Raw genomic sequence first — 144,179 nt, 5'->3', positions numbered from 1 at the left:
AGTCCAGTGGGTCTTTTTTTTTTTTTTTTTTTAGGAATTTGAGATTCTGTTCCACATTTTTCTCCCATTCTATCAGTGTCCACTGTGGCCCTGATTAGAATGGGCAGTAGTGGTAGCCAGGCACCATCTAGTTTTTCTGGTCTCAGGGTAGATGAGGAGTGGTTCATGTAGACTATTTGTCCTGTGGTTTTGTTTCTTGAGTCTTTGGTTTCCTTCTTTCTCTTTTGCTCCAGACGAGTAGAGACCAATAGCTGTATGTTAGGTTCTCTTTGTCCTTTTTAAAACAATAAATTAAATTATATAGCTGCAGCTAAAGCACCTGTCTGCCCTCTGGAAACAAAAAATACCTGTTCTTTCTGCCTGATTCCCCTTCAACCTTTCTTCCTCCCTCTCTAGAGGTAATCATTATTTTGGAGTTCCATTTATCATTTCTATAGCTGTTTTGCTATACTTCATTTCTACATGTGTATGTACCCATGAAATATATCTACCTATATATGAGACATATTTTATACATATATATATATATAAAGCTCCCTGGGTGGTGCAAATAGTTAAGCAATCAACTACTAGCCAAAAGGTTGGAGGTTTGAATCCCCACAGAGGAACCTCGGGCAGACCTGGTGATTTGCTTCTGAATGGTCACAGTCTTGAAAACCCTACAGAGCACAGTTCTACTTTGCACACATGGGGTTGTCATGAGTCAGAATCGACTTGACGGCAACAACAACAACATAAATAGTTTTGAATGTTTAAAATGCATATAAATGCAACCTGTTGCTGTCGAGTTGATTCTAACTCATAGTGACGCTATAGGACAGAGTAGAGTTGCCCCACAGTTTCCGAGGAGCACCTGGTGGAGTCGAACTGCCGACCTTTTTGGTTAGCAGCCACAGCACTTAACCACTATGCTACCAGGGTTTTCATATAAATGTAAGCATAGTTTAAACTTCTTTTCAGCTTGCTTTTCGCACCCAACATTGTTTTTGAGACTTATCCATATTGACACATTATGATTATATATTTCTAAGAATAAAATATAAAGTGTTCATTACCTGATGTACAGTTAGGTTATTTCTTTTCTTTTTTTATTGTTGTTATTCCAAGCAGTGCTGGAATAAACATTCTTATATCTGTCCCTTTGTGTATATGTAAGTTTCTTTAGTGAAGGGACCTACACGTGGAAGTGCTTAAAACTGTACACATAGCTCTACTTTTACTAGGTATGGCCAAATGTTATCCACAGTAATTGTACTACTTTCTACTCCCATCAGTAATACATTACAATTCCCACTTCCTCACACCCTCTCTAACACCTGCTGTTCAGTCTATTTTTGTACTGGCCAATCAGATAAGTATAGAATGAAAAATTTTAAATGTGTATTTCCTTTATTACTATTGAACTGGAGCATTTTTTTGGTATGATTATTGTCTTTTCTTCTTTTTGAAATGCCTGTTCATATCTGTTGCCTCTTTTTTTTTTTTTTCTGTATTGGGTCTTCTTATTTTTCTTATTTTTTTTTTGTTAACTGTTGTTGAGTCAGCTCCCAACTCACAGCGAATCCATACAGAATGGAATGAAATGTTGTCTGGTCCTGCACCATCCCCATAATTGGCAGTGAATTGGACCATTGTGATCCATAGGGTATTCCTTGGCTAATTTTCAGAAGTAGATTGCCAGGCCTTTCTTCCTAGTCTGTCTTGGTCTGGATGCTCCACTGAAACTTGTTCAACATCATAGCGACATTCAATCCACCACTGACAGACAGATGGTGGCTGAGGATCAGGTGCATTGCCAGGAATTGAACCTGGGTCTCCTGCATGGAAGGTGAGAACTCTACCACTGCACCATTCTTTATATTTTCTGGGTGCTTATTTTTGTGTATATGTTTACCTATACTTTTGTTGGCTATTTTGTTTATCTACACAAATCGATGATAGGTTCCTAGAGGGCACAGACTGCTTGCTTATTCATTTATTATTTCATTCAATAAACAGACTGAGTATCTATTGTGTACATGCACCATGCTAGGCACTTGGGAGCAATGGTAAACAAGGCAGACACATAACCTGACCTCATAGATTTCTCAGGCAAATGAGGTGAACAAGCAATGGAATATGATGGGTGCTATAAGACATAAACAGGGACAAAGGGTACCTAAGTCAGATTTTAGGGGAGTAGGGGGCTCCCAGAAGTTATATTTAATCTGAGGTCTGGGGGATGAATTAGTCAGTTGGGGAACTGAACTGTATCTTGTTCCTTTTTTTATCTCCCCAACACTTTCTCATACAGTACCACCTACCCAGTGAGAATTACTTAGTGTTTATTGACATGAAATGGAATTTTAGGTAGAGGAAAGATGTAGGATAGGTAGGACCTTGTAATATCTCTCTAATTTTACTCAGCTGAAGAGTTTGGCGGGGGAGGGTTCAGCTTCTTCTATGTAGTGCTTGGGACTTCATGGATTTTAGAATTTGTCCAAATTTAAGAGGCCATTGAGTCTAATCTTTCACCCAGTGCAGGAGTTGCCTGTATAAAATCTTAGGTTCGTGGTTAATGTACCTCTGCAGTTTAGTCCCCTATGCTGAGAAGTTCACTCCCATTCTATTTGCAGATTTACTCTGGTTGTCACAAAACTCTCCCTTATATTGGGCTGAAGTCTGTCTCTGTGCCTTTTCAATGCATTGTTTCCTGTCTGCCCTCTGGAAACAAAAAATACCTGTTCTTTCTGCCTGATTCCCCTTCAAATATCTGAAGACAATAACCTTTTGAGTTTCCTTTTCTTCAAATTAAATATTTCCAGTTCAGTCAACTTCCATTTTCGTTCTGAGTCATTCATGGATCACTTTTCTTACTCAATAAGTCTTTGTTACTGACCCCGACGGATTGGAATAAGAGACTTGGCCTCTTCTCTTGAGGAGCCTGGGAAGAAAATGTAGCCTTAAGGATATATATCCACATATGTGGGAATATAACTGCCTTGGGCTATACCCTGATTGTATACTGGAACTATCTGGGGAGTTTTTCTTTTTTTAAGCGGTAAAGAAATGGTTTCCTAGTTTTTTTTAAAGAAATGGTAGTATATTAATTTACACTTTGTTGTAAATAACACATTTTCCTACAGTTAAAAAATATTTTAAACATAAAACAATAAAAATCACAGAAGAAACAATAGGGACAATGCTAGGGACCCTAATACATGGCATAAATAGAATATAAACCATAACTAACAATGCATGGACACCAGAAGAGCAACTAGATAACTGGGAGCTCCTAAAAATTAAACATGCTCATCAAGACTTTACCAAAAGACTAAATGAGAACCTACAGACTGAGAAAAAATTTTGGCTACAACATATCGACAAGGGTCTAATCTCTAAAATCAATAGGATATTTCAATGCCTCAATAACAAAAAGACAAATAATCCAATTAAAAAATGGGTAAATGTATGAACAGACACTTCACCAAAGAAGACATTCAGGCAGATAACAGACACACAAAGAAATGCTCTTGATCATTAGGCATTAGAGAAATGCAAATCAAAACTATAATGAGATTCATCTCACCCCGACATTACTGACATTAATAAAAATAAAAGCAGAAAATAGCAAATGTTGGAGAGGTTTTGGGGCGATTGGAATGCTTATGCAATGCTGGTGGGAATGCAAAATGGTACAGCCACTATGGAAAATGATATGGCACCTCTTTCAAAAGCTAGAAATAGAAATACCATATGATTAAACATTATTCACAATAGCAAAAACATGGAAACGACCTGTGTGTCCATCAACAGATGAATGGATAAACAAATTATGGTACGTACACACAATGGAATATTATGCCACTATAAAGAACAGTGCTGAATCTGCCAAAGAGCTCACAACATGGATGAATCTGGATGGCATTATGCTGAGTGAAATAAGTCAATCACAAAAGGGCAAATACTATATGAGACCACTATTATAAAAACCCAAGAGAAGGTTTACACACAGAAAAAAAACAATATTTGATGGTTACAGTCGGGGAGGGGAAATCACTAACTAGATAGTAGACAAGTATCAACTTTGGTGAAGGGAAAGACAACATACAATATAGGGGAAGCCAGCACAACTTGACCAAGACAAAGCCATAGAAGCTTCCTAGACACATCCAAGCACCTTGAGGGACAGAGTTACTGGGGCTGAGGGCTGGTGAACATGGTCTCAGGGGACATTTAGGCCAATTGGCATAGCATAGTTCTTAAAGAAAATTTTCTACAGCTTACTTTGGTGAGCGGTGTCTGGGATCTTAAAAACTTGGGAGCAGCCATCTAAAATACATCTATTGGTTCCATCATATCTGGAGCAAAGGAAAATACACAAAACCAAAGACACGAGGAAAATATTAGTCCAAAGGACTAATGGACCACATGAACCACAACCTCCACCAGCCTTGGCCCAGAAGAACTAGATGGTGCCTGACTACCACCACTGACTGCTCTGACAGGGATCACAATAGACAGTCCCAGACAGAGTGGGAGAAAAATGTAGAACAAAATTCAAATTCACAAAAAAAAAGACCAGATTTAATGGTCTGACAGAGACTGGAGGAAACCCCAAGACTATGTCCCCTGGATACCCTGCTAACTCAGAACTGAAGCCACTCTGATGTCCACCTTTCAGCCAAGGATTAGACAGGCCAAGGATTAGAAAAGGACAAAAACACATGTGAAGAATGTGTTTCTTGTTCAATCAAGTATAGGAGACCAAATGAGTAATACCTGCCCCAAAGCAAAGACGAGAAGGCAGTAAAGGACAGGAAAGCTGGTGGAATGGACATGGAGAACCAGGATGGCAAGGGAAAGGGGAAGAGTGCTGACACATTGTGGGAATTGCAACCAACATTACAAAACAATTTGTGTATAAATTTTTGAATAAGAAATTAGTTTGCACTGTAAACTTTCACCTAAAACACAGGAAAATTAAGAAAAAATTTAATAGTTTTTGGTGTGTATTCTATGACTTTTGACAAACACGTAGTCATACAACCACCATCACAATCAAGATACGGAGCTGTGGCATCATCCCCCCAAATTCTCTAGTGCTGCCCATTTGAAGTAAAACCCTCTCCTCACCCTTAATCCCCGGCAATCACAATTTGTTCTCCATTACTATAGTTTTGTGTTATCTCCCGAATATCAGTGAATGAAATAACACAGCTGTAGCCTTCTAACTCTGGTGTCTTTAACTTAGCATAATATACATGAGAATGATCCATGCTTTTGCATTTATCAGTAGTTTGTTCCTTCTTATTGATGAATAACAATCCATCTCATGGAAGTACTATACCCTCCCTCTTTCCCCCAGCTGGGAGACACTTTTTCCAATTTTTGACATGTTTCTTGTGTAAACATAGGTTTTCATTTCACTTGGGTAAATACCTATGAGTGGAATTGCTGGGTCATATGCTAAGTATATGTTTAATTTGATAAGAAACTATCAAACTGTAGCATTTTACATTCCCATGAGCAATGTTTGAGAATTTCAGTTGTTTCACATCCTCTCCAACACTTGGTATTTAAAAAAAATTTTAAATTTATTTTAGCCATGCTAATAGGTTTACAGTAGTATCTCATCATTTTATTCTGCATTTTCTTAATGTCTAGTAATATTGAGCACCTTTTCATGTGCTCATTTGCTATCCATATATCTTTTTCAGTGAAGTGTCTATTCAAATCTTTTTCCCATTTTTTAAATTGAGTAGTTTGCTTTCTTATTCCTAAAATTCAAGCGTTAGATATTTCAGATACCACCAAGTCCTTTGTCAGGTAATGTGATTTGCAAATATTTTCTTTCAGATTGTCACTTGTCTTTTCATTCTCTGAACAGTGTCCTTACAGAGCAAATATTTTTAATTTTGAGGAATCCCAATTTATCAATTTTTTTCTTTTATGGATGATGCTTTTGGTGTTATATCTAAGAACTCTTTGCCAAACTAAGGTCATAAATATGTTCCCCTATGTTTTATTTTAAAGATTTTATAAACTGTAAAAATTGGACCTTTGGGTATATGATCCATTTAGAGTTAATTTTTGTGTAAGAGATGAGATATAAGTCAAAATTTATTCTTTTGCATATGTCTGGCCAATTTTCCAGCACCATTTGTTGAAAACACTGTTCTTTCTCCATTGAATTGCCTTTGTGCCTTTGTTAAAAAGTCAATTGGCCATATTTGTACAGGTCTATTTCTGGACTGCACTCCCTGGGTACTGCAAATGATTAACGGATTTGGCTGCTAACCGAAAGGTTGAAGGTTTCAGCCTACTCAGAGGCACCTTAGAAGAAAGGCATTGTGCTCTATTTGCAAAAAAAAAAAAAAAAAACCCAGCCATTGAAAATCCTTTGGGGCATAATTCTACTCTGACACGTGTAGGGTTGTCATGAGTCAGAACAACCTGCTTTATGCAGATCATACAACCTTCCTTGCTGAAAGTGAAAAGAACTTGAAGCACTTACTGATGAAGACCAAAGACCACAGCCTTCAGTATGGATTATACCTTAACATAAAGAAAGCTAAAATCCTCACAACTGGACCAATAAGCAACATCATGATAAATGGAGAAATGATTGACATCAAGGATTTCATTTTACTTGGAGCCATAATCAATGGCCATGGAAGCAGCAGTCAAGAAATCAAACGACATATTGCTTTGGGCAAATCTGCTGCACAAGACCTCTTTAAAATGATAAAAAACAAAGATGTCACTTTAAGGACTAAGGTGTGCCTGACCCAAGCCATAATCTTTTCAATAGCCTCACAGGCATGTGAAAGCTGGACAGTGAATAAGGAAGACTGAAGAAGAAGCAATGCCTTTGAATTATGGGTGTTGGTGAAGAATATTGAATATACCATGGACTGCCAGAAGAACGAACAAATCCGTGTTGGAAGAAGTACGGCCAGAATGCTCCTTAGAAGCAAGGATGGTGAGACTTCATTTCATATACTTCGGATGTATTATCAGGAGGGACCAGTTCCTGGCGAAGTACATCATGCTTGGTAAGGTAGAGGGTCAGCAAAAAAGAGGAAGACCCTCAACGAGATGGATTGACACTGTGGCTCCAACAATGGGCTCAAGCATAACAACGATTGTGAGCATGGCCCAGGACCTAGCAGCGTTTTGTTCTGTTGTACAGAGGGTGGTTATAAGTTGGAACCAACTGGACTGCACCTAACAACAACAACATGAGTCAGAATTGACAGGGCAGCAACTGATTTGGTTTATTTCTGGACTATTTTCTTCTGCTGATCTAGGTACATATTCTTTTACCAATATCATAATGTCTTAATTACTATAGATTTATGATGTGTTGAAATCAGATAGTATGTGTTCTCCAGTTTTGTTACTGTTTTTTATAACTGTTTTGGCTATTCTAGCTCCTTGGCCTTTCCATATGCTTTAGAATAATCTTGACAGTATCTATAAAAAGTCCTGCTGGGATTTTGATTGGGATTGTGTTGAATCTATAGATCAATTTGGGGGAAAACTGGCTTTTTAACAATAATATTGAGTCTTCCAATCTATGAACATAGTATATTCCTCCATTTATGTAGGTCTTCTTTGATTTTATTTCATCATCGGTTTATAGTTTTCATCATACAGACCCTGCATGTTTTGTTAGATCTATACCTAAGCATTTAGTTTTTTCTACACTCTGATAAATAATATGTAAACTGTAAAAAACTTTGATATCCAATTGTTAATTGCTAGTGTATAGGAATATAATAGATTTTTGTATATTGACCTTATATTCTGTGGCCTTGCTGAATTACTTATAAATTCTGGAATTTTTTTTTTTTTTGTAAATTCTGTGAGATTTTCTATGTAGACAATCATGTTGTCTGACAGTAGAAACAATTTCACTTCTCCCTTTCCAATCCTTTCTTCCTCCCTTTTTCACTCTCTCCCTCTTCCCCTTTCTTCCTTCCTTCTTCTCTCTCCCTTCCTCCTTCTCACTTTCTTTCCCTCTATCTTCTCTTCTTCTCTTCCCTCCTCTCTCTATCTCTCTTCTTCCTCCTACCTCTCTCTCTTTACTCCTTATCTTTTTACTTCCTTTTTTCCCTTATTGTACTTGCTTATGCACTGTTTAATAGAAAGAGAGTAGACATCCTTGCCTTTCCACCATCTTAGGGGGAAAGTCATCTCATAGCGACCCTATAGGACAGAGTAGAATTCCGACTTGATGGCAGTGGGTTTGGTTTTGGTTTAGGGGGAAAGTCTTCAGTCTTTCACCATTAAGTAACATGTAAGCAGTAGGTTTTTGGTAGACACCTTTTATCAGGTTAAGGAATCTTCCTTCTATTCCTACTTTGCTGGAAGTTTTTATTGTGAACGGATGTTGAATTTTGTCAAAAGTTTTTTCTACATCTACTGAAGTAATCATGCAGTTTTTCTTCTTTAGTCTGTTAATATGGTGAATTACTTACTTTGCTTTTCAAATGTGGATCCAGTCTTCCCAGATTGTGTAGAATTGGTTATTATTTCTTCCAAAATTTGTTCGGTAGAATTCACCAATGAAGCCATCTGAGTCTAGACTTTTCTTTGTTGGAAGGTTTTTAAACTATGAATTCAATTTTTTTTTAAATAGATTAAAGAATGTTCAGTTTATTTCTTCTTGTGTGAGTTTTGGTAGTTTTTGTCTTTTTAAGGAAATGTTCTATTTTATTCAGGCCTTTGAACCTCTTCTTCTCTTGAACCTCTTCTTTCCCTTCAATCACGGCTGAGGAAGTGACACTGTAACAGACCTGAATTTTTAAAATTTGGGTGAACCGGAACCATAATCAGAATGGGAAAAATTACGGTCTGAAGCACTGCTAGAAACGTAATCCTCCTCTTAAAACACAAAGGCAGTGTACTGTTGCATGGCAGCCAAATCTCTTGCTTGTCGAATTTTGCAGAGTTGAAAACAGTCCCTCTCAAAGATGGCGGCCAATTGCACAGCTTTGAATGTGTGTTGCTGTCCTTGTCTTGACAATAATCCAATCTCACACATCAGGCTCCTCTTCTGAGTCTCCCATTCAAGGGCTTTGGCCTGTAATTTTTACTGTTTTGGTTATGGTTCTGGATCACCCAAATTTTTTCTGTTCTGGTTTTGCTTAACTGGCCATGACTGAACTGGTTTGAAGCTCTGATTTTATCACGGTTATCTGATTTGTCTGTGTAGAGTTGTTAACAGTATTCTCTTATTATTCTTTTTCTCACCTTGACTGTCCAAAGAATGGCGCCCTGGTGGCACAGTGGTTAAGAGTTTGGCTGCCAACCATAAAAGTCAGTCATTCGAATCCACCAGCTGCTCCTTGGAAACCCTGTGGGGAAATTCTAGTCTATCCTATAGGATTGCTGTGAGTCAGAATTGACTTGATAGCAATGGGTTTGGTTTTTGGGTTGTCCAAAGAATTGTATTTTTAGTTTGTTAGCTCTATCAGCTTATTCTCAGTACGGACCATTGTGGGTTAGTCTTTTATTGTTTGCAAAGTCTATACTGACAGAATATTTTTATTTCTGGCATTGATCATTTGTGTCTTCTCTCTTTTTTTCTTGGTCAGTTAGAGATTTATCAATTTTATTCTTTTTTTCAAAAACTCAGCTTTTGCTTTCATTGATTTCCCCTATTGTTTTTGTGTTTGATTTCATTGCTTTTTGCTTTTATTTTTATTATTTCCTTTCTTCTTCTTTCTTTGTATGTACTTTGCTCTTTTGTTTCTAGTTTCTTAGGGTGGAAACTTAGATTATTGATTTTAGTCCTTTCTTCTTTTCTAATACACACACCTCTCCTTCTAAGCACTGTTTTAGCTACATCCCACAGCTTTTTAAATCAGACTTTTAATTTTGTTACAACTGTAGAGTCCATGTAATTGTAAGAAACAACAGAAATCCCATCTACACTTTACCCGGTTTTCTCCCAATGATAACATCTTGCGAAACCACAGTACAACATCACAAAACCAGGATACCGATATTGACTCAGTCAAGATACAGAATATTCCATCACCACAAGAATCTCTTATGTTACCCTTTTATAGCCACACCTCCCCACCCTCCCCAGTCCCTAACCCTTATCAGCTACTAATCTGTTTTCCATTTCTACAATTTTGTCATTTTGAGAATGTGACATAAATGAAATATACACTATGTCATCTTTTGTGACTGACTTTTTTCTTTCTTTTTTTAAAGAGGACTTTATTTTTTTATGGCAACTTTAAAAGTAAGATCTTACTGGTTTCAGGAAATCATAGGTTTCTGAACATCATATAAGTAAAGTGATCTTTTTAAAAAATAACTTTTATACAGCTTCTTCAAACAAGTCAAAAGGTGGCAATGTGTCTGCTATAGTAGTTTGGAGGACTGGAGGATTGATGGGATAAGTAAAAGAACTGTTTTTGTTAGGTGAGTAGATATTAGGTAGTCCAGCATATATGTCCATTTGCAAAATATACCTGATGAGGCTTATCATGGATTGAATTGTGTCCCCCAAAATATCTGTCAACATAGCTGGGCCATGAGTCCCAGTATTGTGTGATTGTCTGCCATTTTATGTGATTTCCCTATGTGTTGTAAATCCTATCACTATGATGAAATGAGATGGATTAGTGGTAGTTATAAGCTAATCTCTTTGAGATATAAAAGAGAAGCAAGCAGAGAGACAGGAGGACCTCATACCACCAAGAAAGCAGTGCCGGGAGCACAGCGTGTCCTTTGAACCTGAGGTTCCTGTGCTGAGATGCTCCCAGACCATGGGAAGACTGATGCATCACGAGGACCTTCCTCCAGAACCGACAGAGGGAGAAAGCCTTCCCGTGGAGCTGACGCCCTGAATTTGGACTTGTAGCCTACTAGACTGTGAGAGAATAAATTTCTCTTTTTTAAAGCCATCCACCTGTGGTATTTCTGTTATAGCAGCACTAGATGACTAAGACAAGGCTAGACACCTAAAGCTACTCTTAGCTCCAGGAATGAGTATCTTCCATATCTATCAGAATCAAACACTCTCAAGTTCTTTGGGTCTGGCATAGCAGAACCTAGGGGGTTCCAGATTTCTTGGTAGGTCAGATCCCATCTATATTCCGGCTAGTCTTTTGGAATAAATCCTGAAGATCTTCAATGCTTGAAATTCCTGACAGGGAAATAGGTTTTAGCTGGGCAGCCTTCTCAATTTGCTCTCCAAGAGATTGTGAAAATTTTGGCAATGCTGACGGTTCCGATGTAAAACTCTGTAATTGCTCTATGTTGGCAGTCACTGGAGGCCTGTTGCTCTCAGGGTTGTTTGTGAGAGTACTGATCAGCTGCAGTTTTTTTCTTAGCTTGGATACCTGGGAATCTGAACTTTGGGTTTTTAGTGAATCTGTTCTGTTGGTCGCTTGATTCAAAGACTCTCCTTTCAGAGTGGCAGCTTTATCGCCTGTCACGCTGAAGGAAAGGTTCGCTGTCTTTCTACTTTGCTCATAGCAACCAGATTTCTTTCTATCAGGTTGATTCTCTGAGTAAGATGATTGTCTCATTCATTCCCTCAAGTTTAAGGCCATTCTGTTTCTGGTCCCCACTAGGGCACTGTTTATCTCCTCTCAAGTGTTGTGAAGGTACAGGATATCCTGTTTCAAATTCTTACTGTGGACTTTATTGTCAAGTTCTGGTGTAACTGAAGGCGATGGAACGATCTGGTTGCTTCCACTGGTAGCCTTCAAGAGGTGTTGATTCATATCACTCTGCACTATTTCTGTGGTTTTCTTGTGTTCATCCACAGTTTTCTCTATTGCCTCCACAGCAAGATGGACACTTTAAAGTGTTGCCAGTGGAAGCTACACTCTTCTGAAGTCCTTCTACAGTGGCAGGCAGGCTAATTAAGTCAGAAGCTGACTTAACACTGGCTTTGAGATGGTTTACTGCAGAAGTCAACAGAGTAATGTGCTTATTCATTTCTGTGATGTTTATCCAGACCCTTTTTAAGCCCAGCTCTCCAGATTCAGTCTTCTCAAGTTGTTTTTGGCTGCTGAGTGGTTCTTCATTAAGTATGGGAATTTCTTGGAATGAACTTTTCTGATTAGATTCCATCGTTCTAAGTTTTTCCTTGAGGGCATTCAGATCCTCCTTGAGAGCAACCTGCATCCACACCAAGCCAACAAAGGCCACAACACAGGCTGCGAGGATGACAAAAGCACAAATAATCTCAGCACTGTAAATAGTCTCCCCTGACAAAGCTGGAGTGATTTCCGACCACGCTGAATTTCTCTTCTTCCTCAGAGCTGGACTCAGAGTCTGAGTCAGGCAGCTCAGTGTGAAGCAGGCTGTGGCCTGAGCCTTTCTGGGGCTTCTTTCTCCAGCTTCCCCAGCCAGGCCAATCAATGCATTGAGCTCTTCGCGCCCTTTCATCTTCTTCTGTGGAGTGAGTGGAGAGCCAGCTCCTGAGCTGTCAGGTTCATACTCCATGCCCAAGTCTCTGGTTGCCTTGGAGCTGCCTTCCACGGTGGGGAATTCTGGATTGGAGTGCCCCAGTCACTCCCATCCAAGGGTGGGACTGACCAGATCCACTGGGGGCTCGAGATTGGAGCCCAGGGAAACTGGAACTCAGATAGGCAGGAGAAGTCACATAGAGGTAGCCCGAGAGCCGGTGATCCAAATGGATAACGCCATGGATCAGTTAGTTAAAAGGCTGGAAAGGGGCAACTTTTTATCTTTCAAAGGGGGGAAAAGCCAAATTAAAAACGATTTGCAGCCCTGTTAAGCAGGTAATATTTCTAAGAATGCTCCAGGAGCTGGGGAAGGGCACACAGATAGCTGTCATGAATCTCCAGGGCAGGATTTCCAACGGAGAGGGAAAAGAAACTTGTTTTTGAGCCTGCGACAGGAAGACCCAGAGCTCCAGGGCTCGGCCTCATAGGTTCCAGTCCCGCGCGTGAGGAGACCAAGTCCTGCTGCGTGGGCCTGTGGGGCGCAGTGCTGAGGGGCAAGCCCACCTCAGCCCACCTGAAGCGCTCCCACCCAGAGTCTGAGGTTCCCGGCACAGGCAACTCTCGGCAACTCACACGCACAGGCTGCTCCTGACCTGTCGGTGGCGGCAGCGGCGGCCACGGTCTCCAGACCCGGGTCAGTGCTCCAGCCCCAATTTACTTCCCTCTTGGCAGCAGCCGCCAGCGCCTGTGATTGACTTTTTTCACACAGCATAATTCTTTTGAGATTCAGCCAAGTTTCGCATGTACCGACAGTTTGTTCCTTTTTATTGAGGAATGGTATTCCATAGTATGGATGTTTAACTATTCATTCACTGAAGGAGAGAGATCTGGGCTGTTTCAGTTTTTGCCTATTATGAGTAAAGCTGCTATGAACGTTCGTGTACAGGTTTTTCTGTGAGTATAAGTTTCCATTTCTGGGATAAACGCCCAAGAGTGAATTGCTGGGTTGTACAGTAGTTGCATGTTCAATTTTCTTTTTAAGAAGTAGCAAAACTATTTTCCAGATTAGCTGTACCATTTGCGTCCCCACCAGCAAAGTATGAGTGATCTAGTTTCTCTGCATCCTTGCCAGCATTCCGTGCTGTCACTATTTTTTATTTAACCTTCTAGTATCCAGTTTTTAGGGGCAGTGTTATCTCATTGTGATTTTCATTTGCATTTCCCTGATGGCTAAGGAAGGAGCCCTGGCAATGCGATGGTTAAGCACTTGGCTGCTAACCTAAGGGTTGGTGGTTTGAAACCATCCAGCAACATGGCAGGAGAAAGAACTGGCAATCTGCTCCCATAAAGGTTACAGCCTAGAGAACTCTATGGGGCAGTTCTAGTGTGTCACATGGAATCTCTTACAGCCTAGAAAACCCTATCGGACATTTCGGTGCTGTCACATGGGTTCACTAGGAGCCAAAATCAATTCAGTGTCACTTTACAACAACAACGGCTTAGGATGTTGAACTTCTTTTCATGTGCTTATTGAGGTGTCTTTTGCTGATTTTCTAATTGGATTTTTTTTTTCTTTTATTGTTGACTTTTGGAAATTCTTTATATAAATCTAGATTCTAGTCCTTCGTTAGATATGTGGTTTGCAAATATTTTCTCCCCGTCCGTTGCTTGTCTTTTCATCTTAAAAAAAAAAAAAAAAAAAAAAAAGATAGCTTCTGCAGGGCAGTTTTAAATTTTGATGTGGTTCAATTTATCAGTTTTTTCCTTTTATGAATCATGCTTTTACTCTTTGCCTAGCTCTAGACCCTGAAGAATTTTTTTGTATTTTTTTTTTCATGAAACCTTTATTGTTTTACATTTAAGATGTGATGTTTAGCTTGGTGTTCATTTGTGTGTGTGTGTGTGTTGTGTGTGTGTGTGTGCCCAACTGCTTCAGCACCGCTTGCTGGAAAGTTGCCCTTTCTCCGCTGAATTGCTTTTGTACCTTTGTCAAAAATCATTTGGGCATATTTATATGGGTCTGTTTCTGGGTTCTTTATTCCGTTCCATTGATCCATGTGTGTCTCCCTCTGCCTGCACCACGCTGTCTTGATTGCTGTAGCTATATATAAGGCCTTAATACTGGGTGGAAGAATTCCCCCCACTTTATCCTTTCCTTTCAAGATTGTGTTAGTTATTCTAGCATCTCTGCCTTTCTGTATAAGTTTTAGAATAAGCTCGACCTTGTGGGGATTTTGGTAGGCAACGCATTAAATTTATAGATCAGTTTGAGGAGAATTGATGTCTTTATTATGATGAGTCTTCCAATCTGTGAACATAGGTTTTAACTTATCTATTGGCTTTTTGACTTTATCTCTTTGTATTTTTTCTTACTGTGCTTTAAGTGAAAGTTTACAAATCAAGTCAGTCTCTCATAAAAAAACTCATACACCTTGCTACGTACTCCTAGCTGCTCTCCCCCTAACGAGACAGCACACTCCTCCTCTCCACCCTGTATTCCCCTTACCGTTCAACCAGCTCCTGTCTCCCTCTGCCTTCTCTTCTCCCCTCCAGACAGGAGCCGCCCAGTCTCATGTGTCTGCTTGAGCCAAGAAGCTCACTCCTCACCAGTATCATTTTCTGTCTTACAGTCCAGTTTAATACCTGTTTGAAGAGTAGGCTTTGGGAATGGTTCCAGGCTTGGGCTAACACAGGGTCTGGGGACCATGACCTCTGGGGTCCCTCCAGTCTCATTCAGACCATTAAGGCTGGTCTTTTTATGAGAATTTGAGGTCTGCATCCCACTGTTCTCCTACTCCATCAGGGATTCTCTGTTGTGTTCCCTGTCAGAGCACTCATTGGTGGTAGCAGGGCACCATCTAGTTCTTCTGGTCTCAGGCTGATGTAGTCTCTGGTTTATGTGGCCCTTTCTGTATCTTGGGCTCATATTTACCTTGTGTCTTTGTTGTTCTTCATTCTCCTTTGCTCCAGGTGGGTTGAGACCAATTGATGCATCTTAGATGGCTGCTTGCTAGCATTTAAGACCCCAGGCCCCCTGCTGCTCAGTCTGATTTCTTAACTTTGCCTTTGATGTTCAGGGATCCTAGTTTGTCATATATATAATTGATTCACTTGTTTTTTTTTTTTTTTTTGAGTCTTTGTTATAAGAGGGATCACCAGAAATGTCTGACTACTCCGCCATCTTGGCCCTGCCTCCTCTCTTTGTATTTTTAATTGGTTGCTCTAGAGATTATAATATATGTACTAAACCCTTCATAGTCTGCTTTATTCTATTAAAACACAGAAATCTTACCTGTACTCTCTCTCCTTTATGTAAGTTGCATGAGGAAAAAAAAAAAATGAAGAAGTGGCTCAAATTCCCATGGTCTCCACCCCTGTCACATTATCTGCGCTCTCCCAGTCTGCACCTCTGGCCTCGTGGGGAGTTCCTTACGATCAGATGACTGAAGAAGAGAAAACTCGTGCCTGATTTACAGATGGTTCTGCGTGATATGCAGGGACCACTCGAAAATGGTCCTTTTCTGGTACCTCCTTGAAGGACAGTTGTGAAGGGAAATCCTCCCAATGGGCAGAACTTCCAGCAGGCACCTGGTTGTTCACTTTGCTTGGAAGGAGAAATGGCCAGATGCAAGATTGCATACTGATCTGTGCGTTGTGGCCAATGGTTTGGCTGGATGGTCAGGGACTTGGAGGGAGGATGACTGGAAAATTGGTGGCAAGGAGGTATGGGGAAGAGATATGTGGACAGACCTCTCTGAATGGGCCAACAATGTGACGATATTTGTGTCTCATGTGAATGCTCACCAAGGGTGACCTTGGAAGAGGAGGATCTTAACAATTTTAACAATCGAGTGGAGAGAATGACACATTCTGTGGAAACCAGTCAGCCTCTTTCACCAGCCACTCCCATCATTACCCAATAGGCTCATGAACAAAGTGGCAATGGTGGCAGCGATGGAGGTTATGCATGGGCTCAACAACATGAACTTCTACTCACCAAGGGTGACTTGTCTACAGCCACTGCTGAGTGAGAGACCAACACTGAGTCCCTGGTATGGCCCCACTCCTCGAGGTGGCCAATCAGCAACCTGGTGGCAGAGTGATTACATCATGGAAAGGGAAGCCTTTTGTTCTTACTAGAATAGGCACTTACTCTGGATATGGATTTGCCTTCTCTGCACACAGTGCTTCTGCCAAAATTACTATCCGCGGACTTACAGAATGCCTTATCCACTATCATGGTATCCCACACAACATTGCCTTGGATCAAGGAAATCAATTCCAGCAAATGAAGTGTGGCAGTGGGCCCATGCTCATGGAATTCACTGGTCTTACCATGTTCATCCTGAAGCAGCTGGTGTGATAGAATGATGGAAAGGCCTTCTAAAGACAAAATTATTGTGCCAGCTAGATGGCAGTACCTTGTAGGGTTGGAGCAATGTTCTCCAGGAGGCAGTATATGCTTTAAACCAGCATCCAATATATGGTGCTGTTTCTCCCATAGCCAGGATTCGTGGGACCAGGAATCAAGGGGTGGAAATGGGAGTGGCACCACTCACTATTACCCCTAGTGGCCCACTTGTAAGATTTTTGCTTCCTGTCCCCATGACCTTATGCTCTGCAGGTCTAGAGGTCTTAGTTCCAAAGGGAAGAATGCTCCCACCTGGAGACACATCACTGATTCCATTGAACTGGAAGCTAAGAATGCCACTTGGCCGCTTTGAACTCCTTATGCCTCTGGATCAATAGGCAAAGGAGGGAGTTACTGTGTTGATTGGTGTGATTGATCCTGATTACCAGGAGGATATCAGATTGATATTACAAAATGGAGGAAGAGTATGCCTGGAATGCAGGAGGTTGCTTAGGGCGTCTCTTAGTACTACCATGCCCTGTAATTAAAGTCAGCGGAAAACTACAGCAACCCACGACTACTAACGGCCCAGACCTTTTGGGAATGAAGGTTTGCATCACCCCACCAGGCAAAGAACTACGACCAGCTGAGGTGCTTGCTGAGTTAAAGGGAATACAGAAGGGGTGGTGGAAAAAGGTAGTTCTAAATATCAGCTATGACCACACGACCAGTTGCAGAAACCAGGATGGTAATTGTTGTATTTCCTCCTTGTATGTGTGCATCAAATTTTTTTTTTCTTCATTTATAAAATATAAGATGTAAACAAGGTAGTGTGTTTTTGGTTGTATGTGTGTTAGCTGTATCACGTAAGGTGCAAATATGACTTTAGAATTGCCTTTACTTAGAGATTGTATATGGTTTAGGGAGATATGTATGGGTGCCAAGCTGCCAAGGGGTGGATTGTGATAGTTAAGGTTCTGTGTCAACGTGGCTGAGCCATGATTCTCAGTGGTTTGGTGGCTATGTAATGATGTAATCACCTCTATAAAGAGTTCTGATGTATATAATGTAATCACCTCCATGACGAGATCTGCTATGAGCAGCCAATCATTTGAAAGGGAGTTTCCTTGGTGATGTGAACTGCATCCAATATATGTGGACTTTCTGGAAAAACTTGCTGGCTTTTGGTCACTCTGGATCCTGCAGCTGGCTCCTTATCTGACCTCCGGTTCTTGGGACTTGAGCTTGCAGCTTACCTGTCAATCTTGGAATTCCTCATCCTCTGCAACCTGTGAGGTATAGGCCTGCTGTCTGACCTGCCAATCTTGGGTTCACCAGCTCCTGCAGCTATGTGAGTCAGTAGAAGCCCCCAGCCTGACCCACAGACTTGAAACTTTCTAGCCTCTACAACCACGTGAGCCATTTCCTTGATATAAATATTTCTCCCTCTGTGTGTGTGTGTATATATATATGTTTTGCCAACTTTGCTTCTCTAGAGAACCCAGCCTAGGTGGTGTCATATATATTAAATATACATACACTGAAAATGTACCAAAAATATTATAATTTTTGCTTCCAACAGTCATACATATGTTGTAAAGAAATTCAGAGGGGAACAATATTCTATTTACCCAGATATTTACCATATTTTAAAATTGTGCTTTAGGTGAAAATTGACAGAGCCAATTAGTTTCTCATTAAGCAATTAATGCACAAACTGTTTGTGACATTGGTTGCCAAGCCCGCAATGTGTCAACACTCTTCCCTTCTCCACCCTAGGTTCCCCATTTCCATTCGTCCAGTTTTCCTGTCCTCTCCCGCCTTCTTGTCTTTGCTTTTGGGCTGGTATGCCCATTTAGTCTTGTATACGTGATTGAACTATGAAGCATGTTCCTCATGTGTGTTATTGTTTGTTTTATATACCTGTCTAATCTTTGGCTGAAAGATGAAATTCAGGAGTGACTTCAGTACTGGGTTGAAAGGGTGTCTGGGGGCCATAATCTTGGGTTTTCTTCAGTCTCTGTCAGACCAGTAAGTCTGGTCTTTTTTTGTGAGTTTCAATTTTGTTCTTCACTTTTCTACCACTCTGTCCTGGACCCTCTAGTCTGAACAGCTGTTGGTGATAGCCAGGTGCCGTCTAGTTGTTATGGTCTCAGCCTGGTGGAGGCTGTGGTAGCTGTGGCACATTAGCCCTTTGCACTAATCTTTCCCTTGTGTCTTTTGTTTTCTTTCATTCTCTTTTGCTCCAGACAGGGTGGGACCAGTAAATGTACCTTAGATGACCACTTGCAGGCTTTTAAGACACCAGAATCTACTCACCATTGCATTGTATTTGTAAATCGCTTTGGGTAGAATTGTCCTTTTTTCAATGTTGAGTCTACCTATGCATGAGCATGGTATATTTTTCCATTTATGTAGATCTCCTTTGGTTTCTTGCAGTAGTGTTTTGTAGTTTTCTTTGTATAGATCTTTTATGTCTCTGGTTAGATTTGTTCCCAAGTATTTTATATTTTTAGGGGCTATTATAAATGGTATTATTTTCCCGATTTCCATTTCATGGCTTTTTTTTTTTTTATTGGTTTATAGGAATCCAACTCATTTTTTAATGTTTATATTGTATCCTGCTATTCTGCTGAATCTTTCTATTAGTTCCAGTAGTTTTCTCATGGAGTATTTTCGGTTTTCTATGTATTATGTATAGTATCATATCATATGCAAATAGGGACAGTTTAACGTCTTCATTACCAATTTGGATGCCCTTTATTTCTTTTTCTTGCCTTATTGTTCTAGCTAGGACTTCCAGCACAATGTTAAATAGGAGTGTTGATAAATGGCATCTTTCTCTTGTTCCTGTTCTCAACGGGAATGTTTTCAGACTCTCTCCATTAGGAATGATGTTGGCCATTGGATTTGCATAGATGCCCTTTATTATGTCTAGAAATTTTCCTTCTATACCTACTTTATTGAGAATTTTTATCAGGAATGGGTGTTGGGCTTTGTCGAATGCCTTTTCTGTGTTGATTGGGATGATCATGTGGTTCTTTTCTTTCCTTTTTTTTTACATGGTGGGTTACATTGATTGATTTTCTAATGTTGAACCATCCTTGCATACCTGGTATGAATCCTACTTGGTCATGGTGTATTATTTTTTTGATATGATGTTGAATTCTATTGGCTAGAATTTTGTTGAGAATTTTTGCTTCTATATTCATGATAGATATTGGTCTGTAATTTTCTCTTTTTGTGGTGTCTTTGCCTGGTTTTGTATCAGGGTTATGCAGGCTTCATAGGATGAATTCAGAAGTATTGCTTCCTTCTCTACGTTCTGAAATAGTTTGGGTAGCACTGGTGTAATCTCTTCCCTGAATGTTTGGTAGAATTCTCCAGTGAAGTCATCTGGGCCAGGGTTTTTTTGCTGGGAGTTTTTTTTTTTTTAATTACCTTTTCAATCTCTTCTCTTGTTATGGGTCTGCTCAGATTTTCAACATCATTTTGTGTTAGTTTGGGTAGGTAGTGTGTCTCTAAAAATTTGTCCGTTTCCTCTGGGTTTTCAAATTTGTTGGAGTATAGTTTTTCATAATACTCTGTTATGATCCTTTTTATTTCAGTTGGGTCTGTTGTAATGTCCCCCATTTCATTTCTTATTTGAGTTATTTGTGTTCCCTCCTGTTTTTCTTTTGTCAGTTTGGCCAGAGGCTTGTCAATTTTGTTGATCCTTTCAAAGAACCAACTTTTGGTTTTGTTGATTCTTTCTATTGTTTTTCTATTCTCTATTTCATTTATTTCTGCTCTGATCTTTATTATTTCCTTTCTTCTGGTAGCTGTGGGCTTCTTTTGCTGTTCTCTTTCTATTTGTTTAAGTTGTGTAGCTAATGTTTTGATTTTGTCCCTTCTTTTCTGATTTGTGCAACTATTGATATAAATTGGCCACTGAGGACTGCCTTTGCTGTGTCCCAGAGATTTTGGTAATATGTGTTTTCATTCTCATTTGATTGTAGGAATTTTTTGATTCCATCTCTGATTTCTTCTATTAGCCAGTGGTTTTTAAGCAGGGTGTTATGCAGTTTCCATGTAATTTTTTTTTCCTTACTCTTCTTGTTGTTAATTTCTACTTTGATGGTGTTGTGGTCAGATAAGGTACCCTTGTATTATCTCAATGTTTTGGATTTTGTTGAGGATTGCTCTGTGCCCTAAAAGTAGTCTATTCTGGAGAATGTTCCTTGAGGGTTGGAAAAAAGAATGTGTACTTTGCAGCTTTGGGTGGAGTGTTCTATATATGTCTGTGAGATCAAGCTGGCTGATTGTGCTCTTTAGCTCTTCTGTATCTTTGTTGAGTTTCTAGATGTTCTGTCCTTTACTGAGACTGGTGTGTTGAAGTCTCCTACTATTATTGCGGAACTGTCAATTTCTCTTTTCAGTGCAGTTAGAGTTTGTTTTATGTATTTTGGAACCCTGTCATTGGGTGGGTAGACGTTTATTATGGTTAAGTCTTCATGATGGATCGCCCCTTTAATCATTTTATAGTGCCCTTCTTTGTCTTTTATGGTGGATTTTGTTTTACAGTCTGTTTTATCTGAGATTAGTATTACCACTCCTGCTTTTTTTTGATAGTTATTTGCTTGATATTTTTTTTCCATCCTTTGGTTTTTAGTAAATTTACATCTTTGTTCCTAAGGTATGTCTCTTGTAGACATCATACTGATGAATCATGCTATTTTTATCCATTCTATCGCTCTGTGTCTGTTTATGGGTGGATTTAGGCCATTTATATTCAGTGTAGTTACTGACAGCTGTGAGTTTATTGCTGTTGTTTTGTAGCACTTTTTTTTTTTTTTTTTTTTTGTGGTGCTAACATTTTCTTTGTTCCTCTTACTCTCCTGTGCTGAGATCCTTTTGTTTGTGGATTTCTTTTGTTTTTGTAGATTTTGTTTTTTGGCCTTATGTTTTCCTTCTTTATTTTGCTGAGTAGGTTTATTAACTTTGTGGATACTTTGAAATTTACTCTTATCTTCCTAGGTTTGAACCAGTCTATTATTACTTGGTATCACCTTGCCTTCCTCTCCATTACAAAGTTCTATATCTATACCATTTATTCCCTCTTTTTTTGTTCTGACGTTGTTGTCATTTACAGATTAACCTCTCTGGTTCCCCGTTGCAATTCTTTTGGTTTTGGATAGTCCTCGAGAGTTTGTGTCCTAGGTTGGCATCTGGCTGTTACAATCTTGCATCCTCGAATCAGACTGTGGTCTGATGTTGTTTGTTTTCAGACTGCAGGACTCCCTTTAATAATTCTTGTAAGTTTGGTTTGGTTTTTGCATATTCCCTTAATTTCTGTTTATCTGGAAATGTTCTAATTTCACCACCACATTTGATGGTGAAAAAAGTTTTGCAGGATATATCATTCTTTGTTGGCAATTTTTTTCTTTGAAGGTTTTATATATGTCATTCCATTGCCTTCTTGCCTGCATGGTTTCTGCCGAATAATCAGAGCCTAGTTTTATTGTTTCTTCTCTGTATGTGACTTTTGTTTTTCTCAAGCTGTTTGCAGGATTTTTCCTTTGTCTTTGGTTTTAGCGATTGTGATCATGATATGCGTTGGTGTTTTTCTTTTAGGGTCTAATGTGTATGGGGTTTGTTGAGCTTCGTGGTTGGTCAGCTTTTCATCATTCATGCTATTAGGAAAGTTTTCTGTCAGCAATTCTTCAATGATCCTCTCTGTGTTTTCCGTTTTCTCTCCCTGTTCTGGAACTTCTATCACTTGAAAATTTTTTCTTTTGATTGTATCCCACATAATTTTCATGGTTTCTTCATTCTTCTTCATTATTTTTTCTGATTTTTCCTCAAACAGAGGTGTATTCAAGTATTTGTCTTCAGTTTCAGTGATCTTGTCTTCCATCATTTCAAACCTGCTCCTCAGCAGGTCTGTGACACTGTCCATTTCTGATATCTTGTTGTCTATCTTTTCAGTTTCTAATTGTTTTTTTAAAATAATTTTTATTGTACCTTAAGTGAAAGTTTACAAATCAAGTCAGTCTCTCACATATAAACTTATATATACTCCCCATTACTCTCCCCCTAATGAGACAGCCCACTCCCTCCTTTCAGTCTCTCTTTTCATGACCATTTTGCCAGCTTCTAACCCCCTCTACTCTCCCATCTCCCCTTCAGACAGGAGATGCCAACATAGTCTCAAGTGTCCACCTGATGCAAGTAGCTCACTCCTCATCAGCATCTCTCTCAAACCCATTGTCCAGTCCAATCCATTCTAATTGCTTTTGTATGATTTTTAGTTGTGAATTTATTTTGGCATTTTGTTCCTGTATTATCTTCCTGAATGCTTTCTTTTTTTTTGTCTGTATCTTCCAGAACTTTTCTGCCTTTTTCATAAATTTGTTTATTTTTTCCTCATTTTTGTCTGATTTTTGCTTCAACTGTTAGATAGCTCTGAATATTAGAGATTTGAATTCCCTCTCAGGTAGTTCTAGTGCCTTTTCTTCTACTGGAAAGCCATCTGGTGTTCTAATTTGCATGCCTACTGGAACCATCCTGTACTGTTTTTTAAAATATGTTTTGATATTGTCTGCTGTCTTTGGACATTCAGTAGCTATTTTCTTCATTTGCTGATTGTAGATTTGTTTGTTTCAGCCTGCTTTTTTGTTTTATTTGTTTATGTCTGAACAGGTGGGCTGTGCATTCTTTGTTGTCTGATCGTCTGTAGTTGTGATACTTTTCACCTCTTTGTCCATTCAGAAGGGCCAGTCACTCAGCTGTGGTGCAATAGGGCAGGTCAAACTGAAAGGGAAGGGCTGGGATGGGTTGTTAGTGGCACCTACTAGGGCCAACAGGGTGGGCCAGGAATCAGTGTAGGGCAGGTTCTAGTAGGCCATGCCTGAGCTGCTTGGGGGTGTGATGTTCAGTGCACAGTGCAGGTAGACAGGAAAGAGGGGATAGGTTGTGATGTGTGGAGCTAATATGGGTATGGAAAAGAAGAGAGAGAGAAGAGAGAAACAGGAGCCAAAATACAAACAAAGGAAAAAAAAAGAGCGCTAAGGGAGCTTGTCATTGGAGTGAAGAGATGAGAAATGGGGAAAAGCAAAAAGAAAAAAAGAAAAATGTAAAAAGAAGAAAAGTAACTAGATAAAAATTTGGAAAAGAACCAAAAAAAAAAAAAAAAAGAAAAGCCCCCAGGGGTTCCACTGGTGGCTCCATCAAGACGACAAAAGTGGCTCCCAAGCTGCACAGTATAGCCTGGCTAGAGGGGGTATAGATGTCACACAGCACCAGGTATTCAGGATACAGGAAAAGAAGGTACGAATAGAGAGACAAGAACTGAGAAATGAAGAAAGGGAGAAAGAAAAAGAAAAAAAGAAATGCCCCCAGGGATTCCATCTATGTGGCTGCACAGACTGGGGAAGTGGCTCCTAAGCTGTGCAGCTCAGCCCGGCTAGAAGGGGCTCCCAAGCTGCGAAAATAAAAAGAAAACAAACAAAACAAAATAGAACAAAGCAAAACAAAACAAGCAAAAAAGAAATAAAGTCCCAGGGATTCCACCAGCCTGGTGTTGTGGGCCAGGGTAGTGGTTCCCCAGTCAAGCAGGGCTTCACAGCCTTTCAAGAAGAAGCAAAGATGGCACGCGGAGCCAAGTGTTCGAGAGAAAGGAAGGGGAGGTGGCGGGAGGCAAGAAAGAAAGAAAAAGAAATGGAAAGAAGCAACAGCAGCTCAGGGAGCTGGCCAGTGTGGGTGGGGCAAATCCATGCAGCCCGGCTCCAAAGTAGTTGCCTCCCGGCCAAGAGACTTTGGCTGGCAGGAAGAAAAGGAGGTGGGGGGGGAGAAGGGTGGGGTTAGGAAAGCCTATATGGCTCCTTACTGGGTGCTCTGTCTCATGCTGGGAACTTTGTGAAGCTGCTTTCCTGTACTGCCTGTCTGCTGGTCTCCGATGTGGGCGGGATGAATCCAAGAGCCATGGATGCTGCACTTCCCAGCCGGCTGAGCCACTATAGCCAGCCAGGAACCTCAGAGGTAGAGCAGCAGGGAGAGGATGGGGGTGGGGGGGTGGGAAAGTGTGTATCGCTGGTTACCGGATGCTCTGTCTCCTGCTGGGAGCTCCATGAAGCTGCTTTCTGTCTGCCTGTCCCCGACAGGAGTCCAGGATGGTGAATCCATGCTGCTTTAGCTGATAGGGGGCCTCTGTACGTATCTCTCCTCGCTCACTGTCCTCTGTCAGTTTCTTATTCCATTCTGTGTTTGGCTGAGTTCTTTATCTCTTCATTTGACACTTTGGTTTTCAGGAATGACATTTGTCTCTGTTTTACTTAGTTTTTCAGGTCTTTGCTGTGTAGAGATGGTGTAGTACTTCTGTCTATGGCACCATGTTGGCTGGAAGTTCGCTGACCTTATTTTTTCTTCCATGATCTTTACAGATTGTGATTTTACATTTAGGTCTTTGATCCATTTTGAATTAGTTTTTGTGTCTGGTGTGAGGTATGGGTCCTGTTTCAATTTTGACAGATGGACGTCCAATTTTGCCAGCACCATTTGTTAAAAAAACTGTCTGTTTTTTCCTCGTTTAATGGACTTCAGGGCTTTGCCAAAGATCAGGTGACCATAGGTGGATGGATCTACATCTGGGTTCTCGATTCTGTTCCGTTTGTCATTGTGGCCATTGTTATACCAGTACCAGGCTGTTTTGACTACCATAGCTGTATAGTACGTTCTGAGGAGGTCAGGTAGTGCAAATCCTCCTACTTTATTCTTCTTCAATAGTGCTTTACTTACCCGGGGCCTCTTTCTTTTCCATATAAAGTTAATGATTAGTTTTCTCATCTCATTAAAGAATGCTGTTGGTATTTTGATAGGGATTGCATTATATTTGTAGATTGCTTTGGGTAGGATTGACATTTTCACAGTATTGTGAAACAAGAGTGGTAAGACTTTGTCTCATATACTTTGGACTTGTTATCAGGAGGGACCAGTCCCTGGAGAAGGACATCGTGCTTGGTAAGGTAAAGGGTCAGAGAAAAAGAGGAAGACCCTCAACGAGATGGATTGTCACAGTGGCTGCAACAATAGGCTCAAGCATAACAATGATTATGAGGATGGTGCAGGATCAGGCAGTATTTCTTTCTGTTGTACATAGGGTCATTATGAGTCAGAACCGACTCAACGGCAGCTAACAACAACAACAATCCATGAGCATGGTATATCTTTCCATTTATGTAGGTCTTGGCTTCTTGCAGTAGTGTTTTGTAGTTTTCCTTGTGTAGGTCTTTTACGTCCCTGGTTAGATGAATTCCGAAGTATTTTATTTTTTTAGGGGCCATTATAAATGGCATTTATTTCTGGATTTCCTTCTGGTAGTTCTCTGTATTGGTGTATAGGAATCCAATTGATATTTGTATGTTTATCTTGTATCCTACTAGTGTGCTAAATCTATTAGTTCCGTAGTTTTCTTGTGCAGTCTTTAAGGTTCTCTATGTACAGTATTATATCATTTGTGAATAGGGATAGTTTTACTTCTTCCTTATCAATTTGGATGGCCCTGATTTCTTTTTCTTGCTCTATTGCTCTAGGTAGGACTTCCAGCAGAATGTTAAATAGGAGTGGTGATAAAGGGCATGACTATCTTGTACTCAGGGGGAATGTTTCCAGCTCTCTCTGTTGAGAATGATGTTGGCTGTTGGTTTTGTATACAAAAAACAAAAACCAAACCCGTTGCTGTCAAGTCAATTCCAACTCATAGCCATCCTATAGAACAGAGTAGAATGGCTCTATAGAGTTTCCAGGGAGTGCCTGGTGGATTCAAACTGCCAACCTTTTGGTTAGCAGCCATAGCACTTAACCACTCTGCCACCAGAGTTTCCTGGTTTTGCATAGATGCCTTTTATTATGTTGAGGAATTTATCTTCTATTCCCATTTTATTGAGAGCTTTTATCAGAAATTGGTGTTGGACTTTATCAAATGTCTTTTGTGCATTGATTGAGATAATCATGTGATTCTATTCTTTTGTTTTATTTATGTGGTGGATTATGTTGACTGATTTTCTAATGCTGACCCATCCTTGCATACCTGGTATGAATCCCATTTTGTTGTGGTGTATTATTTTTTTATATGATGCTGAATTCTGTGGGTAGAGCTTTGTTGAGAGTTTTTGCGTCTATATTCATGAGAAATATTGGTCTGTTAACTTTCTTTTTTTTAGAATGAATTTGGGAGTATCCCTTCCTTTTCTATGTTCTGAAATAGTTTGAGTAGTACTGGTGTGAGCTCTTTTCTGAATGTTTGAAAGAATCCTCCAGTGAAGTCATCTAGGCCAGGACTGTTTTTTGTTGGGAGTTTTTTTTTTTTTAAATGACTTTTCAATCTCTTCTCTTATTCCGGGTCTGTTCAAATTTTCTACCTCGGTTTGTGCTAGTTTAGGTAGGTTGTGTGTGTCTAGAAATTCATCCATTTCCTTAAGGCTTTCAAATTTGTTGAAGCAGAATTTTTCATAGTGCTATGTTATGATCTTTTTTATTTCAGTTGGGTCTGTTGTAATGTCCCCCATCTCATTTATTATTTGGGTTATTTGCTTCCCCTCCTGTTTCTTTTGTCAGTTTGGCGATTTTTTGATCCTTTCAAAGAACCAATGTGTTTTTTTTGATTCTTTCTATTATTTTTCTCTTCTCTATTTCATTTTTTCTGCCCTGATCTTTATTTCCTTTCTTCTGGTGGCTGTGGGCTTCTTTTGCTGTCCTCTTTCTTTTTGTTTGAGTTGTAGAGCTAACATTTGATTTTGTTCCTTTCTTCTTTTTTGATAAGTGCATCTATTGCTCCCTTTCCTGTATCCCAAAGATTTTGGTATGATGTGTTTCATTCTTGTGTTGATTCTAGGATTAAAAAAAAAAAAAAATCCATCTTTGATTTCTTCTATCACCCAATTGTTTTTAAGCAAGGTGTTATTCAGTTTCCATGTTTTTGATTTTTTTTCCTTGCTCTTACTGTTATTAATTTCTACTTTTATGGCATTGTGATCAGAGAAGATGCTTTGTATTATGTCAATGTTTTGGATTTTTGGGGGGGCTGCTTTGTGGCTTAAGATGTGGTCTATTCTAGAGAATGTTCCATGTGTGTTGGAAAAGAATGTATACTTTGCTGCTGTTGGATGGAGTGTTCTGTATATGTCTATGAGGTCTAGTTGGTTGATCGAGGCCTTTAGATCTTCTGTATCTTTGTTGAGTTTCTCTTTAGATAGTCTGTCATTTACTGAAAGTGATGTATTGATGCCTCCTACTATTATTGCGGAACTATCAGTTTCTCTTTTCAGTGCTGTTAGTTTGTTTTATGTATTTTGGAGCCCTGACATTAGGTGCGTAGACATTTCTTATGGTTATGTCATCATGGTGGATTGTTTGTTTAATCATCATATAATGTCCTTCCTTGTCTTCTATGATGGATTTTGCCTTAAGATCTATTTTACCTGAGATTAGTATTGTCACACCTGCTCTTTTTTGGTTGCTGTTTGTTTGACATATTTTTCCCATCCATTGATTTTTTTTACACATTTATGTCTTTTTGTCTAAGGTGTGTCTCTTGTAGACATCATATTGATGGGTTCTGTTTTTTTTTTTTTATCCATCCTGTCACTCTCTGTCTCTTTATGGTTGCATTTAAGCCACTTATGTTCAATGTGATTGTTGATCAGTATGAGTTCATTGCTGTCGTTTTGTAGTGCTTTTCTTTTGTGTGTGTGTTGTTGATGCTTTCTTTGTTCCATTTACTCTCTTGTGCTGAGTTTCTTTTGTTCGTGGAATTTTGTTGTCATTTCTCTTAATTTTGTAGATTTTTTGTTTACTGAGACTTTATGTTTTTCTTCTTCATTTTGAAGAGTAGGATTGTTAACTTTCTTTGTGGTCACCTTGGAATTTATCCTTATCTTCCTAAGTTTGAACCAGTCTTTTATTACTTGATATTGCCTTGACTTCCTCTCCATTTGAAAGTTCTGAACCTGCACTGTTTATTCCCCCTTTTATTGTTCTGACATTGTTGTCATTTACAGATTGTTGTCTCCAGTTCCCTGTTGTAAATCTTTTAGTTTTGTTTTGTCTTTGAAAGTTCATTACCTAGGATGGTATTGGCTGATGCTGACCTGTGTGCTAGATTCAGGTTGTTGTCTGTTCTCTAACCAAAGGACTCCTTTTAATAATTCTTGTAAGTTTGGTTTGGTTTTTACTTATTCCCTTAATTTCTGTTTATCTGGAAATGTCCTAATTTCACCATAATACTTGAGTGAAGAGTTTTGGAGTATATATTATTTTTAGTTGGCAATTTTTTTCCTTCAAAGTTTTATGTATGTCATCCCATTGCCTTCTTGCCTACATGGTTTCTGCTGAGTAATTAGAGGTTAGTCTTATTCTTTCCCATTTGTCTGTAACTTTTCATTTTTCTCAAGCTGCTCTCTGGATTCTTTATTTGTCTTTGGTTTTGGCAAGTGTGATTATGATATGTCTAGGTGAATTTCTTTCGTGGTCTCTCTTATATGGGGTTCGTTGAGCTTCTTTGGTGGCCAGCTTTTCATCTTTCATGATATTAGGGAAATTTTATTTCAGCAAGTCTTCAATGATCCTCTCTGTTTTTCCATTTTCTCTCCCTGTTTGGAACTCTGATCACGTGCAAATTTTTGCTCTTGATTGTATCCCACATAGTTCTTAGGTTTTCTTTATTCTTTTTCTCTAATTTTTCCTCAAATGACATGGTGTCCAGGAATTTGTCTTTAATTTTGCTGATTCTGTCTGCCATAGTTTCAAATTTGCTCCCAAAACCTCCTATTGCATTGTCCATTTCTGAAATTTTGTTATCTTTTCTATTTCTAATTGTTGTTTTTGTATTCTATTTATTTATTTATTTTGACATTTTGTTCTTGTATTATTTTCCTGGGGTTTTATGAGCATGCTCCTGTACTTACCATGTGACAGTGTCTGGGCACTTCCTTATGCTACAGCCAGCAAACGTATTCTTACTTAGCTCTGGATGTGTTAGTGCTGTACCTATATCTCCTATTAGGAATTCCGTGAAGGTGACTTTCTGTGTTCTTCATGCTGGGTTGTTGGCTTTGTCCCAAGATGGCCACACTGTGTCCTGCCAGTTGGCCAGGAACCCCCACTCTGTATCTCTACTTGTTCACCGTTTTCGATTAGTTTCTTCTCTTTAGTGGTTTCCAATCTAATACTTTATTCCTTCATTTAAGGTTCAGGGTTTCAGAATTGGCATCGGTATTGTTTTACTTGGTTTTTTTTGGTCTTTGTTGCAGAGGGATGGCTTAGTGCATCTGACTAGTCCACCATCTTGGCTCTGCCTCTGATATTTACCATTTCTATTGCTCTTCCTTCATTCCTGAAGCTTTGAGTTTTCCCATGGGATTGTTTCCCTTCAGCCTGAAGAATTTCCTTTAACATTTCTTTTAGAGCAGGGTTGTCTACTAGCAATTTTTTTTCTTAGTTCTCCTTAATCTGAGAATGTCTTTATTCACCTTCTTACTAAAGGATGTTTTCACTGGATATAGAATTCTTGGTTGATGGTTCATTTCTTTTAACACTTAAAAAATGTTGTTCCACTGTCTTCTGGCCTCCATGATTTCTGATGAAAAACTTGCTATTACTCAAACTGTTGTTCCCCTATATATAATGTGTGTGTGTGTTTCCTCTCCTGTGGTTGCTTTAAAGGTATTTATTTTTGGTTTTCAGTTTGATTATGGTATGTTGGGACAGGGATTTCTTTGAGTTTATTCTGTTTGGGCATCATTGAGATTCTTGAACCTGTAAATTTGTGTCTTCCCCCAAATTTGGAAAAATTTCAGCTATTGTTTCTTCAGATATATACAAATCCAAGGAAACTCATCCTACCACATTGGCCATGCTTCAGGTTTGACTTCCCTCTGCAATCTGCTTGCTTTGCTTTACAGTCTTTGGGTAGTTGCTTCTTGTGTTTTGTCCTGAGCTTTCAGCTATAATCAGTGGGAGAGATGGATTACGGTGGGTTTACTCAATCTTGGTCAGAACCAGAACCTTTGGAAGTTTATCTTTGAACTTTATGACATAACTTTAGAATTATAGAAAAGTTATGAAATAGCACAAAGATTGTCCCTATACTCCTCATCCAGATTTCCCAAATGTAACATATAACAATGAATATAATAATGTAATGTTATTGTTGTTTTTAGCTGTCATTGAGCAGGTCCCCAATTCATGGTGACCCCATATACAACGGAACAAAATTCTGTCTTGTCCTGTGCCATTACCCTGTTCAGTTGTGGATCAGACTGTTGTGATCCATAGAGTTTCATTGATCAGTTTTTGGAAAGAGATCTCCAGGCCTTTCTTCGTAGTCCATCTTAGTCTGGAAGCTTCACTTAACCTGTTCAGCATCATAGCAGCAACATGCAACCCTCCACTGCCAGACAGGTGGTAGCTGCACATTGACCAGGAATCAAACCCTACTGCATAAAAGTGAGAATTCTATCACTGAACCACCAACCAATGACCATTTGAGAGTCAACTGTAGACATGATACTCTTTTAATTTGAAATACTTCAGTGTGATCTTCTAAAAACAAGGATATTATCTTACATAAATACAAAAAATCAGGGAATTAACATTGCTGTAATACTATTAAGGAGCCCTGGTGGCACAGTGGTTAAAGCTCTCAGCTGCTAACTGAAAAATTGGCAGCTCGAACCCACCAGCTGCTCCACAGGAGAAAGATGAAGCAGTCTGCTTATGTAAAGATTTACAGCCTTGGAAACCCTATGGGGCAGTTCTACGCTGTCTTACGCGGTTGTTATCAGCCAGAATTGACTTGACAGCAGTGAGTTTGGTTGGTTATAATATTATTATCTAACATACAAACTTATCCAGATTTTGCCAAGTGTCCCAATGAAAAGAAAACCCCAGGTCACATGTGGCATTCAGTTGCCATGTCTCTTTAGTCTCTTTTAATCTTGAGAAGTTCCTGTCTTTTTATATTTCATGACATTGATATTTTTGAAGAGCACAGGTCAGTTATTTTACTTTTTAAATTTTTATGATGGCAAAATATATCTAACAAAAACTTTTCCCTTTTAACAGTTTTTAAGTGTTCATTCAGTGACATTAATTCAGGCCAGTTATTTTGACCTGGAGAGTTTTAAAAACCATGTGTGGAACCTCACTCCATGAGATTCTGATTTAATTGTTCAGAGGTGGGGCTAGAAACAACAAGAACAACAAAAATTCCCCCAGGTGGTTCTATTGTGAATCCAGGGTTGAGCAACCACTGGCTTTGAGACTTCAGAATAAGATAATCCCTGCTGGGTGGGGTTAATTAGGGAAAATGAGACTTTGGGTGGGCCTTGAATGATGGTTGGTTAGTCCAAAAGTACAGATTCTGATGTAAAGGTAGATCCCAGGTTTGCCTCTTGCTACCTGTGATTCTGGGCAATTTATCCTATTTCTCCAAGTCTGTTTTCTCATCTGTGAATCTGATAATAAATCTTGCCTTATAGGATTCTTATGAAAATTAAACTAACCAATATATTGAAAATGTCTATCCCAGTGCCCAGTGCATACTGGGTAGCTGCCATGTTAGCATAGCACTGTCAGTATTATCATTTATATAATTAAAGGTAGGACACTCCTGGAAGAAGGAACAGCCAAAGCAAAGCTGTGAGGTGGGAAGAGTGAGTTATGGAAGTGGATGTGTCCCCGGTGAGGTCGTGGACCACATCTAACTCACCTTTGGTCTCCCCAGTGCCAAGCTATGTGCCGAATGTTGTTCCAGGCAGGCTGGTGAGAGTCAACTCTGGGGTTGGCAGGGGAAGAGAGCTCTACCAGATGTGTGGTGTCCAAAATCCAGGGGTTGGACCTAATGGATGGCTTCCAGTTGGTGTTCCGGGGAGCCCTATGAAGACCACGGGACCCTTGGTAGCAGTGTGTCACTAGGGTTGGTGCCACCCAATGCTGTAACTCATGATGTCACCTCCCCATACTAATTACCACAATATTGTAGCTAAAACAGCAGAAAATTTGACAAAATCAGCGACTTTAAACACACCAGTGGCAACGACAACGATAGTGCATGCTTGTAATGCAGTGCAGAAAAGACCATGTGATTCGAAGTGTCATTGTAATTGGGTAATAACGGCAGCTCTGAGTGGGGAGAATGTCAGAAGGTTCAAAATGTAAATCAGCATAGAGTTTTAGCCTTGTATATTGATACTTGTAAGCTGGGCTTAACAAAAAATGTTTCTGTTGTTACAGCTAACTAAAAAACCCCAAACCAAATCTATTGCCATCAAGTCAATTCTGACTCATAGAGACCCTGTAAGGACAGAGTAGAACTGCCTCATAGGTTTCCAAGGCTGTAAATCCTTACAGAAGCAGACTGCCGTATCTTTCTCTGTGGAGTAGCTGGTGGATTCAAATCACCGACCTTTTGGTCAGCAGCCAAGTGCTTTAAACACTGTGCTACCAGGGCTACTTCTATAACTAACTGCAGAGATATTTTTATAAAAAATACTAAATTTCTGCTGAAACACTGCACAAAAATTTTTATAGACAGTCATTTTGGTGTCACCTCCTCTGACGGTGTCACTGTGTGGACTGCACCCCCTGCACCTCCTTAGGGATGCTGCTTGGTGGGAATGAGGAGAGAAAGTGAAGTGATTCAGGTGCCGAGACTCCCCTTCAAGTTCATTTGCCTTAAATATATACCGGGTAGCCCTGGAAGAGTTTATTTAAATTACAAACTTACCAGATTCAATAGTGACCAAGAGGCCCCTTTCAACTGATAACTTTCCACAGGACTGTAAGATGTGAATCTGGTTCAGCTGCCTACTTGGCTGCCTCACTCTCACAGGGCCTGAGTGTGAGACAGGTCTCCTCCCTCACAGCTGCTAGTGGTTTCCAACAGTGGTAGGCTGAACAATGTGTTGTTATTAAGCTGCTATCTAGTCAGCTCTGACTCATGGCGATCTTATATACAAGATAACAAATTGTTTGCCTGGTCCTGTGTCATCCTCACAATTGTCAGATTGTTTGAGTCCCTTGTTTCAGCTATTGGGCAAATCCATCTCACAGAGGGCCTCCCTCGCCCTCATTGGCCCCCCACTTCACCAAACATGATGTCTTCCCCTAGTGATTGATCCCTCCTGATGATGTGTGCAAAACAAGTGAACAGGACAATGTTCTGTTGTGATCCATAACATTTTCACTGGCTAAATTTTGGAAATAGAGTGCCAGACTTTTCTTCCTAGTCTGACTTAGTCTGGAAGTTTCACTGAAACCTGTCCACCATGGGTGATGCAGGCTGAATGATAAACCAGAAAACTAAACCCACTGCTGTCAAGTTGATTTTGACTCATAGTGACCCTGTAAGACACAGTAGAACTTCCCCACAGGGTTTCTAAGTCTATAAATCTTTATGGAAGCAGATTGCCACATTCTTCTCCCATGGAGTGGCTGGGGGATTTGAATTGCTGACATTTCATTTAGTAGCCAAGTGCTTTAATCACTGCATCAATCATCCCCTCAAAGTACCTATGTTCAAATTCCCAGAACCTGTGAATGTCACATTACAGGGACTTTGCTGATGTGATCAAGTTAAGTATCTTGAGATGGGGAGATTATCCTGGATTATCCGGTTGGGCTCAGTGTAATCACAGGAGTCCTTCCTTATAAGAGAGAGGCAGAAGGGGACTTGAGACAGATAAAGAAGGCAGAGGGAGACTTGACCACTGAAGCAAGATGCTATGCTCCTGGCTTTGAAGATGGAGGAAGGGATCATGAGCCAAGCAATGCAGGGATGCTGTTCTAGAAGTTGGAAAAAGCAAGGAAATGGATTCTCTCAGAGAGCCCCAGGAGGAAGTACAGCCCTGCAACACCTTGATTTTGGCCTTTGGACTTCTGAACACCAGAACTATAAGAGAACAAATGTGCATTGTTTTAAGCCACCAAGGTTGTAGTAAATTGTTACAGCAGCCATAGGAAATTATTAACCTACCCTCCCTTCACAGCCTCCTCTACCTTCTTGAAGGACTTGATGTTCAAGGTGCTACTCTTGCATTTATGGATCACAGCGTGGGCTGTATTTGAGACCTGGTCTAGTGCAATGGCGTCACCCAAGGGGTGCAAAGGGTGCAGAATGCACCAGGTGGGACTCTCAGAGAGGGTGATACCAAAATGACTATAAAAATACCCTTGTAGTTAGTTATAACATCAAAAACAGCTTTCATAAATCAATATACCTACAAGGCTAAAGTTCTATGCTAATATACTTTGTGAACCTTCTAATGCGGTCGGGTCAGGGCTCTCATTATTACCCAATTACAATGACGCTTCGAATCACATGGTTTCGTCTGCACTGTGCTGTAAGAATGCATTGTTGTTTTCGTTGCTGCTGGTGTTTTTATGGTTATCGATTTTGTTTTTACAGTTGTTGATTTTGTCAAGCTTTCTAGTGTTTTAGCTACAATATATTGGTAATTAGTATTTGTGAACCTGTATCAATAGCCTTTTTGAGAATGAAGTAGTAATTAAAGGAAAAGAACGAGTGTCACAGGGGGATTAGGATTTATGGGTAACAGTACAAAAAATATTACTAAGTATTCTATATGGTCTGTTATGGGAGGAGGTCCATGGGGGGGTGACATCATAAGTCACCGCACTGGGTGACACCAGCCCTGGTGATGCCACTGGTCTAGCGCTTCCTGGATAGGATCATAGCCACACAACACAAAACAATTAAAAAATGATAAGATTGACCAGATCTTTTGGGCAAATACTTCAGATGGATTTTTTCATCAAGTATAAAGGTTTTTTTTTTTTTTTTTAAATAAGCAGCTAATTTATTAGTAAATTGACAAAGGCGACTGGTTTTATACAATTCAGTATTTTCCCTTCAAAACAATTGTTTTAAAATGCAAATTTGCTTATTTCTCATCAGATTAAGCAAATTTACACTCACTGAAGCTGCTTATTTTTGCCCTGGATTCAAAGGTTGCACCTGCTCCACCCCAGCTCTGAACACTGGAATCTGTGGGCTCTCTACCCCGTCTCCACATTTCCCAGGAAAGGGGTGTGACAGTGCTCATAAGGTGATTAGAGTTTCTTGCTTCAGAGACAGGTGTGACAGGAGAAGGTGTGCTAGTCTCTGCAGGCCAAATTTGCCTGAACTGAGCAAGTGAGAGCATGCCCCTGCCTGACTCAGCTGGAGGAATGAAGGAGTTCAGTCCAAAGGCTCAGTCTTCCTTCCCAAACCTGAAAGCAGGAAACTGGGGCAGACCTTAGGGGGAGACTTAGCCAAGGTCCATGCCATGACTGTGGCAGGAATCCCAGTGCTCTGCCTCTACTGTGGATCAAATTGTGTCCCCCAAAATATTTGTAAATTTGGCTAGGCCGTGGTTCCCAGTATTGTGTGGTCTGATTTTCCTCCACTTTGTGCTGTGTTGTAAATCCTAGACTCTATGCCTGTGGTTATGTTCACATTTGGGAGTGAGTTGTCTGTTATGTTAAGGAGACAGGATTAGATCATGTTAATGAGGGTTAGGGTGGGATGCAACACCTTTACTCAGGTCACAGCTCTGATCTGATCTAAGGGGAGTTTCCCTAGGGTGTGGGCTGCATCACCTTTTATTCTTACAAGATATAAAAAGAGAGAAAGGAGCACAGAGGGAGGGATCTACTACCACCAAGAAAGAAGAGCCAGGAGTGGAGCATGTCCTTTAGACTTGGGACCCCTGTGCTGACCAGGGGGAGATTGATGACAAGGACCTTCTCCCAGAGCCAAAAGAGACAGAAAGCCTTCCCCTGGGGCCAGCCCCCTGATTTTGGACTTCTAGCCTTCTAAACTGTGAGAGAATGAATTTCTGTTTGCTAAAACCATCCACATGTGATATTTCTGTTATAACAGCAATCTTTCCCTGGTCTAGGAGCTTCTCAGTGCAGGGACCCCAGGTCCAAAGGACATGCTCCATTCCTGGCTCTTCTTGATGGTAAAGAGGTCCTTCTCTTTGCTTACATCTCTCTTTTATATCTCAAAAGAGATTGACTCAAGATAAAACCTAATCCTGTAGATTGAGTTCTGCCTCATGAACATAACTGCCTCGAATCCTGCCTCATTAATATCATAGAGGTTAGGTTTTACAGCATGTACGATAATCACACCACATCACAAAATGGTGGACAACCACAAAATACTGGGACTCATGGCCTAGCCAAGTTGATACACGGCTTTGGGGGACACAATTCAATACATAACAACAGCTAAGACAGCCTTCCACCCCAGGCTGTTCTCGTTTGGTAAGTATTTATTGAGCACCACTTTGTACAGCATGCTCCTTGTCTGGTACTATGCCTTCTGTCTGGCTCTCTGAGTTTACTCCTTTTACTAGGATCATTATCATTGGTCTTTCCAGAGGCCCTTACCTCATTCTCAGGTAGCTTCCTTGACCCCCTACCTCTCAGGGCATAGTCCCCATTTTGTGGCCTTCTGGATACTTCAAAGCACCATGTCATAGCACATGTCCTCCTGTGTGGATATGGAGGTCATCCGTTTCCTTGACTGCCTCACACTAGTCTCTGAGTCTTCAAAGGTATGGGTCTAGTTTTATTCGCCTTTGTATCTTCAGCATTCTTCACAATTTCAGGCATATATTAGGAGCTATATGCTACTATTTTTATTACTAGTAGTATTGCCATATTAACCAAACATTTACTATGTGCTGGGCTTCATGCTATGTGTATAGCACTGGAGGCATAGCTTCTAACATCACAAAAACATGCAAGCTACCACAGTACAACATCTGATAGATGAGTGGTGGAGAATGTGACTAGGGACTGTGTTTTGTTCACTGGTGCCTCTCTACTGCCTAGTACAGTGTGTCTGGCACATAGAGGCATTCAATAAATATTTACTGAATTATGTGACTAGATACAACAGATATCCATCCAAAGGAGACTCTTCATGCCCTCATGCCTTTATTTATGCAGTTCCCTCTACCTGTTATGCTATTAAAATTTTATACTTTTTTTTTTTTTTGCAAATCAAAACCACAATGAGATACCACTTAACACCTATTTGTTGTTGCTGTTGTCTGCCATTGAGTCAGCCCCCAACCCACGGCGAACCCATGTGTTACAGAGTAGAACTGCTCCGTAGGGCTTTCTTGACTATAATCTTTGCAGAAGCATTTCTCCAGGTCTTTCTTCTGTGGAGCTGCTGGGTGGGTTCAAACAACTAGCCTTTGAGTTAGCATCTGATTGCAACAGCTTGTGCCACCCAGCCTCTTTTCACACCTACTATGATGGCTATTACTCAAAAAAATTAAAAAAAAAGGAAAATAACAAGTGTAGGAGAGGATGTAGAGGAGTTGAAACCCTCACGTATTGTTAGCATGTTCGTGGGAATGTAAAATTGTGTAGCCACTGTGGAAAACGGTTTGGCATTTCCTCAAAAAGTTAAACACAGAATTACCATGTGACCTGGCAATTCCATGTCTCAATATATATCCCAAAGACTTGAAAGCAGGGACTCAAACAGATACTTGTATACCAGTGTTCATAACAGCATCATTCGCAATAGCCAAAAAGTGGAAACAACCCAGGTGTTCATCAACAGACATCAACAGATAAATGGATAAACAAAATGTAGTATGTACATAGAACGGAATATTACCCAGCCATAAAGAAAAATGAAGTTCTGATTCATGCTATAACTTGGATGAACCTTGAAAACATTATGCTGAGTGGAATAAGTCAGACACAAAAGGACAACTATTCTATGATCCTGCTTATATGAAATATCTAGAACAGGCAAAGGCACAGAGACCAATGTTTATTAGTGGTTACCAGGGGCTGGGGGAGGGAGGAATGGGGAGGTATTGCTTAAGAGACACGGAGTTTCTGTTTAGGATGGTGAACAATTTTTGGAAATAGATAGTGGAGATGGTAATTAATGCCACTAAATTGAAGACTTAAAAATGATTAAAATGGCAATTTTTTCATTATATGGATTTTCCCACACACACAAAAAAAGTGTGCCAAGTGCTGAGCCCAGACCACTCCATCAACTTTCCTTTGACTTGATTTCAATAATTTAATATAGGAATAAAAACGCTCAGTAGTTACATTAAAAAAATTATCTATACATACACACACGTACACACGTTTATATTGCTTCTTCCATAAAGCCTTTCTTGGATCCTCAGAGATACTAATAAATATATGTTAAATTCCAGATAGGACATAACCTGCTACAATCATCTTCTACTTATACCCGTACTTATTAGACTTTCCCTCTGTTTCTCTAAGGCATTATAAAAATTGCAACCTTGGATTAATGAACCAAAATATCAGGCTGCCCTCTTGCTGTCTGGAAAAAGACCCAAAGCAAAACTTGCCAGCAGAGTCACTGCCTGTTCAGCAGACAGCCCCTTAAACATCCAGTAGTTTGAGGGCCCATCACCTGTCTGTTGGTTTGTTGTAATGTAGCTTGTGTGTTGCTATGATGCTGGAAGCTATGCCACCAATATTTCAAGTACTAGGAGGGTCATCCATAGTGGACAGGTTTCAGTGGCGCTTCCAGACTAAGACATACTAGGAGGAAAGGCCTGGAGATCTACTTCCAGAAACCAGCCAATGAAAATCCCAACAGAATATTGTCTGAAAGAATGCTGGAAGATAAGCCCCCTAGGTTGGAAGGCCTTCAAAATACACCATGGCTGCAACAATGGACTCGAGCACACCAAGATCGTGTAGATGGTGCAGGACTAGGCAACATTTTGTTCTGTTGTACGTGGGGTTGCCATAAATTGGAGCTCACTTGATGGCAACTAACAGCAACGGTTTGAGGGCAGCTTAGACATGAGTTCTGCCCATATTCATTTATTTTTTCTAACTATGCCCACAATACATTAATTTATTTAAAATATGGAATAAATTTGAATAAATGCAGACAGACCAAAAGAAAAAAATCCGTTTTTAAGCCCATATTCTATAAATTGCCACTGTTAGCATTTGATGTATATATTCTTTCAGATTTTAAAATATATATTAAATTTAATATACTTAAATGTTAAATATATTAATATGCATAGTATGTATTTATAAATAAGCATCACGTATTTACAAAGTGGGATTGGAATATATATAACATTTGGTAGTTCTACCACATCCTTCTTAATGGCCACACATTGTTCCAGTTATGGATATATTTATGTTTTTTTAATGAATCCCCTAATGTTGGTCATTTAGGCTGTTATGAGCTACCATCACTATTGACATTTCTGAGATGATAGTCCCTCTCATACTTGTCTGATTATTTTCTTGGGATCAATTCCTAGGACAGGACCTGTTTGTCAAAGGGCTTGATCATTTTTAAGACTTTGCTAAGTGTCACCAGACAGCCTTGCAGAATGGCTATCCCAGATGACACCCTCATCAGCCGAGTGTGAACACACGGTTTCCCCATATCCTCACCATGGTAGGACTAAGAATTATTTTTCATATTTGCCAATCTGCCACTGTTCATATTTCTGTTTGGTTCGATTCATTCACTGTAATGTAGTCTGCATTTATTTTTCACCTCCTTTCCTAGAGAGCTGTCACCTTGTAAAAGAGAAATACCTGGAGGCTGCCCGCATGTCCATGTAGCGGAATGGTTCAGTCAGGTATTGCACGTATATACGACGGAATACTAGTGATCGTTAAAAAAACAAGACAGCCATTAACATACAAGAAAGTCTTCCTCAATGTACTGCTATGTGAATAAAGCTCTGTAGTATTTCACATTCTAACCAATACCCTGAGGAGCCCTGGTGGTGCAACGCTTAAGCGCTAATAACAGAAAGGTTGGTGATTCAAACCCACCCAGCAGCTCCACGGGAGAAAGGCTTGGCGACCTACTGCCACAGAGTTTATAGCCTAGGAAACCCTATGGGGGAGTTCTACTCTGTCAGGACTTGCTATGAGTCAAAATTGACTTGATAGCACCTAACAACATCAATAACAACCAATCCCCTAGGGAGGATGTTTAGGTTTTTTCTAGTTTTTCAGTATAACAATTCATATGCTGAATATCTTTGCTCAGCTGTGTGAGTGATTCTACAGGATAGATACCTAGCAGTTGAAAGTGTTGGGCCAGGGAGCGCAACATTTAAAGGTTGGAGAGATATTGCTATAAACTAATCAAAATCTATACCCTACTAACAGTGTGTGAGGGTGCCCATTTTCTCTTATGGTTGCCAGCACTGGGTATTATTAATCTTTTTGATGTCTTACAGGTAGCCAGTGATTGCTTTTTTTAATGTGACTTTCATTACTAAGGGCTGGCTCTGGCAGATGTCCTTGGGTGGAATAATGCCAGGAGTTGTTCCATAAGAAATCACCCTGTGGACGAATTCATTAGAACCTTGTAGTCGTTGACAACTGGCTGAGGGCAGGGCTTGAGGAGCCCAGAGTTTAGATGGTGAAGAAAGAGGATAGAACTGGGTCTTGGAGCTTTGCCTGGGGAAGGCAGGGTTGGAGGCCTCAGAGGGAGCTGAGGACTGCCCAGGGCAGCTGTAGCAGGCCCATGCTGAGGGAGTAGAGAGGATCGGAGAAGTATAGTGGGGAGGTTCCCAGCCCTGTGGACATGGGGAGCATATGGGCCAAGAGCCAGGGTCCAGGGCCCTAGACCCAAGTCTGCCATGGATTCGCCGTGGGATTCCCAAGTCCCTGCCCCTCTGAGCCACAGTGTGTCTGTCTGAAAGATGAGGTGTGGCCTGCATACTCTCCAGGCCCTGCGACCACAGGGACAAAGATGGCCTCCCAGAACCAGGCCTGGGTGGTGAGGCTGCTGCCTCTCAGTACTGAGTTTCCTCTGGTGTAAAATGGAAACAGTGTCCCTTGCCCTGCCCATGAGGTTGCTGTGAGGTTCTTGTGAGATGAGAGATGGAAAAAGGCTCTGCTAACAGAAAAGAACAATGCAAATGCAAGGGCTTGTCTTTTTTTTTTTTTTTAATAACTTTATTAAGGTATAATTTACATATATGAGATATTGGTGGTTCAGTGGTATTATTATCTTCCATGCGGGACACCTGGGTTGGATTCCCAGATGATGCACCTCATGCGCAGCCACAACCTGCCCCTCAGTGAAGGCTTGCATGCTGCTATAATGCTAAAAATGCTAAACAGGTTTCAGTGGAGCTTCTAGACAAGAGGAAGTAGGAAGAAAGGCCTGGTGATCTACTTCTGAAAATCACCCAATGAAAGCCCTGTGAATCACATGGGGTTGTCATGATTTGGGGGCTGACTTGACAGCACCTAACAACGACAACAACAATTTACATACAAAAACATACACAGATTTTAAGCATACAGTTTGATGAGTTTGACCAATGTTACTGTCACCTCAGTCAAGATACAGAACATTGCCTGCACCCCAGAAGGTTCTCTTGTGCCCCTTTGCAGTCAATCACCCCTCTCCTGCTCCAGACAACCACTTTGTTTTCGGTCACCATAGGTCAATTGGTTTTGCCTATTCTAGAATGACATATAAATGGAATACAGTATGTACTCTTTTATGTTCGCCCTTTTTTCTTAATTCCACGTCTATGAGATTCAGCATTTATCAATAGTTTGTTCCTTCTTATTAATGAGTAATAGTCTGTTGAATGAATGCACCACAGCTTTTTTTTTTTTTTTTAAATCCATTTACCCGTTGGTGGACATTTGGGTTGAACTAGTTTCTGGCTATCACCATGACTAAAGCTGCTACATACATTTGTGTACAAGTATTTTTTGTTGACATATGTTTTCATTTCTCTCGAGTAAATACTTATGAGTGGAATTTCTGGGCCATAAAGTAGGCCCGGAACCCTGGTGGCACAGTGGTCCAGGGTTCGGCAGCTAACCGAAAGGCCGGCAGCTCAAATCCACCAGCTGCTCCTTGGAAACTGTACGGGGCAGCTGTACTCTGTCCTGTAGGGTCACTATGAATCGAAATCAACTCAATGGCAAGGGGTTTGGTTTTGGTTTGTTTAAAGTAGGTATATAAAAAAAAAAAAAGTAGGTATAGGTTTAACTTTATAAGAAATTGTAAGAGTTTGGAACAATGTTTTTGGAGAAGGCAGAACATTGTATTAGGAGCTCAGAGACCAGGCCACGGCCTTGAACAGGCCACTCTTCCTCTCTGAATCAAAGTTTCCTCACTCCAGAATGAGGGTAGGTTTCCCTGGGTGGTGCAAATGGTTAAGGAATCAGCTACAAGCCAAAAGATTGTCAGAACCAGCCCAGAGGTGCCTGGGAAGACAGGTCTGGTGATCTGCTTCCGAAAGATCACGACCTTGAAAGCCCTACAGAGCAGTGCTACTCTGCACACTTGGGGTCACCATGAGTCAAAATCTACTCTACAGCAACTAACAACGACAAGAATGAGGGTGTGGGTTGAATGCTCTGAACTCGTTTTAGCGTGAGAGTCTGTAATTCTCAGGCAATGGGGAATTAGAAAACCTGATGCTTGCCTGATTGGAGACCTGAAGGGAACTGGCCCTCAAGGCCATTAGCAGCAGCTCCCTGTGGCCAAGAAGACACAAGCAGCCTTCCCATATCAGGGCTATCTGGGGATAATCACCGTGATAATCATAGTTGTAGTTTAAAGACACCTTTGCCCCGTGGAGCTCACAGCCCTGTCACATGGAACAATGGCTCTGGAGGATATTTTGCATTGAAGGAAGCCCTGGCAGCCTAGATGTGCTCTCAAACACTGGGAGTGGGAAGCAGTGAGTCACTCAGGATGAGTCAAAACAGGAGATTAAACTGGGACCTGCCATTCCCACTGGCTGGAGAGCAGAGCAGAAGGGCATTGCAGGTGGTCCTCCATTGAGAATGAGGCCCTGTGGTTGTATCCACAGCCTAAGCCTATAAAAAAATCCTGGTTTGGCTTCTCCACTGGTCTCATCCACAACCTTGAACCATTTCTCTCTTTCATTAGTAATTGCTGTCTCAGCAAGGACAAATTCCTTATTATACCTACCTGTCAGAGCCAAACTGAAGCTAGAGCGTCAATCAGCTGGCTCGCCTCCAATAATTGTTGTGGTTGTTAGGTGTGGTGGAGTCAGCTCTAACTCACAGCAACCTTATGTATAGCAGAATGAAACACTGCCATCCTCACAATCGTTGCTATGTTCGAGCCCATTGTTGCAGTTACTGTGTCCATCCATCTTGTCGAGGGTCTTCCTCTTTTTCACTGCCCTCTACTTTACCAAGCATGATGTCCTTCTCCAGGGACTGGTCCCTCCTGATAACATGAGAAACGAAGTCTTGCTATCCTCACGCCTAAGGAGTATTCTGGCACTATTTCCTCTAAGACAGATTTGTTCGTTCTTCTTACAGTCCATGGTACATTCAATATTCTTTGCCACCACCCTAATTCAAAGGCATCAATTCTTCTTCCGTCTTCCTTATTCATTATCCAGTTTTCACATACATATGAGGCAATTGAAAATACCAGGCATATATCGGGCACTCAAGATATGTTTGTTGAATCAGTGAATGTATTATGGAGTCGGGTTAGAAGCTTTCTGTGTTTCCTTCCAAAACCAAACCTGTTGCTGTCAAGCTGATTGCAACTCATGGTGACCCCACGTGTTACAGAGTAGAATTGCTCTATAGTATTTTCTTGGCTGTAATTATGGAAGCATATCACCAGGCCTTTCTTCCACAGTCCCACGGGGTAGGTTCAGACTGCCAACCTTTTGGTTAACAGTAGAGAGCAAACCATTTGGGAACAGCCAGGGACTTTTTGTGGTCCCTTACTGCTTGGATATCCTGTGATCCTGGAGTAATGTTTAGAGTCCCTGAGTGACATAAACAGTTAATAGGATGAGCTGCTAACCAAAAGATTGGAGATTCGAGTCCACTCAGAGATACCTGGGAAGACAGACCTGGTGATCTACTTCCAAAAAATCAGCTATTGAAAACTGTGGAGCACGGTTCTACTCTGACACACATGGGGTTGCCATGAGTCAGAATGGACTCAATGGCAACTGGTGGGGATAGTGTTCATCTTCTATTCACTCCTCCCTCCCTTCCTTCTCCTGTCTGTTGATCTTGTAGATCTAGTAGATAATACATTCACATGGCTCGTAAGGTATATAGGATACATAGAGAAAGCCTCGCAGCCATTCAGATTTTCTCCTTGGAGGTAATCATTTTTACCAGTTTCTTGTGTATCCTAGAGATTTTTTTATGTATTGATAAGCAAATATGGGCCTATATTCTTCTTCCACCTCCTACTATTTTATACCGTTCGCACACTATACACTGTTTTGCCCGCTTTGTTTTTTTAAACAAACAAAATATCTCAGAGATCAATCTATATTGATGCACAAGAACTTTCTTATTCTTTTTGTTTGTTTGTGGCTGCACAGTATTATTACATGGGTGTACTGTAATATATTTCAACAGTCCTTTATGGAAGGACACGTAGGTTGTTTCCAATATTTTCCCATTACAAACAGTGCTGCAATAAATAACTCTGAATGTAGGTTCTTTTGCCTTTGTGTGAGACTATCTGTAGCATAAATTCTTAGAAGTAAAATTGTTGGGTCAAAGAGTATGTGCAGGTAAAATTTGGTAGACATTCTCAAATTATTTTGTAGAAGCGGTAACAATTTATGCTCCCATCAGCAATGCGTAAGAGTATATTGTTTCCCCTCGCAGCACAATGTGTTATCAATTTTTGAAATAACTCTTTACAGTCTGGTAGGGAAAAAATAGTATCTCACTGTGGTTTTAATTTGCGTTAATCTGATTAGAGAGAGATTGAGTTTCTTTTAAGATGTCTATGTGCTATTTGTATCCCTTTTTTATGAAGTTTCTTTTTTTTGTTGTTCATTTTTCTATTGGGGTTGCCATGGATGGCATAAATAGTATGGCCAGTTCAGAGCAGAGCTCCAGCTCCTAAAATCTCCTTTCTCTGCGCTCTTTGTTTATACGCCCTTCTTTGGCATTTGGACCCATTCACTGCCGGCATCCTTGCAGCTCAAGGTCCTGAATTTTCATTGACCCTGTTTTTGCTGTTCTGACTGACGTTCTGGTTGTTTCGTATGTGATACTGCATGTGGTCTTTACTCAACTTTAATCACTCCCTTCCTTCCCAGGGTTATCACTTGGGGAAACCCCATTCTCCTTAGTCATTAACATCTTAAGTTAGGCATACATAATCCTTTTACTGATGCACACCAACTGTGATCATAAAATAACAAGGGGTTATTCATCTCTATATGTATTTTGAAATTCCCTTTAACTCAACACTACTGCCATTGTTGCAATGGGATCACTCTCACCTCACAGAATCTCTGATGCTTGTTGTGTCATACAGCTGCAAAGTGTCACAGCCTGGTCAGGAAATAGATCTCCTAATTTCCAGTTCAGAGCTCTTTCATTTATCTGTTCATCTACCTATCATCAATCCATCTATCCACCTATCCATCCGTCACTCACCCATCCATCTATTGATTGATCGATCGATCCATCCATCCATCCACCCATTCATCCATAATCCATTCATCCACTCATTCACCCATCCGTCCATCCATCCATCCATCCACACACCCACCCAGCCTGTGGCTCCTCCTTGTTTCAAAAAGGATTAGAAAATATCTACAATAAGATTTATGTGATTTACGTATTTATTGGTCTTCTATATGTTCCAGATCACCTATGATAGGCACTTGAGATAGAGCAGTGAATAAGAAAGATGAAGTCCCCATTCTCACAGAGCTTGCCTTCAAGTGGGGAAGTGAGACAATAAACAAACAAGTTATATATATTTTGTTATGAATGCTACAAAAGACATAAACTGGGGTGCAAATGGAGCTGTTTTAGTTAGAATTGCCAGGGAAGGCATCTCAGAGAAGGTGATATTTGAACTGAGACCTGGAGGATAAGCTGATTCAACCATGTGAAGGGCTGGGGGGAGCATCAGGGAGAACAACAAAATGCATAGGTCCCAGAGAAAAGAGCCAGACATGCTAGAAGAACAGAAAGGAGGCCAGTATGGCTGGAGCCTGGTTAAAAATGGTGTGAGATGGAGAGACTGGCAGGGGCAGATCATGAAGACCAGGGCATGGGTTTTATGTTTTATTCTAAGCAGCATAGGAAATCATAGAAGGGTTTTGAGCACAGGTGTATGTGGCCTGATTTACCTTTTAAAAATCCCCTTACTGCTGTGTGGGGAATGGATTGTAGGGGAACAAGAGTGGGAGAAGGAGAAGACCAGGAGGCTGGTGCAATCATTCAGGTAGGAGGTGGTGGCTGGCCTAGCAGTGCAGTTAGAGAGCTGTGAATGGAGTAGGAATTATTTTGGTGGTAGAACCAATAAGACTTGGTAAAATGTTAGATATGCGGGGGAGATGATGTCAAGAGGAGATTGTGGCTTGATCAAATGAATATGTGATGGAACTTTTCACTGAGAGAAGTTTGGGAGAGAAGTGGGTTTTGTGTGTGTGTGTGTGTGTGTGTGTGTGTGTGTGCATGTATGTGTGTATGTGAGGGGGGATTTAAGAGAACTAAATGAGAAAATCTCTTTCCACTTACCACCCTGCCTCTGAAACCTCACTGAGAGTCTACATCTTTGGATTTGTACTCTCCACAGCCCTGATGCTGTGTTGCACACACCAGTGTTTCTGACCCCCTGAACTTCCAGCCAGGGTATTGCCCAGGGGTCTAAAGATCAACATGGCTCCAACTTTACTCATCATTGTCCTCCCAATCTTATTTCTCCCCCAGCATTCCCAAGCCAGGTGAATGCTCCTTGGTTGCCAACTGAGCTAGAATTTAGGAGTCATCCTTAATGCTTCTCCCTTTTAAAATTGCCAGTCTTGGAAATCTAATTAATTACTTAGTCCTATCCTTTCATCTCCTAAACATTTCTGGAAATACTTCCCTTCCTCTCCACCACCACAGCCACTAGCAAATTTTAAGGCATCCCTCATCATGGCACACCAGATTATGCAATAGCCTGCTCTCGGCCCTTGGCCTTCAGGCTTGGCCCTTCGTGGTCCTCTCTCCCTGAAGTTGCCTGATGGAGCAGTTTGAGATATCTCACCTTTCTGTGAAGTTGTTCTTAAACTTTTTTGTTTTTGGGGGGAGGGTCACAGGCCTTTCTGAGAATTTGATGAAAACCATGAGCACTCTCTCCAGGAAAACACAGATCTGACCACAGTTTTGCATACAATTTTAGGGAGGCCCCTGAAACCCACCTCTGTGGGGTTTGTGAATCTAACCAATGTGTTACTGGCCCCCAGTGTCCTATGGAATGAATTCTAGAATGCTTAGCATGACATATAAAGTTCCTTGTGGTCCAATTCCAGCCCATATCTCTGGCCTTATCTCCTGCTGTTCTGCCCATCCATGCAGACCACAAGCACTCCCCATTCTCTAAACATGCATACTGTGTTCTCTCACACCACCATACTTTTCCAAGCATGGTTCCCTTTGCTGGACTGTCTTTCCCCAACTGTGTTGCTTTAGAAACTCCTACTTGCCTGTTAAATATCCCGTTTTAATGTTATTTCTTTCATCTCTCTCTCAACCTCCTTTAGCTAGACAAGGTTAGGCATGGTCTTCCTTACTGTGCCTCACCATCAGAGCGTGTATCAAATTATTATTGTTTCTGCTTATTATTTTATTTATTCACCTGCTAATGTTTATTGAGCATCTACTATATGAGCCCCAGTCTTAGGACAGTGAAAGCCAAGAGACATTGCCATTACCCTCAGGAAGCTTGTAGTCTAGTGGGAAAGATAGATATTAAACATATAGTTATACAAATAAATATACATTGAAAATTGAGACAAGTGCTAGGAAGGAGGAGAAGAGGGCTCGCTGAGGGACCATTTAGGCTGGGGGTAGGGTGCAGGAAGCCCTTGGAGAAAATTTAGGCTGAGACTAAAGGATGTGTGGAAGCTATCTGGGTGAAGAGTAGGTGGAAAAGTATCCTTGGTGAAGGAAGAGCATGTACATATTATGTGTAAACTCTCCTTAATGGACTATGAGGGCCTGAAGGCCAAGATCGTGTTTTATTCAAGTTTGTAACCCCAGTGCCTGGTGTGAATAGATACATTGAATGAATATGTTTCTCAATGTAGAATTATCAGGACAAGCCATTAGATGGAAGGGAGTATTCTATTGATCCAGAAGGTTTTTGTTGGCTAATTTTCAGAAGTAGACCTCCAGGCCTTTTCTCCTAGTCTGTTCAAGTCTGGAGGCTCCTCTGAAACCTGTCCATCATGGTTGATCCTGCTGGTATTTGAAATACTGGTGGCATAGCTTCCAACATCACATCAACACACAAGCCAACACAGTATGACAAATTGACAGGGTGCCAAGACTTCACCTTGCTTACTTTGGACACATCACCAGGAAAGACCAATCACTAGAAAAGGTTATCCTGTTAAGTAAAGCAGAAGGCCAATGAAAATGAGAGAAGCCCCCAATAGCCAAACAATCATAATTGCCAGAACAGTGGGCTCACACATATCAAATATCATAAAGATCGTGCAGGATCAAGCAACATTTCATTCCGTTGTGCATAAAACTGCCTTAAGTCCGAGTTGAAACAGTGGCAACTAACAACAATAACATTCTATTGATGTCGTTAGGTGCTGAAAAGTTGGTTTTGACTCATAGGGAGCCAATGTACAGCAGAATGAAACAGCCCAGTCCTGTGCCATCCTCACAATTGTTGCTGTGCTTGAGCCCATTGTTGCAGCCACTGTGTCAAACCATCTCATGGAGGGTCTTCCTTTTTTTTGCTGACCCTCTAATTTACCAAGAACTGTGTCCTGCTCCAGGGACTGGTCCCTCCTGATAACATGTCCAAAGTACATGAGATGAAATCTTGCCGTCCTTACTTCCAAGGAACACTCTGGCTGTACTTCCAAGACAGATTTGTTTGTTTTTCTGGCAGTCCATGGCATATTCAAACTTCTTTGCCAACACCGTAATCCAAAGGCGTCAATTCCTCTTTGGTCTTCATTATTCGTTGTCCAGCTTTCGCAAGCATACAGGGCAATTGAAAGTATCATGGCTTAGTCCTTAGTCCTCAAAGTGACATCTTTGCTTTTCAACATTTTAAAGAGGTCTTTTGGAGCAGATTTGCCCAAAGAAATATGTCATTTGATTTCTTGACTGCTGCTTCCATGAGCATTGATTGTGAATCCAAGTAAAATGAAATCCTTGACAACTTCAGTATTTTCTCGTTTATCATGATGCTGCTTATTGGTCTAGTTGTGAGGATTTTTGTTTTCTTTATGTTGTTCAGGATAGATATTGAAATGTTCTTTTTGACAATGAACGTGAAGCCATTCCTCTTCAATTTGTCATTCCCGGTTTAGTAGTCCATGTGATTGTCTGATTCAGTCCATACTGAAGGCTGTATAGTCTTTGATCTTCGTCAGTAAGTGCTTCAAGTCCTCTTCACTTACAGCAATCAGGGTTGTCATCTGCATATTGAAGATTGTTAATGAGTCTTCTGCCAATCCTGATGCTGTATTCTTCTTCATATAGTCCAGCTTCTTGGATTATGTGCTCAGTATACAGGTTTTATACAGGTTAAATAAATATGATGAAAAGATACAACCCTGACACACACCTTTCCTGACTTTAAACCACGCCGTATCCCCTTGTTCTGTTCGAATGACTGCATCTTGGTCTATGTACAGATTCCACATGAGTGCGATTAAGTATCCTGGAATTCTCATTCTTTGCAGCACTATCCATAATTTGTTACGATCCACACAGTTGAATGCCTTTGCATAGTCAATAAAACACAGGTAAACGTTTTTCTGACATTCTCTGCTTTCAGCCAAGATCTATCTCTCATCAGCAATGCTATCCCTCATTTTATGTCCTCTTCTGAATCTGGCTTGAATTTCTGGCCGTTCCCTGTCAATGTACTGCTGCAACTGCTTTTGGATGATCTTCAGTAAAATTTTACTTGTGTGTGACATTAATGGTATTGTCTGATAATTTCTGCATTCCATTGGATCACCTTTCTTTGGTATGGGCACAAGTACGGATCTCTTCCAGGCATTTGGCCAGGTAGTTGTCTCCCAAATTTCTTGGCATAGACGAGTGAGCACTTCCAGCACTGCATCCATTTGTTGAAACATTTCAATTGATGTTCCATCAATTTCTGGAGCCTTGTTTTTTTGCCAATGTCTTCAGAGCAACTTGGAATTCTTCCTTTAATACCACTGGTTCTTGATCATATGCTACTTCCTGAAATGGTTGAAGGTTGATCAAGTCTTTTTGGTACAGTGACTCTCTATTTCTTCCATCTTTTTTTTTTTTTTTTTGATGTTTCCTGCATCGTCCAATATTTTGCCCATAGAATCTTTCAAAATTGCAACTCAAGACTTGAATATTTTTCTTCACTTCTTTCAGCTTGAGCAATGCTGAGTGTGTTCTTTCCTTTTGGTTTTCTAACTCCAGGTCTTTGCCCATTTCATTATAATAATTTACTTTGTCTTGTTCATCTGCCGTTTGAAATCTTCTGTTCAGCTCTTTTACTTCATCGTTTCTTCTGTTTGCTTTAGCTACTCAATGTTCAAGAGCAAGTTTCAGAGTCTCTTCTAACATCCATTTTGGGCTTTTCTTCCTTTCCTGTCTTTTTAAATGACCTTTTGCTTTCCTTATGTATGATGTCCTTGATGTCATCCCACAATTCATCTGATCTTCAGTCATTAGTTTTCAGTGTGTCAAATCTATTCTTGAGATGGTCTTTAAATTCAGGTGGGATATACTCAAGGTCATATTTTGGCTCTCATAGATTTGTTTTAATTTTCTTCAGCTTCAACTTGAACTTGCATATGAGCAGTTGATGGTCCGTTCTGTAGTCTGCCCCTGGCCTTGTTCTGACTGATGATATTGAGCTTCTCCATCATCTCTTTCCGCAGCTGTAGTCTATATGATTCCTGTGTTTTCCATCTGGTGAGGTCTATGTGTATAGTCGCTGTTAATGGTATTGAAAAGAGATGTTTGCAATGAATAAATCTTTGGTCTTACAAAATTCTGTCATGAGATCTCGAGCATCATTTCTATCACCAAGTCCACATTTTCTAACTATAGACCCTTTTTTGTTTCCAACTTTCCTATTTCAGCCCTCAGTAATTATCAATACATCTTGATTGCATGTTTGATCAACTTCAGAGTGCAGAGGTTCGTAAAAATCATCAATTTCCTTATCTTTGGCATTAGTGGTTTGAGTATAAATTTAAATAATAATGGCATTAACTGGTCTTCCTTGTAGGCATATGGATATTATCCTATCACTGACAGTGTTGTACTTCAGGATAGATCGTGAAATATTTTTTTTTGACTATGAATGCAATGCCATTCCTCTTCAATTTGTCATTCCCAGCATAGTAGTCCATGTGACTGTCTGATTCAAAATGGCCAATATCAGTCCATTTGCACTCACTAATGCCTAGGATATTAATCTGTATGTGTTCCATTTCCTTTTGGACAACTTCCAGTTTTCCTAGATGCATACTTTGTACATTCTACATTCTGATTACTACTGGATGTTTGCAGCTGTTTCTTTTCATTTTGAGTCATGCCACATCAGCAAATGAAGGTCCTGAAAGCTCTACTCCATCTATGTCATTAAAGTCAACTCTACTTTGAGGAGGCAGCTCTTCTGCATTCATGTTTTGAATGCCTTTCAACCTGAAGGGCTCATCTTCCAGCACTATATCAGAAATGTTCCACTGCTATTCATAAGGTTTTTCAGAAGTAGACTGTCAGGGCCTTCTTCCTAGTCTGTCTTAGTGTGGAAGCTCCACTGAAGCCTGTCCATCATGGGTTACTCTGCTGGTATTTGAAATACCAACGGCATAGGTTCCAGCATCACAGCAACATGTTTATTGCCACAGTACAATAAACATTTTCATTCTCCTCAAATGACTGATGGATGAAACTCATAAAAATTTTAGGACCAGCCAGCAAGTTGGAGAAGTTACCTGGGTGGGATTCAGTTTTATTCTCCCCAGGTCAGCCCTGTGTCCTGCGTATGGGTTTAAGTTCCTGAAAGGCAGGGACTACATTTGTCTTGTTGACTTTGTGTTCCCAGTACCTAGACAAATGCTCGATCGGGATTTGTTGAATGAATTCATGAATGACACCTGTCCCCTCTGTCACCTTTGTGAACCTCTCCATTGCTTGAGAATTTGTGAGTGTGGTTCTTGTGTTCCTGGAATCTCAGCCTCAAGGGGTAGCCTGATTGATGGGTGGTGTATTGACACTGTGAGTGGTAAGGTGACAGTCTTGGTGAGTTTCTTGCCAATGCCTCAAGGCCTCAGGGCTACCTCCTGCCAGGAGCTGCATCTCTGTCTCATATCACAGAGAGAGCCAAGGCACGTGGGGTGATATCATGGCTCTCCAGGACCTGAGTGAGAGGCAACACCCCAATCCACTGGCTCTCATCTGTGTTCTGAGCTTTCAGAGAACCAAGGTATTTGGCAGAAGATGGTGCCTGGAATGCTGCTGACTTTTGCCTTTCTCTGTTACAGTGACTCACTGAAATGCTTTCACCTACCTGTAGCTGGGGCCAAGTGCCAAGCTGGGGGTAGACGTGGTGTCAGAGGAAAAAGGGAGGTTGGCGTGGGAGTAGGCTTTGAATCAGGACTGAGACGTCACTTCCCTTTTGTTGTCTTCTCTCACCCTCCTGTCTGCATGCAGATGTTAGGATATAGGCTTTGGTATTTGACCTATGTGCCCATGTACCAGCTGAGGAACCTTGTGAAGTTACTTGATCCCTTTGAGTTTCAGTGCTCTCACCCATAAACTGGGGATAACTGTGGGTCATTATGAAGGCTGAAGTAGTATCATTTATCAAAATGTGTAGGACAGTTTGTCTTCTTTGTGTCTGCTTCCTATTCTGTGAGGGTAAGGACACTGGCTCAGGGTCCCAGGTAAGGTGATGATGATGAAGAAGACAAAAGTTATCGTTTTAATGAGCACTGATTGTGTGCTTGGCAGGGGGCTGAATGTTTTCCATATGTTCTCTCATTTATCTTGGATATTATTGCCCTCATTTTGTAAGCAAAGAAGCTTAGACCTCAAAAAGTCAGATAGTTTGTTCCAAGTTTACCTAGCTAATAAGAGACCAAGCCAGAATTCCAACCAGGTATGCCTGAAGGCCCCCATGCATCTGTCAGGTTTGTCATACTGTGGTGGCTTTGTGTTGCTGTGATGCTGGAAGTTATGCCACTGGTATTCAAATACAAGCAGGGTTATCCACGATGCACAGGTTTTAGCTGAACTTCAAGACTAAGACAGACTAGGAAGAAGGACCTAGCAGTCTACTTCTGAAAAAAAAAATTAGCCAGTGCAAACCTTATGAATAACAGTGGAACATTGTCTGATATCATGCCAGAACATGAAGCCCTCAGGTTGGAAGGCACTCAAAATACAACTGAGGAAGGGTTGCCTCCTCAAAGTCGAGTCAACTTTAATGACTTGGATGCAGACAATCTTCTGGGACCTTCATCTGCTGATGTGGCATGACTCAAAATGAGAACAAGCAGCTGCAAACATCCATTAATAATAGGAATGTGGAATGTATGAAGTAGGAATCTAGGAAAATTGGAAATTGTCAAAAATCAAAGGGCATGCATAAAGATCAATATCCTAAGCATTAGTGAGCTGAAATGGGCTGGTATTGGTCATTTTGAATCAGACAGTCATATGGACTACTATGCTGGGAATGCTAAATTGAAGAGGAATGGCGTAGCATTCATCATCAAAAAGAACATTTCAAGATCTATCCTGAAGTACACCACTATCTGTGATAGGATAACATCCATATGCCTACAAAGAAGACCAGTAAACATGACTATTATTCAAATTTATGAACCAACCACCAAAGCCAAAGATGAAGAAATCAAAGATTTTTTTACCAGCTTCTGCAGTCTGAAATTGATCACACATGCAATGAAAATGCACAGATAATTACTGGTGATTGGAATATGAAAGTTGGGAACAAAGAAGGATAGGTAGTTCGAAAATATGGCCTTGGCGATAGAAATGATGCTGACTATAACATGATAGAATTTTGCAAGACAATGACTTATTCATTGCAAATATCTTCTTTCAACAACATAAACAGTGACTATACATGTGGACCTCACTGGATAGAAAACACAGGAATGAAACTGACCACATCCGTGAAAAGTGATGATGGAGAAGCTCAGAGTCATCAGTCAGAACAAAGCCAGAGGCCGACTGTGGAACAGACCATTAATTGCTCATGTGCAAGTTCAAGTTAAAGCTGAAGAAAATTAGAACAAGTCCATGAGATCCAAAGTATGACCTTGAGTATATCCAACCTGAATTTAGAGACCATCTGAAGAACAGATTTGGTGCATTGAACACTAATGACCAAAGACCAGAGGAGTTGTGGAATGACATCAAGGGCTATACCTGAAGAAAGCAAGAAGAGATTAAAAGCACAAGAAAGAAAGAAAAGACCAAAACGATGTCAGAAGATACTCTCAAACTTGCTCTTGAACATCAAGTAGATAAAGTGAATGGAAGAAATGATGAAGTAAAAGAGCCGAACAGAAAATTTCAAGGGGTGGATCGAGAACCAGTCAGAATTTCTCAAGCTGCAAAAAGTGAAGAAAAAATTCAAGTCTTGAGTTGCAATATTGAAGGATTCTGTAGGATCGCTATGAGTTGAAATTGACCTGATGGCAATGGGTTTGGTTTTCTGTTTATGAGCAAAATATTGAATGATCCAGGAAGCAACAAAAGAAAATGGAAGGACTACACAATCACTGTACCAAAAAGAATTGGTCAATGTTCAGTCATTTCAAGAGGTAGCATATGATCAAGAACTGATGGTAGTGAAGGAAGAAATCTAAGCTGCGCTGAAGACACTGGCGAAAAACAAGGCTCCAGAAATTGACGGAATACCAATTGAGACGTTCAACAAATGGATGTAATGCTGGAAGTGCCCACTCGTCAAATGCCAGGAAATTTGGAATACAGCTACCTGGCCAATTGATTGGAAGAGATCTGTATTTATGCCTATTCCAAAGAAAGATGATCCAAAATAATGCAGAAATTATCGAACAATGTCATTAATATCACACTCAAGTAAAATTTTGCTGGAGATCATTCAAAAGTGGTTGCAGCAGTACATCAACAAGGAACTGCCAGAAATTCAAGCCAGATTGAGAAGAGGACATAGAACCAGGGATATCATTGTGATGTGAGATGGATCTTGGCTGAAAGCAGAGAATACCAGAGAGATGTTTTCCTGTGTTTTATTGACTATGCAAAGACATTTGACCATGTGGATCATAACAAAGTACAGATAACATTGTGAAGAATGGGAATTCCAGAACGCTTAATTGTGCTCATGAGAACCTGTATGTAGACCAAGAGGCAGTTATTAAGACAGAACAAGGGCATGCTGTGTGGTTTAAAGTCAGAAAATGTGTGTGTCAGGGTTGTATCCTTTCACCATATTTATTCGGTCTGTATGCTGAGCAAACGATCTGAGAAGCTGGACTATATGAAGAATGCAGCATTAGGATTGGAGGAAGACTCATTAACAACTTGCATTATTCAGATGGCACAACCTTGCAAGTGAAGAGGACTTGAAGCACTTACTGATGAAGATCAAAGACTACTGCCTTCAGTATGGATTGCACCTTAATGTAAAGAAAACAAAAATCCTCACAACTGGACCAATAAGAAACATCATGATAAACAGAGAATAGATTGTGAAGTTGTCAAGGATTTCATTTTACTTGGATCTACAATCAATGCCCATGGAAGCAGCAGTCAGGAAATCAAAAGATGCATTGCATTGGGTAAATCTACTGCAAAGGACCTCTTTAAAGTGTAAAATAACAAAGATGTCACTTTGAGGATTGAGGTGCACCTGACCCAAGCCAAGGTGTTTTCAATCTCCTCATATGCATGTGAAAGCTGGACAAGGCATAAGGAAGATGGAAGAAGAATTGATGCCTTGAATTATGGTGTTGGTGAAGAGTATTGAATGTACCATGGAGTGCCAGAAGAATGAACAATTCTGTCTTGGTGGAAGTACAGCCAGAATGCTCTTTACAAGCAAGGATGGCAAAACTTCGCGTCAAATACTTTGGACGTGTTATCAGGAGAGACCAGTGGCTGGAGAAGGACATCCTGCTTGGTAAAGTCGATGGTCAATTAAAAAGAGGGAGACCCTCAATGAGATGGATTGACACAGTGGCTACAACAATGGTTTCAAACATAGCAAGGATTGTGAGGCTGGAGCAGTGTTTCATTCTTTTGTACATAGGGTCACTATGAGTCGGAACTGACTCAGTGGCACACAATGACAACAACAACAACATGCCTGATGGCATAGACACTGCTCTTTCCATTTCTCCATACTGCCTGATAGCTGTTGAGTTGTTGGTTGAGGGGTTTGTGAGCAATGGTCAATGTTCCCCTTTCCTGTTTTAGAATGGTGGTAAGCAGTAGAAAATGTCACCCCTGGGCCAGCAGATGTAGCAGGGAATGAAACTTAGGATGAGGTGAGGTTGACATGCTTCTGACATACAACTGACCAGGAATTGAGAACAGAATCTTACCTAAGACACCAGCTATTCAAATTCTGCCAATTTGACAGGTGCAAAAACAGTCTTAGGGAGGGCATTGACTTGCCTAAGGACACTTGGCAGAGGAAGAAGCACCTGAACTCAGGCCTTCTGACTGCTGGCCATGTGTTCTTCCTGTTGCCCCAGGCTGAGGACCAGGGTTGAGGCTGTGAAGAGTTCTGGAGAAGGTAGACTGGGTGTCTTGCAGCATCTCCATGAAGTCTTCCTGAAGCTCACCTGGGGCTTGGGATCTAGAGGAAAGAGTTATAGTCTACCTTCCAGCAACCTGGGTCTGGTCCCAGCTGAAGAATGAGGCTGAAGCCACTCAGCAAGCCCCTGTCAGATCACTTCAGATCCCCATGTCAAGGTGATTCTCAGAGAGTGCCCGAGGTCACCAGCACATCAAGGGCCAAGCCAGGGCTCAGGTCCTTGGGTGGAACCCATCATGGATCAACGTTCTGCTGATTTTGGTTTTAGAGGGAGCCTTCGTCCTCCCCTCTTCACTCCCTTCATGCCCAGATACCAGCTCCTGGGAGGCTGCCTGAGGCCAGCTCACTGGCTCCTATTCCTGGTCCTTCTCACTTGTCCTCAGCTCCTCTTTGCCTGGCAGCTGTTTGGCTTTTACCTCTGGGCTTGGACTCATCCCCTCCAGTGGTACCTCCTCTACCCTTCTCCAAACAGCTCAATCCCTCTTCCTCCCGTGAGACCTTCCCCATTCAGACTCATTCCCCATCACTGAACAACAGCCCTCTTCTCTGAGCTTCCATACCTGAGCCAACAACAAAGAAAAGGAAAAGAAGAGATAATTATAACAGCCATCTCAGCCCCTCACCTTTGCAGGTGACTTTCTGTCAGTGACCCCCTTCGCATATATCATCTCAGGTGTCCCTGGTAAGTATGTGAGCCAGTCATTGTTGTCTGTGGTGTTTTGCAGATGTTCAAAGGGAGAGTCATGAATGTTAAGTGAGCTGTCCATGGTCTGCTACTGGTTGGTGGCTGAACTGAGGTTCAAACTAATCATATGGGCCCCCTCCTCAGTTCCCACTTTCCCAAAGCTCACACCCTCCCAACATAGACTGTTGATTACACTGCATGGCCAGAGCTCCAAAACTGGCTGTTTCACCATGGGGTCTCTTGCCAGGAAGTAGTTTAGCCAATGAGAGGTGGACACAGCACATTTTGGGCCTTTCCTAGCTTCAGGCCTGCTGGGTGGGAGCTCCCAGGCTGGCAGAAGCAGATGGGACTCTTGTGGGACCCCCATAGATAAATGGTATTGAAGGAGGCAAAAAAGAGGACAATGGCTAAATCCCAGTTTTTCACCAGGAGTCGGTGCCCTCTAAATTCCTGATTCCCCTCTCTTGCCCTTGTCCCCACCATCTATAGACATTAGCTTAGCAGCTTCAAAGTCACTGAATATTTTATCTTCTACCAACATTTTTGGCTATGACTCTGTGGGCACCTGGCCTTTAAACTCAGAGCCTTAGTTTGGCCACTGATTGTGAACTCAGGTGGCCTGAGGTGGGGCCTGCTCTCTGTTACAGACCTATCTTTCCTCATCAGCTTCATCTTCCCCCATTGTTGAAGTTGCTAGTTGTCGTCAAGTTGGCTCCAAGTCACAGTGACCCCATGTACAACAGAATGAAATGTTGCTTAGTACTGTGCCATTCCCATGATTGTTGGCACGTTTGAGTCCATTGGACAATATTCTGTTGTGATCCACAGGGCTTTCATTGGCTAATTTTTGGAAGTAGATTGCCAGGCCTTTCTTTTTAATCTGCCTTAGTCTGGAAGCTCCACTGAAACCTGTCCACTATGAGTGACCTTGCTGGTATTTAAAATACTGATGGCATAGCTTCCATCATCATAGTAACATGCAAGTCACCACAGTGGGACAAACTGATAGACAGGTGGTGGTCTTCTGTCATAGCTGGGGGCTTTCTTCCCTCTCTGGGGTTCTGGTAACAAAGTCCCTTTTAGTGATGTGGTTGGCATCAGTTTGGGCAGGAGAAAGTATCTCTCAGGGTGAGGCTGACAAGATCCTGATCGAGCAGTGACCCAGAAGCTCTGGTCAGCTGTGTAGGGGCAGGCCATGCCTCACACCGTGTTCTGGAAGCATCCCCTCAGGAAAACTAGGGTTTAAAGTGTCCTTTTAGAAGAAACCAATGAGGAAGAACAATCACAAAAGGGCCTCAGGCAGCCTGGGGATGATCATGGTTGGGGCTTACTTGCTGATGACATGCTTTTTATCTATTTTTACTTCTATCTCCACCTGGCCACTCTCTGTTCATTGCACCCCTTGCCCCACGCTTGCCTATTCCTGGAATGTCCCTCACTCCCCACTCACTTGGCTCACTCCTCCTCTTTCAGACCCTGCTCAAGCCTTCCATTCTGGCCTCCCTCCAACCTTAGCTCATTCCCAGGTCAAATTATATGCTAGATGCTCGGAGCATTAGTACTTCTCCTTCAAAGCACTTATCACAATTGTAATTTTCTAGATATTTGTCTCATGTTTGCTGGTGGCCTGTCTTTCCCACTGCGTAGAAGCCATGTGGGGCTTTCTCACTGCTGTATCCTCAGGGTGGGCACACATGACCTGGTACAGAGAAGCAGCTATTTTGTTACAGGAATAAATGAATGAATGCATTTTCTGGCTTCTCCTTGGCCACTGCCCCTTTCCCTCCCTGCCCGTCCATGTTCTATTGTCCTAGAAAGATCAAAGGAAGGCATGGTCCCTCCTTTGAAGTCTTGTACACTTCCAGTCCCCCATCCCCTTTTTGAATTTGTTCATTCCCAAAGACTCCACTTTCGGTGCCTTGTACTTTTGGAACTTGGCCCAGCCTGGCCTAGACCTGGGCTTTTCCTGAGGGTGGGATCACTTCTGGATCAGACTGGAAGTTCCCTGAGGGCAGGGACTCTGCCTGGCGCAAAGCCAGGAGGAAATGCTTCATGGAATGCAGGAATGACTGGGGCTGTGGCTGAGGACTGAGTTCTCCAGAGGCACCGAAGTGGGGAGCCCTGCTTCCGGAGTCCCCTGAGGAGGAATTCCTGCTCCCTGTGGGCATTATTTCCTTGGTGGTACAAACAGTTAATGTACTTGGCTGCTAACTGAAAGGCTGGAGGTTTGAGTCCACCAAGATGCATCTTGGAAGAAAGGCCTGGTGGTATTCTTCTGAAAAATCAGCCTTTGAAAATCGTATGGAGCACAGTTCTACTCTGAACACATGGGGTTTCCTTGAGTTGAAGTTGACTGGATGGCAACTGTTTTTTAGTTTTTGGTGGGCATAATTTTGCTGGGCCCTGGGCATGCCCTTACACAGTTTATACTCCTGGGGCTGGGTCAGGGAGGGGAGGGGGAATGGGGAAGTCAGACACCACAGACACTCTCTGATGGCAGCCTCAGTGGGAAGAACAAGTGTTGATGAGAGAGGGCGAGAAATAGATCAGGCCCTGGGAGCAGGTGGGCTCTGACCTCAAGGCACCGAGGTGCAAACGGACAGGCCTCTCATCTTTGGGCAGTGGGTGGCTTGCTAGTGGTGGGCAGGGAGGGCCTGAGGCTAAACAGAGCCCTGGCAAGTTTTGTGTGAATCCTTCCCCTCCCCGAGCCTCATTATGTGAACACATGTCCCCTCTCTGCGAGCAGCCACTGTTGGCTCTAGGGCAACCCCTGTGAGCATCCCCCAGCCCTCCCTCTGATGTAGGCCTGTCCTGGCCTGGGTTGCAGGGCCAGCTCTCTCACAGGCTCCCTGTGTGAACTTGAGTAAATCGCACCTCTTCTCTTGGCCATTGCTGTACTGAGCTCCAGCTTGCAGCCTTGACACCTGTTTCCAGGTGGGCTAGCTGAGTCCCCAGCAAAAGTCAGGTTTTGAAGAACTTCTCTGGTATTATCCCTGCTACCTGCCTCCGAAGAGCCCCAAATGGAGTTATAGGAAGCAGGTGAGGCCCAGGACAAGGAAATGGTTCCCTGGGAATCCCCTCTTCCAGCCTCCCCTCTTCCTTCTTACAGTGGTGGTAATAGCGCTCCCAGGAGCTTCAGGCTGTGGAGGGGGAGTCAGGAAGATGAGTGGGTGGCCATCCCTGTGACCAAGAGATTGGAATTGTGCAGAACTTTTCCTAGCAATATCCAGCACCCCCCTCTCCTCTCCACAATGTTCTCCAGCTAAATAGAGAACTTGGCTGGCTCCTGGGGACAGCCATCCCACGGTCTTGCACCCATTTCACGCTTGGAGAAGCTGGGGTGTGGGACTGGTCCAAGAGCAGGTGGGTGACCTGCAGCCTCTAAGCCTTCCCCCCAGGCCACCTGGTCTCTGATGGGAGCGACTCCGGCTCTGTCAGGGTGCGGCCACCTGGCCCTCCAGGAGGCAGGCCGGCCGGTGGCTGCGGGAGAACAGCGGGCCTCTGTGCCAGGCGGGCACCACCCCCCCGGCCGGCCCCTCCCCGCTCGGGACAGCCCTTACCTGCCTAGCTCTTTGCGCCCAATCGCCCTGCTCCCCGACCGGCGCAGCGCAGCGCAGGGACCCCTGCACAGCCGCGCCGCTGCTCACACGTCGCAGGTCCCCTCCCCCGGGGCTGATCATTAACCTGGGGGCTGTATAAGGAGCCAGAGGCCGGGACGCGGGGACGCGTCGCCGCCATGGACAGCAGCACCTGGAGCCCCGCGGTCACCACCGCCGCCGCGCCCGCCGAGTCCTACGAACGCATCCGCAATGCCGCCGACATCTCGGTCATCGTCATCTACTTCTTAGTGGTGATGGCCGTCGGGCTCTGGGTATGTAGGGACCTGCGACCTCGGGCAGAGGAGCGAGGGGGAGGGGTGAGGGGCATAACAGAGATCGACTGTCTGGGGGTTGTGGGTTTAATTTCAGCGTCTGTCCAGTGGAGTGGAAACAGCGCTTGAGGGAAGTTAAGAGGGTGCAGTGCAAGGTGAAGGGGACCAAGTGAGGATGGGAAGCGAGGGCGGTGCTGAGGGGAGTCAGCCAGGAAGGCCAGAGGGGTGATGCCAGGGAGTGTACGCTGAGCAGTGTGCAGATGGGAGAGATTGGCTGAGGGTATGAGGAGCCAGGATGCGCACTTGCGGCTGCAGGGAAGGTCTGGGACTTCGGAGATGAGCCCACGGAGCTGACTGTCCTGTCTGATGGAACCTAGGGAGATGTAGAACCTAGAGATACAAGCACTCAGACTGGCAGCCAGCTGCAGGTGCCTGGGCAGCTGGTGGAGGCCTGCTTATTGCCCCATCCTGGGAAGGCTGACCTCCAGGTCTTGATGCCCTGGGGTCCCAGGCGCTGGAGCAGTTGGAGTCCTGACAGCAGTGCCCGGAGGAGGAAGGCACGAGGTGGCTGGGTGCTGGAAGAGGGAAGTACTGTGGCTCTCCTTTGGGTCTCTGGGGACACAACAAACCAGAGAAACTTGTTCTCAGCACCTGGAACTTGGAGATTTCACTATGACAGACTCTGGCACACCCAGCCACAGGAAAAGGAGGTGATTTAAAACTGTGCAAATATTCCAGCCACTTTCAAGGGCTGTCCTGGAGGGTGACAGGCTGAAGGACTGAGGGAGGCTTCAGGGCCAGCCCGTGGCTGTGTTGAGATCTTTGATTCAGAGGAAGGAGAGTGGGCATTAACCTTTCCATGACCATGGAGTTTTTTCAGGAGTAAAAGGAAGTGTTGATTTTTTTAGGTTTTTTTTTTTTGGGGGGGGGGGTGTTCATTTTTTAAAAAAGGAATTGTAGAGACCAGCTGTGACTGAAAGCCTTCTGGAGTGTTATGTAGAGTCAGAGTGGTTGACTCTTCCTCCGTACTCTCTGGAAACGCTGGTGGTGTAGTGGTTAAGGGCTATGGTTGCTAACCAAAAGGTGGGTAGTTCGAATCCACCAGGCACTCCTTGGAAACTCTATGGGGTAGTTCTACTCTGTCCTATAGGTTGCTATGAGTTGGTAATCGACTCGATGGCAGTGAGTTTGGTTCGGTTCAGTTATGTACTCTCTGCTTCCTAGACAGAGTGGAAGTGTCCAGCTAGGAGTCAGAATACTCAGGTTACCATACTGGCTTTGACTTGGTTTGAGTCATGTGACTTGGGGTAACCTCACCTAGCCTCAGTTTACTCAAGTGTAAAACAGGTACGATCTTATCTATTTTAATGACTCCTCAAGGTTATAGTGGGGACCTGCAGAGAGATTCTGAAAGCTTTCATGGACTCCTTCCTAGATAGGATACCTTTGTCATTTGACCTCTAGGTATGCATTAGGCCCTGAATAATTTTTGTTCTTTCAAATGAAATGAGCAACGATGGTCAGCAGGATAGTACATCTTCACAAAAAGCCACAGGATGGGCTTACCAAGAGAAATTGAAGCCCGATGTAGTAGTGATTTGCTGAAAGTCTCAATGGATGGAATAGTCCTGGAACTCAGGTCTATTGACTCCTGGTTTTCCATGTGCTTTGCCACCTTGCCTGTCCCCCTCCCCAACCCCATCCCAATTTATAAGTGCTGCAGCCAAGAGTCAAATCCATCATTTGCTAGCTATGCTACTGCCTGTTTCTGAGACAATCACTGTTAATCTCTCTGTTCCCTTACCTGATCTCATCTCAGCCCTGCTGATTATGGTGTTTACACTTTTCAAATATCTGTGAATTGGTATCACTTGCCCTGTTAAATGCTACATAATGAGCCTGTTAGTATTTGTCCATGTTTAATCTTCCCTCATTAGTCAGTGCCTCTGGACCCTGATCATTCAACATGTTGGATTTCTTCCAGTTGACTTCCTCTTTTTGCTATTGAAGCATCAAGAGTGGCTGGGTTAGGGATGGGAATCCTGGCCCCTGCATTGCCTCTGGGCTGTGCAGACCGAATGGTCCAGGCCCATTTTGTGCTTCCTCAACTTAGAAAAGACACCCATAGTCAATGTCCTGTCTGTCACCATCCCCATTTCTTTTAACACTGTTTTGTTTGGTTTTATCCTCTTCCAACCCTGCCTCATCCATTCGTATTTGGGCCTAGGCTTGTTACTTCTTGAATGCATATTTCTGTTTTTCTTTCTCTACCTCTCTGTTTGTCTTTTTGAGATTGTGTATCCTTTTAAATGGAATCTTTGACTTTACTCTTGCTGGAAGATTCATTAAGCTATCCTGCGACCCCTCATATAGGGATTATTACTTTATGGCCCATTGGCCAAGTCTGGTCTGTTTTTGCACAGCCCACAGCCAAGAATTGTTTTTACACTTTTAAAGGATTATGGAAGATCAAAGAAAACAAAAAGAATGTGTGGCAGAGACCATATGTATCCTGAAAAACCTACAGTATTTGCTCTCTGGTCCTTTACAGAAAAAAATGTACTGTAAATTTTTAGTAGTTTGAACCATAGCATCATTGAATGCCTGAGCTGGAATGGCCCGTGGGGGGAGCCCAGTGTTCCCAATTTACAGATGAAGATCAGAGAGGACGATTAGAAGTCACTCAGATGGATTAGTGGCAGGGATGGAACTAGAACCAAGTCTTATGATACTAAAGGAGTCCCTGAGTGGTGCAAATGGGTGAGCACTCAACTACTAGCTGAAAGACTGGCAGTTCAAACCCCCTGAAGGTGCCTCAGGAGATAGGTCTGGTGATTTGCTTCTGAAAAGTCATAGTTTTGAAAGCCCTGCAGAGCAGTTCTACTCTGCACACATGAGTAGGAATCGATTTGATGGCAACTAACAACAACATGAAGCCAGAGCTAATGCTCTTTCCACTTTTCCATGTTTTCTCCTCCCAAAGATACTACTCTTTCTGAGAATACCTTCTCCATGGTCCTTACCACCATGCGCATTGACATGACAGTGTCCTGATGGTGCTGCATTCCTCCTTTCCTTACAAGTTTTCAAAAAGCAAGGGCCCAAAATTTATTGAGTTCAACCTTCTTTACCCTTTGCCTGAGTCCCTTCTTTTACCATCTTGACAAAAGTCAACAGCCTTCCACTTTAGTACTTCCAGCAGAATCTCTCCCCAGTGGCACTGCTTCCACCTCTGAGAAATTCTTCCCCAGACCAAGCTGAGACCAATGTCCTGCAGCGCCTCGCACCGCGTTGGCCATATGCCTGGTGCAAACCATGCTCAGCATGTCTGTCCACTTTATGTACTAGGAGATAATTTAGTCACACCCAAGTCTTTTCCCTCCAGACCTAGCTGCCCCAGTTTCTCAAGCTGTTCCTTATCTAAATAGAGGTCTGAAATTCCTTCCTTTGTTCAATATTTTTATCCCATTGAGAAAGAAAGAAAAAACAAACAAACCATGGTGGATCAGTAATTGTGCTTCTTTTGCCCCTGTGGCTTGCAATTGTGAGTTCATTCTCTTCTAGTTGTTGGGTAAACAGGCAAATTTAATGCCATGGTTTACAAAGTGGAGTTCTGGAGCCTTGAAACTTTCCTTTTGCTCATGCATCCCTTGCTCTTGGAGCCCCTGCCTTTCTATTTGTAGGGACAAACAGTGAGGAAAAGGAAGGCAGGGTACCTGGGCTGCAATGCATACCCCTGGAGTGGGGGGAGGAAACAGTTGTGGCTGACTTTATTTCAACTCATGGTGACCCTATGTGTGTTAGAGTAGAGCTGTGTAAAACTGTGCTCCATAGAGTTTTCAATGGCTAAGTTTTGGAACTAGATGACCAGGCCTTTCTTCTGAGAAACATCTGGGTGGACTTGAACCTCCAATCTCTCAGTTAACAGCAGTGAGTTAACTGTTTATATTATATTTTATATTATAATATAAATATATATTATTCTATTAAATAAATAGTGTAATATAATAAATATATTATAAATAAATTATATTTATATTAAAGCATTAGATTAAACATTTTGGGGGATTAAATGATAACACAAGGTAAAAAAATTGTAAGGGCCATAAGAGAAATACAGACAAAGTTTCCAGGTGTTCAGAGGAGGGAGAGATTACTTTTGTTTAGAGAGGGGAGGGTGCCATCAGATAGGAGGAGGCTTCTGTGGAGGAGTGCCAGGTAGGGCTTCCTGGGAAAAGTGGCATTTGAGGGGCCTCGAGGATGAGTATGGGGCCCTGGTGGCACAGTGGTTAACAGCTCAGCTCTTGATCAAAAGGTCGACAGTTCAAATCCACCAGTCTCTCCTTGGAAACTCTGTGGGGCAGTTCTACTCTGTCTTATACGGTTACTATGAGGCAGCATTGACTCTACACCAAGAGTTTGGGTGGGTTTGAGGATGGGTAGGTGGGGTCTGGCATTGCAGAGATGAGGGGACGTGCATTCCAGAGAGGAAAGAGCCCGATATATACGCACTTCTCCTCACCTTTTTTCCATCCTCAATGTATTCTAGCCCTCCCTCACATTTTTCCTTTAAGCTCTTAATTTCTGAGACCAACTAGGGACTCCAAACCCACTTTTTCTGTCCCTCCAACTCTGCCCAGAAGCTATCAGCCTTCAGAATACCTTCAAAATGACCTTTTCCTGGCTGATTGCCAGAGCCTGGGTCTTTGGAACTTCTTCCCGTTTCACTCCTAGCTACCTTCTCTACTCTTTAGGACTGTTGGTTCTCTTGCTATTCCCACTATGGAGGCCTCAAAAGTATATCTTATGGGAGGGGGGACCCTGCCAGGAGTTCAGAAAGGTTTGAGCCATGTTCTCCCTGTCACTGCCTAGCACACAGTGGGTGCTCAACAAATCTGTTGATTGGTTGCATGAATGGCCAGCTCTCTAGGAACTAAGTACCATCAATACATCCTTGCAGTCTGAGCACCTAGTAATGTAGGCTGTCTGTAGTAGCTAAGTTTGGTGAATGAATGGCGAGTGACTGGGTGCCTGACACGCCACCCTCAGAGGATAATTCCTTTGGACCAGAGACAGCGTGAGCCTCAGTGTTCACCTGTGGGAGTTCAAACACCTCTGACAGGGCTAAGTCATTGTCAACCATTAACATCTTCAGGGAGGTTATTGAGCTTTAGCTGAGGGAAGGCCATTAACATAGAGAAAGGAGGGAGGAGGGGGCCAGGGACAGAAACACCTTCCCTGTTTTGTGCTGGAGGCCTGTGCCTGGGCCTGAGCTGGGCCAAGAATGAACTAAAAGCTCAAGAGGCAACAGTCCAAGGGAACTGTGATAGGGGCTGGCCATCATTTACTGAAAATTCATGTCATTCTTCTCCTCATAAACCTTCAGTGGCTCCCCACTGCCTCTGGAATAAAACCTATGCTTCGTAGCCTGGCATTTGAGGCCCTGTGGTCTACCCCCAAATATCACCACTCTCTCCATTCAAACGCCTCTTCCAGTTTCACCTGAGGGCACCCCATTCTCTCCGTCCCATACATAGTAGGTGTGTTTGCACTTAAAGGTCATTGCTCAAGCTGTTCCCTTTTCTATGACTAATAAAATCCCATACTTTCTTCAAGATTTGCTGAAATCCTGCCCCTCTCTGAAAGCTTTCCTGACACCCCAGTCCAAAGGAATCCCCCTTCTTCCTCTCTATTTACCTCAGCTGTCATAATATATTGAAAAGTCATGATTCTAAGAAGCTCCTACCTAAATCCTCAGAGAGGAAAGTTTTGAAATGAGTTTGAATGTCCAGTGTTTTAAGTAATATTTAGTACTAACTTACATTCTTATAGTATGTTCCTTCCATCTTTCTTTTTTTATAACAGCTTTATTGAGATGTAATCCATATACCAGATGCTTGTTTTTCAAAAGTATGATATTTCATTAGGCACTTTGAGTATGCTTGTAAGAAAGGCATAAAAAGTTACATTTTCACCTGTTTAGTGGGCAAGGATACAGACCCGGAGAAGTGAGGTAACTTGCTAGTTGAAGAGCTCGGATTAGGTCTAGGACTAGGACAAGCTGTTTAAACCTTCTGAGCCTCAGTTTCCTTATCTGCCAAATGTAGGTTCCTGCCTGAGTGTATGGGCAGGTATGTCCTTTAGGTTGGCAGGGACATTGTCCTAGTTTCCTACTAAATTTTTACCCTTTTACCCTTAGGCTATGTTTTCCACTAATCGTGGGACTGTTGGAGGCTTCTTCCTGGCAGGTCGAAGCATGGTGTGGTGGCCGGTAAGTTTTCCCTGAAATACTGTTTGTTTACAACGAAGTTTCCTTTTCTTCTTGGCTTTGAAAGGCAATGATTCTTCTTCCTCCTTAGATGCCTGCTAGTAGGTCTCTTGCTCGTCAGGTTTCCTGAGCACCCCAATCTCCTGTGGTAAGGGAATTGCCTTTAAATAAATAATGCTTGGAATCCTTCCAGGAGTAAACAGAAGAAAAAGGCTGCACATAGTGGTCAGTGTGAAGAAGCAAAAAGAGCATGCAGACCCAGGTGATCTTGGGCAGGTGTGAGCTTCCACTTCTGTATCTATGAAATGGGGATGATACAATTTACCTTCCACTTTGGTGAAGGGTAAGACAGTACACAGTACTGCGGAAGTCAGCACAACTTGTACAAGGCAAGCTCATAGATGCTCCATAGATAAATTCAAACTCCCTTAGGGACAGAATTGTTGGGCTGAGGACTGTGGGGACCATGATCTCGGGAAACATTTAGCTCAACTGGCATACCATAGCTTATAAAGAAAATGTTCTACATTTTACTTTGGCGAGTAGCATCTGGGGTCTTAACAGCCTGTGAGCGGCCATCTAAGATACTCCACTGGCCCCATTCCTTCAGGAGCAAGGAAGAATGAAGAAAACTAACGATACAAGGGAAAGTTAGCTCAAAGGACTAATGGCCCACAACTACCACGGCTTCTGCCAGATCGAGTTCAGTACAACTAGATGGTGCCCGGCTACCACCACTGACTGCTCTGACAGGGGTCACAATAGAGGGTCCATAACACAGCTGGAGAAAAATGTGGAACAAAATTCTAACTCACAAAAAAAGACCAGACTTACTGGCCTGACAGAGACTGGAGAAACCCCGAGAGTATGGCCCCCAGACACCCTTTTAGTTCAGTAATAAAGGGTCTCCTGAGGTTCACCCTTTATTCAAAGATTAGACAGGCCCATAAAACAAAACGAGACTAAAGGGCCATACCATCCCAGGGGCAAGGACTAGAAGGCAGGAGGGGCACAGGAAAGCTGGTAATAGGGAACCCAAGACTGAGAAGGGAGAGTGTTGACATGTCGTGGAGTTGTTAAGAAATGTCATAAAACAATATGTGTACTAAATGTTTAATGAGAAGCTAGTTTGTTCTGTAAACCTTCATCTAAAGTACAATTAAAAAAAAATTACCTTCCAGAGTTCTTATTAGGAATCCCTAGGTGGTGTAAATGGTTAAGCTCTCTCTTGACTACTAGCTGAAAGGTTGGTAGTTAGAACCCACCCAGGGGTGCCTCGGAAGATAGGCCTGGTGATCTGCTTCCAAAAGGTCACAGCACTGAAAACTCTACGGAGCAGTTCTAATTCGGTGGCAAAGAACATCAACAACAGGGTTCTTATGAAAAGTGGAGACAACATATGTGGTGGGAAAATCAATAGTCAGCTCTTTTGCTTATATTTTAAACCCCACAGAGGAGGGACTTTCTTAGTCCTATCTCCAGAGCCTAATGTAGTGCCTGATAGATAGGAAAACAACCAGTTGGAGAATTGATTTTGACTCACGGAGACCCCATGTGAGTGAGAGTAGAACTGTGATCTGTAGGGTTTCAATGGCTGATTTTTGGGGGAAGTAGCTCACCAGGTCTACCTTTTGAGGTGCTGCTGGGTGAACTCAAGCCTCCAACCTTTTGGTTAGTATTTTGTATATTTAAAAGGCATTTTTTCTTGATACTTGTATGTGGGCAGACACTTTCCCAATCAAATGACATGTGCTTGGGAGGTCATGTCAATAGGTCTCTAACTGGTTTATAATTCAGTCCAATGACTTTTTTTTTTTTTTATGGTAGAAGTATATACAACAACACATCTGCCAATTCAACATATTTTACATATACAGTTCAATGACATTGGTTATGTGTATCATGTTGTGCAACTATCACCATTACCCATCCAAATTTTTCCATCACCACCAACAATCCAATGACCATTTAGATCCAAAGTTCTTACTAAGGCAACTGGTTGACTAACTTGGCCAGGTTGTGCACTCCCTTGGGCATAAGATACAGGTGAGACTGGCTGGTGAAAGAAGGGGTAATGAAACATACGTACAGAGAAGGGAGTGACAGTTGTGAGTTGGTTGGAGGAAGAGAAACAAGAAAGTAGACTGTTATGTCATAGTATGTGCAGCACAAAGAGAAATTACCAGGAAACAGTGCCACATCTTTCAGTTGGCCTGTAACCAGCTATTTTGGGATGAATTTTAATAACCTGCACCTTCACAGTTGCTTAGGCTATTCACGAAATCATTTCTGTTTGATCCTTAAAGTTACCAAGAACACTGGGCTGATGTTGATTTCTGTGAAGGGTCCCACATGGTAGCTGTCCTGACCCCTTATGTGTGTAGAGGCGTTCATAGCTGGATACCTTCTTTCTTGTTTCATGCCTGGGCCTTTTGCCTTTTCATGGTTTGGATTTTGGTACTTTCCTAAAGGTTGATGTTGAAGAGACAGCTCTGATCCCAACATTCAAGATAAGCCTGGGTCGTCCCCTAGAGCTGTACTGTCCAATATGGTGGCCACTCACCACATTGACTATTAAATTAAAATTAAATAAAATTTAAAATTCCGTTTCTTAGTCACACTAGCTGCATTTCAATTGCTCGATAGCCACATGTGGGTTGTGGCTACCATATTGGACAGCACAGATCTAGAACATTTCCATCACCATAGAAAGTTATATTGGGCAGTACCACCCTACAGATTTCAGAGCCAAGCCTGGTATGAAATTCCACTAGACTTGAGATTCGCTGACTTAGAGAGCTGAACAGGACCTTGAAGTTCACTTTAATTTCCTGCTCATCCAGGCTTTAGCTCCCCTATAGTAAGTCTGCGAAGTGCTATGTGGCTTCAGTCTGCACCCAGCCTCCTTCTCCCCATAACTCTGATAGGAAACTCACTACTTTCAAGATAAAGCATTCCATTTTCAGATAGCTTTTTTCGCTTTCTGTTGCTGTAATCAAGATGAAATTACATCTCTTTAAGTAAAATTCCTAGGTAGGGCTGATTAATTTGGGGTAAGACCTCAACTTCCAATCTCTGGGTTTTGGAGAAGCAGGGACAGGAGAGGCATGGAGCAGAACCACCCTTGGGAGATACTCATATTGGGCTATGCCGGGGAACACATCACATTTTAACCAGAGATGATCTTTCTTCCCAGTAGTGCCCAGGTCCAGATCTGGGTTGAGGGTTGTTGATGAGAGAGATTAACCCCACCCAAAGCAGTTAGGGTTCAGTGATTCATGTGGGGTTTCCCTGGATATCCTTATGTATGTCTCAGTACTGAATTATTCTGACCAACGAAGAAACATGACATCGTTCTTCTTTTGTGCATAATTAACTGCTTCCTTGACAAGGTGCAATTGGACTCTTATTTCTCCAACAATAGTTTGCATTTAATGCTTCTGGAGATTTACATATGTGGTTTCTAAACCTATTCATGTATTGCTATGCTTTCTAAATATACAGATTCCTGGGCCTCACTCCAGACCTACTAAATAAAAAATTTTGGAAGTGAGTTCTGGGAGTTTGCATTTTTAAAAGCTTCTCAGATGTGTTTGATGATCAACCAGGTTTGGGGATCACTGGTTTGGGTAAACTCTTACCTGTCTGGTCAGATTTACTGAGAACATCACCTCTGACAGGGATACTGGGGAAGGAATTCTTGAATGGGGAAGTAGCCTCTAAATCCCTTCCAAGTATGAGAATGCTCTAATTCTAGAAAATTCTGTAATAGAATAAGCATAAGCTTCGAAGTCAAAAGGTCTGTCCTGCCATATTTACTAGTTGTGTGACTTTGGGCAAATCAGTGAACCTCCCTGTTTTAGTGTGCTAGGGCTGCCATGGCAGAAATACCACAAGTGGGTAGCTTTAAAGAATAGAGATGTATTTTTTCATAGTTCTGAAGGCTTAAAGTCCAAACCACGTTCTCAGTCATGTCGATTCCTTTTAAGGGCTTCTCTCCTAGTTTCTGGTGACTGGTATCAATCCTTGGCATTCCTTGGCATCTACCTTTTCCCCTGTGTGTGCCTCTGTGTCTGTCTTGCTCTTTTTATAACTCAGAAGTGATCAGGTTTAGGACCCACTCTACTGATGTGGCTTCATTAGCATAACAAGAGGAAACCCTATTTCCAAAGAGGTTCATACCAACAGGTACTGGGGCCAGGACTTCAATACATATTTTCAGGGAAGAATTCAATCTGTAACACTCTCTGAGCCTCAATCTCCACTGCTATAAAACAGGAGAATAAGGTTTCCTGTAAGGATTAAATGAGATATGTATGTACATCTCTTAGCACTGCACCTGTTAGGAAGTGGAGGGCTATCCATGATATCAATGTGACGCCCAGTGAGAATTTGTCATGGTGCGTGGCACTTAGTGGTAGTCAGTAAATGGGTGCTATTGCCTAAGTGAAACTATTGCTGATGCTTCACTTAAATTGAACCCTCTGATTGATCATGTAAATAAATTAACATGATTTATGTATTTATTTATACTACTGCAAACCGTCAACTCCAGTCACACATGATCCCATTTTAACATCTCTGAAATTGGGCTGTGTCTTAATATCAGTGGCCTGACATAGTATAGGCGGCACTGTTTTTTTCTTTTTTAGCAATACATGGCATGTCTTATAATAGTGAGCATCTTAAATTCAGTAAAGGATGGTTATATTCTAAAGTAGTGATGTTTAAACTATGTTCACTACAACCCTTGGGCTTGGCAAAAATGTCTCAGGGGACACTCCTGTCCCCCCAGAGCAGTCTGATTTTTATTTGTTTTATTTTATGTAAGTGAAGCCTGTGAAGACTTTGTTTGAGAACAAAGTTCTGCTGGCTTACAAAATGTAAAAAACCTCTAATTTTTAAATTAGCTTTCATTCTAAAATTTAAAAATGGTTTTAAAACATTGACAGCACACACTCAAAGGAAGGAGTTAAAGGATAACCCCTGCTTTCAAGAAAATCCGAATCTAAGTAATTTCCCTCCAAAGTGAAAAAATATTGTTAACCACATCAGAGTGATACTTCTAAACTCCCCTTTGTAATAAAATACAAGGTCAGTTTAAGCCTGATGTTGGTCTCTAAGGTCATAATCAGAATCTCAGTTCTTAACTGTCTTGGCCCAAGGAGGGCATCACAGGGGCTGGCTGCGCAGAAACCTTCCTCCAAGACCCTTTTGCCACTCCATCTACTTCTAGACAGCTAAGCCCTGGTGCTTTGTGCTGCAGGAGGTGTGAGCAGCCAGAGAAGCTACTGGAAGAGCATCCTGGGGGGGTTGATTTCTATTTATTTACTTTTTTATTGTGGTAAGTACAAACATAACAGAAAATTTGCCATGTCAACATTTTTTACACCCACTATTCAGTGACATTAATTACATTCGTCATGCTGTGCATCCATCACCACTATCCAACTCCACATTTTTCCACCACCCTTAACAGAAGCTCATTCCCTGTCGCCCCAAAGCCATGAGTCCCTGTTTCCCTCTCCCTCTTGCACCTGGTAACTGCTAATCAACTTCAGTCTCCGTACATTTGCCTGTTTTAGATATTTCATATAAGTGGGATCATACAACATTTATCCTTATGTGACTGACATATTTTACTCAGCATAATGTTTTCATCGTTGCCCCATATTGTAGCATACATCTGTAATTCATTTCTCTTTACGACAGAGTAATGTTCCATTGTATGTATGTACCACATTTTTGTTTATCCATTTCAGGAGAGGAGGAGTCGGGCTGACCCTGTGTTGATACACCTGAGGCGGGGGGAAGGGGGGCGTGTGAGGAACTGGGGAGAAAAGCAGGAGGAAGTCAGAGTTCTTAAAGTCTGAAAACAGACTGGACAGAGGAGAGGCCTGTTTAGGGGCACCCTGTGGTTTGAGCACTTCGAAAGGAGCAGTTATGACCAGTGAAGTTCCAGGAGCTCTGAGGAAAAAAAATGATGTCTTTTCTAAAAAAGCAATGAGTCGAGAGAGAGAAAAATAGTTTAGGATAAAATTGCAGGATGATCGGGGAGGAGGTACAAGGACTCAGGGCTGGGTTACAAGAGGCGTCAGCTTACACAGGACTGGCACCCCCAGGAACCTCAGTCACGCTTGAGGCAAGCCAAGCAAACATGAAACCTTATGCAATTGTGGGCTGGTTGGTGGCCCGGGATTCCATTTCTCTGTGGCACCCTGGCTTGGCACCTTGAGCTAACAGCTGTCAGTGTGCTGTGTTGCAATGATTATGGGGGATGTGGGAAATGTGAAAGCAGGAAGGCTGTGAAGCTCAGGGGCTGAGCTTCGAAGAGGAAATTCCCTACTCCTTGGCTAGTGGCAGTATAAATTACTTAGAGAGGTGGGGCCCCAGGTACACAGCCCAGTGGAGGCCTCTTCCTTTGCAGGAAAGTTTGGCCATGCATTCTGGGACCATTAGCTGGCTCCTTGGGTTTTATGGGAACAGCAGGATACAACAGGCTGAACCAACACAGACAAGCCCCTTCAATTCAGAAGTAAGCATTCCAAAGGTCAGGGAGTAGGAACCTGACAAGAAGCCAAAGGACTTGGCTTGTCCCAGCTCTGTGACATACCCAGAAAACTTACAGCAAATTATTAACCTCTCAGAGTCTCCTCTGTAATGTGAATCGGGATCTCATTGGCTCTTCCAGGACTGAGATTCTAAGATTTTCTGCCACAGAGGAGGGAGGGAGCAAAGGAGAAATAGGTGTGGACATTGCAGTGCATCGCCAGCGAGGGCCTTGATGATGGAATGCTTGTGCGTTTCTCAAAAGTCACAGGTTCTTTCCTTTATTATTACAGGATCATCAGAGAGGAGTATATCATAGTGGTTTAGGGCAAAGTTTGGAAACTTTTTTCTGTAAAGGCAAACCAAAACCAAACCCAGTGCCGTCGAGTCGATTCCGACTCATAACAACCCCATAGGACAGAGTAGAACTGCCCCATAGAGTTTCCAAGGAGCGCCTGGCAGATTTGAACTGCTGACCCTCTTGTTAGCAGCCGTAGCACTTAACCACTACACCACCAGGGATTCCTTCTGTAAAGGAGCAGATAGTAAATATTTTTGGCTTTGCAAGCTCTGTGGTATCTGTCACAATTACTTGACTTGCCACTGTAGTGAGAAAGCAGTGATAGACAATGCATAAATGAATGGGAGTGGCTGTGTTCCAATAAAACTTTGTTTATAGAAGCAGAGAGTGGGCCAGATTTGGCCCAAGGTCATAATTTGCTGACCCCTTGTTTAGGCCTGGGCTTTGGAGTCAGATTGCTTGGATTTGGATCCAGGCTCTGCCCCTTACTAGCTGTGTGACCCTTGGTGAGTTACTAAGCTTGCGATTGTGAGGATATATGCACAGTGCTCAGAACAGTGCCTGGCACACAGAAGACTCAGGTTTAGCTCTTGTCTTTTTTTCAACTGGAACCTTTTGGAGGACTTTCACATTGCTTATCTGATTGAATCCTAAGTGATAAATACTGCAAAGAAGATCATTAGTCCCATAGGTTGCCCAAGTTCATAGAAGATAATAAGAGAGCTAGGACTACCTCTGTTCTTCTGGCTATTTTTGGTCTCTTACTTCTTGTCCTTTGAGATGGAAATTTATGAGGTTAACAGCTGTGGTGTACAGGTTGATCTGAAAACTAAGAAATTCTTTTATTTAGAGCTGACCAGAGACTGTGATGGAGCCTTGGTGGCACAGTGGCTAAGAGCTTGGCTGCTAACCAAAAGGTCAACAGTTTGAATCCACTAGCTGCTCCTTGGAAACCTTATGGGGCAGTTCAACTCTGTCCTGTAAGGTCACTATTAGTCAGAATAGACTTGAAGGCGATAGGTTGGTTTTTTTGGGGGGGGGGGGGCGGGGTAGAGATCCTGATGGAAATTGTCCCTGGGGAAAGAGGGCAACTTTTTAAACTTCTTGAACTCTCTCGAGTAAAATGGATTTTATTTTATTTTTAAGTCTCTAAAACCTAGTGATCAGATCAAAGTTCAGCAACTTATGAGGCCACCAGAATGGCCAAAGGGAGTCCTGGAAGAGCCCACAGGCCTAAGACATAGGTGGAGTTCATGGATCAGAGAGGAAGAGAGGGAACCGAGCAAATGGACCCAGGAGAGGCAGGGAGCACACCAAGAGAGCGATCCCTGGGAAGAGGTGACAGGGAAGAAAGACAAGACCTTGGGCCTTCATGAACATGGGTGGAAGTGAGTGCTGGCTCCTCTGACCAACTCCAGTTGGTCCTCTCTCCCTGCCCTGTGTTCTCATTCATTCTGGTGACACAGCAGGGGGGCTGAGCCTCTATTTGTCTTAATCTTCTTCTTTTTTTTTTTTTGATTCCCCACAACAACTAGTCCCGGACTTTGCATGTAGTAGGCACTTGACAAACATTTGCTAATTTTGTTTTTATAGTTCTTTTATTTTATTTTTTGTTGGTTTTGAGAATATATACAGCAGAACATACAATTCAACAATATATACATGTACAATTCAGTGACTTGATTGCATTCTTCAAGTTGTACAACCATTTTCATCCTCCTTTTCCAAATTGTTCCTCCACCATTAGCATAAAATCACTGCTCCCTAAGTTTCCTACCTAGTCTTTTTGAGTTACTGTTGTCAGTTTGATCCCATATGAACAGTACTTAAAAGGGCACAATGCTCAAGACAGATATTCTTTACCTGTTAAGGTACACTGTTGTAGCTTATCAATGGCGTTAAAGACTTCAGAGGGTGTTTTTGGTTTAAAAGTTAAAGATTATCTCAGGGCAGTAGTTTTGGGGGTTCATCCAGCCTCTATGGCTCCAGAAAATCTGGATTCCATGAGAATTTGAAAATCTGTTCTGCATTTTCTTCCTTTTGATCAGGATTCTTGGATAGACTCTTTGATCAAAATGTTCACTAATGGCAGTTGGTCACCATCCAGTTCTTTTGGTCTCATGGCCATTGTTTGTGGAGGCAATTAACCACATGTTCCATTTCCTCTTCCTATTCCTGACTTTTCTTCTTCCTCTGTTGCTTCAGGCGAATAGAGACCAATTGTTGTGCCTTGAATGGCCGCTTGCAAGCTTTTGAGAATTCAAGCACTATGTAACGAACTAGGAAGTAGAACAGAACCACTAAACGTGATACTAGGCCAAGTAACTGAGATTTCTCGTTAAACCATGACTCTGTATCTCCAAACCAAGAAACCAAATCCCATGAGATATTTAGTTGTGTGTAAGTAGCCTCAGCAGCTGTTCTTTCTCTCTTTTGTTGTTGTTGTAATATTTGCTAAATTAAAGAAATGAGAGGGGAGAGAGGGACATGTCCACAGACCCTTATGCCTGGCCCTAATCAGAGTGGCCATTATCAGCCCACACTGGAGCCCTCGGTAAGGTTTGATGTGGCCATGCTTCCTCACTATCTCAGGACTTTTGGTGCTTCTCAGCTTGAGGGAAGTTTTTGTAAAACTTGGCAGTACCCATAGATAAGAATCTTCTTTGTGGTGAGAATTTCTTGCTTAGCAAGTGAGTTCCTGCCTTACTCTTGAACGATGATCTGTTCCCTCCTTTTCTTCTTTTCCTTCTCCTCTTCCTTTTACTCCTCCTCCTCCTCTCCCACCTACTTCTCCTTTTATTCTTTCTCCTCCTCCTGGTTCTCTTTCTTCTTTTATGCCTTCTCCTTTTTCTCTTTCTTCTTCTCTCTCTTTTTTCTTCTCCACCTCTCACTCCCACTCATCCTTCTCCCCCCTCCTTTTTTTGGCAGAGCCATTTCCCTCCTACTGTTCATGGCGTAGTCTTTTCTGAGGAGCTTCTCTGATTAATGCCCAGCCGCTCGTCACCCTGTGTATTCTTTGTGCTTCTAGGCATTTAACAGTTTAGCACCTCGCAGACAGAGAAAAGAAAAAATGAAATACAATCAATATTCCTACTTGGTTGAAGTCAGAAGAGAGCTGAAACTATCAGCTAAGATGAAGCCTTTGGATTGTCCACATTAGAAGTATATTTGGACTTTCCCTGTCTACCACTGGCATGGCAAATTGAGGCAGCTGCAACTCTGTGTATTCTTTTGGGTAAACTGTATTAGGGGTGTGATTTAGAGTTAAGAGCATGATCTCTGAAGCCAGGTTATCTTGGTTTGAACCCCACCTCCACCACCTCCTAGCTTTGTGGCCTTGGGTGAGTTACTTAAGCTCTCTGTGCCTCTGTTTCTTCAACTGCAAAATAGAATCACAGCACTTACCCTTTGAAGACTAAATTAATACAAATAGGTAGCATTATTTGGAAATGTTTCTCCATTGAGTGTGGTCTCTGCACATTACTGTAGATTGTAAGAATATCTGTACAGCAGTCCTCTTCTACTCTTACACTTTGAAGGTGAGATACTGAAAACTTGAAGATGGTTCATTTAATGTATTTGGTAAGAAATCATTGTAAAGGAGCTGGATCCTAAGCCTGCAAAACACATGTTGTAGAGACTTAAGAAGAAGACAAGAAATGTAAAGAGAAGTTAAGAAATGTGAAGAACAAATCAGTAGGGCTTGGTGATTGACAGGATGAGGAAGGTTGTAGAAAACGATAAAAAAAAAAAAACACTAAACCTGGTGAAAAAAAGCACTAAGTACTTAAAATTTCAAGTCTGAATGTCATGGATGAATGAACAAAATTTTCAGAGAAAAATAGGTAATGAGGAGAAGGTGGCTTTTGTCCACATTGAGTGTAGCATGGGTCAATCATAGAGTAGAAGTGGGAAGGCTGTTAAGTGATCACAACAGAACAAGGAAACCATGAGATTTGTTATCTAAAACATAAATAAATTCAAGACTCATATTGGATAATACATGAGGAGTAATCAATGCTGCAAAATGTTTTAGAAAAACCAAGAATGATGATAGACAATAACAATGTATTTTAGATTTCTGAGGTTACTTTTGAACTTTGAAAATTTTAATGTAAATAGAAGGGTGAGAAATAGGCTAGAGGATTATTATTGCTTTTACCAAAAGTCTTTTTATTCATGTATGCTTTCTCCCTTACCTATGTAAAATACTACCAATAATAGATATCACCTTAAATCTTAAACAGAGACCAGTAAACTTATTGCTAACTTTCTATTCACTAGATCATAATTATATATCAATTGTATGCTGAGAAACCTGGGTCTTTGACCAAGGAAGCCAGAAAGTGGAAACTGTGGTATTCTCAATCAAGGCCCCCATCTCTGTAGTCAGTAATACGTGAACACTGAGAATGAGTCTGCAATTCAAACCCTATAAACGCTCCAACCACAAATACAGCCTCAGCTTTGGATGACAGTTGTTTTGTCTTCTACGCTATGTTTATAGGTAAATGTTTCAAAGGTTCTCAGGGAATATCTCTTTCCCTTGATTTTCTAATGTATAGTATAAGCTGGATTAGGCTTCCATCTTGTGGTCAATAGCATTTAACTCTTTATAAATGTTTTTAACATTGAGTATTCAGATTTGTGAAGAGTCAAGGATTTCTTAATTCCAGATGCATCAACAAATTTTTTACTCTTGTAATCACTCAAACATTTTTCAGGTGTGTTTGACCTAATTGGGTTGTTTAAGTGGTTTTCAACTTCAAAATGTTCAAAGTCTTACACAGACCAGTGGAACAGAATTGAGAACCCGGGTATAAATCCATTAAAAAAAGAAAGTTAATACATGTAAATCTCTTAGGACAGTATATAAACCTATTGCTGTCAAGTTGATTCCAACTCAATTATATAGTTAGTACTATTCAAGGGTTTGCTATTATTATTTCCATCATTATTATTTTTATCTCATCTCCAGATCTTTCACCTTAAACTGTGAATTCCATCATCTATCCATCTATCTGTTAATGCATTGCTATTCCTTCATTCAACAACTACATGTTGATTCCATGGTCAGATTCTGGGTTAGGTGCTGTATATATTGGAGACACACACATATTTGCACAAAACATATGTCAAATTATGAATAGTGGTGTTAAGAAAGAAATATATTGAGTCAAGAGAGGTGAGAGGGAGAGGGATCTTAACCTACATAGGAGGGTCCAACCAACCAACCAGTTGCCATGGAGTTGATTCCAATTCATGGCGACACCATGTGTGTCAGTGTAGAACTGTGTTCCACAGGGTTTTCAATGGCTGATTTTTAAGAAGTAGATCACAAGGCCTTTCATCCAAGTTGCCTCTGAGTGGACTCAAACCACCAATCTTTTGGTTAGCAGGCAAGCACATTAACCATTTGTACTATCCAGGGACTGACATAGGAGGGCCAGGGAAGGCCTTTCTGAGGATTGGATATTTAGGCTGAGACTGAAAAGATTAGAAGGAACCAGCCAGTAAACAAAGATTGGGGGATGTGCACTCCAAGCAGATGGAACAGGATAGGCAAAGGCCCTAGAGTGGGAAGGAGCTTGAAGTATTTGAGGAACTGAGAGGGGGCCCATGTAGGGGGGAGATAGTGCGTTTGGACCGGATCCCTCAGTTCAGGGACCCAGAGTTGTTGATGGTCCCAAAGACAGGCCCATCCGGATTGGTGGGAGGGGAGATCTCCAGCACCCTTAACCTATAAATGCTAACAGAGGACCTTACCTGCCCTTTGTGCCAAAAACACTAGCTTTGGCTCTGGTTTCTTATCCTTCCCCTTTGATTCTTTGATAGAGGAGAGGCTATCTGTGAAGATAATGAATGAAAGACAACAATTATTCATGAGGGAGATGAGCTGTCAAAGAGTAAGTAGGGATTATGATGCCTCTGGACCAAGGACTGAGTAAATATTTACCAGAAAAAAAAAATTTTTTTTTTTTTAAGAAATAAAATATTCTGAATATATGAGCCCCATGTTGTCTCTGTCTCAATCCAGGATGTGAGATTTCTGAGAGAATGGCAAGGGTCAAAGGTTGAATCTCTCCAAACTTCCCCATCTGAAAGAGCTTACTAAGGGAATAGAGAGGCTAACCAAGATGAAAGACAAGCCCCTGAGAGAATGAGGGAGGAGCCTGAAGCGAAAGCATGGTGCAGATGAGCGCATGAATGAATTGATGAGATGGGTAAGTGGTCTGACCCACTGTGCTCCTCCAGGGAAGTTCAGAAGAGAATGTTCAGGTGGCGGGGGCAGGGGGAAGGGAAGTCATTGTGGGGCTATGTCTCACATCCCCTCTCCCCCAGAGACTTCAGTCGCATTTGGTTTTGGTACCTCTGGCAAGTCATTTCATGCTCACCTCTAAGCCTCCTTCTTCTCATGTGTAAGATGAAGATAAGAATAATACATACCTCACAGGACTGTTGTGAGCATTAAATAAGATAAAATGAATGAAGTGCTTGGCCCAACTTTTGGTCCAAAGGAGGCACTGTAAAAACTAGTGTTCCTCTCTCCCTGGAGGGTGTAGTACCTAGACTGGCAGCATCAGCAAGACCTGGACTCTTGTTAGAAATGCACATTTTCCAGCCCCAATCCAGACCACCTATTCAGAGACTCTAGGGGTGGGGTCTGGCAATTTGAGTTTTAACAAGCCCTTCAGGTGATTTTGATTAGGGTTGCCAGACTTAGCAAATAAAAATATGGTACCCTCAGTTAAATTAGAATTTCAGATAAACAACAAATACTTATTTTTATGTAAGTATGTCCTACGCAGTAGTTGGAATATGTTATTGTTGTTGTCAGTTGCTGACTTTGATTCTGACTCATGGTGACCCCATGTGTTACAGAGTAGGCTATAATCTTAATGGAAGCAGATTGCCAGGGCTTTTCTTCCCTGGTACCTCTGGGTGGGATCGAACCACCAACTTTTAAGTTAACAGTCGCTTTTCTTCCCTGGTACCTCTGGGTGGGATTGAACCACCAACCTTTAGGCTAGCAGTCAAGGGCAAACCATTTGCACCACCTAGGGACCTTGTACTTGGGACATACTTATACTGAAAAAACGTTCACCGTTTACCTGAAGTTGGGATTTAACTGGGCATTGTGTATTTTAACTCCAGATTCTAATGTATGCTAAAGTTTGAAAACCACTTGTCCAGGATCTCCTAAGGGAGGCTCCTAGTACAACCCAGAGGAGTGAAGAGGAGGGCTTGGGATGTCCTGCTATCATTCTTTAAAGGGGAGGACAATAGCAGGGACCAGGAAGCCGCCACTTCCAGAGCTCTTGACATGCTGGCTATTACATGGTCCATTAACAAAGAAAGTAGTTTCCTAAAATTAGCTGAGTGCATTTTCCATTCAAGCTGTGATGATCTTGCTCTCTCAAAGAGAAAACGACCACTCTGTCTCTTTCAGGAAATTCAGGGCATTCTATAAAGACACCAGCGTGCAAAAGCACTGTCAATGTTTCTTCAGAAGAGCATGCATTTGGGGGGCAAGATTTTCTTATAGGCTTCTCACGTTTGTCACCCGATTTAAACCTGATAACATCCTAGGGAGTTAGGTTAGGAGGGATTCTTTTCCTTGGTTTATAGTGGAGAAACTGAGGCTCAAGACAGTTACTTACTCAAAGTCACATAGTATGTGACAGGATTAGAATCAGATCGGAAAGCTCCCAGTATGCTTAGAAAAAGGGAGGGGTCCATTCTTTAAAGCATGGTTATTGATACAAGCTACTTTTCCCAAATCCATTAGCTCCCTTTGATTGGGAAGCCAAGAGGACACATACAGTCATTTGTCCACTGCTTTGGGAAATTCTTGATTCCTGGGTGGCCCTCAGTGTGCAATATGCTGTCTTACTTTTTTTTTTTTTTTTTTACTGTTGTTTTCTTTTTCTTCATTTTAAATTGAACTTTAGATGAAGGTTTACAGAACAAACTAGTTTCTCATCAAACAGCACACACATTGTTCTATGACATTGGGTAACAACCCAATGACATGGCAACACTCTCCCTTCTCAACCCTGTGTTCCCCATTACCAGCTTTCCTGTTCCCTCCTGCTTTCCAGTCCCTGCCCCAAGACTGGTGAGCCCCTTCAGTCTTGCTTTGTTCCATGGGCCTGTTCAACCTTTGGCTGAAGGGTGAGCCTCAGGAGTGACTTCATTACTGAGCTGAAAGGGTGTCCAGGGGCCATACTCTCAGAGTTTCTCCAGTCTCCATCAGGCCAGCAAGTCTGGTCTTTCTTTTTGAGTTAGAATTTTGTTCTACATTTTTCTCCAGCTGTGTTCGGGACCCTCTATTGTGATCCCTGTCAGAGCAGTCAGTGGTGGCAGCCGGGCACCATCTAGTTGTACTGGACTCAGTCTTGGGGAGGCTGTGGTAGGTGTGGTCCATTAGTCCTTTGGACTAATCTTTACCTTGTACCTTTAGTTTTCTTCATTCTCCCTTGCTCCTGAAGGGATGAGACCAGTGGATTATCTTAGGTGGTCGCTCACAGGCTTTTAAGACCCTGGACGTTACTCACCAAAGTAGAATGTAGAACATATTCTTTATAAACTCTATTATGCCAGTTTAGCTAGATGTTCCCTGAGACCATGATCCCCACAGCCCTCAGCCCAGCATTTCAGTCTCTCAGGGACTTTGGATGTGTCTATGAAGCTACCATGGCCTTGCCTTGTACAAGTTGTGCTGGCTTCCCCAGTATTATGTACTGTCTTACTCCTCACCAAAGTTGATCTACTCTTAGGGCTGAGAAAGATGTCTGGGCTAGGGATGCAACGTGGGGCTTTGGAACTGAACAACACTAACCTGAAGCCTTTGGAGGCAATCGAACAATGCTGGCACCATTAACCTCTCAATTCTGTCTCCACCAATCCACAAAGCCAATGAGCTTTCTGGAACAGCACCTCATTCAAACAATTTCATCCATCCAAATACATTTTGGAAATTAGAGTGGTTTTCTTAGGGAAGCAATGTTAATAAACCTCCCTCCCTGCACCAAGTACACGTATGTTTTTCTCCCAAGCTTTATTTTGATGAAGCTTATCTTATGGAGCTTGATTATTGTTGGTTGTAGTTTGTATCCTGTTAATGGCATGTATTAGGGCCTCTAGAATTGATCCTATTTTTTCTTTTATGAACTTCTTGGTTTTTGGCTTTATATTTAGGTCTTTGATCCATTTTGAATTAATTTTTGTATATGGTGTGAAGTATGTGTCCTGTTTCATTTTTTTGGCAGATGGACATCAGGTTTGCCAGCATAATTTGTTAAAAAGACTGCCTTTTCCCCATCTGATGGACTTTGGGCCCTTGTTGAAGATCAGGTGACCATAGGTGGATGTATTTACATCTGGATTCTGTTCCATTGGTCAATGGATCTGTCATTGTACCAGCACCAGGCTGTTTTGACTACTGCAGCTGTATAGTATGTTCTGAGATCAGGGAGTGTGAGTTCTCCTACTTTATTCTTCTTCTTTAATAGCGCTTTACTTATCTGGGGCTTTTTCCCTTTCCATATAAAGTTGGTGATAAGTTTTTCCATCTCTTTAAAGAATGTTGTTGTTATTTGGATCGGATTGCATTGTATTTGTAAATTGCTTTGGGTAGAATTTGTCTTACTTTTCTTAGGGTATGAAAGTAAAGATAAAGTTAATGTGTGAACTTGAATCACTTTCTTCCCTTGAGCTATGAATTTTTTTTTTTTTTTAATCTGGAAATGACAAATTTAATGTAATCGTTTCCAAGGTAATTCCAGGTCTAATATCAGATAAGCTGGGCTAAGATACCTGTTTTTTATTTCCTGTTGCACTGAACATAATTTCAGTTAGTACTAAGTGACATTTTCATACCTTTTTCTACATACCTCCCCCCAAAAACAAACACATAATTTACCTGCATGCTTTGTTCTTACTCCTCAGCCTCTGCAAATGAACCTGAGATAGCTCTAGAATTGTCCTATGTTGTTAAAGGCTTTAAAGAATTGTGTTCTGGTTATAAAAATTATGCAAACTCAGTGTGGAAAATTTGGAAAAGTATGAAAAGAAACACTGTTTTCTCTTCCAGATATAACCACTGTTAACTTTGGATATATTTTAATCAATTTATATATACATATATGTACGCATTTGTTATCGTTAGGTGCCGTTGAGTTGATTCTGACTCATAGCGACACTATGTACAACAGAACTAAACACTGTTTAGCTCTGCACCATCCTCACAATTGTTGCTATGTTTAAGCCCATCGTTGCAGCCACAGTGTCAATCCAGCTCATTGAGGGTCTTCCTGTTTTACACTGACCCTCTACTTTAACGAGCATGACTTCCTTCTGCAGGGACTGGTCCCTCCTAATAACATGTCCAAAGTACATGAGATGAAGTCTCACCATCCTTGCTTCTAAGGAGCATTCTGGCTGTACTTTTTCCAAGTCAGATTTGTTCATTCTTCTGGCAGTCCATGGTGTATTCAATATTCTTTGCCAAGACTATAAATCAAAGGATCAATTCTTCTTTGGTCTCCCTTATCCATTGTCCAGTTTTCACATGAATATGAGGCAAGTAAAAATACCATGGCTTGGGTCAGGTTAGTCCTCAAAGTGATGTCTTTTCTTTTTAACACTTTAAAGAGGTCTTTTGCAATAGATTTGCCCAATGTAGTACGTCGTTTCATTTCTTAACTGCTGCTTCCATGGGCATTGACCGTGGATGCAAGTAAAATGAAATCCTTGACAACCTCAATATTTTCTCCATTTATCATGATGCTGCCTATTGGTCTGGTTCTGAGGATTTCTGCTCTCTTTATGTTAAGGTGCAATCCATACTGAAGGCTGTAGTCTTTGATCTTCATCAGCAAGTGCTTCAAGTCCTCTTCACTTTCAGCAAGAAAGTTTGTGTCATCTGCACATCACAGTTGTTAATGAGTCTTCCCCCAAACTTGATGTTGTGTTCTTCTTCATGTAGTCCAACTTCTCAGATTGTTTGCTCAGCATACAAATTGAATAATATGGTAAAAGGATACAACCCTGATGCACATCCATTCTATTTTAAACCACGTAGTATCCCCTTGTTCTGTTCAAATGACTGCCCCTTGGTCTATGTACAGGTTCCTCATGAGCACAATTAAGTGTCCTGGGATTACCATTCTATGTAATGTTATCCATAATTTGTTATGTTCCACATGGTGAAATTCCTTTACATAGTCAATAAAACATAGGTAAATATCTTTCTAGTATTCTCTGCTTTTAGCCAAGATCCATCTGACATAAGCAATGATAGCCCTTGTTCCATATCCTCTTCTAAGTTCAGCTTGAATTTCTGGCAGTTCCCTATTGATGTACTGCTGCAACTGCTTTTGAATGATCTTCAGCAAAATTTTACTTTGTGTGATATTAATAACATTATTAGATAATTTCTGTGTTCTATTACCTTTCTTTGGAATGGACGCAATTACGGATCTCTTCCAGTTGGTTGACCAAGAAGCTGTCTTCCAAATTCCTTGACATAGACTAGTGAGCACCTCCAGCACTGCATCAGTTTGTTGAAACATCTCAGTTGGTAGTCTGTCAATTCCAGGAGCTTTGCTTTTCGCCATTCCCTTCAGTGCAGCTTGAACTTCTTCCTTCTATTGATTCTTGATCATATCCTGTCTCCTAAAATAGTTGAAAGTCAACCAGTTCTTTTTGATACAGTCTTCCTTTCATCATCTTTTGATGCTTCCTACGTTATTCAATATTTTCCCGTTAGAATCCTTCAATATTGCAACTTGGGCCTTGAATTTTTTCTTCACTTCTTTCAGCTTGAGAAACGCTGAGTGTATTCTTCCCTTTTGGTTTTCTAACTCCAGGTCTTTGCACATTTCATGATAATATTTTTACTTTGTCTATTCAAGCTGCCCTTTGAAATCTTCCATTCAGCTCTTTCAGTTCATCATTTCTTCCATTTGCTTTAGCTACTCTGCATTCAAAAGCAAGCTTCAGAGTCTCTTCTGACATTCATTTTGGTCTTTTCTTTCTTTCCTGTCTTTTTAATGAGCTTTTGCTTTCCTTACGTATGATATCCTTGATGTCATCCCACGACTTGTCTGATCTTTGGTCATTAGTGTTCAATGATTAAAATCTGTTCTGGAGATGGTCTCTAAATTCAGATGGAATATACTCAAGATCGTGTTTTAGCTCTCATGGACTTGCTGTAATTTTCCAGCTCCTGCTCACACTTGCATATGAGGAATTGATGGTCTTTTCCACAGTTGGCCTTGTTCTGACCGATGATATAGAGCTTCTCCATTGTCTGTTTCCACAGATGTAGTCAATTTGATTCCTGTGTTTTCCATCCAGTGAGGTGCATGTGTACAGTTGCCATGTATGTTGTTGAAAAAAGGTATTTGCAATGAAAAAGTCGTTGGTCTTGCAAAATTCTATCATGTGATCTCCTGTGTCATATTTTCCAACTACCTGTCCTTTTTCATTTCCAGCTTTTGAATTCTGATCACCAGTAATTATCAATTCACCTTGATTGTATGTTCAATCAATTTCAGACTGGAGAAGTTGGTAAAATCTTTGATTTCTTAATCTTTGGCATTAATGGTTGGTGTGTAAATATGAATAATAATGGCTTTAACTGGTCTTTCTTGTAGGCTTATGACTATTTTCCTATCACTGACAGCATTGTACTTCAGGATAGATCTTGAAATGTTCTTTTTGACGATGAATACAATGACATTTCTCTTCAATTTGTAATTCCTGGCATAGTAGATCATATGATTATCTGATTCAAAATGGTTAATACTAGTCCTTTTCAGCTCACTAATGCCTAGGATATCAGTCTTTATGTGTTCCATGTCACTTTTGATGATTTCCAATTTTCCTAGATTCATACTTCATACGTTCCATGTTCTGAATATCAATGGATGTTTGCAGCTCTTTCTTCTCATTTTGAGTCATGCCACATCGGCAGTTGAAGATCCCAAAAGCATTACTCCATCCAAGTCATTAAGGTTGACTCTTCTTTGAGAAGGCAGCTCTTCCCCATTTGTATTTTGAATGCCTTCCAACTTGAGGGGCTCATCTTCTGGCACTATACCAGACAATGTTCTGCTACTATTCATTAGATTTTTACTGGCCAATTTTTTCAGAAGTAGACTGCCAGGGTCTTCTTCCTAGTCTGTGTTAGTCTGGAAGCTCAGCTGAAATGGGTGACCCTACTGATATTTGAAATACCAGTGGCATAGCTTCCAGCATCACAGCAACACACAGCCACCACAGTAGGACAAACTGACACACATGTGGGTATAATTTACTATACACACATATATTTTAAAATAAGGCATATGAGTCCTTGGGTGGTGCAAATTGTTAGCACTAACCAGAAGATTGGAGGTTTGAGTCCATCCAGAGACATCTCAGAAGACACTTGGCAATCTACTTCCAAAAACACAACTGTTGAAAATCATATGGAGCACAGCTCTATTCTGACACCCATGGGGTCACCACGAGTTGCAGTTGACTCAACAGCAATTGTTTTTTGTTTTCTTATTGCATATTGGTTTGTGGGTGTTTTTTTTTTTTTGACATTTTATTATGAGCATTTCACCATGTCATGACAAATTACTCAAGGCTATAATTTTTAATGGCTGCTTAATATTCTATTGCATGTATGTGCCTTAATTTATCCCATCATTTTGCTATTGTTGCACATTTATATTGTTTATAGTTTTCCTCTATTGTATATAATGTGGCAATGAATTTTCTAACAAATGTCCTTATGTATAGATTTTTGCATCTCTGATGTACTTAAAATACAGCCCTGAAAGTAGGATTACATAGTGGAAGGTGCTGAACTTTTAAATGGTTTTGATCCATTCTGACAAACTGCTTTCCAGAAAGATCGTATAGATTTACATTTCTATCAGAAATATATGGAAGAACCTGTTTACTTGCAAACACCAAGTGTTATTGTTAAGAAGTTTGCGTATTTGATGGACTAACCCACAAGGGGGTCAGATCCCATTTGTGGTCTTGTTATTAACACTGAGCTTGCCAGTTACCATATGGATATCTCCGGGTGGTTCAGAATCTGTAGTATGCTCCACTGTCCTTATGGGCCCCTATGGATCCCTGAGAGGCCAGGCTGGTTGCCTCTTCCCAGGAAAGAGTGGCCCTTGGCCTGTCTCTGTGAAGAGTCTTGATTCCATGCAGCCAGTAGGAACAGGTGCAGCTCTAGGGCATTTGGCTGCCCTGACCCTGTTGTTTCTCCTAGAGGAGCACCCAGTGATTTGATGTCACACACTCACTCCTTCAGCAGACCTTTACTGAAGGCTTGCCAAGTGCAAGGTAGGTCCTGTGCCAAGTGGAAGCTGAAGTGCTCTTTGAGGCTAGAAGACATTTGGGGGACAGAACTTGTGCAGAAGCAGTTACCAGTATGGGATGTGACATGCACCACAGGAGTGGAACAGACAACACATAGGGTAAGAATTAGAGAAAGAGGGGACTGCTCTGGATGGAGTCAGAGGAGAAGTGGAATTGGGCTTCATTTTTAGGTAGGTAGAGCTTGATGGAGAAGACGTTCCAAGCAGAGGGAAATGGGGTAAACAAAGGCAGGAGGCAAGAAAGTACAGTGCATGCCTGTAAGACTGTGTGAACATCCCAGGAGACTGAGTCAGTGTGGTTCAACCACAGCTTAAAAAAACTCATTGCTGTTGAGTGATTCCAACTCATGGTGACCCCATGTGTTGCAAAGTAAAACCATTTCATAGGGTTTCTTGGCTGTAATCTTTATGAAAGCAGATTGCCAAGCCTTTCTTCTGAAGCACTGCTGGATGGGTTTGAGCCACCAATCTTTAAGTTAGAAGTCCAGTGTGAACCATTTGCACTTAAGCCAGAGCTTAGGGGACATTTAAGTGTGTGGAGGGACTGCTAGAGTGGGGCTGGATTGCAGAGAGCCTTGAGTGCCTGTAATTCCTCTTCCTAATCCCATGCCACGGTGGAGGTTTTCTCCGGTAGGCAGTCTTCGTTGCCTCTGGTGGTTGAGATGATCCCTGGGAACTCTTAAAAACCACATGAGAAGTCAAGAAGGGCAGCCTGCCTCCCTCTGGCCAGCCCATGTCTGGATTAGTTCTTTTGTATCTGAAGCCCACCTGGGAACACAGCTAGATGGGGCTGAAGGCAGCAGAGAGCAACAAGGGTGGTGAGGTTCAAGTCAATGTGCAGTGAGAAGCTTAGCTGGGAGAAGACTTGAGAAGGGCATGGTCCCTGTCCTCAGACATAGGAAGAGCTGACTTGAAGAAAAGAGATTTGACTTGTTCTGTATTACCTAGAAGGAAGAGGAAGGACTAATGGGTAAATTTCAGCTCAAGGTAAAGAAAGACCTCTTAATAATTAGAGTTGTCCCATCATGAAATTGGCTGCATTGTAAGGTGGAGATCTAGAAGTATGCATCTAGGAGCTGACCATCCCTTGGGGGTGTTGCAGAGGGGATTCAAGCTACAACATCTGTGGACCCATCCAATGCTAGAAGATTCTATGATTCTATAATTTCTTCACCTATTTCCCCTCTCGCCAACCTTCCAGAAGAGGAAGTTTAGGCAGTAAGATGTGATTGTGAATTCCCTTTTTTGCTTTTTGCAATGTGACACTATTTTATTCCCTATTTTCCATGTTGGGTTTGGTCAGACTGGCTCCTTTTACCCAGTGGCAGTAAAAATATCTATGTACTTGTAATGGCATCTTGAGCCCCGATAGAGGGTGAGGAAGTCTTGGAAAGAAGTTAGTCTGAGCAGGGTCAAGCTGGGGGAGTTTTGGATAAAGACTAAAATCCTGAATGCTGAAGTAATGTGGGAGGAAATTATAGAGGATACAATGATTCAAGTTCATCACTGGGTGATTCATTGGGTCACTCTGTAGATGGGGCATGGTTCCCAAATGGGCATGAGTGTGTGAGGAGTGGACACAGAGTGTTTGGGAAGCCAGGGAGATGAAAGCATTGTTAATGGACTCCTGGAAGGGAGGAGTAGTGGGAAAACCTGATAGGGGGTATGGATGATAAAACAGGGGTGGCCGTGTAGCTCTTGATGAATTGTTTTTGAGGGTGGCATAGATGTTCTCTTGTGAGAAGAGGGGAGAGAAAGCATACTGATTGAAGGCCAGCTGAGTGCCAGTCATTATTGGTTCATAATGTCATAAGATTGAGACTTGAAGACGTTATGACCACCCAGAAAGTGGTAAGAGATCACCAAAGTATTCAAACTCTAATTCTTAAGCCCATGTTGCCTTCTCGCTGGAGGGGAAGTTTACCTTGACATATTGCTGAATTCCCAGCACTATGTCTTCAAGCCTGGAGCTGTCAGGAAGACCACTTGGCAGGCCCCATTTGGGGGTCCAGGAGGCTCTCTGAATAGGGAAGGGACATGATCTGAGTTGTACTTCAGGAGTTAACTGGCCATGTGGGTGTAGGATGGCTTATGGGAAGAAGAGGCTAAAGATCAGTTAGAAGCCTGTTGTAACAGTTCTGGTGAGAGATAATGAGAGCTGGTACGAGGGTGATCTAGAAAGCACTAGAGGGCTATGACATTGTGGAGGCAGAGTCAAGGTCTTGGTAAATGATTGAACGCAGGCCATGGGGTGGATGGAGGGAGTTCAGGATGAGGCCAAGGTGACTGACTGAGAGAACAGTGGTGCCCCTTACAGAAATGAATGGAACTTGGGCCCAGGAAATTTTGGTATCCCCAAAGCTCTCCGGGTCCCCATTCCATCCTCTTCTTAGATGGTGAGCCAGAGCCTGCTTAAAGTCCGGTGTCCCCATTTGAGGGGATGAAGGAGAGGCCTTCTTGAACTTAAGATTAATCTAATGCAGTTAATCATTACTGGTAATTATGCTCTTAATAGTACGGCATTAGGCTTAATCATTTATCAAATGAGAAGTGATAGATGAAAAGATAGTGGGTCAAGACATGTAGGCCACATGCAGGAAGGAAAGTAGGCTGTTAATGATTTTAATGACAAACTTTTGCTATGTATACTTTACCATAATAAAATTAAAAAGAGAAAAGAAGTGGCTGTCATCCCCATCAAGCTCTGAAGAAATAGACACAGATATCTCTAGACCTGCCTTCCCCCAGCTTTCTCTTCTTAATGAACAGTGTCCGCCCAGTTACTCAAGTCCCAAATATAAGAGTTTTCCTTGATTAGTCTCTTTCCCTCATTGTGCGGGCACCAGTGATTCAGTGGTAGAATTCTCGCCAGAATCCTGTGAGGGGGACCTGGGTTTGATTCCTAGCCGATCTACCTCATGCACAGCCACCACCCATCTGTCAGTGGTAGTTTGCATGTTGCTATGACCCGAACAGGTTTCAGCGGGGCTTCCAGACTAAGTTAAACTAGGAAGAAAGGCCTGGTGGTCTACTTCTGGAAACAGCCAGTGGAAATCCTATGGATCACAATGGTTCAATTTCCAACCAATCATAGGCAGTGTTTCATTCTGTTGTGCATGGGGTCGCCATGAGTCAAGGGCCAATTTGATGGCAGCCAATAAGAACAATAATCTATCGACAAGGCCTGTCAACTTTAACATACCCCCAGCTCTACACTTGTCTCTGTCTCCACTCCTCCCATCCCAGTCCACGCTGCTATCATCTCTTTCCTAGCACTACAGCAATAGCCTCCCATCTGGTGTCTCTGTTTTCTCCTTTGTCCTACAACACTACACTCTCCACACGATTCAGAGTGATCTTTAACAGCAAATTAGGTCATGTCCTTCTTCTGCTTAAAATCCTCCAGTGGTTTCCCATCACACTTAGAATAAAATCCATGAGTTCTATCCTGTTTTAGTAGCACTGCCGTGATCTAGTCCCCACCGACTTCCCAGCTGCATCTCACACAATCTTCTATCTTGCCCGTCATGTTCCCCACTGCCACTCTGGCCTTCTTTCTGCTTCTCCATTATGTAGGCTCATTCTTACTTGGGATCTTTGCTTTGCTGGAGTGCTTTTCCTCTGATATCTGCATGGTTGACTTTTTTCATTCAGTTCTCAGGTCACCTCCACAGAGGGGCCTTCCCTGACTCTCCCACAAAAGGAGTCACTCTGTTACACCCTCTCTGCTTTATTCACTTCACTGCACTTACCACTATCAGGTCCCCCTCCCCTCTACATTTTTTAACTTATTTATTTATGTCTCCTCTGTCAGAATATAAGATTCTTGAAAGTAGGAATTTCGCCTGTGTTATTCACAGTGGAATCCTCAATGATAAGAATAGTGCTATTGAATGCATGGTCTCTTGACTAAGTCTCTGTTTGGGAAGTTAATATTTGTTGATGGAATAAATGAATGTGCTTATATCACTCTCTCCTCATCATCCCAGAGACCTCCCTTCTACTGGATCTTCAGGGATTTCCTTCTCCTCTAACTTAGCATTTGGCATGAAGCACCTGCTGCCTTATGATGGGAGCAGGGCTGGTACAGTTAGGGCAGTTTTTCGGATCCACAGAGTAACGTGCCTTTTGGGAAATATGTGTTTAGTTCCAGATTTGGACCATCTTAGGGACTTTAGAAGGAGCCCTGCTGGCACAGTGGTTAAGTGCTCGGTTGCTAACTGAAAGGTTGGCCGTTCAAGCTCACCAGCTGCTCCATGGGAGAAAGATGTAGCAGCCTGTGTCTGTAAAGATTACAGCCTTGGAAACCTTATGGGACAGTTCTACTCTGTTCTAAAGGGTCCTTACGAGTCGGAATTGACTCTCAATGGCAACAGATTTGTTTTTTTTTGTTTGTTTAAGGAATGTTAGACAAATAACTACAAGCCTCCCTGCATCCGCTCAGCAAGAGTGAGAATACTTATACTCATTTGGTACTTACTGAACGCTTCTACACCTTCTCCTGGGTATGGAAGGATTCTAGAGCTGTCTAGAGTCCTTTTGGAGCTCAGATGCAATTGAGTTGATGGCACAGTACCACGATTGGTCAGTGCAAGACCTCTCTCCTGCTTCACTTGATACTTTCTCCTTTGTCTCCCACTCACAGCCCCATTCTTCTTTTCCCTCTCAAGCCTCCCTTCTTGGGTATTTAACATACGTCCTTCCAGTCTGTCTTCTAATCTATATATTTAGATACGTGTGTATCCTTGAAAAATGCAGTATTTTCTGCATGTGTCCGTGGAGTCTCTAGGACCTTTGTAAAATATAGCTCTACTATATAGATATGCTTGCTGAAAGTGAAGAGGATTTGAAGCACTTATTGAAGAAGATCCAAGACTATAGCCTTCTGTATGGATTACACCTTAACATAAAGAAAACCCAAATCCTTACAACTAGACCAATAAACAGCATCATGATAAATGGAAAAAAGATTGAAGTAGTCATGGATTTCATTTTACTTGGACCCACAATCAACACCCGTGAAGAAGCAGTCAAGAAATCAAATGACACATTGTGTTGGTTAAATTAGCTGTACCTTTTTAAGGTGTCAGAAAGCAAAGATGTCAGTTTAAGGACTAAGGTGTACCTGACCCAAGCCATGGTATTTTCAATCGCCTCATATGCATATGAAAGCTGGACAATGAATAAGGAAGACCAAAGAACTGATGGGTTTGAATTATGGTGTTGGTGAAGAATATTGAATATACCATAAACTGCCAGAAGAATGAACAAATCTGTCTTGGAAGAAATACAGCCAGAATACTCCTTACAAGCAAGGATGGCAAGACTCTGTCTCACATACTTTGGACGTGTTATCAGGAGGGACCAGTCCCTCGAGAAGGACATCATGCTTGGTAAAGTAGAAGGTGCGAAAAAGGGGAAGACCCTCAACGAAATGGATTAACATACTGGCTGCAATAGTGGGCTCAAGCATAACAATGATTGTGAGGATGGCCCAGGACTGGGCAGTGTTTTGTTCTGTTGTTCATGGGGTTGCTATGAGTAGGAACTGACTTGATGGCATCTGACAAGAACAATAACAACAACATATAGATATGGAGCTCTGATGGTGCAATGGTTAAGACCTCAGGCTGCTAACCAAAAGGTCGGCAATCTGAACCCAACAGCCGCTCCTCGGAAACCCTATGGTGCAGTTCTGCTCCATCCTATGGTGTTGCTATGAATTGGAATCAACTCAATGGCAATGGGTTTGGTTTGGTTTTATATAGATATAACCAAAAAAACCCAAACCCGTTGTCGTCGAGTTAATTCTGACTCATAGAGACCCTACAGGATGGAGTAAAACTGCCCCATTGAGTCTCCAAGGAGTACCTCGTGGATCCTAACTGCCCCCCTTTTGGTTTGCAGCCATAGCACTTAACCACTATACCGCCAGGGTTTCCAATATAGATAGAGAGAATTATTATTATAATCAATGTAATCTCGTTACTTGGTAGTACATGGAATCACAGAGTTTAACTGCTAGGAGTCACTTGGAAATCATCAGCTCTGCTTCCCTCTCCGCTCACCTCAACCTTGTTTGAGAAGTGAGGACTGAGACCCAGTGGCTTCCTTTTTTAAAAATTTAATTTTATTATTTTTCATTGTGGTAAATATATATGTAACAAATCACTTGCCTTTTCAACATTTTTCACATGTACAGTTCATGACATTAATTAAGCTAATCATGTTGTCCAGCTACTACCATTATCCATTTCCTAAGTTTCTCATCACCTTTAACAGAAGTCCAGGGGCTTCCTTCTAAATAAATGATTCCTTTCAACAAAATTGTGCACTTCTGCTCAGAGCCTGTATTGGGCAAGTCCCCAAATCAGGTGTGCTGGAAGATATGAAAATGAATAGCACGGCCCTGACCCTGAGCCTACAGCCTCGTGGAGGACTTCCAGGGGAGGCACACTGGGTGGTGGGCTTCCCATGTCTTACACTCCTTCACTATTCAGCATTGGGCTGGGCACACAGCAGGCTCACAAAGGTCTCACAGATAATCTCTTTTGGGGATAAGTCCCATTCCCCCTCGCATGTCCCACCTCTGTCCTCAGAACCAGTGGCTGTGACAGACTCTAGCAGGGTCAAGTTCTCAGCTATTTCTCCTTTTCCTTGTCCCTCTCTTGGCTGCCATGTCTCTTCTTTCTCTGGCCCACCTTGTGTGTACTGGTAAAGCAGAGTTCTCACCTGACATCTTTGTGTTTACAGATTGGAGCCTCTCTCTTCGCTAGTAACATTGGAAGTGGCCACTTTGTGGGACTGGCGGGAACGGGAGCAGCTTCAGGCATTGCCATGGGGGGCTTTGAATGGAATGTGAGTAACATCACATCTACTGTGTCCTGGAGCTGGAAGGAGACTTAACAGTCACCCAGCTCACCCTGTGCTCTGAGGAACTCTGGGGGTTAGGGAACTCCTTGGGGCTACCTCGGGTACAGATGGAGGAGGGTCATAGTTTCAGGAGCTCCAGAGTCCTGCCCCCTTCCACCAGAGTAGCATGAAAATCCATTGATCTAGGTCAGCCCTGGGGAAACAGAGATTTAGGGGTGAGTTGATGGCAGTACTATGTCTTTCTTCTCTTTCCCATTGGTGTTAAAAAGCCAAGTCCCTCACTACCCTTCTAGTCATATTGGAGGTTTAGAAATGCTTACCACCATTTCTAACTAGCCCTGGTGGCACAAATAGTTAAGTGCTCGACTGCTAACCAAAAGGTCGGTGGCTCCTTGGGTGAACAGACATGGTGATCTTTTCCTGTTAAGATTAAAGCCTATAAAACCCTGTGGGGCAGTTCTACTCTGTCCTGTAGGGTTGCTATGAGTCAGAATCGACTTGATGGCACACAATAACAACAACAACAACAACAACAACACTGTTTCTATTATTACTATTAAAAGGCCTCTAAATGGAATTTTACAGGGATGAGTCAGAGAACTCAGTGTTCTCTGTAGGGTCCCGTGCCATGACTGGCAGTAGGCAGCCTTCTGGGCTCCCCTCCACTGTTGCCCAACTCCTCTTCCTGTGTGCCAATCAAACAGCTAAGGCCTTCTCTGGTCTCTGATGGTGCCTAGAAAGTTGTCTTTATAGCCCAAAACAGATAATACATGGTGATTGTTCTGAGCAACTGAGGGAGTATGTGCTGGGGCGAGATGGGGGACAGGGGGAGTGCTCAAGGCAGCAAGGATGGGTTAAGTTTCCTCCTGACTTGACTCCACCTCTTTTTTGGTTTCAGGCACTGGTTTTGGTGGTTGTGCTGGGCTGGGTGTTTGTCCCCATTTACATTAAGGCTGGGGTAAGTACCTGTTCTGTTATTCCATTTCCTGCTGACACAATATGATATGTGAACTTGGTCCTGTTAGAAGGCAGAGAAGACTGCAAGATAATTGGCAGAGAATCTGTGGCTTGACTTTTGCTCCCAAGGTGTAAAGTTCCTTCCTGCCCATGGGTACATTAACGTGGTCCACTAGGCTTGGGTATGACTGCTGTTTTCAGTCCTGACTCATGACTTATCCCTCTAGGAAATCCCCTAGGTAACCTCCTTCTCTTCAGGGAATGCTCAGAAGTATCATGCCCCATTGCCCTGGGTGTGTACTTGCATGGTACTGCCACACACTTGCCCTTGATACGTAGCTTCTGTCTTTGCCCTTTCGTTTATACACACCAGTCGCCCTTATTTGCTGAGTACACAGCTGGTACCCAACTACTGGGTGCACGATTGGTCTCCTGACCAAGTTTCTGTCTCACATTGTACATAGGACAGCTTTAGTATCATCTATTCTGTGAGAAGGGAGCCCTGGTGGTGCAGTGGTTAAGAGCTTGGCTACTAACCAAAAGGTCGGCAGTTCGAATCCACCAACCGATCCTTGGAACCATATGGGGCAGTTCTACTCTGTCCTGTTGGGTCAATATGAGTCGGAATTGACTCAACAGTAACAGGTTTGGTTCTGTGAGATATAATGAACACCTACTAGGTGTAAAGCCTATGCATTAGGCGCTAAAATCAACACGGAAGAAACACGGGGCTGAGTCTGCATCTTCAGAAGGTTCACAGACTGTTGGTGACACATGTCTGATCCAGGAAACAATAGGCTTAGGGTTGACAGAGCACGATAGGAAATGTGGTTGGAATTTGCAGAGAAGGACTTGGAGGATAGTTTGGCAGGCCTGTAGCCTCCATCCTTGGCACAGTCTGTCTGAAGAGAGGGGGAAGTGCAAATGCTGTCTGGCACCTTGTTCGCTGCCCTGGGAGATGCCACCTCTGTTACGATGTCTTGTCTGCAGTAGGTGCTCTGTACAGGAATATAGAATTCCTTTCTCCTCTAGGGCAAAGATTTACTTTCTTGGTTATGCTTGGTTCCAGTCATGTGTTCATTCAAAAACAGGTGTTTCTTGGGCACCGTCTATGTGCTGGGATGATACCAGCTACCTTGCGGTGGCAGGCCACGTGGAACTGAGATGAATAAAAGGCTGGAGGACCAGGGCCATCTGGCTACCTCACAGACTTCTCTGGCCAACAAGGGTTATGAATCCTTGATCACTCTACTGTGACTTTGACACAGGGTGGATCCCACTACTCTGCTTGCCCTCGGTGCTTGGTCACTCTGGCTGACAGGGACCTCCCTTGCATCCCATGCAGGTGGTGACAATGCCAGAATACCTGCGGAAGCGGTTTGGAGGCAAGCGGATCCAGATCTACCTCTCCATCCTGTCCCTGATACTCTACATTTTCACCAAGATCTCGGTGAGTCTGCTGCCTTGGGGGCTTGCCCCTGCTTGTCTCAGAAACAGCCTGGTTTCATTTCCCAGCATACGATGGCCCACCAAGAGGCAGCTCTACATGTTTCTATTAACTTGGTACCTTAGGCCTTCTTGCTGCTATGTTAAAGTCCTGTTTCACACATGAAGGAGCCAACACATGGACCTTCTTATCCTCCTTACGGTGCAGTTGAAAACATAAATGGGTTCAGGAAGGTTCAGTGAAAGGCTGTCCTTAAAAGAAAATTAAAAAGGAGTTGGAATGTCAAAGGGCTGACCCCAACCATAGAGGCAGCCATGGGCCTTTGTGCCCTTCAGGGTTAGAATCTGACTCTATGTGCCATTTCTGATGTGCTTCAACATGGGCAATCAGTGCCAACTCTTGAAGGGATCTCAGAGATTGTCTGGTGGAGTCTTACCCTCTTCTTTTACAGACAGAGAAATGGAAGTCACGAGGATGAAAAGTACTTGCTCAGGATCCTGAATCAGGAGTAGACCCCAGCTAGGTTGGGTGCTGAAAAACAGCTTTTCCTGCTTTCTTAAAGCTGAGACACCACCAATATCCAGTTAGTGTCCTGTCACTGCCAGTACCCCTGACCTTTGTGCTCTCTCTGATAATGTGATGACCCATCTGCTTCACTTCTCCTGTCCATCAGGGTCAGGTTTTCATTACAAAATAAAAACCCTGGGCTTTGCAGTCCGATTTCCTTAGAAACCTGTGTGCAGAGCCTTGACTGAGAAGTCCTGGGAGAGGTCGAGAAGTCAGGCCTCTGCTTCCTGGGAGGAAAGATGAAAAGGATATAAGAGGAGAAAAAGGGATCCTGGAGAAGTCAGGCAGGAAGGAGGAGGAGGCTGGTTAAGGATTCACTCCTCGGTTCAGATATGAGGTGTCACCTGTCTTATGAGCGCGTAGAGGAGGGCACTGGCTTCCCCTGCTCAGAAGCAAGTCTTCTCCAAGTCCACAGTTCAAGCGGGTGAAAGTCTGTTGAGTGCAGTTGCTATGGAACGGGCACTCTTTGCCCCCGGAGCTGGGGTAGGGGCAGTCATATAAATGAACCGAGTGCCCAGCCTCTCTCCCTTTCTTCCAAGCCATCTATTTTCCAGGTTACTGATTAAACCGCTTTAAACTTGGAAGCCCCCAGGTAGCCAAAGGACCGCCTCTTTCAGCTCAATCCTAATGGCGCCCATCCCCTTCAGAGTCAGCTCTTTCTGACTTTTGCTTTTTAATCATACATGGTGTAGACTGCTCTATCTCGTGTGATTTCTGCCCAATGTTATACCTGCTCCACCTGCTGCCCAGGGCCAGCGATCTCTTGAATAAAGCAGAAGGATGATAAAGCCAGTAAACCAGTTGCCATCAAGTTGACTCTGACCGATGGTGACCCCATGTGTGTCAGAGTAGAACTCAGTAAAGCTTTCAAAACCAAACCAAACCAAACCAAACCAAACCAAACCAAACCAAACCAAACCAAACCAAATGCTTTGTCATTGAGTTGATTCTGACTCACAGCAACCCTACAGGACAGAGTAGAACTGTCCCATAGGGTTCCCAAAAAGTGGCTGGTGGATTCGAACAGGGTTTTTAGTGGCTGATTTTTCAGAAGTAGACAACCAGGCCTTTCTCCTGAGGCACCTCTGAATGGACTCAAATCTCCAACCTTTCAGTTAGCAGCCAAGCACATTAACTCTTTGTACCATCCAGGTACTCCAAAGAAGGATGATAGCTCCCCTTTATTTAGTGCCAGGCCCTTCACTAGGGGTTTTACTTATACCATTTCTAATTCTCCTAAGAGACCCACTTCACAGAAGAAAAAACTGAGTCTCAGAGAAGGTAGGTAACTTGCTCAAGGTCACACAACTAGTATATGGCAAAGTCAGAATTGGAACCCAGGTCTCTTTAGACCCAAACTCTGTGTTCTCACAATTCTGCACCACACTTGGATGGCAAGAAGGTATAAGATGGCAGAATGTGACAGATCATCTCATCCTATGCTCTCCCTTTACAGATGGGGAAACAGGTCTGGAGAGAGGAAGGGAACTTTGTGAGGTTAAATAGCAGAACTAGGATAAGAAGCAGGTTTCCTGATACTCAGTCCAAACCTTTTGACACTGTGCCCCCTGCCTTCTAAATCTTTCATTCCTCCAGGACACAGTAGGTTAAAATTCAAAACCCTGGAAAAAGATAAGGCAGCCAATAAATGAACGGCACAGTATAAACGAGGCCTCAGAGTAGAACCGGAGAGGAATGTGAGGCAAGAACACCAGCTGCATACTGGGTGTATGAAGGGTGTGAAGGAGGGACATCTAGGCATAGTGGAGGGCCAGGAAAGGGTGCAGATCAGCAAGACTTTGCCTTTGCAATTTGGTTGGCTTCAGGCTCACCATGGGTCATAGAGCATGAAATCTTTAAAAGAATTACATTGGTAAGACTATATCTCAAAGAGTTCCTGGGTGGCGCAAACGGCTAAGTACTCAGCTACTAACCTAAAGGCTGGTGGTTTGAATCCACCCAGAGGTGCCTCAGAAGAAAGACCTCGTGACCTATTTCCAAAAAATCAGCCATTGAAAACCCTATGGAGCATAGTTCTATTCTGACACACATGAGGTTGCCATGAGTCAAAGACGTCTTGGCCTCCTAGGGCCTCACATTAAAATACACATGAGTACGGGGCTCACGGGCAAAAGAAAAGAATTGTTAACAAGCTAAGGTAGTAAGGTATTTATATTTCACAAATAAGGATTGGGGAGAAATGGATAGTTTGTCATGGGCGAGAAGAGAGAAGGAGTAGCCTTGTGAGAGCCATGTTCAGGTAGGGGACAACTAGGGCCTATGCCAGGAGAGCTTGGTGGGGAGGCAGAGGACCAGGGTATGTGTAACTGATGGACAGAGAAAATGAAGGCATTTCAAGCGCAGGACTGAGACCTTGGCCATGGCTGTCATCCTGCAGTGGCATTCTTTTGGGCTCTGACACCCTCACTTGATTGACCCTCATGAATTGAATTTTACCGGCTACTGGGAGCACATTGCCTTATCAAGCTCTGAGAAGTATTCTGTTTTGTAGAATTTCCTGGCGTCAGGTATCTTAGTCAAATGTGCAAAATCACTTGAGATAAAGCCTCAGATTTTATGAATTACAGGTGATAACTAAACATCTCTGTTTGTATTTCCTGGAGCTCTTATCACATCACAGCTACAATAAATCTTTGTAGCAACTCTGCTGTCCGTTTAGGTTCCTAGGGAAAATAAGAGCTTTGTCTTTTGCTTAAAGTTTGAATGTCCGTCACTAGGGCTGTGTACTTTCACAAATGAAAACAAAACAAAACAAACCGTCAAACCTTAGTGCCAGACAGGGTTTGGTTGGTGTTCAGGTATGTCTTGGTTAGGACCAGAATGGGCAGCAAACACGCACATGTGCAATCACAGGATCTCAGAGTATCAGAGTTGAGATGACACAACCTGGAGAGCCTGGTGGATTCAAACTGCAGACCTTTTGGTTAGCAGCTGTAGCTCTTAACCACTACGTACGCCACACAGGGTTTCCGTGGTAATGACAGCAGGGCAAATATTAATGAGGGTATCACAGTCTACTATGGCCTGTTGTCATAAAACATTAAAAATTAACTACTCTGGAAAATAAACCAACCAAGGGCATATATAAGGGAGTAGCAGCTTTGGAATTTTTTTATAACTCGTACTTATGAGCTAATACACAAAATCACAAGTCTGTGCACTTAACAGCATTCCACTGCAATAAACAAATGGGGTTCTTTAATTTAGATGACTTTATGGTTACAATATAGAAGCATGGGGGCCATCATTATGAATACTCATCACAATTTCAAGTGGCCCAGTGTCAGAGTCCAGAAGGAGTGGCCATTTCACCTGTAGCTAGGCTAACGCACAGCAGGGGGATCCTTCCTCTTATTCAGCTACTGCAGAGGGCAGGAAGGGACAGGCCCAGGACCTGTGTCAGGGATGTTTTCTCAGCTGCAGGACTTTCCTGCTTCCAGCTCCTGAGAGTTCCAAGCCCCTATAAGTCAGCCCTTCCTACTTTAAAGATGAGCCGTCTGAGAAGTGACAAGGGGAACTGTTTTGTCCAAGGTCACTCAGGCCGGTAGTGGCAGGGCTATGGCTAAAGTCCAGGTCTTCTGACCACTAGCTCTGGGTGGGGGTGTGATGGTAGTGGTGGTGGGGAGACTCTTTCTAAGTCACCATTTCTTCCCCCATCTCCTGGCTCTGCCTGTCCTTCTCCACCGGATAAAACAATGATATTAAATCCCCTAGAGTCCCTGGGTTAACATGCTCGACTGCTAACTAAAAGGTTGGAGGTTCGAGTCCATCAAGAGGTACCTTGGAAGAAAGACCTAGCAGCCTAGTTACAAAGAATTAGCTGTTGAAAACCCTGTGGAGCATAGTTCTACTCTGACACATAGGGTCTCTATGAGTCAGAATTGTCCCTACTGTCACTGGTTTATTAGATCCCCTGGGGCTAAGACTATGTGGGACGCCTGAGAGGAGATGATCTAAGGCATTGGGTCCTCAGAAAGGCCTGCCTTGCTGGGGATGGGTTGAGTTGGGTGAGGGGGAAGGCTGAGGTGGGGAAGGGGGCCAGTGCTTACCTATTAGCACGTAAGCATGGAGGTGATATTAGACAAGTTTTCCACCAGCCAAGAGGCTGGGAATAGGGATTCACTTGGGAGGGGCAGGCTGGTGGAGATGTGGTCCTTGGAGGGCCCTTAGGAGGTATGCTGGGGTGGGGAGGGGGAGATAAGAAACAAAAGAAAGTGCTGGCCTGTTCCCAAGCTCTGACTGGTGGCTCTTCACATGGCCTGAAAGGCATTGGGTTTTATGCAGTAAAAGAGTTCATGCATCCTGCCCAGGGGCAGTCTGTTTTTTTCTGCATCCAGAGATTTGAAAACACAAGATCCCCCATCATCCCTTCTTACTACCCTTCCTGATAGTGTTGTAGAGACGACATGAAAATTCATTTTGAGTGATCCCCATGCTCTCTGCTAGTCTAAATTAGCAACTGCACCATCCAGCCATGTAGAAGGTTCTTAGTAGCTTTATGAAACAGTTAAATGAGGCATGGAGGAGCAGAAGTAGGGGTGCGTGTTTGGGAACCGCATGAAGAACATAACGGGTGAATTCAGAGGTGAAGAGGAAACAATTCTCTCTGACGGTGTCTGAGAAAATCTAGATAAACCACCTAGCACTAAGCCTGCCATGCAGGAGGTGTTTAGTGATGTTCTGGTTTTTCGATTCAAGATGAACGCCATCTAGGCCTGGAGGATAAAATTGCGATGTTGCTGAAGTTTGTGTCCACTCAGGGGTGGCAGGGCGTCTACTCATAGACTCTTCGGCACTCAAATTTGCTTTTGGGAATAGGTCTGATAAACCACTGATCACTGAGGTATAAACAATGGGTAATAGTTCACAAGGTGGGTTGGGAGGAACCTCGGGTGTTATAGTTGTTCATCGACAAAAAGAGTGATAACATTAAATAAGTTTGTGAAACGTTGCATGCTATGTTCCCCTCCTGGGATTCACAGCCCACTGTGTATATTAAAGGTTGAGAAGTTGCGTCGTAAAGAAACTGCCTTCACCTTGTTTGAACCAGCATTTCATAGACTTTTTTTTTTTTTTTTTGATTGTGGAATCCTTTTATTTGTTGTTGTTGTTGTTTCTGGGAAATTCAGGAATAGAGTGTTGCTCTCCTTCAGATATTCATATTCTTAACTGAGGAGGAATATATTGTTGTCGTTAGTTGCCCTTGAGTCAGCTCTTTCTCATGGTGACCTTATGTATAACAGAATGAAATGTTGCGCGGTCCTGTGCCATCTTCATGATTGTTGGTATGTCTGAGTCCATTGTTGTGGTTATGTGTCAGTCCATCTCATTCAGGTTTTCCCTCACTTTCACTGACCCTCTGCTTTACCAAACATGACATCAGATTGCTAGAAAAGGACATTATATTAGGGGTAAATACATGAACATCTAATTGTGAGATTTCAGCCAAAAGGCACGGGGCCGACCTTTGCTGTTGCTGGTAGGTGCCATCAAGTCGCTTCCAACTCATAGTGACTTGATGTACTCATAGTACAACAGAACAAAACACTGCCCAGTCCTGTGCCATCTTTATAATCGCTGTTGTGCTTGAGCCCGTTGTTAAAGCCATTGTGTCAATCCATCTCTTTGAGGGTCTTCCTCTTTTTTGCTGACCACCTGCTCTACCAAGCATGATGTCCTTCTCCAGGGACTGGTCCCTCCTAATAACATGTCCAAAGCATGTGAGATGAAGTCTTAACCATCTTCGCTTCTAAGGAGCATTCTGGCTGTACTTTTTCCAAGACAGAATTGTTAATTCTTCTGGCACTCTATGAAATATTCAATACTGTTTGCCAACACCATAATTCAAAGGCATCAATTCTTCTTTGGTCTTACTGATTCATTGTCCATCTTTTGCATGCATATGAGGTGATTGAAAACACCATGGCTTGGGTCAGGCACACCTTAGTTCTTAAAGTGACATCTTTGCCTTTTAACACTTTAAAGAGATCTTTTGCAGCAGATTTGCCCAGTGCAATGAGTTGTTTGATTTCTTGACTGTTGCTTCCAACTTTGAGCCCCGGGAAATTGCATACACTGATGTGCTGGCTGTTCCACGGTTGCCTTCCTGTCCCTTACAGCTCAGGCACTGAGCACCGCCTGCAGCCAGCTGGCCTCTCCCATTCCTAACTCTGGCTCTCTCCCCCTTTTCAGGCAGACATCTTCTCCGGGGCCATCTTTATCAATCTAGCTTTGGGCTTGGATCTGTACCTGGCCATCTTTCTCCTATTGCTGATCACTGGCCTTTACACGATCACAGGTGAGTCCATTCAATGGGTCCAGCTGCTGGTGCCCAGCTCAGGTTTGGAAATTGTAAAGGATAAAAGGATGTAGTAGACATGGCTTCTCTTCTCATGGAGGAGAGATATACACCTATGAAACAGTTTGAGAATGGGGTATTTGCTTGACACCAACTTACAAACCTCACAAGTTATATGGATGGTCGCAGAAACCTCCAGTGTTGGCCAGAATAGTGAGGATAACGTCTTTAAAAAATTTTTTTTTATTGTACTTTAGATGAAGCTTTACAGAACAGACTAGTTTCTCATTAAACAGTTAGTACACATACTGTTTTATGACATTGGTTAACAATTCCATTGATGTGTCCACACTCTCCCTTCTTGACATTGGGTTCCTTATTACCAGCTTTCCTGTCCCCTCCTGCCTTCTAGTCCTTGCCCCTGGGCTAGTGTGCCCCTGTAGTCTCATTTTGTTTTATGGGCCTGTCTAATCTTTGGCTGAAGGGAGAACCGTGGGAGTGGCTTCATTAGTAAGTTAAAAGGATGTCTGGGGCCATACTCTCGGGGTTTCCCAGTCTCTGTTAGGCCAGTATGTCTAGTCTTTTTTGTGAGTTAGAATTCTGTTCTACATTTTTCTCCAGCTCTGTTCAGGATCCACTATTGTGAACTCTGTCAGAGCAGTCAGTGGTGAGAGCCAGGCACCATCTATCTGTACTGCACTCTGTCTGGTGGAGGCCATGGTAGATGTGGTCCATTAATCTCTTGGACTCATCTTTCCCTTGTATTTTTAGTTTTCTTCATTCTTCCTTGCTCCCAAAGATGTGAGATCAGTGGAGTATCTTGGATGTCTGCTCATAAGCTTTTAAGACACCAGAAGCTACTCACCAAAGTAGAATGTAGAACATTTTCTTTATAAACTCTATTATGCCAATTGAGCTGGATGTTCCCCAAGACCGTGGTCCTCATAGCCATCAGCCCAACAATTCAGTCCCTCAGGAAGTTTGAATGTGTCTGTGGAGCTTCCATGACCTTGCCTTGGACACGTTGTGCTGGCTTCCCCAGTATTGTGTACTGTCTTACCCTTCACCAAAGTTACCACTTATCTTTGTCTTTTTAGTGTTTTTCCATCCCTACCCCTCCCCTCCTTCGTAACCATCGAAGATTGTTTCTTCTTGTGTGTAAACCTTTCATGACTTTTTACAGTAGTGGTCTCATACAATATTTGTCCTTTCGAGATTAACTTATTTCACTCAGCATGATACCATCCAGATTCATCCACGTTATGAGATGCTTCACAGATTCATCATTTTCTTTATACTAGTGAGGACATTTCTTATGGAGGTGGGGCAGGGCTTGGACTTGCAGGTGTGGAGAGAACCTGGCTAAACTGGGAGAATCAGGAAGGGAGTGCCAGGTTCAGGGAATGGTGTAAGCAGAGGAATGGGGGTGAGGATGGGTATGGCATGGGGTGGAAGGTAGGGTGAGCAAGCAGGTGGGCTTAGCTGGAGGAGGGTGGTCATTGGGAGGTAGTAGAGGTTGGGATTGTGGGTGATAAGAATTGATACCTCAGATGAGGTCACACTATAGGCACCTTAGGAGCCCTGTTGGCACAGTGGTTAAGCACTTGGATATTAAATGAAAGGTTGGTAGCTCGAACCCACCAGCTGCTCCATGGGAGGAAGATGGGCAGTCTGCTTCCATAAAGATTACAGCCTTGGAAACCCTATGGGGCACTTCTGTTCTGTCCTATAGGGTCGCTATGAGTTGGAATCAACTCAACGGCAATGAGTTTGCTTTGGGTTATAGGCACCTTGGAAGCCAGACAGAGGCTTTGGGTTTGAGACAGAGAATGGGAGCCACTGTAGGGAGGGAGGGAAGGAGGGAGTTACACATAGAAAGAGGTTTTAGAGGAAGACTCAAGAGGTGTCCAGAGGAGTTGGTGACACAAATAACAACTGAGGACACATATGCAGAAGTGTTTTTCTGCCCAGTTAGGGGGCAGGATCAGCAATGGAACTTGCTGTTCAGCTGGATCCCTGTCCCTGGGTTCCTGTTCCAGTTAACTTTGGGGGCAAGAAGGTACTTAGATGGTCCGAGAAAAGAGAGTTATACAAATAGCATTTTGAAATGTGATATGCCAATTTGGTAATGTTCCCAGGCGTCTTTGCAGTCGGTTCTTTCTTCTTCCCTGGTTTTGTTTGTGGAAAATTCTTCTCACCGTTGGAGAAGCATCTCCTGGCTTAAAAGGGTCACCTTACTCAAAAAGTTAAACATGGAACTACTATGTTGTTGTTGTTAGTTGCCATTAAGTCGATTCCGACTCCTGGTGACCCCATGTGTGCAGAGTAGAACTGCTCTATAGGGTTTCCAATGGTTGTGACCTTTCAGAAGTAGATCACCAGGCATGTCCTCCAAGGAGCCTCTAGGTGGGTTCAAACCACCAACCTTTTGGCTAGTAGTAGAGAACTTAACCATTTGTGCCACTCAGGGACTTCTAGATCAACTATAAAGCCAAAAACCTGTTGCAGTCAAGTCGATTCTGACTCATAATGACCTTATAGGACAGAGTAGAACTCCCCCATAGAGTTTCCAAGGAATGGCTGGTGGATTCGAACAGCTGATCTTTTTTTGGTTAGCAGCTGGGCTCTTAACCACTGTGCCACCAGGGCTCTAGAACCTTGTTTCCAAGTCTTTGGGGGTATATAACCAGGAGTGGAATTATTGGGTCATAAGTCGGAATTGACTCGACAGCGCTGGATTTGGCTTTTTGGTTCATAGTAGTTATATATATACACACATACACACACACACATATATACACACATACATATATATATGACCCAGTAATTCCACTCCTAGGTGTATATTCCCAAAGACTTGAAAGCAGGGACTTGAAAACAGATACGAATGTTCATTGCAGTGTTATTCACAATTGACGAAAGGTGGAAACAACCCAAGTGTCTATCAACAGATGAATGGATAAATAAAATGTGGTATAAACATACAACAGAATATTATTCATCCATAAAGAGAAAGGAACTTCTGATACCTGCTATGACAAGGGTGAACTTTGAAAACACTATGCTGAGTGAAATAAGTCAGACACAAAAGAGTGAATATTATATGATCCCATTTATATTAAGTATCTAAAACAGGCAAATGCATAAAGACCAAAGTTTACCAGAGGTAGGAGGGAGGGGGCAATGGGGAGTTATTGCTTAATGGACATTGAGTTTCTGTTAAGGATATGAAAAATCTGGAAACGGATAGTGGTGATGGCTACACAACATGGGGAAAGTAATTAATGTCTGAATTTTACACGTAAAATGGTTGAAATGGCAAATATTTATATATATATATTTGCCCACAATAAAAAAAAATTAAATTAAAAAAAGGTCACCTAGGTTCTTCCCCATCAAATATGGAGAAACATTCTCCTTTTCCCAAGTGCTCCTAAGCATTTTAGTGAAAAGTGGAGATATGGGTACCTGCTGAGTAGCAGAGCTCTGTAACAGGGCAAGGGAGGGAAGGCACGTGGGTGGTTGAGGGGGTGTGCTCAGAAGGTGTGTGGAGGTAGAAGCTGGAGATTGGGGAAAGGAAGCAGGCAAACAGATTGCCTTCTATGTGAGGTCAAATGCATTGTCTTCTCTGCTTAGGTGGCCTGGCAGCTGTGATTTACACCGACACCTTGCAGACAGCGATCATGCTGGTGGGGTCTTTCATCTTGACTGGCTTTGGTAAGTGGGGCTCGAGCAGGCTGAGAAGTTTGGGCCAGAAAAAAATAGTTGCTGTGGAGTCCATGTCAAAATAGAACTGTGTTCCATAGTGTTCTTTTTTTTTTTAATTGTGCTTTAAGTGAAAAGTTACATATCAGGCCAGTCTCTCATACAAAAATTTGTATACACCTTGCTACGTACTCCTAGTTGCTCTCCTTCCGGTGAGACAGCACACTCCTTCCCTCCACCTTATATTCCCTGTGTCCATTCAGCCAGCTTCTGCCTCCCTCTGCCGTCTCATCTCTCCTCCAGATAGGAGTTGCCCACAGTCTCATGTTTCTACTTGAGCCAAGAGGCTCACTCCTCACCAGTACCATTTTCTATCTTATAGTCCAATCCAATTCCTGTCTAAAGAGTTGGCTTTGGGAATGGTTCTAGTCTTGGGCTAACAGAAGGTCTGGGGACCATGACCTCCAGGGTCCTTCTAGTCTCAGTCTGACCATTAAGCTTGGTCTTTTTACAAGAATTTGAGGTTTGCATCCTACTGCTCTCCTGTTCCATCAAGGATTCTCCGTTGTGTTCCCTGTCAGGGCAGTCATCGGTTGTAGCCAGGCACCATCTAGTTCTTTTGGTCTCAGGTTGATGTAGTCTCTGATTTATGTGGCCCTTTCTGTCTCTTGGGCTCATAATTACCTTGTGTCTTTGGTGTCCTCATTCTCCTTTGCTCCAGGTGGGTTGAGACCAATTGATGCATCTTAGATGGCTGCCTGCTAGTGTTTAAGACCCCAGATGCCACTCACCAAAGGGGGATGTAGAATGTTATCTTAATAGATTTCATTATGCTAATTGACTTAGATGTCCCCTGAAACCATGGTTCCCAGACACCCAGTCCTGGTACTCTGGCCTTCAAAGTATTCGGTTTATTCAGGAAACTTCTTTGCTTTTGGTTTAGTCCAGTTGTGCTGACCTCTCCTGTATTGTGTGTTGTCTTTCCCTTCACCTAAAGTAGTTCTTGTCTGCTATTTAATTAGTGAATACTCCTCTCCCTCCCTCCCTTGTAACCATCAAAGAATATTTTCTTCTGTGCTTAAACTATTTCTTGAGTTCTTATAATAGTGGTCTCATACAATATTTGTCCTTTTGCAACTAATTTCACTCAGCATAATGCCTTCCAGATTCTCCCATGTTATGAAATGTTTCGTGGATTCATCATCGTTCTTTATCGATGCCTAGTATTCCATTGTGTGAATATACCATAATATATTTGTCCATTCATCTGTTGATGGGCACCTTGGTTGCTTCCATCTTTTTTACTATTGTAAACAGTGCTGCAGTGAACACGGGTGTGCATGTATCTGTTCATGTGAAGGCTCTTATTTCTCTAGGATATATTCCAAGGAGTGGGATTGCTGGATTGTATGGTAGTTCTATTTCTAGCTTTTTAAGGAAGTGCCAAATCGATTTCCAAACTGGATGTACCATTTTACATTTCCACCAGCAGTGTATAAGTGTTTCAGTCTCTCCACAACCTCTCTGACATTGATTATTTTGGGTTTTTTGGATTAATGCCAGCCTTGCTGGAGTGAGAAGGTATCTCGTAGTTTTGATTTGTATGTATTTTTTTTTAATGGCTAATGATAGTGAGCAAGCATTTCCTCATGTATCTGTTAGCTGCCTTTTTTGGTGAAGTGCCTGTTCATATCCTTTGCCCATTTTTTAACTGGGTTATTTGTCTTTTTGTAGTTGAGTTTTTGCAGTATCATGTAGGTTTTAGAGATCAGATGCTGATCAGAAATGTCATAGCTAAAAACTTTTTCCCAGTCTGTAGGTAATCTTTTTACTCTCTTGGTGAAGCCTTTGGGTGAGCATAGGTATTTGATTTTTAGGAGCTCCCAGTTATCTAGTTTCCCTTCTGGTGTTTGTGTATTGTTGGTAATCTTTTGTGTACTGTTTATGCCATGTATTAGGATTCCTAGCATTATCCCAATTTTTTCTTCCATGGTCTTTATCATTTTAGATTTTATGCTTAGATCTTTGATCCATTTTGAGTTAGTTTTTGTGCAACTCCATAGGGTTTTTGATGACTGATTTTTTGGAAGTAGATCACCAGGCCTTTCTTCCAGGTGTCTCTGAGTGGATTTGAACCTCCAACCTTTCAGTTAGCAGCTGAGAGTGTTAACCGTTTGCAGGGCCCTGAGGAGGTGGGACAGCAGTAGAGAAAAGCAAGTCTGGCCAGTTTGCCTGACTCTAGCCTAGGCAGTGAGTTCAGAAGCTTTCTACCCTCCTGAGGGGAGCATGAATTGGGCCATCACTGAGTGTGCAGGGCCTCTTCCTTACCTTTGGAGGTCTCAGGCTGGATTTAATGCTGCCGTTTTTAGACAGTCTGGGTCAGTGGTCTAGTGTTGGTCTGTGATGACATGATCTTCCATCACATTGAAACTGGACAAAAAGGATAAGAATACTGTAGTGAGTTTCCCATATGTTCAACTATTGAATTTTTAATCTCAGATTATGTCTTGTTTACATTTTAAGGTTAAATGACCTTTATGAATTGATGATAGCAGGAGATAGTTCTTTAAAAAAAATTGTTCTTATTTGACAAAATTAAAAAATTGGCCATTCAAAGTTAGCCTTCCTCCCTTTCAATTTTTTGAAGTCCTACTTGTCTATGAGATCATAAGGACACGACTGGAAACCACAGATCTAGGGGGTCTTGCTATGGGAGGTTATAAAATACATTTCATCTGTGTGTACTGTGAAGCCTCTTATTTGCTCTTTATTTTTCCATTTTCCAAGAGCTTTCATTCTGTTTCCCCTGATAGAGCCTGGGGTGGGCAGGGCAGGGAGGGAATGACATATTCAGAGACACACAGCCAATAGACGGCAGGGCTTCACACTCCTCACCCATTCTCTGTCTCTCGCATCACACTGATGGCACCAGGGGTGGTCCCATCTGGTGTGTATGTCTCTAGGTCTGTGTCCAGGCTCCCAAAGGCCATTGCTGATAGCAGGGGCTGAGGGGAAAAAGAGAGAGGTCTAAGAGCTTCCCTTTGTCAAGAAGTTCAGATACTTTCAAAAATTATTCCTTCAGATCCTCACAGTAGCCCTGAGGTGGCTGGGCAGGGTTCATAATCCCATGCTATGGATGAGAAAGCTGAGGCCCAGAGGGGAAAGTGGCTTGCTCAAGATCACACAGCTGATCACACAGTCTGTTGGTTGGATCCTCTTAGTTTCTAAAGTATCCTCAGAGGGAACATGCTATGAAGAGTTCAGAACTTCCGAATATTGATTTTTTTTTTTTTTGTTACTGATGTTTTCCAGCTTTTCATGAAGTGGGAGGGTATGCAGCCTTCATGGAAAAGTACATGAAGGCCATTCCAACCTTGATTTCTGTTGCAAACACCACCGTCAAGAAAGAGTGCTACACACCGAGGGCCGACTCCTTCCACATCTTCCGGGACCCTCTCAGCGGAGACATCCCATGGCCTGGGCTCATCTTTGGTCTGTCCATCCTTGCCCTGTGGTACTGGTGCACAGATCAGGTACCCATGTTGGGAGTGCAGGGTGGACAGGGCCTCCTGCAAGGCACTGCAGGAAACCTTGTTGGTCTTGGTTTGTGGGGTTGGGAAAAGTAGGGCTGGCCTCATGTGGTCAGGGGGCAGCTGGGCTCTGGTGACATGGATTGCCTGGCTAAGGACTCAGGACAGGGAGGGTGAGGAGATGTCTCAGGGGCCTCTGGCCCACGCCCTTCCCTGACTGGGCTTTACCTGGCAGGTCATTGTGCAGCGCTGCCTCTCGGCCAAAAACATGTCTCACGTGAAGGCTGGCTGCATCCTGTGCGGGTACATGAAGCTGCTGCCCATGTTCCTCATGGTGATGCCGGGAATGATCAGCCGCATCCTGTACACAGGTAATACCTTCTGCAGGACTCACCAGCAACTCTCTTCCGTTTTCCTGGCTCCAAGTCACTTCCAAAGCCTTGTAGCTCTGCTTTCTCTCCCTGTCTTATTCTTTTCTTGCCATATTATTCCATACTATAGTTCTCCTGCCATACATTGAGCAGCCTGAGGGCTGTGGAGTTGCTTTGTCCCTTACATTGGTAATTGCTTCCCCCTCTTTTTTCAAATCCTTTAAAGTCATGATATGCCTCCAGTTCTAGTTTCTTCCAGCTAATATTTTGCTAGATTGTTGCTCAGTCCTTCCAGGGCTGTAGTGATGTGTATAATGGCCTTCTTAATGTCAAAGGTCCCCAGCCAGTCTTTCCTTGCCTGCTGCTCTGAGCCCTGCTTTCTGGGCTTTTCTTTGAAGGAGCCCCAGTGCTTGCATTTTACTATCCAGGGTGATATCTTCTTCCTTGGCCCTTTTGTGACCTTTCCAGAATTGCCATTTGAATATCTTTTGTCAGCCTTCATGGGTCAAAATGGTTTCCTGAGATGTGGCATAAAAAAAGCACAGTAGAGTGAAAGTTTGGTGAGCACCTTCCAAAATGAAGACAGGACAGTAGCGTGCTCCAGATAGTACTCCAACACTTCTGTGCTGGCTCACCTGTCAGGAGAAAAATATATGCAACTGAATATAATATGCAACATATTATAATGGCTATACCAAAAACAAAACAAAACCCATTGCTGTCGAGTTGATTCCGACTCATAGCCACCCTATAAGTCAGAGTAGAACTGCACCATAGAGTTTCCTAGACTGTAATCTTTATGGAAAGGAGCCTTGGTAGCGCGGCGGTAAAGGTTACAGCCTTGGAAGCCCTGTGGTGCAGTTCTACTCTGTCCTATAGGGTGGCTATGGGTTGGAATTAACTTGACGGCAACACTTTTTTAAAAAAATCTTTACAGAAACAGACTACCACATCTTTCTCCCATGGAGTAGCTGGTGGGTTTGTACCCCCAACCTTTCACTTAGCAGCTAAGCACTTAACCACTGTGTCACAGGGGTCCTCTTATAATGGCTATAACCCACCCAAACCCAGTGCTGTCAAGCTGATTCCCTGGTAGTGTAGTGGTTAAGTACTACGGCTGCTAACCAAAGGGTCAGCAGTTTGAATCCACCAGGTGCTCCTTGGAAACTCTATGGGGGCAGTTCTACTCTGTCCTTTAGGGTCACTATGAGTCAGAATGGCTATAATGCATATTTATTTATAAAAATATTTGAGATACTGCTATATGGGATAGTACTAAGTGAGGTAAAAAAAAAAAACCTATAGTAGATACTTAATAAATGTTTGTTGATATGAATTCTATCCAAGTTTCTAGAATTCTATCCTAGTCTCTGGAGTCCTTGGGTGGTGCAAATGATTAATGTGCTTGGCTGCTAACCAAAAGATTGGAGGTTTGAGTCTACCCAGTGCTGCCTTAGAACAGGGACCTGGTAATTTACTTCCAAAAATCAGCCATTGAAAACCTTATGGAGCACAGATCTGCTCTGACATACAGAAGTCACCATGAGTTGGAATCTACTCGATGGTAACGGGTTATCCTAGTCTCCAGCACATGTCCCCTTCCTCTCTCAAGACATTTCTATTCTGTCTCTACCCCAGATTCCCAACATCTTGAAAGTACTACCCAAGGCCCTGTCACTGGAGAATTTCCTCAGTTGTCTGGGCATTCAACCCTACTTGTTAGGGGGTGCTTAGGATAAATCTCAAAATTAGGAACTACAAGTCATTGTGATCTTCAGGTGGAACAAGATAATTATCACTGCTCAGCTGCAAGGTAGCTAGCCAAAGTCTAAGAACCATGCTCCCTTCCTCCCCGCCCTGGCATTTCCTTGTTTATTCCCTTTTGCCTAGGGACAATCTCTTCTTCCCAGTCACAGCCTAGGGATGGGCAGGCCAGCAGGGAAGGAGCATGGCATGCAGGAAGGGCTCAGCTGCAAGCTGCATCTTTTGTAGTGCCATTTCAGGGCCTTGAGCAGGAATGTACTGTTTGAACCTTGTTTGAAGAAGGCAAATCTAGGAAACATTTCCCCGATACCTGCTTTTTAACATGGCTCTTTCTCTCTCCCCAGAAAAAATTGCCTGTGTCGTCCCCTCGGAATGTAAGAAATATTGTGGCACCGAAGTTGGCTGTACCAACATTGCCTACCCAACCTTAGTGGTGGAACTCATGCCGAATGGTGAGAGTTTGTCCCTGCTGGTGGGGTTTCATGGGAGGCTGATTGGACACAGCCTCCACACAGATTTATGTGGGCTTTCTGGGGCAAAACTGTTTCTGAGAGTGGGAGGTGGGACGGGGGGAAAGCCTCATTCTGGATGTCCTCAGTTTTTGAACATGTCTTCCCTTGGTGGGAAGGAGACATATGACTTGATTGGGCTCTGTAAGTCCAATCAGAATTGAAAAGGAGATCATTTTTATGTTTTATGAAAACATTTTTAGGAAAAAAATATGACCTTTTTGTGCTCATCTACAAGGCCTTTCAAAGCTCTTACACAGTGTCTTGGTTATCTAGTGCTGCCATAACAGACATACCACAAGTAGATGGCTTTAACAAAGAGAAATTTACTTTCTCTCACAATCTCACAATCTAGTAGGTTACAAATCCAAATTCAGGGCTTCGCCTCCAAGGGGAAGGCTTTCTATCTCTGTTGGCTCTGGAGGAAGGTCCTTGTCCTCAATCTTCCCCTGGTCAAGGAGCTTCTCAGGTGCAGAGACCCTGCATCCAAAGGACACGCTCTGCTCCTGATGCTGCTTTCTTGGTAGTATGAGGTCCCCAACTCTCTGCTTGCTTCCCTTTCCTTTTATCTCTTGAGAGATAAAAGGTGGTGCACATGATCAAGCAGGATTTATACCAGGTATGCAAGGCTGGTTTAATATCAGAAAAACCATTAATGTAATCCACCATATAAATAAAACAAAAGACAAAAACCACATGATCTTATCAATTGTTGCAGAAAAGGCATTTGACAAAGTCCAACACCCTTTTATGATAAAAACTCTCACCAAAATAAGAATTGAAGGAAAATTCCTCAACATAATAAAGGGCATCTATGCAAAGCCAACAGCCAACGGCCAACATCACTCTAAATGGAGAGAACCTGAAAGCATTTCCCTTGAGAACGGGAACCAGACAAGGATGCCCTTTATCACCGCTCTTATTCAACATTGTGGTAGAAGTCCTAGCCAGGGCAATTAGGCTAGACAAAGAAATAAAGGGCATCCGGATTGGCAAGGAGGAAGTAAAATTATCTCTATTTGCAGATGACATGATCTTATACACAGAAAACCCTAAGGAATCCTCCAGAAAACTACTGAAACTAATAGAAGAGTTTGGCAGAGTCTCAGGTTATAAGATAAACATACAAAAATCACTTGGATTCCTCTACATCAACAAAAAGAACATCGAAGAGGAAATAACCAAATCAAAACCATTCACAGTAGCCCCCAAGAAGATAAAATACTTAGGAATAAATCTTACCAAAGACATGAAAGACCTATATAAAGAAAACTACAAAGCTCTACTACAAGAAACTAAAAAGGACATACTTAAGTGGAAAAACATACCTTGCTCATGGATAGGAAGACTTAACATAGTCAAAATGTCTATTCTACCAAAAGCCATCTATACATACAATGCACTTCCGATCCAAATTCCAATGCCATTTTTTAAGGTGATAGAGAAACAAATCACCAACTTCATATGGAAGGGAAAGAAGCCTCGGATAAGCAAAGCATTACTGAAAAAGAAGAAGAAAGTGGGAGGCCTCACTCTACCTGATTTCAGAACCTATTATACAGCCACAGTAGTCAAAACAGCCTGGTGTTGGTACAACAACAGGCACACAGACCGGTGGAACAGAACTGAGAACCCAGATATAAATCCAACCACGTATGAGCAGCTGATATTTGACAAAGGCACAGTGACAGTTAATTGGGGAAAAGATAGTCTTTTTAACAAATGTTGCTGGCATAATTGGATATCCATTTGCAAAAAAATGAAACAGGACCCATACCTCACACCAAGCACAAAAACTAACTCCAAGTGGATCAAAGACCTAAACATAAAGACTAAAACGATAAAGATCATGGAAGAAAAAATTGGGACAACCCTAGAAGCCCTAATACAAGGCATAAACAGAATACAAAACATTACCAAAAATGACGAAGAGAAACCAGATAACTGGGAGCTCCTAAAAATCAAACACCTATGCTCATCTAAAGACTTCACCAAAAGAGTAAAAAGACCACCTACAGACTGGGAAAGAATTTTCAGCTATGACATCTCCGACCAGCGCCTGATCTCTAAAATCTACATGATTCTGTCAAAACTCAACCACAAAAAGACAAACAACCCAATCAAGAAGTGGGCAAAGGAAATGAACACACATTTCACTAAAGAAGATATTCAGGCAGCTAACAGACACATGAGAAAATGCTCTCGATCATTAGCCATTAGAGAAATGCAAATTAAAACTACGATGAGATTCCATCTCACACCAACTAGGTTGGCATTAATCCAAAAAACACAAAATAATAAATGTTGGAGAGGCTGCGGAGAGATTGGAACTCTTATACACGGCCAGTGGGAATGTAAAATGGTACAACCACTTTGGAAATCTATCTGGCTTTATCTTAAACAGTTAGAAATAGAACTACCATACAACCCAGAAATCCCACTCCTTGGAATATACCCTAGAGAAACAAGAGCCTTCACACAAACAGATATATGCACACCCATGTTTATTGCAGCTCTGTTTACAATAGCAAAAAGCTGGAGGCAACCAAGGTGTCCATCAACAGATGAATGGGTAAATAAATTGTGGTATATTCACACAATGGAATACTACGCATCGATAAAGAACAGTGACGAATCTGTGAAACATTTCATAACATAGAGGAACCTGTAAGGCATTATGCTGAGCGAAATCAGTCAGAGGCAAAAGGGCAAATATTGTATAAGACCACTACTATAAGATCTTGAGAAATAGTATAAACTGAGAAGAACATATACTTTTGTGGTTACGAGGAGGGGAGGGAGGGAGGGTGGGAGAGGGTTTTTTACTGATTAATTAGTAGATAAGAACTGCTTTAGGTGAAGGGAAGGACAACACTCAATACATGGAAGGTCAGCCCAATTGGACTGGAACAAAAGCAAAGAAGTTTCCGGGATAAAATGAATGCTTCAAAGGTCAGCGGAGCAAGGGCGGGGGTTTGGGAACCATGCTTTAAGGGGACTTCTAAGTCAATTGGCAAAATAATTCTGTTATGAAAACATTCTGCATCCCACTTTGAAATGTGGCGTCTGGGGTCTTTAATGCTAACTAGCGGCCATCTAAGATGCATCAATTAGTCTCAACCCACCTGGAGCAAAGGAGAATGAAGAACACCAAGGTCACACGACAACTAAGAGCCTAAGAGACAGAAAGGGCCACATGAACCAGAGACCTACATTATCCTGAGGCCAGAAGAACTAGTTGGTGCCCGGCCACAATCGATGACTGCCCTGACAGGGAGAACAACAGAGAACCCCTGAGGGAGCAGGACATCAGTGGGATGCAGACCCCAAATTCTCATAAAAAGACCATACTTAATGGTCTGACTGTGACTAGAGGAATCCCGGCGGTCTTGGTCCCCAAACCTTCTGTTGGCACAGGACAGGAACCATTCCCGAAGACAACTCATCAGACATGAAAGGGACTGGACAGTGGGTAGGAGAGAGATGCTGAAGAAGAGTGAGCTATTTATATCAGGCGGACACTTGAGACTGTGTTGGCATCTCCTGTCTGGAGGGGGGATGGGAGGATAGAGAGAGTTGGAAGCTGGCAAAATTGTCACGAAAGGAGAGACTGGAAGGGCTGACTCATTAGGGGGAGAGCAACTGGGAGTAAGGAGTAAGATGTATATAAACTTATATGTGACAGACTGACTTGATTTGTAAACGTTCACTTGAAGCTCAATGAAAGTTAATAAAAAAAAAAAAAAAAAAAAGTGGGGCAGACCATGCCCCAGGGAAACTCCCTTTACACTGGATCAGGGAGGTAACCTGAGTAAGGGTGGTGTTATAATCCCACCCTAACCTTCTTAACATAAAATTATACTCACAAAATGGAGGACAACCACATAATACTGGGAATCATGGCCTATCGAAGTTGACACATATTTTTGGGGGACACAATTCAACCCATGACAAACAGGTATTAATATGAAGGCAAAAAGTAAGGGTCCTAGGTCCAAGGGATTTATACCTGGAGAATAAATTGACTTCTAGGCTCTTACAAGGAAATACATAGAGAAAAAGGCAAGGGTGATTTTAGCTCTAGAATGAGGGAGTTTGAAGCAGTAGGTGGATGGGCTACAAGGTGAATTCTTACCAAAAGGAATGGGCTATCCCAGGAGATTGAGTATTTAACCTTGAGTCCAGAATGCTGTGGTTTTGGTATAGGTCTAAAAGCTGCTGTTCATATTTCATGTTGAAGAAAAATCTCCTAATTCTGGCTCAAGGGAAGTAAGTCTGGTTAGATTAGGGGGCCTAAGAAGACCAAAAATTCAAAGGTATTAATCAGGAAAATTTAGAACAAGCTTATGAAATTTTAGTACTGAAATGAAAGGCCATCTAGTCAAATACCTTCACTTTACACCTGGGGAAACTGAGGCTTACAGAAGAGTGACTTTAAGGCCATACAGAAGCTAAGTGTCTACCACCTTGCCTTCCTTAACTCTGCTCAAGGCTGGAATTGAAGAACTTGGGAGGGTTTGTTTGTTTTTAAACCACAGGCTTGATGCATGACCTTGGGAAATCCCTATGCATTTAAATTCTATAAAAATAGAAGTAATAGTTAACTATTCCGTTCAGCCAGGCTGCTTAGTGATTAAGGTTTTAATTGCAAGAATCACAGTGGCCTTTTTGGAGTTCTGGCTTGGATAACAATGGCCTCTGTTAAGGGCGGGGTAGGGGGAGAGGGGGACGTGGTATGGGGGAGGAGGCACCTGTTGCCAGGGACCCTATAGGACAGAGTAGAACTGCCCCATAGGGTTTCTAAGGAGTGCCTCATGGGTAGAACTGCTGACCTTTTGGTTAGCAGCCATAGCTCTTAACCACTGTGCCACCAGGGTGGCCTCTGTTAGATGTATTTTTTTTCTTTAGATTAGCAGTCCTGGGGTAAGGAAAATAGCTCTGTGCTAGAGTGGGTTCTACACAATACAAAGATGTGTTGCACAAAGAACACTGAAAAACTGTGTTTACATGTACCATGGCTATTCCTTCCCCTTCCACTGCAATCGAGCATCTGTGAACACTGAATTCACCATTGACCTCCCTGTGTTTGATCAAATAGGTATTTTTCATTCAGCATTTTTGATCACTTATCCTTCTTGAGTTACTCTCGTCCCTTGAATTCCATGGTACTGTACTCTCCTGTTTGTCTTTTTCTTCCATCCTTTGCTGCTGTTTCTTTTGATTTCATTTTCAGATTTAGCCTTCTCTACTCCAAAAGTAAATGTTCCCCCAAATTTGACCCTTTTTGCCTTCTAAATAGCTCTTGTATTCATCTACCTTTCTCTGTTTTTACCTCCATAACCCAAGTCTGATATGCCATTATTTCTTACCTGGATCACTATGTTCAACAAACACTTTTTGAGTAAACAAATGAATGAGGATTTGATCACAGTATGGTACAGTGGTAAGAGTTCTGTCTCAGCTTAGCAATTAGCTGGTGAAGTAACCCTGGACAAATGGCAAAGCTAGGACTAGAAGCCCTACATCTAACTTCTTGAAATGGACCTTAGTTGTAGCCACTGAAAAATGAGAGAATTGGAATAAATAATCTTTATAACTCTTTCTATAACTCCAATAGTTTGTGATTCGCATTATAAAAACCCAGGAGGAACCGTTTTAAAAATCTCCTAACAAATGACAAAGTAATTAGATTAGGCAGTTTTCATCATTCGTCTCACAAGATTACAGATGAAATTATTTATGGATAAAAAGCCAAGAGAAATGACACAATCATGTTCCAAAATGATCTCAAGATCCAAGAATGTTGAACCAAATCTAACAAGCTGAGATTTAATAGAGGTATAAGTCAAGTTCTGTATATTTAGGTCCCTCAAACTTAACTGTACAGGATCATTGCAAGAAACTAAGGATGTTTACCTTGGAGAAGAGAGATTTCAGGGGACATGAGTTGTCTCTGAGCATGTGAAAGATGGTAAAGTGGATGAAGGGTTAGACCTGTTCTGTATGGATCCAGTGGGTAACCCAAGGGCTGAGTCTGAAGAGAGGCAGATTTCAGACTAGTCAGTACTATCCAAAAGGGAACAGGGTCTCTGTGGGGTAGTGAATTTCCTATAGCTGGAGGGTTTGGGCAGAAGAAATGTCATGGAAGAGACTCATGTATCAGATGGGTAGTTGACCCCTAAGGTTACTTTTACTCCTGAGACTGTGTAATGTGAAACCAGATGGTGGTCCCTTAGCTTGGTCTGGACTTCCAGCTCTTGCAAGTGGAACTTTATGCCCTCACTGGCACTGGAGGGAGAAGAGAGATTATAGCCAACCATGCTTGCCATGATGAAGAAAACTTTAAAAATAACAATACCTTATTCTCATTTGGGCAGGTGTAATGTCATTTAGGAAACCCTGGTGGCATAGTGATTAAGTGCTATGGCTGCTAACCAAGAGGTCGGCAGTTCAAATCCACCAGGCGCTCCTTGGAAACTCTATGGGGCAGTTCTACTCTGTCCTATAGGGTCTCTATGAGTCAGAATCTACTCGATGGCAGTGGGTTTGGTTTTGGTTTTTGGGTAATGTCATTTAACACATCAAGAAATGATTTGTTTACTGGAAGACTTGAAAGTAGAACCTCATCTTTTGAATCCTAGTTTAAATCTCTTTCTGCTATATCATGAATATTTTGGGTGAGAGATCTGTACAATCCCCCTCAGCTGAAAACCCACACATGCACACACCACCATGATCATCATCGTTGTCATAATCGATTGCAAAAGTATTTACCTCATATATATTTGTTCTCAGTTCTTTGTTGGCTGCTGTGGGGCTTACAAAATAATTTAAAGCCACAACCCATTCCTTTAAACTCGTAGTCCTTCTGGGAAGATAAATCAGAACATATGGCATGGTTTCAGAAGGCCTTCATACTTTCCCAGCACAAAAGATCTGAGGTGCTGTGTGTGCCACTCAGGATCTCTTTTTTGTCCCAGGACTGCGAGGGCTGATGCTGTCAGTCATGATGGCCTCTCTCATGAGCTCCCTGACCTCCATCTTCAACAGCTCCAGCACCCTCTTCACCATGGACATCTACACTAAAGTCCGGAAGGGAGCATCTGAGAAAGAGCTCATGATTGCAGGAAGGTAAATGCTGCTTCCCTCTGCCATGCACAAAAAACACTTGATCAGAGTGGTTCTGTCTCTGCTACCCCTCAGCTCACAGAAGACTGGCAGATGCCTGGGTGGAATGAGAGTAACTTTAAATTGGAGATCATCCAGGAGCTGGAAGTGATATCAGAGACCATCTAATCCAATCCTCAGGCTATCGATGAACAAAATGAGGCCCGGAGAATGACCTGCTTAAGTGGACAGTGGCAACGCTAGGACTAGAATCTGTGGTAGGCTCAGTCCCTGTCCAAAGTCCTTATGCTGCCCCATGCTCAGCCAGCAGCTCTCCATGTTGGCCATTTTTTGAGGCCTAGACCCTTCAGTTCTACTCTGTCCTATAGGGTCGCTATGAGTCGGAATTGACTCGATGGGACTGGGTTGGGTAGACCCTTCAGATGCCTTGACCTTTTGATGCAAATTTTGCAGAACCATTGTGAAGATCAGGTGAGATTGTGCTCGTGAACATGCTTTGTAAAGTCTAAAACACCATGCTATGTGCACATTTATTATTGTCCGAGGGGCTAATGGACACGACAGATGCAAAAAGCAGCAGAGCAATGATACATGGGTCAGGTGTGCTTATTATCACCATTATTCATGGAGTAGATGCTCTGGGTAGAGGTTTAACAGAAGCTCTGCTATGTCTCTCCATGGAGCCAAGGCAGGTCAACAAGTCCCTGGGATGTCAGTCCAGGAAAAGTTTCCAGTGAAGTACCCAGGAGGAGTATGGGTTTTTACCTCATAGGTCTCATCAGAGATTAGGGTAAAGGAAGGAAAGGAGAAATGGACACCTGGCACTGAGAAGAAGTCTGACCAGGCCAGAGTCTACTTACTGTTTCACAGTAATCAGCCTCATTACCTTGGCTGGTTTTTCCACAGGAAAGAGTTTACTGACTTTTCCTGTTATTTATAAGGCTCAAGACCCAGAATAGAAAGACAGCAACTTTGCTGCTCTGCTCAGGCCTGGAGCCCATGGCCCTGAGATTATGTTGGTGCTCGAATTTCTGGGCATTCCATGATTGCCGCCCTGAGGCTTTTCCCTCCTTGAACAGGTTTACATTTACGTGAAACTGTTTCAGACTCAGTTGTGGGAACCGTCAGAGTGATCAGGGGCTCAGAGGGGGAGAAATGAGCATGGCAGGCCATAGTCAGGGATGGCTCCTGGGGAAGAACCTGAGTTTAGTCTAAAGTGTTGAGTGGGATTTGGTAAGTAGGGAACATGCAAAGGGCATCCCAAAGGGAGAAATATGTGAGCACAGCACTGCTTTGTGAAGATCAGCTTAAGATTATTTTGCCTTAAATTTGGGTAAGTGAGATAAGGAAACATGGCCTTGTTTCTAATTAAATCAAAAGTGCAGATAAGAAGAGCTTGAAAGAGAACCCTCCAATCTTATCAGAACTTGAAGTGAAACTCAGAAATAGGAGAGTTAGAAGTACCTGGTAATGTCTCTTTCTATCTAGACTGTTCCTTTATAAAATCTTCCTGGTTTATTTTTTTAAGTTTATTATAAAGAAGAAGAAGGAGAAGGAAAGAAAATATTACTATTACTACTAATATAAAGAAAAAACTACTAATAGTTTTTATTATTTATTTATTATTTATTTAGTGCCTACTATTTGCTTTTTTTTTTTTATTTGCTAGGTGTTTTACTATCACTGATCCTTATTTCAGACTTGCGAGGTTGGTCATATTGTCCTCAGTTTCCAGAGGAGGAAATTGAGACTCAGATAGGTTGCCTTAGTCAGGGTTCTCTAGAGAAATAGAACCGTGGTTGATGTAAAATGTTAAGTGCTACTAATCAGAAGGTTGGCAGTTTGAATCCACCCAGAGGTGCCTCAGGAGAAAGGCCTGGGGATCTGCTTTTAAAGGTCACAGTCGTTGAGAACCCTATGGAATGCAGTGCTACTCTGACACACATGGGGTCACCATGAGTCAGAAATGACACGATGGCTACTGGTTTTATAGATATGTGTATGTGTATACATATGCATCTGTATGCATTAATGAATTGGCTCCTACAGCAATGGGGAACTGACAAGTCTAAATTTGTAGGTCAGGTGACAGGCTGGAGATTTCTACGGTCTTGTGTTCCAAAATCCCAAGGTCAGACAATGGGAAATGAAGATTGATGGGTTCTGACAAAATGCCTATTTACATTCTGGAGGCAAAATACGCTCTAGGGAAAACTCCCTTTTTGCTTTGAACGCCTTCAGCTGATTGAATGAGGCCATCCACATTATGGAGTGTCATCTGCTTTACTTAAATAATCTGGTTTGATCATTTGTAACAACTTCATAACAGCATCTAGACTGTTAGGTTTGACCAAACATCTGGGCACCATAGCCTAGTCAAGATGACACATTAAGTTAACCATTACAGAGGTTACTCAATGAGTCCCATGTCGTACAGAGAGAATTATAATTTGAATTTGAATCTAGGACTGTCTGGCTCCAAAGTCCATACTCTTGTTCCTATAGTCTATTCCCCCTCGACTGGAATATGTTTATGGTAGTGACTGGGTCTAGGTTATTGTTGAATCACTCATAGGTACAGACGACTTTCCTGAAGGCAAAGTTTGGAAGAGAAAAGCCTGAAGAATGAATTTGCTAATTATTTCTCCTTGCTGTGGTTATATTTGCTAATGAGATTTTATGTATATGTATAATATAAATAATAATTTAAAAAATATATAAACCTGTTCTTTTCAAGTCGATTCTGACTCCTACCAACCCTATAGGACAGAGTAGAACTGCCCCCATAGTATTCCAAGGCTGTAAATCTATGGAAGCAGACTGCCACATCTTTCTTCACAGAGTGGCTCGTGGGTTAAAACGTCTGACCTTTCGGTTAGTAGTTGAGCACTTGATCACTACACTACCAGGCCTCTCTCTATGTATATATGTATACATACAGGCACGCACACAGTAATATGTATTTATTCCTGTGCAGTTATTTTCTGACACTCTATTGTGGGGGCTTTGATTCCAGGGCGTTCATCCTGGTCCTGATTGGCATCAGCATCGCCTGGGTGCCCATTGTGCAGTCGGCACAAAGTGGGCAACTCTTCGATTACATCCAGTCCATCACCAGTTACTTGGGACCACCCATTGCAGCTGTTTTCCTGCTTGCTATTTTCTGCAAGAGAGTCAATGAACCAGTAGGTATCATTCTGGCATGTCCAGAATAAAGACTAAAGAAATTAAAAAAAAAAAAAAAAAGAAATAGGAAGAAGTTAATTGCCAAGAGGAAAAAAAAAAGCCTTAGAAAGTTGTATCAATACTATTCACACAAACTCAAGGTCAAGAAGTACTATTTTGAGTGACAAATGAATGGGGAACAGGTACCTCTTTTTCCTTACTCATTTATTCATCTAGCGGACACTTTCAGGTGCCAGACATGGGGCGAGGAATTAGAAACACAAAGATTTAGGAAACCTGATTCCTGCCCTGGACAAGCGCCCAGCTCAGATGGGGGGACAGAGGAGTGAGTGAGTAATTACATAGCAGGGAGATCAGTGCTGGCGATGGAGGTGTGTCCACAGTGCTGCGGCCACAGCAAGGAGAGTGAATCCACTCAGTTCTCTCTGGGGAGCAGGGATGGGACATTCAGGCTAGAACAACGTTACCGGGAAGGGAGGTGCCTGTGCTCTCCCAGGTAGAGGGAATGACCTGTATAGAGACCCAGACACGTGAGCATACATGTCGTGTTTAAAGAGTAGCTGGTAATTTACAGCTATTAAGAACAACACTTGACAAATCATGAAGACCCCTTTTGGCCATCCTTCTATGAACACACTTTACTTTATTATTGGCTCTCTTAAAATGTGGTCTCCAGATCTAGACCTGGCGTATTCTGTCAGGCCTTCAGTGGGACAAGAATCCTTTAGGTGCAGACTGACCAAAAATCAATCACTCTAACGTGCAACCACAAAATTCAGTGCAAAAACACATAGTTCAGTTTTATGTTTTCAAATTAAAAACAGCAACTTTGGATCCATAAAGAGGGATGAAGAAGGAAGTTTTATTTATATTTTGATAGGAGAGTTCCTTTCTCCTCCATTCCCAAAGGACCTAATTTCTTTTTCCATGTCTTCATGTCTTAATTCACAAATTGTTACTTACATTTGAATGTGCCTAAATCTATAGGCTGGTAGTGATTGTAGCTGAGGACAGGGAGGTTCAAATTATTTTAAAAGTTAAAGAGAATTATTTTTGGGATTATTAAGACCTTTAGTTAATATTATATGCCAGTTATTAGACACTTTATTGTTGTTAGCTGCCATCTAGTTGACTTTGACCCATGGCGACCTTATGTACAACAGAACGAAACTTTGCTCAGTCCTATGTCATCCTCAAAATTGTCAGCATGTTTGAGTTCATTGTTGCAGCTATTGTGCTGATCCATCTCGAAAGTCTCCCATGCCCATGTTGGCTCTCTACCTCACCAGACATGATGTCTACCTTTAGCGATTGACACTTCCTGATGACATTTCCAAGGCAAAGGAGTTGGATAGTATTCTGTTGTCATCCTTAAGGTTTTCATGGGCTAATTTTTGGAATTAGATCAATAGGCCTTTCTTTCTAGTCTGTTCTTAGTCTGGAAGCTCCGAAGGGTCTGCCACAGGTGACCCTGCTGGTGTTTGAGATGCTAGTAGCATGGCTTCCACCATCATAGCAACACACAAGCCACCATAGTACAACAAACTGACAAATGGGTGGTATATTAGACACTTTACCCCACTATATTATGAATGTTTCTTTTACAATCCAGGTAAAATCATATTCCTGAAACATGATAAATACATCCACTGAAGGCCTGATCATATTCCAGTCTCCAGTGTTCTTGTTCTAGGAGGCCTGGAGCTATAATTTTCCCCCCCTTTATTCCCTCACTTCTGTTTCCACAGGTACGCCAGAATGCTCAGCTGTGCTCTGTGTGTGGCATTAGTTAACCCAGAGTTTTCTTTCACAGGGAGCCTTCTGGGGACTGATCCTAGGATTTCTGATTGGGTTAGCCCGTATGATTACTGAATTCTCCTATGGAACCGGGAGCTGCACGCAGCCCAGCAACTGCCCCACAATTATCTGTGGTGTGCACTACTTGTACTTTGCCATCATCCTCTTTGTCATTTCTATCATCGTCACCGTAGTCGTCTCCCTCTTAACTAAGCCCATTCCAGATGTCCATGTGAGTATCCATTTGGGAGGCCTGGCTTTCTCTTGTTTCATGTTCATGCTGCAGTGCTCATTTTCACTGGTCTTGGCTTAGATATTTCACACTCACACGACAAAAATGGGCCATACTTGGCATTGGTTTCAGGCAGAAGGATACAGGACAGGAAGCACAGTGAATCAGCAAGGCCATGTCAGGCATGTGTCTTCAATGGGAGTCCTCACACTATTTCACACTTCAGCCCAGGGTCTATTCTCTGGCCCCATTCCCCAAGTGACAGCTGAAGTGCAAGGAAATGAAATCACATGGGCAGGTGTAGGGGCCTTCCTGGCTCAGAGGCCCGTGTCTCAAATAAAACCTGATATTTCTTATTAACAGTCCCATGGTCCTTAGTTTCTAGGAGTTCCAGCAAGGGACATACCTTGTTACAAGAATCACCACACTGAGGGGAGCCCGAAGTATGATTTCTCATTTGAATTTTTTTTCCGATTAAGTCACAGAAGCTAAGACATTTCTAACAGTATCAATGCCCAATTGATTCAAAACTTCAAAAATTGTGAGTACTTTTCTTTAGTTTTAGATAAACCCCTTGGTTTGGGGTTCATTTATAGCCCTTGCAAGCCAGTTGCAGTTTACTGTTTAGGAGTCATATTTAGCATAAGCAATGTAGTCTGGTAATTCAACACAGCGGACATTCCAGTTTTTCAGATTTCCAAGGGATCAGAGCTAAAAAACTAACCCAAGGCCATATTTGTCCACAGAAAAGAATGAATTTAGCTAATGCTTTACACACACACACACACACACACACACAAATACAGGCATCCAAAGAACTCTTAAGAGACTTGAAACCCCAGTGCCAAATTTTCAAGAGCTGTGACCAACCTCAATGCCAAACAAAGACTGCTTTCATATTGTCTGCTGGTCAGATTTGTGATGGGCTTTTTCATGTTGTATCAACTCCTTCCCCATGTCTCAGTCTTTTAAAGTATCAAAACGTCAAACACATTTATCTCCATGCTTCTTTTTGCAGTAGAGAAACCAAGGTAGTCACCAACACGGTATGGATAGGATGAACACTTTGCATTGTTTTTCAAACTTCTCCAAGATTCTGGTTCATGCTCTAGACTGTGTCAATAGAAATTGTGCCTCCAGCTCTACCCTGTTCCAATATCATACACATGATTCTGCAGATTTTTCCACCCTGAGTATGACAAACATTTAGCACAAAAATCTGATCTTACATTATAGGTCTGGACAACTAGGTGTCTAGTCTTGTTTCCCAGTTGTTGTTGTTGTTGTTAGGTGCTGTAGTGTTGGTTCTAGCTCATAGTGACCCTATGTACAATAGACCGAAACACTGCCCAGTCCTATGCCATCCTCACAATTCTTTCTATCTTTGAGTTCGTTGTTGCAGCCACTACGTCAATCCATCTTGTTGAGGGCCTTCCTCTTTTTTGCTGACCCTCGACTTTGCCAAGCATCATGTCCTTCTCCAGGGACTGGTCCCTCCCGATAACATGTCCAAAGTACGTAAGATGAAGCCTCACCAACTTTGCTTCTAAGCAGCATTCTATCTGTACTTCCTCCAAGACAGATTTGTTCGTTCTTCTGGCAGTCTATGGTATATTCAATATTCTTTACCAACACCATAATTCAAAGGTGTCAATTCTTCTTCAGTCTTTCTTATTCATTGTCCAGCTTTCGCATGCATATGAGGTGATTGAAAATACCATGGCTTGCGTCAGGTGCACCTTAGTCCTCAAAGAGACACCTTTTCTTCTTAACATGTGAAAGAGGCCTTTTCAGCAGATTTGCCCAATGCACTGTGTCGGTTGATTTCTTGACTGCTGCTTCCATGGGCGTTGATTGTGGATCTAAGTAAATGAAATCCTTGGAAACTTCAATCTTTTCTTCATTTTTCATGACATTGCTCATTGGTCCAGTTGTGAGGATTTTTGTTGTCTTTATGTTCAGGTGCAATCCATACTGAAGGCTGTAGGCTTTGATCTTCATCAGTAAGTACTTCAACCCCTCTTCACTTTCAGCAAGCAAGGCTGTGTTGTCTGCATAATGCAGGTTGTTAATGAGTCTTCCTCCAATCCTGATGCCCCATTCTTCTTCATATAGTCCAGCTTCTCGTATTATTTGCTCAGCATACAGATGGAATAAGTATGGTGAGAGGATACAGCCCTAACACACACCTTTTTTGAATTTAAATCATGCAGTATCCCCATGTTCTGTTTGAACAACTGCCTCTTGGTCTATGTACAGGTTTCTCATGGGCAAAATTAAGTGTTCTGGAATTCTCATTCTTCACAATGTATCCATATTTTGTTATGATCCACATAGCTGAACGCCTTTGCATAGCCAATAAAACACAGGTAAACATTTTTCTGGTATTCTCTGCTTTTAGCCAAGATCCACCTGACATCAGCAATGATATCCCTCATTCCTCGTTCTCTTCTGAAGCTGCCTTGAATTTCTGGCAGTTCCTTGTCAATGTACTGTTGCAACCACTTTTGAATAATCTTCAGCAAAATTTTACTCGCATGTGGTATTAATAATATTGTTTGATAATTTCAGCATTCTGTTGGATCACCTTTCTTTGTAATGGGCGTGGATATGGATCTCTTCCAGCCTGTTACCCAGGTAGCTGTCTTCCAAATTTCTTGGCAGAGATGAGCGAACACTTCCAGATTTGCTTGTTGAAACATCTCAGTTGGTATTCCATCAATTCCTGGAGCCTTGTTTTTTCACCAGTGCCTTCAGTGCAGCTTTGATTTCTTCATGCAGTACCATCGGTTCTTGATGATATGGTTGAACATTGACCAATTCTTTTTAGTACAGTGACTCTGTGTATTCCTTGCATCTTCTTTTGATGCTTCCTGTGTCTTTCAATATTTTGCCCATGCTGTTGTTGTTAGGTGCCGTCGAGTTGGTTCCGACTCACAGTGACCCTATGCACAACAGAATGAAACACTGTGTGGTCCTGAGCCATCCTTACAATTGTTGTTATGCTTGAGCTCATTGTTGAAGCCACTGTGTCAATCCACCTCGTTGAGGGTTTTCCTCTTTTCCGCTGACGCTGTACTCTGCCAAGAATGATGTCCTTCTCCAGAGACTGATCCCTCCTGACAACATGTCCATAGTATGTAAGATGCAGCCTCGCCATCCTTGCTTCTAAGGAGCATTCTGGTTGGACTTCTTCCAAGACAGATTTGTTCATTCTTTTGGCAGTCCATGGTATACTCAATATTCTTCGCTAGCACCACAATTCAAAGACGTCAATTCTTCTTCAGCCTTCCTTATTCACTGCCCAGCTTTCCCATGCATATGATGTGATTGAAAATACCATGGCTTGGGTCAGGCGCACCTTAGTCTTCAAAGTGACATCTTTGCTCTTCAACACTTTAAAGAGGTCCTTTGCAGCAGGTTTACCCAATGCAATGTGTCTTGTGACTTCTTGACTGCTGCTTCCATGGCTGTTGATTGTGGATCCAAGTAAAATGAAACCCTTGACAACTTCAATCTTTTCTCCGTTTATCATGATATTGCTCATTGGTCTAGCTGTGAGGATTTTTGTTTTCTTTATGTTGAGGAGCAATCCATACTGAAAGCTGTGGTCTTTAATCTTCATTAGTAAGTGCTTCAAGTCCTCTTCACTTTCAGCAAGCAAGGTTGTGTCATCTGCATAATGCAGGTTGTTAACGAGTCTTCCTCCAATCCTGATACCCTGTTCTTCTTCTATAGTCCAGCTTCTCGGATTATTTGCTCAGCATACAGATTGAATAGGCATGGTGAAAGAATACAACCCTGGTGCACACCTTTCCTGACTTTAAACCAATCAGTATTCCCTTGTTCTGTCTGAACAACTGCCTTTTGATCTATGTAAAGGTTCCTCATGAGCACATTCAAGTGTTCTGGAATTCCCATTCTTTGCAATGTTATCCATAATTTGTTATGATCCAAACAGTTGAATGCCTTTGCATAGTCAATAAAACACAGGTAAACGTCCTTCTAATATTCTCTGCTTTCAGCCAGGATCCATCTGACATCAGCAATGATATCTCTGGTTCCACGTCCTCTCCTGAAACTGGCCTGAATTTCTGGCAGTTCCCTGTTGATATACTGCTGCAGCAGTTTTTGAATGATCCTCAGCAAAATTTTGCTTGCATGTGATATTAATGATATTGTTCTATAATTTCCACATTCAGTTGGATCACCTTTCTTGGGAATAGGCATAAATATGGATCTCTTCCAGTCAGTTGGCCAGGAAGTTGTCTTCCATATTTCTTGGCATAGACGAGTGAACACCTCCAATGCTGCATCTGTTTGTTGAAACATCTCAGTTGATATTCCATCAATTCCTGAAGCCTTGTTTTTTGCCAATGCCTTCAGAGCAGCTGGGACTTCTTCCTTCAGTACCATCGGTTCCTGATCATATGCCACCTCTTGAAATGGTTAAACATCAACTAATTCTTTTTGGTATAATGACTCTGTGGTATTCCTTCCATCTTCTTTTGATGCTTCCTGCGTCGTTTAATATTTTCCCCATAGAATCCTTCACGATTGCAATTCGAGGCTTGAATTTTTTCTTCAGTTCTTTCAGCTTGAGAAATGCTGAGTGTGGTGTTTTTTTTTTTTTTTTTTGCCTTTTGGTTTTCTAACTCCAGGTCTTGCAGATTTCATTATAATACTTTACTTTGTCTTCTTGAGCCACCTCTGAAATCTTTTGTTCAGCTCTTTTAATTCATTTCTTCCCTTTGCTTTAGCTACTCAGTGCTCAACAGCAAGTTTCAGAGTCTCTTCTGACATCCATTTTGGTCTTTTTTTTTCTTTCCTGTCTTTTAAATAAACTTCTGCTTTCTTCATGTATGATGTCCTTGATATCATCCTACAACTTGTCTGATGTTCGGTCATTAGTGTTCAGTGCTTAAAATCTATCCTTGAGATGTCTCTAAATTCAGGTGGGATATACTCAAATTCATACTTTGGCTCTTGTGGACTTGTTTTAATTTTCTTCAGCTGCAACTTGAATTTGCATATGAGCAATTGATGGTCTGTTCCACAGGTGGCCCCTGGCCTTGTTCCGACTGATGATATTGAGCGTCTCCATTGTCTCTTCCCACAGATAGTCAATTTGATTTCTGAGTATTCCATCTGGTGAGGTCCACTTGAATAGTTGCTGTTTATGTTGTTGAAAAAAGGTATTTCCCGTAACGAGACTTATCATGGGAGCTCTGGCATTATTTCTATCACCAAGGCCATATTTTCCAACTACCAACCTTTCTTCTTTGTTTCCTTTTGTATTCCAATCACCAGTAATTATCAATGCATCTTGATTGCATGTATGATCAATTTTCAGACTGCAGAAGTTGGTAAAAATCTTTAATCTCTTCATGTTTGGCATTACTGTTTGGTACGTAAATTTGAATAGTAATTGTATTAACTGTTCTTCCTCATAGGTGTATGGATATTATACTATCACTGACAGTGTTGTACTTCAGAACAGATCTTGACATGTTCTTTTTGACGATGAATGCAGTGCAGTTCTTCTTCAATTTTTCAATTCTGGCGTATCGGACCATGTTGTAGTCCGATTCAAAATGGCCGATACCAGTCCATTTCAGCTCACTAATGCCTAGTATATTGATCTTCAAGAGTTCCATTCTTTTTTGACAACTTCAAATTTTCTTGGATTCATATTTTGTACCTTCCATACCTTGATTACTAATGGATATTTGCAGCTATTTCTTCTCATTTTGAGTCATGCCATATCAGCAAATGAAGGTCCCCAAAGCTTTATTCCATCTGCGTTATTAAGTTTGAATTTACTTTGAGGAGATAGTTCTTCCCCAGTCGTGTTTTGAGTGCTTTTCAACCTGAGGGTCTCATTTTCTGACACTATGTCAGTGTTCTGCTGCTATTCATAAGGTTTTCACTGGCCACTTTTTTCAGAAGTAGGTTGCCTCATCCTTCTTCCTAGTCTCTCTTAGTGTGGAAGCTCTGCTGAAACTTGTCCACTATAGGGTGACCCCACTGGTATTTGAAATGCCAGAGGCATAGCTTCCAGCATCATAACATCACACGAGCCACCACAGTATGACAAACTAATATATGAGTGATGATGTTTCCCAGTACCGATGTTAAAAGGAGCAAACTAATTTATCATCAGTAACAAGAATTCGTTCACTTAACAAAACAAAAAGCCCATTGCCATGGAGTTGATTCTAACTCCTGGTGACCACATTTCTGTATTCAAGGCAGTCCTCTTAGCCTCTGAATAGACATACATCATAAGGTCTACTGTATAAACACATGTATGATTTATATCTAAATTCCCAACATAGTTGGGATAATGCTGAGAATGGGACAGTTATCTGTGTTCTTCCTGGGACTGAGAGGCCACATGCGTTTTCCTTTCTTGGCACATATTCCTTTGTTCTCCCTTCTTCTTTTTGCGAGACACTGTTTAGCTCTTTTTGCTGACCTGTCCTGTTTTCTCTGCAGCTCTACCGTCTGTGCTGGAGTCTCCGCAACAGCAAAGAGGAGCGAATTGATCTAGATGCAGGCGAGGAGGAAATCCAGGAAGCTCCAGAGGAGACCATTGAAATTGGTGACTTATGACTCACAGACTATTTCCAAGCTCTAAAAATTACTCCTACAGTAATAGCAAGACCACTTTCCTGAAGGCTTTACTAAATATCTTCATCAAAGTTCAGATCTCTTCCCTAGAGGGACTGAGGAATGGGATGGGGATGAGATGGATGAATGAGATTTGGGAAGTTCACTCCAAGGCCTAGTCAAGGGGAGGAGAAAGGTGCAGAATCATCCCACCTCTCCTGGCCTCAGATTTTACAGTGATCAGTGAGTAAGTGTACATGAGGAACATGCCACCCTGCTGTGGGGCATGACCAGGGATGAGGGGAGAGTCAGAGCTCTTCTGACATAGCCTATGAACTGATTGCAGGTGGAATTAAACCTATGGTCAGTTCTGGGGACCTCAGAAAGATGGGATATAGGCTCTTGGGATTTTACGTCTCTCTGACTTACTGTATTAGATTTAGAAATTCAAATTTCTCTGGAAACCTGATGAAATAATGCTTAGTTGGTGCTCAGAGAATTATCTTGATCATGGAGATATGCTTTCTTTAACTTTAGTGTTGCAACTTTACTTCCCTACATGGCAGAGGTGCACATATGAAGGATGGTTGTGTATATATGTGGCGTGGACAGGCATGGGAGTTCAAGGTCATATGTGCTTGACCTAGTGCTGGGTGGGAAGTCTCATCACTCCATTCAAAGGACAGCACAGCTGCATCAGAACAATTCCTGAATATAGCCACTAGGAATATCATAGAATCCTAACTTTGGAAAGAATCCTGGAGATAATTTGCTTTTATCACCTAAATTTATTTACAGACATGTAAATTGAGATTCAGGGAGGGAGAGACTTTGCATATGGTTCCAGGTCTCATACAGTCTACTTTTGATCTCTAAGGGCCTTTCAGTCCTAAATTCTGTGACTATGCAAGTGCAGGAGGGAACCTGGAGCCGGAGGTAGATGACATGGTGACTTTCTGTTTTTTTTGGAGCAGGCAGGTGTGAACCCTGTTGTTGTTGTGTGCCATGGAGTTGATTCTGACTTATAGCAAACCTATAGGACAAAGTAGAACTCCCCCTTAGGGTTTCCTAGGCTGTAATATGAACATTACTCCTCCAAAAATATCTTCACTTTGAGTGATAACATCATAGCTGTGAATGGGACATAGATAAGGAGGTATTTTGAGTGCCGAGAGTTTTCATTTGGAAGAAGAGATTATTTTTGTGTGAACCAGAGGGCAGGAGTAAGACTTATGGGTGAAAAGAACCCTCCAATTTTAACTCAAAGTTAAGGAGGCAGGATAGGGCAGAGACAGAATGTAGGATCTATAATCAGGCAGAACTGGGACTGAATCTTGGCTCCTTTACTTACCACACTGGGCAAATGTTCCATTTTTCTAAGGCTTAGATTCCTCACCTAAAAGTATTTTAGATAATAGCCACACCTCATAGTCCTTTTGGAAACATTGACTGAGATAATGTTTGACTATAAAATTTTTTTTTGTCAAAATCATGATTATTATTAAAGAAGAGTTTTATAATTGAGTTGGTTTGGAAAGGAATGAGTGGAAAGTGTGTATCTATCAGGGATGCTACAGAGGAGACACCTACGCTGGCTAGAGAATCAACTTGATGACTTCTGAGGTTCATGGCAGTGCTAGAATTATTGATGAATTCATGGTGCCCTTTTTTATTAAAGCACAATAAACCAAGCTCTCTTGAGGGCATTTACAGACCATGGATATCGCCTCACCATACTCTGAAGTGCTGAGAAATAATAGCATGAAGAAACCTTTCAGCTTCACCATCTTCCCCATCATCATGATGTATGATGATATGACCATAACATATTTTAATTATGAATACCTTACCCTAGATGGGAGCCCTGGTGGTGCAGTGGTTAAGAGCTTGGCTGATAACCAAAATGTCAGCAGTTAAAATCCACCAGGCACTCCTTGGAGACCCTATGGGGAAGTTTTGCTCTGTCCTATAGGGTCTCTATGAGTCAGAATCCACTTGGCAGCAACGAGTTTGTTTTTTATGCTTTATTTTAGCATCACATCGTTCTTTTAAGGAAAACAATTTAAGTATGATTCTTCCAATTGTACAGATGAGGAAAATGAGACATAGGGACTTTCCCAAGGTTGCTCATTTTTTGAAGTAACCAAGAAAACCATGTATTTCTTACTTGAGCTGATCAGTGAGCCCAATTCCTTGCTACTCCTTCCATTTCTCCTATTTTGGTGGAGTGGTGAAAGGGGAGGGGTATGAGTATGTTTGTCTCTCTTTCTTATGTGTGTGAGTGGAAAGAGAGAATGGAAGGAGGTTAACATTAACACTACGTGTTTGGTGCTCTCTCATTAAATCTTACAATGATGAAAGTGTTATTTATCCAATTCTATATATGCCTGAGGATAAGAGTGGTGAAGCATCTGGGCCACAAAGCTGGGTTTGGGTCCCAGTTCTGACACATTTGTGTGCTTGATCGCTAAAATTCTTTCAGGTTCTAACATTCTGTAACTCTAGTAGGAAAAAAGAGACGACCGCGCAGTGGATCCCTGGCCATGGTGCTGAAAACTCAATGGGCTTGATCTCATAGCCAGTAAGAAGCAGAGCTGGAATTCAAACTCAGAGTTCAGAAGAGAGATTCATTGTTCTTAATGGGCATACATTAGAGTATCAGGGACAGTTTGATGGTTTGATTCTGTAGTGTTGACATGCACCATCAGAGATCTTTAGGCCATAAAAAGTGTTGATCACTACTGCCCCTGCATCAGAGCCTGTTAGGACAAATCCTTACCACCTGGCTGAGTGTTGCTGCAGTCTGGGATTTCCAGGTGTAGGCAATGCACTTCTGGGTCATCCAGGGCTGCAGCAAGCAGAAATGAGTTTGTTTCTGAGGTGGATTTTTTTTATGTCTTTCATATGTCACAGTTCCTTAGCCGGTGGTTAACATTTTTCTCTCATAAACTATTTCCTGTTTGACCCTTACTGTTTTAATCAGGGAAACCCTGGTGGCGTAGTGGTTAAGTGCTGTGGCTGCTAACCAAAGGGTCGGCAGTTCAAACCCGCCAGGCACTCGTTGGAAACTCTATGGGGCAGTGCTACTTTGTCTTATAGGGTCGCTATGAGTCAGAATCGACTCGACGGCACTGGGTTTGGTTTTTTTGTTTGTTTTAATCAGAATATATTTCCATTTGACTGATAGGTTATCTTAGGTTAGCTGATCATAAAGATGTAAGATAGATCTATTAACACTTCTTGTGACTAATTTACATCCTTTCAACATTTTGTACCATTTCCATTTCTATAAACGAGAAAACTGGGAAGTTTCTCCCAATGCTAAATGATATTACTTCTCCTTGGAAACGATATCCAGCCACTCAGTAATTCTTTTATGTCTTTCCTCTGACACAGAAGTTTCTGAGAAGAAGAAAGGATGGTTCAGGCGGGGCTTTGACCTGTTTTGTGGGCTGGACCAGCAGAAGGGCCCCAAGATGACCAAGGAAGAGGAGGCAGCAATGAAGGAGAAGATGACAGACATCTCTGAGAAACCTTTGTGGCGGATGGTAGTGAACATCAATGGCATCATCCTGGTCACTGTGGCTGTCTTCTGCCATGCATATTTCGCCTAAGTCCTGCTTTCTGCTGCAGGCTGTGCTCATGAAGGCCAGATTCTTTGCTCTGACTCTCTTTAGTCCCATTCTGTGGTGTGGAAGGGAAGTCAGCCCGTTGTAAATTTTGCTCAGATGGATAGATGTGTACATGTGTAATTACAGGCTAGACAGATGAAAATAATTAGTTTACTGTTAAATTATGTATTTGAAGCCAATATGATCTGGTCAGGTGTACATGCTACAGTTTCAAGAGGAAAATACACTCAGTTTTATCTAGAAAAAGACAAACTAAGAAACAGAAGGCCTGCAATGTCTGATGTATGTATGTCTCAGGTAGACTCAGCATGTCAACACTGTTTGTAACCCTTGAATATTATTTTGAGAGATCACCTTCCCCTTCTTCTTTTTTTTTTTTTTTAAAGCAAATATCTTGCCCCATCATATCTCTGTCAACTTTTTCCTGGCACAAGAAAAACTGGTCTGATAAACTGATGGACACATTAAAGCTGAGGATGGGAGCTTGATAAGGCTCCTGTGCTAGGTGGGTGTTTGCTCTTTGAAGTAGAGGACTGGGGGTAGCAACACTTCCCCTGAAGGGAGGGACCAGGCACAGCCTCAGACCAGTGGGAAAGGGATAATCTTAAACCCAGGTAATTTTCTGGTCTTCTTAAAAGTGTCCGTTGTGAGTCCCCCAAATATGGAATTTCACTAATTTTGCCATTCATTATACCTTCTATGTCTTAGCTACTTAGCAGTGTTTGTTGACTGAACGACATGGGTATTTATTTATAAACACATGCTTTATTTTTATGTAAGCCTGGCCTTTGGTTAATATTTTCCTGTGGCTACACAAACTTTGTGCTCTGGTAACTATAATGAATTGGAATGCATTCGCCTGAGACCACTCTTGCTCACGGTGCTGTTGTTCCCCTATGACCTTTGAAACTGACTCCAGGTCATATAATAGTGGGAGCAAATGTGTCTCTCAGGGGCATCTTTAGTTTCAAAGAAGCCATGCTCTATTGAAACATCGAAATAATTTGCCTCCCTGTGATTTCATGTGACACAGCTCTTCTTTTTATGTGTCGTGATTGGTGGTTATCAATTGATCAAGGTTAGGGTAGCTGTTTTCTGTTCCAGGCAGTTGTGCCCAACACTCTTAGCTGAGAGTATTGTACTTCTTCTTGAACCTGTTTCCTAGGGGAAAGTCTTTTAATCCACTGTGGAATCTCAATTATTATTGTAATATAATCCCACTGAAGTTAAGAAAAATTCACAATGTTAGGACTGACCGATTATGGGCTAACTTTGAAAAGGATGGGGACCTGAAATTCTGCAGAGCTGAGGGTGGTTCCTGGGTGTAAAAATGGTTCAACATGTAAATGGATGGCTTGTTCTCATGGAAGGAAGCAAACCCAGAGATCACTATTTGATGTGTCTTCTCATTACCCTATAGATGATCCCTTAAGCTAGGCAGAGCAGAGGGAAAAGTGAAGAATTTCACTCAGCTAGCATTGCCCAGAGTACTCAGTCTTGTGTGGAGTTTGTGGTATGTTTTGTGCTTTGAGAGGTTAAAGGAAAAAGTTAGAAAGCTGGTGGATAGGGTGGGTGGCATAAAGTGTCTAGGTTGTCCTGGATTCTGTTTCTGGCTTTGCTCAGGATTCACTGTGTATATTGTAGTAAATTATTTTTTCTCAGCTGTGTATTTTTCTCTTTGAAAAATGGGGACCTTGATGCTTATAGCATCTACCTACCTCCTGTGGGTGTGACAAGGTCACTTTGAAAAGGGAATGGGAGATACCTACATGAAAGATGCCATTTGGATGTTATGGTAAACTGCATTGTCATCTCATAAATTGAAATGTATTGCTTTGATAAAAATAAAAACATTAAAAATCTAACACCCTGTTTTTCTGTTCTCCAGAGAGTCTAGACAAATACTGCACATGTCTGTGGTGAACTTTGTGGTGGCACAAGATATGGATTAGGAAGCAGGAAGCCAGGATAGTTGGGAAGAGAATCTACTGACTTGAATATTGTTTAAAAATGTAGCAAAGTTTGGAGATTATTTTCATTGCAAAACCTCTAGAAAACATGACTACTAGTCAAAAGGTTGGTGATTCAAACTCACTCAGAGGTGCCTTGGAAGACAGTCCTGCTATCTGCTTCGAAAAGATCACAGCCTTGCAAACACTATGGAGCAGGTCTACTCTGCACACATGGGGTCACCGTGAATTGGAATCAACTTGAGTGCAACTCACAACAACCGTACCGGCAATGCAGTAATGTCCTGTTAGAACAAACACTTGGGTAACCAGGGGCCAGTAAGAGATAAATTGTACTAGAATAACTTTAGGGATGCAGGAAAGAGCTATTTTTCCCTGCGATTGAAGTATGCATTGTACATGGGGCAACTATCAGTTGCCTTTGAGTTGATTCCAACTCAAGGCAGTCCCACGTGTGTCAGAGTAGAACTGTGTTCCGTAGGGTTTTCAATGACTGATTTTTTGAAAGTAGTTCACCAGGCCTTTCTTCTGAAGATACTCTGGTTGCACTTGAACCATCAACATATTGGTTGGCAGCCAAGTGTGTTAACCATTTGCACCACCCAGGGACTCCTACAGGGGGCTAAGTGACTGGTTATTTGCTCAGTTTACAGAATTGAAAAATCATACCCTCTCAGGAAAAAAAAAAAGAAGGCTTTTTTAAATGTGGGTGATTGTTTTATCCCTTTAATAGTTACTGGTAGATAAACCTACCACTCCCATTTTCTTTTCCTGGAGGTGTATTGGCAGGCATTTGAGGCACTTTAGTACGTTCTGGCATCGTGGTAGATATTGGTGCACCTGCTGAAAAAATAAGGAAGTTGGTCTGCACCACATTTCAGTGTTGACAGCCATTTGTATGAGGGAATGCTTCCCAGAGGAGCGATTATGTGCAAATTTTATGTCTTTTGGAGTCTGTGCAGCGAGATAAAGGTTGCAAGTATGTTTGCTATTTCCTTTTTGTTATTGGGAAGATATGGTTACCAGCATTCAGGAATATTCAAGTAAGTGAGGTTTTTTTTTTTGGTGAAAACAGTTGTGATGCACTTCCTGGGCCATGGTATTGATATGTACATGTGTGGTGTACTTCATGGAATGTGGTACCACTATGGCCCGCTCTTCATCAAACTGATAATTATATGCAGAAAGTGCAATGTTTCTTTAGTATTTTGTGTGTATTTTCGTATCTTTTTGGAGAGCTAAGTAAGGTAGTTTATGGCTCAAGGAAATGTGATGGACCATGGTACCAGTATGTACTGCATTTGCTATGTACTTCGTGAAACATGGTAGAAATATGACCTGCTGGCAATTGGAACTCCATTTTTTTCAAATAAAAAATTACCAACAGTGATCCAGCATCCATTCCATTAGTGAAAAAAAACATGACATCACCAAAAGATTAAAAAAAAAAATCATTGATGAAGGAATCCTTCAAAATGAAAAGATGGCCTCTTTCCCTGCAGAGTAAAGTTGTTCTTGGGGCCTTTAATCTACCTGGGAGCATTACTTACATCTCTGTAGCTAAGTCAGGCACAGGTGTTCACTTAGTATTTTTTTCCCTTTCGAACTCACTAGAACCCACTCTTTCCCAGTGCTAAATTTACCATCCCCTAGAAGAGGCACTGCAGCTCCCTTTCTTTTTGTCCTGCTTCACCAAAATAAAACCTTGGGAGAAAAACATATGTGTGTTTGGTGCAGGGAGGGAGATTTATTAACATTGCTTCCCTAAGAAAACCACTCTAATTTCCAAATTGTATTTGGATGGACGAAATTGTTTGAATGAGATGCTGTTCCAGAAACCTCATTGGCTTTGTGGATTGGTGGAGACAGAATTGAGAGGTTAACGGTGCCAGCATTGTTCGATTGCCTCCAAAGGCTTCAGGTTAGTGTTGTTCAGTTCCAGAGCCCCACGTTGCACCCCAACCCAGGCATCTTTCTCAGCCCTAAGAGTAGATCAACTTTGGTGAGGGGTAAGACAGTATACAATACTGGGGAAGCCAGGACAACCTGTACAAGGCAAGGCTGTGGTAGCTTCATAGATACATCCAAAGTCCCTGAGAGACCGAAATGCTGGGCTGAGGGCTGTGGGGACCGTGGTCTCAGGGAACATCTAGCTCAATTGGCAAAACAGAGTTTATGAAGAAAATGTTCTACATTCTACTTTGGTGAGTAATGTCCAGGGTCTTAAAAGCCTGTGAGCGACAATCTTAGATAAACCACTGGTCTCACCCCTTCAGGAACAAGGGAGAATGAAGAAAACTAAAGATACAAGGTAAAGATTAGTCCAAAGGACTAAATGGACCACACCTACCACGGCCTCAACCAGACTGAGTCCAGTACAACTAGATGGTGCCCAGCTGCCACCACTGACTGCCCTGATAGGGATCACAATAGAGGGTCCTGAACACAGCTGGAGAAAAATGTAGAACAAAATTCTAACTCAAAAAGAAAGACCAGACTTGCTGGCCTGACAGAGACTAGAGAAACCCTGAGAGTATGGCCCCTGGACACCCTTTCAGCTCAGTAATGAAGTCACTTCTGAGGTTCACCCTTCAGCCAAAAATTGAACAGGCCCATGAAACAAAACAAGACTAAAGGGGTGCACCAGCCTTGGGGCAGGGGCTGGAAGGTAAGAGGGAAGAGGAAAGCTGGTAATAGGGAACCCAGGGTTGAGAAGGGAGAGTGTTGACATGTTGTGGGGTTGTTAACCAATGTGGTACAACAATGTTTGTGCTGTTTGATGAGAAACTAGTTTTTTCTGTAAACCTTCATCTAAAGTTCAATCAAAAAAAAGAAAAAAGAAAAAAAGGAAGACGAGCCAGGAGCAGAGTACATCCTTTGGACTTGGAATCCTTGCACTGAGAAACTCCTAGACCCAGGGAAAGACTGATGACAAAGACCTTCCCCCAGAGCAGACATAGAGAGAAAGCCTTCCCCTGGAGATGGCACCCTGAATGCAGACTTCTAGCCTCCTAAACTGTGAAAGAATAAATTTCTGTTTGTTAAAGCCAAAAAAAAAAAAAAAAAAAAAAGAACAGGTGATTTGATAAATTAATTCCATGCTTGCAAAACTGATAGCAAAAACCTATCTGATAAAAGGACCTTCTTTATATGCAATGCTGGCAGCATGTACATCTGCATTTCAGAATCAGCCAATGGCTTGGATCTCAAACTACAGCCTGCATCGGAACAGCCTGGAGGGTTTGTTAAATCACAGGTTTCTGGAATTCACCGCCATAGTTTCTGATTCAATAGATCTGGAGTGGGACCCCAGAATTTGTATTTTAACAAGTTTCCAGATGATTTTGACCCTGCTGGTACAGGGACCCCATTTTGAAAACTGCTGACTTAGAAATTAACTTCCAAAGGGGTCATATTTTCTCAGCAAAGCAGGCAGAATTGAAGGAATCTGTTTTCCCATGCCCTCTGTTGAGAATTTTAGTCATGTCTCAGGACCAAAAGTCTTCTTTGAGATCAAAAGAATATAGCTATAGAGAGGCGGGGCCAAGAAGGCTGACTAGGTAGAAGCTACCTCAGATCCCTCTTGCAACAAAGACTCGGAAAAACAAGTGTTGATCACATACATGACAATCTACGAACCCTGACCATCAAACCCAGATTTAAAGAGTTGACCTGAGTGACAGGTGAGTGAAAAGCTGCATCCTGGAGCAGCAACTGCCTCTGGAGCTGGCATCTGGCACCACAGCCTTGAGCCTTCAAGGTTCCCTGGTGCTGAGTACTGCGGCTAATTGCGGCTTCCTGAGGTGGGGCAGGCACGGGACACAGCCCTAACCCCTAGCCCCCTGGGAGTAACCTCCATAGAGACTCAGCCAGCACAAGCAG

At 42.3% G+C, this 144,179-nt stretch overlaps 1 protein-coding gene and 1 pseudogene across 1 annotated transcript; one reads left to right on the top strand and one right to left on the bottom strand.

Annotated features, from left to right (window-relative positions):
* Window positions 1–10,959: 10,959 nt before the first annotated feature.
* Window positions 10,960–12,405, bottom strand: LOC126065302 (EF-hand calcium-binding domain-containing protein 14-like; annotated as a pseudogene).
* A 49,502-nt stretch (window positions 12,406–61,907) lies between these two features.
* Window positions 61,908–140,125, top strand: SLC5A1 (solute carrier family 5 member 1). Its single transcript, XM_049865746.1, has 15 exons — window positions 61,908–62,187; window positions 68,387–68,458; window positions 96,452–96,556; window positions 97,470–97,529; window positions 98,874–98,978; window positions 105,756–105,861; window positions 109,498–109,578; window positions 112,879–113,099; window positions 113,332–113,467; window positions 115,576–115,683; window positions 122,721–122,871; window positions 125,885–126,053; window positions 127,868–128,083; window positions 134,582–134,687; window positions 138,092–140,125. The coding sequence occupies exons 1-15, from the start codon at window positions 62,053–62,055 to the stop codon at window positions 138,307–138,309; spliced, it is 1,989 nt and encodes a 662-aa protein (XP_049721703.1). The 5' UTR covers window positions 61,908–62,052; the 3' UTR covers window positions 138,310–140,125.
* Window positions 140,126–144,179: the final 4,054 nt, after the last annotated feature.

Source organism: Elephas maximus, chromosome 22 (assembly GCF_024166365.1).
Source record: "Elephas maximus indicus isolate mEleMax1 chromosome 22, mEleMax1 primary haplotype, whole genome shotgun sequence".
NCBI lineage: Eukaryota > Metazoa > Chordata > Mammalia > Proboscidea > Elephantidae > Elephas > Elephas maximus.
This window is presented reverse-complemented; position numbering and strand designations above follow the sequence as displayed.

What these genes read in the sequence shown, in the direction of transcription:
- SLC5A1 (XM_049865746.1), top strand. Translation starts at nt 62,053, where the DNA reads ATGGACAGCAGCACCTGGAGCCCCGCGGTCACCACCGCCGCCGCGCCC. An exon ending in ACATTTTCACCAAGATCTCG is followed by an intron (nt 98,979 to 105,755) that starts GTGAGTCTGCTG and finishes CCCCCTTTTCAG; the next exon opens with GCAGACATCTTCTCCGGGGC. An exon ending in GAGCTCATGATTGCAGGAAG is followed by an intron (nt 122,872 to 125,884) that starts GTAAATGCTGCT and finishes CTTTGATTCCAG; the next exon opens with GGCGTTCATCCTGGTCCTGA.